Raw genomic sequence first — 143,577 nt, forward strand, 5'->3', positions numbered from 1 at the left:
CTGTCAAACAAATAAATTAAATCTTTTAAAAAAAAATCTGAGAAAGTCTAAAAGCTTCACAAATCCTATTAAAAAAAAAAAAAAAAAAGAATGGGCCTTGTCTCATGGCCCAAAAATGATTGACATCTTCTTGGTCTGTCTTCTAAATGACAAGAAGGGAGAACATGGGAAAAAACACTCAGAGAACACCATCTTTCCATTTATTTATTTTTTTTTAAAGAATTTATTTATCTGAGAGAGCGAGAGAGTATGAGCTGCAGGGAAGGGTAGAGGGACAAGCAGATTCCCACTAAGTGAGAAGCCCGATGTGCGGCTCAATCCCAGGACCCTGAGATCATGACCCGAGCTGAAGTCAGATGCTTAACTGACTGAGCCACCCAGGTGTCCCCATAACCTTTCCTTTTAAAGATAGAACCCAGATATTTCACACCACTTACACTCACATCTCATTAGCTAGAACTTAGTCACGTAGCTAACACTAGCTGTAGGGGAAGCTGGGGGGGAAATGGACTTTAGCTGGATTTTTAGCTCCAAGCTAAAACTCGGGGTTTCTATTACTAGGGAAAATAAATGAGACTCAGTAGTGAGACAGTGAATAGTCTCATAGGTCGAGGTAGAAAACAAGAAAGACAGTACAGAAGGGAAAATATGGAAACGATTACCCTAGGAATATAAGAAAATAAGATTCTGCCAAGCCCGACTGAGGAGCTGCATGTATGGGAGCTACTGAGGGCTTATAAAAAATATCTCCAAGAAACTTCTTTGCTTGCTAATTGGTTTAGGAAAGTGTAAGTGCTGGTGAGATGTAGGGTAGTGTGTGTAGTTGGGTTGAGAGTGGTATATCATGTGGTCAGGATGGGTTCTTGCTATTCAAAGTGTGGTCCAGGGTCTAACAGCATCAGCACCACCTGGGGACTTACAAGAAATGCAGAATCTCAGGCCCCACTGCAGAATAACAATCTGCATTTTAACAAATTCTTCAGGTGACTTTAATATTAAAGTCTGAGCGGGAGTGGGCTATATTTTGCTATGGTACAGAACAATCCTAAAATCTGTTTTAGAAACAAACATTATTTCTTACTCATGGTGAACATCCATCTAGGAGGAAGGGGATGGTGTGTAGGAGACTCAGCTCCATCATCTTCACCAGGCCCCAGACTGATGGGACCTTCTAAACATCACCAGTCGGTGCGTGGCTCTCACGCTTCTCTCACATTTCATCAGTTAAAGCAAATCCATCGGCTCAGGTCATGATCCCACTGTCCTGGAATCGAGTCCCACATCAGGCTCCTTGCTTGGCAGGGAGCCTGCTTCTTCCCTTGCCTCTGCCTGCCCGTGCTCGCCCGCTCTCGCTCTCTCTCTCTCTGACAAAAAACAAAACAAAACAAAAAACAACTTTAAGGGACGCCTGGGTGGCTCAGTGGGTTAAGCCTCTGCCTTCAGCTCAGGTCATGGTCTCGGGGTCCTGGGATCGAGTCCCGCATCGGGCTCTCTCTGCTCGGCAAGGAGCCTGCTTCCTCCTCTCTCCCTCTCTGCCTGCCTCTCTGCCTACTTGTGATCTCTCTCTGTCAAATAAATAAATAAAATCTTAAAAAAAAAAAAAAAAGCAGATCAAGGGCCATGCCTATCTTTAAGTAGGTGGGAAGTACAATTCTACCATGTACCTGGAAGAGTGGGAATCAAAATACTGAAGCCAGGGGATCCCGGAGGTAATGAGGACATTCAAAGGTTATTACAATATACATGTGAAGGGATCAGATACTGGGAAAGTATATCAATAGGAAGGAAAAGGAAAGCACAAACAAAAGAAACATTTCAGAATATTTCTGAAGGGTAGCTCCAGAAGACTCCCAGCTTTAGTGTCTGGCTGGGTAGAAAAGAAAAATTTTGGAGGAATTGGTTGGGGTGGGAAGTTCAAAGGTGAAGTTTGGAATGAACATGCTGAGTCATGCCAGAAATTAAGGTAGATGTTCACCCAGTCTCATCCCATGTCACTTCCCCTTTCTCTTGCCATGTTCCAGCCACACGGGCTTTCTGTTCCTTCATACACCAACCTTGTTCTCACCTTAGGGTTGTTGTATCTACTGTTTCTTCTGGAATGCTCTTCTCTGGGTTCATCATGGCTCCTGCCTGTCATTTACTGTCATTTTCTCAGAAAGGCTTTCCCTGGCCCAATAAATGTAGCCACCTAGTCACACTTTATCACATCTTCCTATTTCAGTTATCAGAATAGTATCTAGAGCTAGTTGGTATTTTTGTCTATCCCCCTCCCCTCATTAAAAAGTAAGCTCCATGAGAGCTCCATAGACTGTGTCCTGTGTCACCCACTTCAAGTACAGTGCCAGGCACAGAGCTGGTCCTCAATAAATATTTACTGAATGTTCACATGGAAACTTCAGTTAAGAAGTATGTAATGAGGGGCGCCTGGGTGGCTCAGTGGGTTAAGCCACTGCCTTCGGCTCAGGTCATGATCTCGGGGTCCTGGGACTGAGCCCCGCATCGGGCTCTCTGCTCAGCAGGGAGCCTGCTTCCCCCTCTCTCTGCCTGCCTCTCTGCCTGCTTATGATCTGTCAAATAAATTTTTTAAAAAATCTAAAAAAAAAAGTATGTCATGAACCCCCCAAAACAAAAAACCCAGTTATGAAATGGGCATAAGACATGAATAGATTTCCAAAAAAGACATCCAGATGGCTAACAAGAGATGCTCAACATCACTCATCATCAGCGAAATCTAATCAAAACCAAAATGAGATACCATCTCACACCTGTCAGGATGGCTAAAATTAACAAGAAACAACAGATGTTGGTGAGGATGCAGAGAAAGGGGAACCCTCTTGCACTCCTGGTAGGAATGCAAACTGGTGCAGCCACTCTGGAGAACAGTATGGAGGTTCCTCAAAAAGTTAAAAATAGAACTACCTTACAATTCAGCAATTACACTACTAATTATTTACCCGAAGGACACAAAAATACAGATTCGCTGGGACACATGCCCCTGGATGTTTATAGCAGCATGTTAACAGCCAAACTATGAAGACAGCTCAAATGTCCATTGACTGATGAATGGATAAAAAAGACATAGTTTATATATACAATGGAGTATTACTCGTCGTGGAAAAGAATGAAATCTTGCCAATTGCAATGACATGGTTGGAGCCAGAGTGTATTATGCTAAGTGAAATAAGTCAGAGAAAGACAAATGCCGTATGATCTCACGCATGTGTGGAATTTTAAGAAAGAAAACAGATAAACATGTGGGAAAGGTGAAAAGAAAAAAAGGAGGGAAACTATAAGCTATAAAACACTCTTAATAGAGAAACTGATGGTTGATGGAGGGATGTGGGTGGGTGTGGGCTAGATGGGCGATGAGCACTGGGTGTTTTAAGTGATCAATCACTGAATTTTACTCCAGAAACCAATATTGCACTGTATGTCCACTGAAGTTTAAGTTGAAAAGAAGCAGCAGCAGCAACAGTAGCAGCAGCAGCAATAGTAGTAGTAGTAGTGTAGTAGTAGTAGTAGTAGTAATATGTGAGGAGGGAAATACAATAGCAGTAGTAGTAGTAGTAGTAGTAGTAGTGTAGTAGTGTAATAGTAGTAGTAGTAGTAGAAGTAGTATGTGAAGAGGGAAATACAGGCCCAATGGGGGAAACAGATTTGGAATGGTAAGGTTCTCTAAGGTATTGAAGATGACAAAAAGCATTAAAACGTTAGCAATGCTTTCCCTCGGTGTTTAGAGAAATGTAGGAGACTGAGAAGTCTAAAATGCAGAATAGAGTGGTTCCTAGGGAGGAAAATATTTCAGTGAGGGATGAGTCAGTGGGGGGAGGAGGGAATAAGAAAAATACCATTACATTTGGAAAGCTCACCTGTGGTCACTGGATAAATGAGTGAAAATGTTGGGGTTGGGCACCTGAGTGGCTCAGTCTGTTAAGTTTCTGCCTTCTGCCCAGGTCGTGATGTCAGGTCCTGGGATGGAGCCCCCCAAGGGGCTCCCTGCTCAGTGGGGAGTGTGCTTCTCCCTCTGCCCCTGCTCGTGTTCTCTCCCTTGCTCACGCTCTCTCTCAAGTAAATAAATAAAATTTTTTTAAAATTTAAATGTGGAGGGAACCTGGGTGGCTCAGTGGGTTAAAGCCTCTGCTTTTGGCTCAGGTCATGATCCCAGGGTCCTGGGATCGAGTCCCTCGTCGGGCTCTCTGCTCAACAGGGAGCCTGCTTCCTCCTCTCTCTCTTCCTGCCTCTCTGCCTACTTGTGATCTCTGTCTGTCAAATAAATAAATAAAATCTTAAAAAAAAAATTTAAATGTGGGGATTAAGGAGAGAAAGGATACAGCAGGTATAGCTCATTACTGCAGTAGTTTGGCAGTAGAGGGAATTAGTACTCTAGCAGGATTGAGTGGTTTATCTTTTGGGGAGACCTATTCATTTCTCAAGGGAAGCGAGCTAGAGAAGAGAGAAGATGTAGAGAAGGGTTTTTAACCTAAAGTTTATGGCCCCCTAGGTGTGTGCATGGCGGGTGGGAAGTGGAGGGAAGAGGATCTGTAGTTTCGTTACTTTCGCAAAGGTCCAGGCCCAAAGGTTATTAACCACTGCTGAGAAGGAAGAGAATAGATGAATAAAACAGTTAAAACCAAACAAAACCCCCCAGAGGCTCAGAGAAGGACTAAGCTTTAAAGAAAAAAGAAAGCCTCTTCCTTAAAAGCTATCATGAGATGGAAAAGTTCACGACTGCATCGTCATCTCGGTAAAATAGGTAGTAAGAACAGAGCTGGAAACGGGGGAGGCTTGTGCAAACACACTCCAGAGAAGGGATACTGAAGCAAAGGTGACGGAGCGGAGAGAGCTGCATTCCTCAACCGAGCCAGGACACCTCGTGTAGCTTCCGCGCAACGTCACCGCCCAGGAGGTGGTGCTCCCAGATGGGAATCGCCGGCATTAACCAGTGAGTGCCGCTCTCAGACTCAGGCCGCCCCGCCTGGGAAGAACAGCGGTCTTATCACAAAAGGCAATCACCCCAGGCAGTGGTGGTCATCAGTGCGTAAGTTCAGGGAAAAGCTGTTCTGTCCGAGTTTCTCCACAGTCGCCGTACTTTCTGTGCTGTTTGGCAGCTGCCTCCAGACCGGCCTCTCCACCTGTCATCTCTGAATCATCCCGCCCCATTTCGACATCTCTTTCCTGCCTCCAGCTCTCGGCCTGGCGCAGGACCCAGCGACAGCGGGCCCCGGAGAACTCATTCATTCAGCACCCGCGGGATGTACCGGGCGACTTCGCGTGCAAGTCCAGGGCGGAATGCCCGGGCTTGAGGAGCACCGAGCCCTCAGGAGTCGGCTCGCGCGCGCCATGGGGCGGGGGACAGCACGCCAGATCCAACCGGAGTCTAAGGGGCCTCCGCCCGCATGTCGCAACAGCTTCCCGGACAGGCCCGCGGGCCGCGCCAGGGAATACCCGGCCCAAGCTGGCTCCACTTCACGCCAGCCCGAGATCCCGCGGGAACAGAGCTCTGGGGCCAGCGCCGCCCGCCCGCGACCCGCGTGTCCCGGGATTTGGGGCCCGCGCTCGAACGCAGTTCTAACGGCTGACTGCGACGGTTTGACCTTGAAGGCCTGGCACCACCCCACCCCCTCCCGAGACGATCCGGCATGCAGCGCCCGCAGCTCCCCGGCCGCCAGTCTGGGGCCCAAATCCGGTCCCTCTACCCGCTGGGCTCTTCGCTCTCTTCCCGTAGCCAATCGGATCCCGACGTGGTGATGGCCAATGGCCGCAGTCAAAGTATCAAGAGTGGTTGAGCCTATCAAAGTTCAGCCTTAAGTTTCCCTCCGCCCCCTAGAAAAGTCGGTGGGCGGGCTGTTCTTGCATGTTGGCCAATCAATAGCCAATAAACAAGAAGCTTCCCAAGATCAAAGGGGAAGGGGTGGGATCTAAACCGCAGCAACGCCGCAGGGCGGAGGAATGACAGGCAACTTCTCTAATACCACAGACATCTTTTTCCGACGTAAGCAAAGGGGCGGGGCTGCCTTGGCGGCCTCACCAATGGCTGGCTGGGGGGCGTGTTCGTGGGCCGAGCGGGAGCCGGAGGCCCCGGGCTCTCTGGGCCGCGCCTGAGGCGGACACGACGGGGCTGGGGGACGGTGGCGGCAGCGGCAGCGGCGGCGAGGGTGGGCGCCGCAGCTGGCCCGGGTGGATGGAGTTGGAGGGGCGGGGTGCTGGCGGTGTGGCGGGGGGGCCGGCGGCTGGGCCGGGGCGGAGCCCCGGGGAGTCGGCGCTGCTGGACGGGTGGCTGCAGCGGGGCGTGGGCCGGGGGGCCGGCGGCGGGGAGGCCGGGGCCTGCAGGCCCCCGGTACGGCAGGATCCGGACACCGGCCCGGACTACGAGGCGCTGCCGGCAGGAGCCACTGTCACCACGCACATGGTGGCGGGCGCCGTGGCAGGGATCCTGGAGCACTGCGTGATGTATCCCATCGACTGCGTCAAGGTGAGACGTGGACCGGCTCCGAATCCGACCTGAGGCAGACCCAACCCCTGGGTCCTGTCCAGAGCCAGGATCCCGGCCGAGAGCCGGAGCCGACATGGGTTTCTTCCTGGCCCCTGCCATCACCGCACGATTCGACCGATACTCCGTGCAAGCAAGGTCCCGGCTGGGGATTGAACCCAGCCAGGAACCAGGACCCATTTCTAACCGTCAGTGAGATCTGAATCGGGACTGTGGAAGGAAAATCTGTCAGCCAAGGCCCCGGATCCTAGCTGGGACTAAACAGGAATAGGGTGGGATGGGATGGAACAGGTAAGTGCTACTAACTTGATTAAGGTGAAGCCAACTGGGGTGAATCAGATCCTGAATACAATCTTAAAGGCTTGAGATGTTCTGTGGCAGGTGTTTTTACAAGCTTCTTGCTGTTTCTTCCCTTAAAAGTGAGGGGGCAGGAACCGAAATCTGAAATCTCTCAGCTAGATAGAGCATTTACTTATTAAATCTTAACCCACGAGTGACTGGAAATCATTTGTGCAGTGAGAATTTATAGTTCTAGACTGGAAGTAATTTGGGAAAGGCCACGTTCAGGAAGAGGTTTCGGTTTCTCTGCATCAGGCATGATACCCCACCTATTTCCTGAACATGAAAACTAAACTGGGATTAGGATTTTGTATGTGCAGCCCTCAAACAAGAGATGGACCTGACAGTGTATTTCTTTAGCCAGCTGAAGTTGACAAAAGGGAAAAGTTGCCTAGAAGGGAAGCATGATGATATTGAAAATGAATGGGGATCAACATGACGGCATGATTCCTGTGAAAGTAAAAACTAACTGCAGCCACAACCAAGCAGACTGATAAGCACATAAAGAAATCAGGTGCTTCAGAAGAAAGCTAGGGGAAGAGAGGAGCTGATTTTTCTTTACAGTTCTTATTCTTGTGCATTAGCAAAGGTACCCATCTCTGAAAGTGAGAACTAGATTGAATGAAAAGTAAATTCAAGGGGACTGTTGAAATAAATGTATCGACAGACTGATGCCTCCTTTAAAAATGTTGGGGTTATAGTTAAACAGTATCCTCACAGCTCTTTGAAGTGTGTTTTTTTCCTCAAATTAGGAAAATGTTACATATTCAAAAGGAGAGAGTATTGAGTTGGGAAATGCAAAGTCTATCTTTTCTGCTTCTCCCTGGTTCTGGTACTCTCACATGTTTTCATTGGTAGTGTGGATGAAGAAATAGGGAAAGTGCTCATTAAGCTTTGTGAATGACTCTGAGTTGATAGTTTTCTAGCAAGTTCAAGCAACTCCTACCAAGGGCCATACCTATTGAAACTGGTAGATTGCACTTGGTTAAAATGGGTATTAGAGTTTTAAATACCCTTGTCAGTTGAGAGGAATAGAAATAAATAGTAAAATCCATGCGAGAGAAGAGGATGGTTAATGCTCTAACAGTATTAAAATATAAAGTGGATAAGTACCAGTGAAGATTCTGACATTTACATAGTAAAGTCTAGGTTGAATGACTGTGAGTTGTTAATGCTATATATCCAAAAATTAAAATGACCTAACTGCAAAGTAAAGTAACTTCACTATACTTAGACTGTGAGTAGAGAGCAGGGTTTAGGGTGCTATGTTTCAGGATGGGTATCAAATGAAAACTAGATCAAGGAAAGCAGTGAAAATTATTTAATGACTTGAAAAATACAATGTAATAATGTGACTGAGAAATATTACTATAACTTATCAACTTAAGTGTTGTCCCATTACCTTGGGAGGCTATCTCCTTATTCACTATCTTTGCGTAATGTTGCTATAAATATTTTATAGATTCCTCTGTTAGGAATGCCTGCAGAATATTTGGGTGAATATGAAAGAGGGCAAATCTTTGCCGTGTGACAAAATGGAGTTTTGGGTTTTTGTTTTTCTTTTTTTGTTTTTAGTAACAGACCATTCGGAATAAAAAATGACAGATAAGGCAGAAGATCAAAATGGGTAATACTGATTGAAAACAAAGAGAAGGTAGGACCAGAAAGCAAGGAGACTGATTTATTCTTGAGGCTGATAAAGCCACTGAGGGAACTCTCCTGAAAGAGGAGTTCCAGAAATATTTTGCATAATCACAGCATTGCTAGAATAAGTTACTTCTAGCCTTCCAAGGTAACTGTTTTGAAGAACAGTTCTTATTCATTTACACAAACTTTTAAGTGTTTGTTTTTAAAAAATTAGTCATATGACATTACAGTCATGCCTCAAAGCCCTGTATTAAATAATTATTTGATTCAGAGACCAAAAAATGCTCAAGAGTCTTCAAAGATACAAAAGCATATTTTACAAGAATCATTTGCATTTGCCATTAATACTGAGATTTAAATGACTAGAGGGAACAACTAGGTGAGACTGGTAGGATTTAATGTCAGTAGGATGTTAGGACACTGTTGTGCAGACATGAAAGTAAAATTCAAATCTCTTCCTTCAGAAAGGACTTCCCAGTTCACTTGTCCCAGGGCTTCCCAGTTCCTCTTTTACCATAAATGGTGGTGGAGAAGAAGAGCAGCCCAACCGTCCGTAAGACTAGAGGCAGGTAACTGTGTTGGAGCCTAAACAGCAGCCACAGTGTTTGCAAATGAAAGTTGGCATTGCCTCTTGGCATGCAAGCCTGTGCACCCCAGCCACTTATCAGGGTCAAGTTGATTTAAAATATCCTTGGGAGGAACCTACCATAACCCGCTAGGCCACAGTTACTCAGCCAACTATTTACATAGTCGTAATAGGGAGGTTTGGGAGTCCAAATATATTCCAGTTTTCCTTTTCTGAGCCTCAGAGGCAAACACCAGACTTTATCAATAGGGATAGGCTCTGCAACCAAAGTAGTCAGAATCATCTCAAAATTATCTGGCTAAGTACCCACCTGCCTCCAAGGTGCTACTTTTTGGCTCTGTAATGGGGACACAAATAATCTACTTACATAATAAGTTAAAGAGAGAAAGAGCAAGGGAAATCTTTTCCAAACTCCAGATGCAAATGGTTATCTATACACGTGCACCAGTGAAAGGTTAGGAAGTAGAAACATTGGCTTATTTGACTTTCTTGTATCTAATAATAATACTTATTATTCAGTAAAGGGCAATGGTTCTTGTTTGCCAAGCACTAATTGATGTGCCTTACATAAAATTACTCATTTAATCCTTGAAGCAATTTCACAAAGTATACACCATTTTCATTATTTTACAGATGAAGAAAAGGAAGCAAGTTAAGTGGCACCGTCATGATTTGAACCCAGTCTGACTCTCAGGCCTTCCATACAACCTTCCCAGAAGTAGATCTCCAGATCCAAGCAAGGCACAGAGTTTCATAATAGTGCTCATCCCTAAACATGACCTCCAGATTAATAGCTGGACATAAAAATCGTTATAGCCACAGAGAAACTTTAAAGTAAAAACAGAAAAATACAAAATTAAACCTAATTTACTAGTGGCTAAGCACCAGTTAGTTGCCCATGGACATTTATGAAATGTATACAAGAGACAACAGTGCCATCATCTATAAATTCTATGGTATGAACAAATATGCCCAAGAATCGTGTTTGAATAAAAAAAAAAAAGCCTTATATTTCTAGTGCTTCATAAATTACCAGTGGCTTTTACATGTCCTCTTGGAATCTGCACAACAGCCCCGTGAGCCATTCTTAGTCTCATGTTTTAGATGACAACATTGAAACTCTGGTTAAGTGATCTATCCAAGACCGCACATCTAGCAAAGCAGGGGCTCATACTCAGGCTTTTTGGCTCAAATGTGGCTTGTCTTTTACCAAACCACTTATCTCCCTATTAGTTCATTTGGCTTTTCTTCAAAGCCAGCGTTTTTCTGAATAATTAAAGGCTATTCGTAAACTTGTAGAGATTTCATTTTTCTCCCAAAGAAAGATTTATTGGTTCACTCCTTTGGGGAGCCATATTGATTTTTATATTTGGCCTAGCTTATGCCTGGGTCTTTTCCGTAAGGGTGTAAGTAGAATTGTGTTAGATGTAAAGGTGTGTATAAAATGTTCGAAGTAACTTTCAGTCCAGGTTTCTCTTGAGGGTGAAAGGTTCTAAGTCTCTGAGGCCAGACCTTTCAAGGCTGGTAATGCCACTGACTTCAGCAGAGCAATGCAATTTCTGAACATTCTCCCTGTACAAGATCAGTCTCAAACAAACCTATGGAAACACAATTGTTAAGCCACCAGGCCCAGTTTATCAGCAGCTGTAGCCAGCAAAGACCTGTAGTCACGAATAACTCCTCTCTAATGGATTCTGTACCTCGGCGTGATGTGAAAGATTTGTCGTAAGCATATCCTTTATTGGAAATTTATGGTGTGGTTTTTTTTTTTTGAGAAGTAGAATGAGTCAAGTTGTAATAAATGATACTGTATTTATGATTGAACTTACAGTATTAACCTTTTAAGCTTCCAGTTCTTTGTCGGTAGCAAGCAGGAGAAAATAACTTTAGAGGAATGTGGATTGCTTGCAGCTAACTAGGACCTGTTAATCTGGTTAATTGTTTTCCCCTATGCTCCTGAGAAGAGGCAGTGCTCTTGGATTCCAGATGGCCAAAAGGAAGGTTCAAATTGAATCAGTAACTGGAATGAAGTAGGAATTTAAACTGCATTTGGGCATTAGTTGCCCCTACTGACTCACTAATAGCCCACTTCTTACTTTGTGAACTGATGCAGACAGCTAAGATTCATTTGTTCTTTCAGTCATCTGTTCTTTCATTCATTCAACAAACAAGTCTTGAGTGCTTACTCTGTTCCAGGCCCTGGACGTTGATTTTATATTTTTAATCTCCATGCTACCTTAATCTTGAAGTGGATCAACAGACAAGAGATTTTCATTAGGAGACACACCCTTCCCCTGAGGGTCTGTGATTTGGGGAATGTTTTGAAAAGATACATTTCCTATATTTCAATCCAACTTTGTCCAGCATTATACAAAGTGTCTACCATGTATTTTTGTCTCAGTCATTGAATCCTCTGGAAATTCCATGGATTATGTTTCACGAAGGCTGATATTATTTGATACCAATTTCGGGATTCATTCCGTTTAGATTAGAGATCTGGAAATCCCTTCAGTTTTAGAGACTAAGTTGGTTTCCACCTTTCATAGTTTCGGGTTAAATGCTCTTTCCCATGAAATTAGAGCAGTATCGATTACAGATGCTGCCTTTGCCAAGAGTTTAACCTACAGGCCCAGGTGCCAATGCCAAGTAATCTGAGAAACTCAGATAATCATCAAGTATCTAACAAAGGATGAGTTATCCTCTCATTATTAGTGTAGTATGTGGTGAGGAAGCAGGCCCAGGATCAATCTTCAGAAATAATGCATGAACTATGTTGTAGACAGAAAATAGTTGACTTCAAAATACATTTGGAGGGCGCCTGGGTGGCTCAGTGGGTTAAGCCACTGCCTTCGGCTCAGGTCATGATCTCAGGGTCCTGGGATCCAGTCCCACATCGGGCTCTCTGCTCAGCAGGGAGCCTGCTTCCCTCTCTCTCTCTCTCTCTCTCTGCCTGCCTCTCTGCCTACCTGTGATCTCTCTCTGTCAAATAAATAAATAAAATCTTTTTTAAAAAAGTCCTTTAAAAAAAATACATTTGGAAAGAACTCGGCCCGAGATTATTAAGGCACAAAAGCAACTTCTGAAACACAGGCTTGGTATTTGTTGCTGAGGCTCTGAATCATTTCAGAGTCCAAGGCCACGTCCTAAGCAGTGATGTCCTCAGAGACAACAGCGGTGTTCCCCTCATAGATGACTAGCAAAAGAAAGGTCCAAGTCTTGGAAAGATTGGATGCAGATCTGAAAGGAAGTAGACCTGGAAGCCAGGCGGCAGTCCTGCCCCTTGGCACGATTGCACATAGAAGTGCCCACAGCCTCAGTGTCAGAAGTCGGGAAGCTGAATGAGGAGTTGGCATCGCTGACCCTGCGCTTCTTTCTGTAATTTCAGACCCGGATGCAGAGCCTACAGCCGGACCCAGCCGCCCGCTACCGCAATGTGTTGGAGGCGCTCTGGAGGATTATAAGAACGGAGGGGCTGTGGAGGCCTATGCGGGGGCTGAATGTCACAGCGACAGGCGCGGGGCCTGCCCATGCCCTCTATTTTGCCTGCTACGAAAAGTTAAAAAAGACATTGAGTGATGTAATCCACCCTGGGGGCAATAGCCATATTGCCAACGGTATTGAGCCTTCCTGTGCTGGTTCCCCCACTTTCTCAACTCTCTGGGCTTTGCTGCTGTCCGTGCTTTCCCGTCTCAGCATGGTTTGGAGCTGAAGCTCTGGGCTGGGGTAGGCCAGATTATAGGGAAGGGACTTCCAAACCTGATGTTCTCTGACAAGGGGCTCCTGCAACCCCACCCCTCCTTGAGGGCCTCCTCAACAAAGTGTTAACAGTATCTTCCCTAACCTACCAGCTTGACTCTTTCATCTCCCTGCACCAACTTCTAATGCCCCGGTAACATGGAGACACACCGAACTACCCCCCATTGTGTATTTCCTGATGGTCAGGTGATGTCCTGCTCTTCGGGGCAGGATCAGAGGTGACCCAGCCCAGCCACCCAAGGAAGACATTAACGGAGCCCCAGCTCTTTGCCTCACCTTTTCAGGACCCTAACTGACCAGAGGCAGTTTGAGTCGCTGAGGACATGACCAGGCCTCAACATGTGAATTGGGCTGGAGCCAAGGGACTTCTGCACTGAGAAACCAGAGGGTTGGAGGTTATGTGGAAGGAACGGAAGGGACAGCAGCCGGGTGCTTGAGGACTGAGCACCAAATTGAGAGTGAACAGGAGTGGTGAGGGATACGGCAGTTCAGGACCCGAAGGAAAGGTCTAGTCGTACAGATACTAGAATCTGTGGACATGGACTGGGCAGCACAGGGGTGGCAGGCTGGGAGATGAGATGCTGTGGTGCAAATTTGACCACCCCGCCGCCCCTCATGTTTTCCCTCCACTGGCGGCAGCTGATGCTGGCATCCCTTGGCCGCAGTGGATCTGGTTCCTATCTGGGGCATAAACTGTGTTTATTCTCAGAACTGGCTGTAAAATCTGGACTGTTTTCCTAGGCTCTTCTGGGCCTTCCTATTATACATATGGAATGGAGATTGGTGACCTTAACTAAGCTGGTGGGAACAAGTATCTTCATTTCTCAGAACGGGGGTTTAGGAGTAGTGGGGTCCCATCTTTTGAACTGGCTCCTACGTTCCCTGTCCCTACTCTGGCTTAGCTGTCCCCCCACCGCCCACCAGGCCTCAGTGAATCACCTGACCTCTCCTGGCCTTATATGTGGCAGTTGTTTTCTCCTTTGCAGGTGCGGCCGGGTGTGTAGCAACATTACTGCATGATGCAGCCATGAATCCAGCAGAAGGTAATGATTCTGCCTCCATTCCCTCTGTGGGCAGCTGCATCTGCATCTCAGGGCTTTTCCTTTATTTCTGGTTTGCAGAAGAAAGCCAGGGAGACCTGGTTGGTTTGGGCTGCTGTGCTACTGCGTCTTACCATTAGAGGGCGCTCCCCTCCACGTTGTGGGTACTGAGGAGGCGGCCCTTAGGAAGCAAACTCCTTGAGATTTCATCCGTCTTTGGGTCTTTTCTCAAAAAAGATATGGCTCTACTTGGCCTACTCCCGGGCCTTCCTGGAAGTCTCCTCTGTAGGGGATTTGATCTCATCTGAAAATTTAACAGATTATTTCACTTTTCTTCAAAGAGGTGAAGATGGATGATTTTAACATTTAAAAATCCAGCCTTTCTTGTTGAAATGAAGACAGATGAGATAGGAATGAAAGGGTACATTGTAGAGCTCAGTTCATGCGTGGCTGCTTGGATCTCAGCTTTCCAGGTGGAGGGTGAGATGCTCAAATATGAAGGGGTAGCGTGGTTGCCATGTTCTTTAAGTTCTAGTTCTTTACTTGTCTGGGCAAGGCCATGGTGTGACAAGGGCCAAACCTAAGCTAAAGATGGAGAGCTCACATCATGTTATCCACCTGAGAGAGCAGATGTTCGGAAACTAAAGCCACAGTCCTTCTTGGTTAAGAATTTTGTTTTCTTTTTTGGTAGCCCTTCGCCTGTAGGAGGATTAACCATCCTCGTGTCATAAGAGTTGGGTGCTCTGCATACCTGAGGATGCAGATTAGGGCTATATCTGTTCGTTATTATGTTCACTGCCACTGAGTCGTTTCTTGTCTTGAGTTTTATGAAAGGGTAAGATAAGAGGTAAATAAATAAAGTAAATAAATAAATAAATAAGTAAATAAGGTGCTTATTTCAAGGAAACCCTCTGGAGTTCTAAATCATACATACATTCTGTTTATTGGTTTTTTTTTTTTAATATTTTGTATAATTTGAGAGCACGAGAGAGGGTGAACGGGGGAAGGGACAGAGGCAGAGGGAGAAGCAGACTCCCTGTTAAGCAGCAAGCCCAGTGCAGGGATCCCAACCCTGGGATCCTGACCTGAACTAAAGGCAGATGCCCAACCAACTGAGCCACCCAGGCACCCCTCACTGGTTGGTTTTAAAGAAAACCTAATAGAAGTGGACCTGTTATGTTTTGGCTCTTTACCAGTCTTCTCCTATCCCCTCTCAAAAAAGGGAAACCTGAATGTATTAGATAATAACGTATTAACGTATTATTGACAGCTCACTCATGTTTTTTTCCCTCCCTCTGCTCCGATGGCCGACCCGCCGACTTGGGACTCTGAATCTGGATACCCTCGCTCACCTGTTGACGGCTGGCATCGTTTCCTTCCTTCTTGGCACCCTCAGTGGTCAAGCAGAGGATGCAGATGTACAATTCACCATACCACCGGGTGACAGACTGTGTGCGGGCAGTGTGGCAAAATGAAGGGGCCGGCGCCTTCTATCGTAGCTACACCACGCAGCTAACCATGAATGTTCCCTTCCAAGCCATTCACTTCATGACCTATGAATTCCTGCAGGAGCACTTTAACCCCCAAAGACGGTACAGCCCTAGCTCCCACGTCCTCTCTGGAGCCTGTGCGGGAGCCGTCGCTGCCGCCGCCACAACCCCACTGGACGTTTGCAAAACACTGCTCAACACCCAGGAGTCCCTGGCCTTGAACTCAAACATCACAGGACATATCACAGGCATGGCGAGTGCCTTCAGGACGGTGTATCAAGTAGGCGGGGTGACCGCCTACTTCCGAGGGGTGCAGGCCAGAGTAATTTACCAGATCCCCTCCACAGCCATCGCGTGGTCTGTGTATGAGTTCTTCAAATACCTAATCACCAAACGGCAACAAGAGTGGAGGGCCAGCAAGTGAAGTGAAGCAGCAGAAGATGCAGCCACGTTCTCTGTCTCCTGGCCTGTTCCAGCCTTGCGTGGAGTTCGAAGGAAGGGAGAGGGTTCTCCCCGGGCTGTTGGTGTTTTGGCTAACACCAGTTCCTACCGACCTCTGTTGCCGCCACCTTTCCTTCCGGGCCCTAAGCAATGCAGCAAAGCACACCACAGCACCTCTGATAACCTCTCTCCCTCCTGGGCCTGACGACCTGCTCTAGACTGTTACAGAGGGATAAGCAGCTCATTCCCGTGGTTCCTAATAAAAAGCCTTTAAATTAAATGGTTTCATTGGGTTTGTTTCGCCGAAGGGGAAGTGAAGTGCTGTCAACTGCTCTTGACTTTAAGCGTAAATCAAGGGGCCCAAAGGAAAGATTTATCACGTATGTCTGTCCATAGTTTGCGTTTCTGCTGATTTACACAGTGACTTAGGACTTCGGAGCCCCACTCCCTTTGTTTTAGTAATAGGCTTCAAGGAATCTCTCTGAGGGCAGGAACAATGGCTTTTGACAGATCCTGGCTAAACAGGCACTCTTGATTGCCACTTTTCCCTGGGACAGTGGCTGGGCACAGAAGAGGTAGCTTTCTCTGCTGTCTCAGCTCTGCCTGCCAAAGTCCAACTCCCCATGTGGTACTTTGTTTTCTGATGTCGTTGCAGGACAAGAGTTACTCAGTGAAGCTGCAAGACCTAAAAAAGATTATGTGGCAAATAATAATACGTTCCATTTGGCCTAAAGCCTTTTACAGAGTACTGTATGTGACTTCATCTGGTTCTCACAAAATTTGTGAAGTAGGCAGTCCGAGCATCACCTCTGTTTTACAGGTAAGAAAAGCTCAGAGAGGCCATCCCTTGCTCAAGTTCTCACAGCAAGTACAGAACTGAAACCCCAGCCCAGATCTTTTGCTCCCGGAAGTGGACCTAATCGTGCCTTCCTGCAGACAGGAAATGAGCGGAGGGCACATACTGCAACCCGTCTCCCAAAGACTCTCTCCCCTGAAGGCCACTCAGGCTCTGTCTGGAGACTTTCAGGGGTGGGGCTTTCACTGTGCTTCATGGGTTGGTCTGTTTCTTTGTTTGGATATCCCCAGTTAATAGCAAGTTCTTCAGTACACAGAATGGAAATCTACCTCCAAGAACACCCATCTGCCATCCTTGTTATGTCATCGGTCATTCATTCATTTCATTCATTCACTCAGTAACTGTTGAGTGTCCCTGTGTCAGACACTGATGTTGGGGTTATGGTGATAAATAAAACCATCCCAGCCCTCAACGAACTTATTGTCTGGAGAGGAAGGCAAATGTAAACAGGCACCTACAACATAAAATGACAAGAAACGTGTAAGATCACCCAGCCTTGGCCTTGGGTGACTAAGGGTGGCTTCTGGAGGAAGTGATATCTGAGGTGACCTCTGGAAGGCAAATTAGCTAACCAGGTGAAGAGAGGAGGGGAAATGTTCGAGGCAAAGACCTAGAAAAGAGAGGTAAGAGAGGATAACAAGTGTTGAGGGTTCAGTGTGCAAAGGACTTGGTAGGGCTGACAACCTGGGCAAGGCATGCACCTGGAGAGCAAAGCAGGGACTGAGTCTTAAAGGCAATGCTAAGGAGTTGAGAGTTTATCCTGAAGGCAATACAGAGGCATTATAGGGTTTTAAACAGAGGTGTGGTGTGATCAGATTTACAATTTAAACAGATCACTTAGACTCTCTGAGAAAGGATTAGGGGAGCAAGACTGGACAGGCTTGCAGACCTGATGGGAGGCTACACAGTGGTCTGCACCAGGACTGGGGCAAGGGAGACAGCAGGTGCCAGACTGGCGTGATGTTAGGGTTGTAGAAGCAATAGAAATCTGTTACAGAATAAATCTTACCCTTCTTCCACCTGACAGCCCATCAAGTATCTGTGGAGAATCGTGTCGGAATACGCTTGAAGAAAAACCATCAAGGAAACAGCAGGGTCTCCTGTTCTAAGCCTTAGTTAAGTAAGCGATGCTGCCCTTCTGCTGTAGTGATGGAAAAGAGAGACATGAACATGGCTGGTGGCAACTGGAGTTTGAATCGCCTACGGAGCGAAACAGGCACGATGAAATCGTTGCAGAGGCCATTTCACAGGGTCTTCTGGTAAAAATGTAAGAGAGTCGCTGCCTCCCAGCACACATGGAATGTGAGAACAAAGGCATGCCTCTCCAGACCTCGTCCCTTCAGCTGGCCAGATAGAGCTGCTATCGGCATGGTATGCAGACCACAGTAGGCACTGTGTCAATATGACCATTTTCTAAGAATAGAATACGGGGTAACTTTTTGAAAGAACAACAGTCACTGAAGATTCTCTCAGCTCTAATGTCATTCGCAAACAATGAGAAAAGAATGCAAAAGTCACCTTCCAATCTCCCAACTGTGCCCTAGCTGTTGGAGGACCGTTGGTTTGGAATTTGGACAGGGCCTTAGTCTCTGCAGGTCTCTTCATCCAGTCACTAGAGCGGATAGAGACAGCGTAGTGTGAGAGGGTTGAACGATCTGGGTTCCTGAATGCCTGGGTCAGGAGCCAAGCTTTGCTTCCACTCCCTTGAGAGCTGTGGGCCTTTGGGGCATTCTCAGGTCCAGGGCCTCTCTGGAAAGCCAGGTAGGTCATGTGGCACCTTGAGGATCCAGGAGCAAGCTCAGTTCCTGCACAATGCCATGCCATGCAAGAAATCGTGCCAAAGCCTGCCTCCATGCTGAAGCAAGAAAAGAAGTCACAGGGGACGCCTGGGTGGCTCAGTTGGTTGGGCAGCTGCCTTCGGCTCGGGTCATGATCCCGGCGTCCTGGGATTGAGTCCCACATCGGGCTCCTTGCTTGGCAGGGAGCCTGCTTCTCCCTCTGCCTCCATCTGCCAGTGCTCACTCTCTCTCTCTCTCTCTGACAAATAAATAAATAAAATCTTTAAAAAAAAAAGAAAAGAAAAGAAGTCACAGGTTAGCCAGAAAAAACTTTTCTTAATTGTGGAGACAAGACTAACATGAATGAAACAGTCTTATAATAACACAAGACAGAATCCAGCCATGTAGTGGATTATACAGAACCAACAAGAAGATTTAGAGACAGAAAAGGTAAGTGTAGGTCAGAGTTATTGGGAAAGACATGGCTTTGATGAATAGAATTAAAAAATAATTTTGTAAAAGCCAATAAAAGTCAAATCATGCTAATTTTATACAATTTCTAAAAATAGATAAAGAGAAAATACCTCTAATCCCATTACTCAGGGAATATGACAACATTTTGATGTACTCATTGTCCAGTATTCTTTCTATGTTGGGTTTTTGTTTTGTTTTTTGTTTGTTTTTTTTGGTTAACACTCAAAATTCAGGTCACACTGTAACCAGCTGCTTTCTCGTGATAGTATATGGTGCCCATCTTTCCACATTATTAAAACTTCCAACACTTCAATATAAATAGCCACCCAACATTCCATTGTACAATAGCTTATTCTGTCAGTCACTCATTGCGCCCTTGTAATAATGTATTGTCAAGAGCACTGCTGTGGGTAGGTACAATCTGAATGATAGAAAGGGAGCAGGCTGGCTTACAGAGAGGGTTCTGAGGAGGGGAGTCTGTTTGGTGCCACTGAAGAGATCCTGGCTGGAGATGTGGGGTTGGAGGGGAGGGCGGGAGGCCCGGGAGAATGTCAGAGGTGGGAGGGTTCTTGGAAGTCATCTTGCTCACCATCCCTCCTGGAGCTCCACTTCCCTCTGCAGCACCCCTGAGAGGGGGTTCCCCACTCCCCATTCCTGTGTCTGGGAGCTCATTGCCGCTCAAGGCCATCCATGACATCGCTGCCAAGTTCACTGCTGTTAGAAAGCTCATTCTGCATGGTCTCCTGCTTCCATTCTAGGATCACATGGCTGGCCTGCTTCAGTTGCCAAATTCCTCACCATGGCCAACAGGGCTTTCCATCACTGGGCTCCCGCTGATCTCTCTAACCCCAGTGTACCACACAAACACAACGCAATCAGAACAAATACGTATTTTCTTGAGAATCTAAAATATTCCTCCTGTTGTCTCCACTCATTGATTTAGGAGGTCTGTTGAACAATAGTCTGTCTAGACCATCAGAAACGTCACATGATTGGTGTTTAGACCGGACGTGCAGTATTTTGTGACTTCCTGCCCCGTGAGGCTGGTAAGTAGAGAAGTCCCGTGGGTGCTGTGCACAATATTCCACCCGTCATCAGAGCCCCCCACACACCGCCTCACCCCCCGCCCCCTCAGCCCACATCCACGCACCAAAAACAAAGGAGAATAATTCTTTCTATCGAGGCACCCAGGTCTCCCCGTAGTCTCCACCTATGATCACCTTCCGCCTGCTGGAGCAGCAGGAATCAGACTAATTCGTCTTCTCTCTGACGGCCTTTCACAACTCTGCAGACAGCTGTCATGCACCCAGGGAGGGTCGGACTGGGGAAGCCTGAAAGCCAGGCAGAGGTGTCCAGACTTGACTTGGCAGCTAATGAGGAACGCTGGTGGTTCTTAAGCGGGGAGGGAGATGACTGAAGTCATGACTGAGGACAAGTCCACCAGCATGCCAGGCCTAGGGCAACCTGGACGGGGAGCCAGCTAGACACGGGAGCTCCCGCCAAGGAGCTGTCATCATCTAGAAAAGAGGAACCTAGGAAAGGTAGTTACAAGAAGATGAAGGGGACTTGGTGGTTCAGACACTGGTATGGGAATTGTACTCCTCTGGCTGTGTTTTGTCTCCCCACACTGGGGAACCTGTAGAATCATGCCTCTTTGGTACCATCCCCTGCACTGTGCTTGAAAACCACCTGCTGACAGGGGGATGCAGGTACTGTTGTGGTCAGACACTGAGGTTTGCCTGGGAAAATGGTGCTGGCGTTAGAAATGACCATTTCACTTCACAAACCTGTACTGAGCAGGGAGGGGTCCCAGGGTAGAGGCTGGGCCTATGGGATGGGCAGTTTTTTGGTGACAAGGTGGCAAGGCCATCATCTCCAGTATTTCAGTCAAATATTGATCTAGACATTGCTGTGAAGGTATTTGTGGATATCATCAGTTTTTTGTTTTTTTTTAAGTAAGTAAGATTATCCTAGATAATCTGGGCGGGCCTCATTCAATCAGTTGAAAGGTCTTAAGAGCAGAACTGAAGTTTGCCTGAAGAAGAAATTCCAGCTGTGAACGCAGCTTCAGCCTGTGCCCAAGAGAACATGTGCGAAGAAATACGTACGTATACGGGTACGGAGATGTGCTAATGTGTGTATCTGTAACACTGATACAAAATGATTATCTGGCCCACAGTTCATATGTAAATTTCACCAACTGACAGGCCTGAGGTGATATCTCATTGCAGTTTTTATTTCCCTGATGATGAGTAATGTTGAGCATCTTTTCATGTGTCTGTTGACCTATATGTCTTCTTTGGAGGAAATCTGTGTCTTCTGCCCATTTTTTAAAAATATTTTATTTATTTATTTGACAGAGAAAGATCACAAGTAGGCAGAGAGGGAGGCAGAGAGAGAGAAAGAGAGAGAGAAGCAGACTCCCTGCTGAGCAAAGAGCCCGATGCGGGGCTCAATCCCAGGACCTGAGATCATGACCTGAGCCAAAGGCAGCGGCTCAACCCACTGAGCCACCCAGGCGCCCCATCTTCTGCCCATTTTTAAGTTGGATTATTTATTTTTGGGGTGTTGAGTTGTGTTAGTTCTTTATATATTCTGGATGCTATGAGTTCCTAGATTCTTATTTTATTTAAAGAATGTTCTGTGGGAATGTTACCACTGTTATTTAATGTTCAGGTTGCCCCAGATTTGACTAGTGGGATCCTCTTCTGATTCCTCTGTCCTTTTGACATATATTGCTATCTTTTTCAACACCTCCTTGATTTCTGGAACAACATGATATTCTAGGTTCATCTTGTATTTTCTCTCTCGGAGCCCTGAAACTAGCCATTTCTCCAAGGAGTCCTGGTTCCTTTTAGTGGTGAAAGGTATATAGAAACCAAGAGCTAGCTGCCAGGTGTGCTCAGTGCTACTGGGTGTCTACTTCTAAGCCTTTTAGCAGACAGAACTAAGAAATATGACTTGACATTGATATCTTATTACTATATCTGTACACACGCACAACCATGAACTCATGTAGATACCTCCCATTCTAATTCATTACCATAAGATTGATTTTAGTGTTCCTTCTCTTTATCTTTGTAACTCTCTTCTCCAACAGCAAGAATGGGCTCCCATTAACCTCAATATATTTACTCATTTGCTCACTTCTACAGCACACAAAAAACTTTTAGGATTGCTAACCTACACCACTATAGGAAAAACTCCTTCAACTAGAATTCAATATTGGTTGGTTTTTGTTCATTTGTTTACTCTCCCTTCAGTGTGGTAGTATTATTTATTTGAAATAGAGTTAGGTTCATTCACTTCTATTTATGTTCCTTTTTTAGGTGGTTTTGAGGGTTTTTTCCTTCTCATCCTTGTTCATTTTTTTTTTTCTTAAGAGCAGAAGTATTCCTTACCTAGGGCCTGTGGGTTTATAGATGGGTTTGATGGGGTCTGTAAACCCCCTGCAGTTTAATGCAAACTATTAGATAGTGCGTACCTTTTCTGGGGAGAGAATCTACAGCTTCAAAATATTCTTGAAGTGAACTTTAACCTTAAAAGTTTAGGGAGCAAGAGAAGAGAGCAGAAATCCAGGGGCTGGCCCTCTTTAGAAGTCTCTTACCAGTGGGGGAGAAAGTTTCACCAGCTTATAAGATTCTCCAAAGAAGACAAGTTTCTATTTATCTTGTATCTACGCCAAGTGCCAAGGACACACACAAATGCCAAGTGAACAGAAACCAAAGGAGGGAAGAGAAACTTGGGAGCAAATCTGCACATGGAGCTCAGGACTGCTCTTTCCCAAGGAAGTCTAGAACCAGAGTGCAGAGAGGTAGGTTGGGGAAGGGGGAACCCAGCATGAACATTTGTCTATAGGTATACACAGAAAACTAAACCAGGAGAAAAGTCTCAGTGTGCTGAAGAGACACTGACCCAGGGCTCTGACACACTTCTTGCATGGGTGGTTTCAAGGTCCACGGGTGGTTTCAAGGTGGTTCCAAGGTCCATGCTAAATTGGAGAACAAGAGCAATTACACCTGAGTAGGACAGCAGTGAGTCAGGCAGTGTTTACCATTTGTAGGCATGAGTTGAAAGCTTTCCCCGAGTGCAGTGGGAGGTAGGAACCCACCTTGGCATCTGACATAAGATGTTTCATGGAAGGGTGGCACTGTTCCTCAAGGAACTTCTGCTGCTAAAGAGGAGACTTCTCTCTCTCTCTCTCCCCCTCTCTCTCTCCCAAATGAATAAATTTTCTTAAAAAATAAAGGGGGAGGGGTATGTGGGTGGCTCAGATGATTAAGTGTCTGCCTTTGGCTCAGGTCATGATCTCAGGGTCCTGGGATCGAGCCCTGCATCAGGCTCTCTGCTCAGCAGAGAGTCTGCTTCTCCCTCTACCTCTGCCTTTCCCCCTATTTGTGCTCTGTCTCTCACTCTCTTTCTCAAATGAATAAATAAAATCTTTTAAAAAAATAAAAAGAGCGGCCTAGAATGGAGATAATGAGGTGCAAGCCTCATGGTCAAGGACAACCTCCTCAGATGTGTCAAGGACAGCCTACTAAGGGCCAGCCAGGAATCCAAAAGAAACCAAAAACCTAGTCTGTGCCACGTGGCTCAAAGCTTGTCTAGAAAGTCATGGGCAGGCCACAGCAAAATCATAGAACACAAACCGAGCCCATACACGCTGAGTGATCTGTGGGGTGGGTAAACCAGGGAAAGTCTCCTAAAGGAAAGAGCTGATACAGACTGTGAAAGGGCTGAGACTGAGGAAAGATGAGAGAAGAGACAAGGGTGTTCCACTTGAGAGTGACAGCTCAAGGGATAAGCAGAGGTATGGGGCAGAGATGGCTGATCCCCCAGCAGAGAAGGGGGTTTGCATCAAAGACCAATCTGGAGGGTGCTGAGGTCACATGCCCATAAAAGACACTGATGCGATGGTTATGATGTTTGAGGGAGAGACTGTGTGGGGCTGAACTAGGGAGTTGCAAATGCAAGGAGAACAGCAGGGGGGTTACTAAGATCACCAGGATGGGAAGTATCTGCCTGGGCTGGAACAGGTGGCAGTGTAATCACAGATAATAAGAATGAAATTAAGAACTCACATTTTATATGGCTCTGTGGACTAAGATCACACGTGCACATATAGAATTCTATGAGCAACACTAAGAATTATTTATAATGCTTTACTGAGCATCTATTATGTGCTAGTCATTGAGTTAACTGCTTGGCTGAGTCTCACAACCACTGCATGAGGGAAACCATGTACTTTCTACCACTCAATATCATGTGCTGTAAATTTGCTCAAATGTGAATCTCATAAGAACCCTGTGTGTTCGGTGCATCAGGAATTATTATCCCCACTTTATAGTAGAAAAAACAAATGCTAGGAAAGGTGAAGGTCCTTGCTCACAGCCACTCAGCCAAGGGCTGTCCGCCAACACTCTGGACTCTTATTTTGGGGACCCCTACACCTTACTTTCTCCCTCGGTTCACGTACAAGGTATTAACAGAGCCCTCCAGTGTCAAACGTCACTTTGGCCCAGATCTACGATCCACTTCATCTAAACACACCAAATTCCTGGCATTGGTTCACCAAAGGTCAGTAATGCGGCTCACTCAAGGGTCACTCAGCTGAGTCTGGCCTGCCTGGACAAAGAACCCAAGGAATGGAAGTAGAGGTGAGGGCAAGATGACCTAAAAGATGAGGTCACCTCCCCATCTTTTAGAAGACATAAACACTCCAGTCCCCTACTCCTGACTCAGAGAAGTGGGGGAAGACACCCATTCAATCTGCATTACATCAGGTTGCACAAGACAGAGGGAGGGCGAGCGCTCAAGGTCACCATTATTTCTTCATGCCAGGGTTGGGTCTTAGGAAAGCAAGCAAAATGCTGGCGGTTGCTTGGGACTGGAGCAAGCAAGGAGGGTATCCCCGGGGAGACACGTGCCTAGGGCTTGTTCTGCAGATGTTCCCACCGGCCCCTCGGAATCTACTCCCACTCTCAGTGCCTCCTCCATTAGCCGACTGTAGCCACACACGCACCCTACTCTTCCACTCGAGATGCTCTCCCCCTTTCCCTTCAAATCCTCTTTTCCAGGCCCACGAGCTGCTTGTTTCAGTTTTTCTACACTGCACAATGACCTGGGTTATTATGAACCAAGAGGGTTGTTGCCCGGCTCACCTTCGGAACAGGTGAGCGTCAGGTATGTTTCACATCTGGCCAAATCCTCAGATCTCTGCTCTATCTTCCGCCCGGCTCACCTGATTCTAAGACTGCAACACGGCACCGAGGTGGGGTGAGTACCAGGCCCACGTGGAGCTCCAGAGAAGGCTGAGGGGAGACCCCATGGGCAGGAGCTGGAAGACAGCCAGAGCCAGGTGGGAAGCAAATGGTTTTTAGCTTTTTAGCTCCAGGCAAAGATCAGGCACTGAATCTGACCTTATCAAGCTAGCGGCCGGACATGTTTTCCATCTGAGAATGAGACTAAAACGGGCCCTGGAGCAAGGAGTTCAATTTGGAGATTTAGTTCACTGCCCTGTCTCGGAGGTGTTCCAAGACAATGATTGTGTCCCTCCTGGGGGCCCTGCAGATCCCCTGGCAAGAGTTGCAGAAGAATATGAAAGTCTTCGTGCAGCATTTTCTTACGCTAAAGCTCCCATTCCATAAAATGCATTGAGCACTTACTATATGCCGGGCATCTGGAACGTGGGCACAGTCGATGAGCAATGTATAATTTTGCACTTACTATACTCCAGGCGCTATTCATTCTCATGGCAGCCCCGTGGGGTTGTCTATAAAAATGCCTCCACTTCACAGATGAGGAAACCAAGGCTCAGAAAGACAAGAAACATACCTGAACTCACACAGCAAGTACATAACAGAACCAGGATTCCAACCCACACTTTCCAAGGCTGTGTGGCTCACCACCACCCCACAGGATCCCTGAGAAATCAGGGCCACTCCTGCCCCCGGAAGCCATGTCCCCGCGGGGAGACAGACATATGAACAGATCACAAAATGTAAGATGCTCCTGGCTCTAATGGAAGCACGAAGAAAGTACTCTCTTTTTCTTTCAGCCTATTCCTGTGATGGTGCGGGTGGGTAGGACCCCAGGACCAGGGAAATGTCAGGTGTAATTCTTGTCTTTCTGCGACTGCTCACCTCTTTGTTCGTTGTCAGAGAGTCAAGAGGCCAGTGAGAAGTGGCCGCTTTGGAGGGTTCATCTGTTCCCATTTACAGGCTGGGACTGTCACACCCGTTGTCATGCTTAAACCCACTCTGTGGCCCTTGCCGTTCCCTCGGCATTGAATGCGCTTCCCCAGATGCCCCCCGGCTCGCTCGCTCGCGTCTCCTGGCCTCTGCTCCAGTCTCCCCTCCCAGGAGAGGCCCTCCTCTAACTCCTTGTCTGAAATAGCTTTCTGGGGAGCCTGGCTGGCGCAGTTCGTAGGGCACGTGCCTCTTGATGTTGGGGTTGTGAGTTTGAGCCCCATGCTGGGGGTAGAGGTGCCAAAGACTGAAAGATAATGAAATGAAATGGAATGGTATAAAATAAAATAGCTTCCTCTACCCATGTATGCCTTCCACTTAGCTTTCTGTCTCTCAGTGAACTCAGCAGTCTGAAGTTTGATTTTACACTTACCTGCTTGTTGTCTGTCTCCCCAGATGAAGACCGGACCTACTTCTGTCTTGGTTACTGCTCTAGCCCCAGCACCTAAAACGGGATCTGGAACACAAGAGATAATAAATAATTGGTTGAGCAAGTAAATCAATTTGAACCTTACAACAGTCCTTCAAGAAAAATCATCCTTGACAGCATGAACCTCATTGCCATTTTAAAAAATAAGGGACCAAGCATATAAAAGTTATCTGGCCAGTCGAGTCACACAGGGCCTGCCCTTGGGTCTGGATGTGTGCCCGGACCCCTCCCCTTCCCACACCGCCCTCCCGCCCCCACACGGCCCTCTTCTCCTCCCTTGACTCAGTCCATTGTTCTGTGGTCCAGGGTCTCTTCGTTTACAGAAAGGAAAGAAACCCAACACCACCCAGGAGCGCCATTTACCAACCCCGGGCAGGTGGAGTGGCATTCTCCGAGAAGCACGGCACAGTCTCAGTGTCACCTCCTCCCTTTTCTCTGCCACCAAGCATCCAGGGCAGAGTGGTGGGCCAGGTTCAGGTCACCCTCCAGACAGCAAGAGTGGCTCAGCCTCCCCAGTGTTGCAAGGGACACTCGCCTCTCTCCCTCCTGGCCTTCCTCCAGGAGCCCCCCAGCGGGGCACCCACACTCTGTCTCAACAGGCCCCATGGGGAGTGAAAGAATCCATCCCACCAATGTGTGGACGTCCACCTGCCAGGCTTCTCCCAGTACCATGAAGGTGGAAATGCAGGGAAAGACCCACTTTGGGGTTCCTTGTATGAGGCAGAGACCACCTGAGGGAGGGGAAGTGAGGGCACGACCACAGGCTCGTGCATGAACTGGTAGCAGGGGTCCAGAGCTCACTCTAACAAATGAGCAAACACAGGGTCTCAGGGAGTGAAGAAATGGGAAAATCAGCTGGCGGATCTGGGTTTGTGTCACAGCCCACCTCTGATAAGCTATGCGGTGTGACACAAGGGAAGTTACTTCCTTTGCAAATGGGGATAATAAAATAACAGCTGCTCAGAGTACTTTTATGCAGTAAGTACAAAACCCACTAAGAAATCTGTGAAGGCATCTTGGAAACTCTCAAGTATCTATAAACACAGAGATGTGTTAGATGTATATTTTTTCTGATTAAAAATGACTCATTATATTGGGGCGCCTGGGTGGCTCAGTCGGTTGAGCATCTGCCTTCTGCTTAGATCATGATCCCAGGGTCCTGGGATCGAGCCCCTCATCGGACTCCCTGCTCTGCGGGAAGCCTGCTTCTCCCTCTCCCACTCCCTCTGCTTGTGTTCCCTCTCTTGCTGTGTCTCTCTCTGTCAAATAAATAAATAAAATCTTAAAAAAAAACTCATTATAGAAAACATAACCAATACAATCAACACATAAAAAGTATAAAGAAAATAAAAATCACCTGTAATTCCACTACTCATAATCATTGTTATCATTTCATGTATCTCTTTTCATCTCTTTTTGAAAACCCATGTATGTAAATACGTATGATAGACATCCGCTTCCCCTCACCACAAGACTGGACTGCACAGGCTGCACGCCCAGGAATTTTCATCATTAATTTCATTAGAGCAGTAATCGCAGTCCACACTGGAACTTTATCATTGTTCTGGCTAAGAAGTGTTAGAAACTTATTGCTAATAATCCCTCAGTCCTTTCGTTTAATAAATACACAGTTAGTTCTCTGCAACATGGTACACTAGGGAAACCATTATTACACTAGGAATCAGGAGATCTGAAATCTTCCTCTGAGGGTGCCAATGAAGAACAGTGTATGCTCTGGCAAGAAGTCTCTGTGCCTCAGTTTCCCCGTCAGTGAAAGGAAGGTGAAAATCTATGCCCTGAAGGTGAGATGAGAGCATGCAGGGGAAGGTACACAAAGCACCCCTCTGTGGGCAGTCCTGTTCCTGCCCTCCCCCTCCCCAACACGCGTGAGTACATCCAGGGAGCCCATGCACTTGAATTCATCCCCGTCCCGTTTAACAAGTGCTGACAACCCAGGCAGCAAAGGCGACCTTGAGTCCGCTTGTCTCTGAGAGGCTAAAGTGCCATTCCCTTTGCCTCGAGCACTTAACCAACGAGTCATTCCCATCTGAAGCAGAGCTAGAGCGTGCCCTGAAGCGGCTGGCGCAGGAGCTGAGGAATACTGTCCCAGACCCTTGAGGAGTCAGAGTCTCATCCTCTCTGAGACTACTGGGTCCTGTTTTCTCAAAGTGAGCTCTCCAAACGGCTTGCTTCCTAGGGTCCCAGGCCAGAGCCAAAGTCTTTGAGGACAGGGCTCAGGAAACTGCATCTTTAATAGTTGTCTTACCCCCATCCTGGCAAAGACTTAAAACCATCCCCCATCTAAAAAAAAAAAAAAAAAAAAATCCATCCCCCCCACCCCCACCACCACCACAACTGAGATGCGCTCATAAAGTCTAAGAACTGACCTGTCTACACCTCATTTGGGAAAACTGACGATCAAGGTTACAAAGCCATGAGTGGCCAAGTCGGAGCCAAAGGACCAGAACTCACATTTCTTTCTCAATCTTTCTCTGCTTCTTTCTCCTTCTTTCTGTCTTCCTTCCCTCCTTGCCCTCCTCCTTTCCTTATTTTCTCTTTTGATTCCAAGAAAATAGACTTGTCTCATCACATACAGTTTGCCACTGGGATTCCCATTTCCTGGGCAGTGCTGCTCCACACGGTTATAGAATTCAGATTTCTTGTTTATATTTAAATAATGTTCTAGGGTTTGTTTTTTTTTTTCTTTTAAAGTCATAATTCTTTTTAGTCCGTAACCAGGAAAGACGGCCTGATGCATTGTAACGAATCACCATAATTCTTCCTCTGCCAGTGGGAGCTAGAACATGGGAAGAAGGAAAACAAGTGGTGTGGGAATAAGCGAAAGTTTCATTAGTTCATGCGTGAGCGCACTCATTTATTCACCAAATGTCACTAAACACCTAGTAGGTGATTGGTCTGGGAATTCAACAGCCTTCCTTCTAAGTCAGCTCATGACACAGCACTGCTGACCAAAAAATGAAACTGGATGTCTCAGTGAACAAGCCCTGGGCCAAAAGGGGCCAGGGGCAGCTGTTGGGGGGTGGGGTGGGGGCGTGACAGAGAGAAGATGGTCCCAAGCCCACCTTTGTTCTCTCAAGTGACCATCTCTCTCTTTTCTCTCTCTCTCTTTTTTTTTTTTGTTAATTTTGGTACTAAGTTTTTAAATTTATATTATTTCATTTATTTATTGTGTTCGGTTAGCCAGCATATATAGTACACCGTAAGTTTTTGTTGTATTGTTTAATGATTCTTTTTTTTTTTTTAAGATTTTATTTATTTGACAGAGAGAGAGAGAGTCAACCAGAGAGGGAACACAAGCAGGGGGAGTGGGAGAGGGAGAAGCAGGCTTTCTGCTGAGCGGGGAGCCCAATGAGGGGTCGATTCCAGGACCCTGGGATCATGACCTGAGCGGAAGGCAGACCCGTAACGACTGAGCCACCCAGGCCCCCTTGTTTAGCGATATTAGTTGCATATAGCACCCAGTGCTCCATCTCTCTCGGTTTCCCTCTTTTGGGAGGGGCAGAATGTATGCTGCAAGAGTCACATACGGTGTTTTTACTCCCAGATTGGCCACATCCTTGGCTCGAGAACAGAATTCAGGGTGGGGAAGGAAGGGGACTTCCGCCGTCCCAGAGCATCAGCGCCTGGCATGCTGGGAACGCCAGGGAGGCAATCTGTGGCATCCCTGGACAGACCCGCAGGCTTAGCTGACCACGCAGAGCCAATAAACATCATCTCCCTGGATTTTCATAAGGTTTTGAATGGGTTCCCACACTTAAGAAGTCCTTGAGAAACTTAGAAAAGATGGCTGAGTATAAAAGTTTCATAAGCAGGATGTTGAGGAGATTAAGGGGGCTATTTAGCACCTCCAAAATAATTTTTGGCATTAATTTGCTCTGCCTTACGTGGTCTCCTAGTCATCCTTGTCTTCTTCCTTCTCTCTCTCTCTCTAATCTCAGTGGCCCTTTACAACTGTACGACATCTTCCGCAGACCCATGCCGCTTTGCACAGGGTTGTACCCTGGGACTTGCACAAAGCTGGGGTCAAGGGAGGTATAGCAGAATGATCTCAGCACACAAAGGCCACTTTATGTTCCAGCCTTAAACACCGAAGACATAAAACCATTTTTAAATATGTGCTGGCTGAGTATATGGAGGATAAAACATCCTTTTGAAGATAAACTTGCTCTTGTACAATCAGGTCATTATGTACTGTAAAAAAGCATGGTCCAGGCAAAGGGGAAAGCACTGTAAAGGCAGATAAAGGAGGCAAAATTGCCTGGGGGTGGGGTGGTCAAAACATCAGGGTGGCAGCAGCCCAGAGGCATGAGGTGACTGAGGCTGAGGAAACCACTCAGAGCTCTGTCTCCCTCCTCGGACAGTCACCCCATAAACTGACAGCTACGCACCTGCAAGATACAGAAAGCGGAACCGAGAACAGAACAGCACTCTGACTTCGAAGCCACCATTACTGTGGGTCTCCAAAGTGCAAAGCACTGTGCTAAGGAGATCTCGCTCACTTTCTTTCTCTGTACTTTCTTTCCCCTCATTTCCTCAGTAATTACGCGTGGAAGACATCATTCCCTCCTTCACAGATGAAGTAGCCAGGGTCATCCAGCTAAGGTGGGATTCAAACTCAGACCCTCCCCCCGGCACGTGCACACACACGTGACAGCCTGTACCTTTTTTTAAAAACACATCATAGAGAAAATGAATGTAAGTGTCTATGCCTGCGATGACATGAGAATTTCTCAAGGCTTCCCCATATTTATCAATATATTTTGTTTTTGAAAACTCACTCACTCTTTACAAAAAAAAATAAAAGTCCTACGTAGTTATTCTTATCAAGCCAAACAATTCAGAGAAGAATGAATAATATGACTTGTCCTTGACATCCCCTATGATTAAAAGTAATAGATGTAACAAAAGCGTATTGGGGGGGAGAAAACATTTTTAAAGAGAGAAGAAACAAAATCTATAGTCCTCTCACTTTAATGAAATAACCAAGAGAAATTCAGAATATGACTTTTCTACATTTGGGGTGTTTGTTGTGTGATATACATTCAGTGTATTTTGTATCCTGTTTTCCTCGAGTTATGTTACAAGCATTTCCATGTCATCTGTCTGGACTTCTTACTTCTTGGAGTTCATGGCTGAGTGACATGTAACTGAGAACCACAGTTTGCTTAAACCATCCTTCCACCGCCGAGCATTTAGATTGTTTCTAATTATTTGCTATTATCAAGTGTGCTGTGATTAAGATCTCCATGCATTCTTTTTTTCTGTCTCCAGTTTGGATTATTTCCCTAGCATTCCCAGAAAGTAGCATTACTGGGTCAAAGGGTGTGAACATTCTTAAGGCTCTTGATCCATAGTGCCAAATTGTTTTCCGAAAGGATTGAACCAATTTTCACTATTTGGACGCTTGCTTGTTTTCTCCATGTGAGAAGTTCTGGGGAAAGGCTTTGTTTAAGGCTTCTTCATCTGTTTAACTGAAATCACTACACTTTAATGTAGCTGTTTCATACGGCCCCTGTCAAAGTCTGTTGACAATGTTTGGCCATCTGATTACTGGGTGGAAGATTTATACTGGTCTCCCTGTCTCCAGGCTCTTCCTGCCTTCAATCTGTTTTGCACACTTCAGCCAGATTCATGCTTTTGGAAACATCTCTTGCCTCATGTCGCTGCCCCCTCTCAGTAACGTGTAGTGACTCTCTGTTTCCTCTGGGATCAAGTCCAAACTCCTCCACTGGGCCCTGAGGACCCTCCATAATAGGGTCCCATCTCCCCCCCCCCACAACTTTCCCAACTCAATCTCATCTCCTACCACCCTCAGCAGAAACCTACTGCCACTTCCTGTCTAGACCCCCAATTACGCTCCATCTGCCCTTCCCTTTTGCTTATGTTTTCTCCCACCTGGAATGCTTCCCCTTCCTTTCTACCTAGTCCAAACCCTCCTCTGCTTTTAGGGTACTTCAGTTCCACCCAGTCAGGTGAGAATTCTTCAAGAGGCGCCATAGAAAGTGGGGAAAGACCCAGAGCCAGGAATTTAGAAAGAGAGGGAAACAGAGGAGGGAAAGAAGTGGGGGACCAGGAGGATATGGGGGCCCCCCACATTAAAGGCACGAATAGATTGGCAACAGAGATCAGAACAAAGGCAAAATTCACTGTGCTATTTTAAAATTGACTGCTGTTCTGGTCTAAAAAAGGGATCTGTGAGTGAGCAGGATTGTGGGCCAGTGCTAATAAAATAATGATGACAATAATAATTATAGTATATTAGTTAGGATTAGCTTCACTTAGGGAAATGAAGACCTAAAAAAAATAATGGTGGTTTAGATATGAGGAAAAATTAATTTATGCTTTATGAAAAGAAATCCTCAGGAAGTCCAAAGCTAGAAAGGCAGCTCCCTGCTCATCAAGGACCCAAACTCTTTATCTCTCTGCAATGCCAGGCACCCTCAGAGTGTGGTCCTCCTCCTCATGCCCCAATATAGCAGTTGGGGCACCAGCCATCACATTCAGAGTCCAGACCAGTAATAGGCAGAAGAAGGATGATGAAGACTGTCTTCTCTCTTCAGGGAGACTTTCTGGGAAGTCGCATGCAATGCTTCTGCTCAGAACTCATTCGCCTAGTCCCATGGCTGCACCTAGCTGCAAGGAAGTCTATGTGCTCAGATGCAAATCAAGGTTACGTTACTAAGAGAAAGAGAATAGGTTTGGGGGCACACAGGTCACAGTCTGTGCTACCATTTATTGAAGCACTGTGGTAATCAATTTATATCTATTCTCTCTTTTCATTTGTATACCAATTCTACTAGCAAGTACATGGTGGAAAGGAGCATAAGACCTGGACTGTGTCTGAGTCCAGTACCTGGGTGGGCTCCTTTTTTTTTTTCTTTTTCATGGAGACTTATTTTTCGTGATATTTTAAAAAATCACAAAATAATTGGTAAATCTCTTTTTTTCCCCCCTGCTTGGCCAAACACACACACACACACACACATACACGTACACACACACGTACACACACAGTTCACCTTTTAGAGATTGAGTCTTCCAATCTCACCATACAGAACTCACTGGAGTCCGTCCTTTAGTATATGCTTAGTTATATTTTTTTGGCATTGTAGGTCTTATTTGTGAAAAATATATAAGACTTCCTCTATAGGTCGTCAAACACAAGCAGTCCTCAATAAATATCATTGAAGTAACGTTCTAAAGGGAAAAAATAGCAATATATTCTCGGGAACACTGACAGTAAACGGTTTTACAAATGAGAGGTTTACTAACAGTTATGAATGCAGAAGAGCGTAAGAGAGATGAAATTCTTTCTCCTTCAGTTTGTATTGTTTTGTACTGTTACTCCAGCTTTCCTGTAAAACAAATGGATGGAAAAATTGCCGGATAGAGAGGCTAGGCAGGTTTGCTAATGCTGATTTTGTGATTAATTGGTCTCCAAGACCTGGGAAGCATGAACTCTTGTGGCACTGGAAGGGTAGCAGGGCAGTGGTTGGGGAGGAGGGGTGAGGGTGGGGCAGGGAGGTGGGGGGCCGGTGGAGGGCTTATTTGATGACAAAAGGAAAGCTGTTTGGAAAAAAGGTTTCAGACTGATAGGGATTACAGACAGAAGGAAGGGAGAGTCTAGGGCAGAGACTAGCTTAAAAAAGTACAGTGGGCATGGAAGTGGGGTGGGTGGTGCAGCCAATTAGCGTGTGAGTTTTGGCAGAGAAGGCAGTTTTGGCTTCATACCACTGGCTACCCTGCGTTTCTCCCAAGGCCGAATTATTCCCAACAAGGGCAGCTAAAGAATGATCCGGCCCAGTAACTGCCAACATCTTACTGTGCCCTGCCTCCTGTGGCTTTGTGAGCCTGAGCTGTCTGCATGTTGCAGTAAAGGAGGTTTTGCATTCTGGAATGACTAAGACTGGGTGTTGTCAGGGAGAGGAGCCAGAGAAAACCATAGGGAAAGGCTAGTTCCTAGAATTTAAGCAGCTGGAGGTCAAGGACCAGGTCAATTTTGTTCTGTGCTGTATCCCCATGCCAACTTCAGTGGCTGGTCCACAGTTCCCACTACCCTTACCCAGTGAAATTTGTTGAATGAATGAATGAATGAATGACTATGGCCCCAATGTCACAGGCTAAGAAGGATCCATAAACATCTTCCTGCTGGCCCTTTAAGATGACTAGTTGGAAATGTCAGGAAACATTCTGGGGGAATTCACCACCTGGGCAACAGCCAGTCAAAGCCAGGGACTGAGTACAACGGGCGGTGGGTGTCTGGTATTGGGTGTGGGGCCTCACAAGACAGTGACTGGGAAGTCATTGAGATTGGATGACTTTGTACTTTCTGTCTCTTTTTGCCCCCTTCCTACCATGTAGTGACCCCCTACTAAGCCTCAGGCATCGTCCTAAATATTGTACGTGCATTATCTCACATAATCTGATATTCTAGGGAGGTCGACATTCACATCCCCATTTTCAGGTGAGAAAAACTGGAACTTGGGGGCACCTGGGTGGCTCAGTGGGTTAAAGCCTCTGCCTTTGGCTCAGGTCATGATCTCAGGGTCCTGGGATGGAGCCCCGCATGGGGCTCTCTGCTCAGCGGGGAGCCTGCTTCCCCCCCTCTCTCTCTGCCTGCCTCTCTACCTACCTTTGATCTCTGTCAAATAAATAAATAAAATCTTAAAAAAAAAAATCAAAAACTGGAACTTGAAGAGGTTAAGTAACCTGTTAAGGTATGACAGCTCTTACGGTGGAAAGCAACAGGCCAACCCCATTGGCCCTGACCCTGTGGCCCTCATCTTAACCAGTTCACTTCCTGCCTCTGCTCCACGCTGTTCCTCATGCTCTTGCTCACTTACTCAGTCTGGCTGCAAAACAGATTTTGTCCATCTATCTGAAAGACATTTTAATTTCAGATGTTTTCAGATATCAAGAAGATATATTGCAAGAACAATATGAAGAATCCCCATAGACCCTCCACCCCCATGCCCCAAATGTTGGCCTTTTACTGCCCAGAGTAAATATTAACTACGTTTTCTGACATTTTTATATTCCCTTGGACTTATAGTTTCATTCATTTTTTTTTAGGCTTACAGACACTGTCCAAGGGTGGTGATAAGAAGCAACGTGGCAGCTGGCTGGTGGGCAGCAGGCTCCGCTGACCACGTGTGAACCCCAAGCCCCGGGAGCAGATGTGCCGACTCCCAGCATTCCCCCAGAGGACAAGAGGGTCATCCAGTGACTCGCCTAATGGGGAGGCTTCTGAGGAATGTCCTAGACGCCAGGCTTGAGAGATTCCCCAGCTACAAAAGATGTCTAAACAAGGGAAACATTAGTGATGACAGCCCCACAGAATAATTCTACCTCTTACTCCCTTGCATTGTCAATTCAGGGCAGAAAGATTAATGTGAACCTACTCCTCTTCAGGACTGAATTAGGTACCCGGGCAAATGAGAAGACTTAATGATGCCAGCCTCCAACAACAGACAAGCAGCATGGTTGACTAGAAAAGATAAGGGAGCCTTGGTAGGAATTTCCCTACTAGTAGTCAATCAGGGACCCTCAGCTGGGGAAAACCTCACAATCATTTTGGAAACAAAATTAGAAGCTGGAGGTGGGGGGAGGGAGACAGGAGAAAATGGAACAAGTTCTTGCATGAAAACAAGACAATCCAGCTCTGTTTCCTGCCTAATGCTGGTGGTTTTTGGAAGCTGGGGGGGGGGTGGGGGTGGCGGGGGGCAGTTCAGGGGAAAGGAGGCCCTGTTAGTTGTGGCCAGAGAAGCCAGGGGGCCAGAGTACTGCAGTTCCAAGGACAGAACCGACTAGCAACGCAAGTAGAGCTGCAGTTCAGCCCCCAAGCAAATCTACAGACTTTAAAAAGAGGGGATTTAGCTAATGCTTCTGGAACAATATTTGCATGCAGAGTAGAGGGGAGAGCAAGAGGGAGGAAGAGGCTCCACCACCCCCCCACCGCCCTTCCCCCAAGGATCATTCATTGTCCCTGTAAGCCTTCCTGGTCCTTTTTTCTTGCATGTTCTCTGTGCTGTCCTGTTTCATCCTGCACTTTCACCGGCCCCCCCAAAACCCAGGAGGCACCTGCTGAGACTCTCGATTCGACAGATCTGGATCGAAGTCCCAGCCCTGCTACTAGCCCGCTGAGCGACCAGCCAACCTCTCCAAGCCTCAGTTCCTCAAGTGTAAATCTGATGTGACAGTTGAAGGGGATGATGCACGCCAGGTGCCACCAAGGCTCCCTGCAAGCAATCTTCTTTCTCATTTCTCAAGCCACCTTTCCCTCCCACCTGCTGGCTCTCGACCTCTGATAATACTGGTGGTCAGTGTGCTGCTCTCTCGTTCCTCCTTTTTTCCATGTTATAATGGAAACAGAACAAGGAGCCTGCATCTGGATTTTAACTCCAGGTTCTGTCACTTAACAGCTGTGTGATCCTGGACAAGTCATTTAACCTCTCTGAGCTCCTGCTTCCCTGCTTCCAAAATGGAAACTGTCCCTGCCTCAAAGGACATAATGTAGAGAAGTGCTTTCTAAGTGTTAAAGCACTCGATGAGTGTCAGCTGCTGTTTTGCTGCCCTTCCCACAGTCCCCCACACCAAGCCCAACTTGGGAGGAGGGAGCACTGGACAGAGATTTAGGAAGCTCTGAGCTCACGTCCCAGCCCTATCATCTATGTGGGACCCTTCAGCAAATCATGATCCTCCTCCCAGGGCCTCATTTTCCTCACATGTAAACTAAACTGTTTGAACGGAAGATCCTTTATGGTCTCTTCCACATTTGTTGTTGTTGAAGGGGTCAGAAGTTTATTTTCTGATAAGAATACAGTTGGGGTTCGAGGACGTCACTGCTTCTGTGCTCAGGTCTGCTCTCACCGAATTCCTCTATTCATATGACCGGGATCAGGCACTTCTGGGTCATGGGTGGCCTGAGGGTGTCTCCAATACTCGGTTTTGGGTAATTAGTCTTTTTGACCCTTAGCAGGGGAAATGTCTCCAGTTGGGGGGAAATGAAGTTGTCAAACATGGTCCTTAAGGAGAGGGAGATTTATAGGGGATCACATACAAAAGCACAGGAATTAAACAAACAAACAGGGAAAGAGCACTTAAAAGCTCAGACCAAACAATGTATACTGCACGCTATGCTCGGGCAGGGCAACCAGGGGTCCACCGTCTCCCCCAGCCCCACCCAGGCCTGACAGCCTGGACAATTGTTCATCTTCCAAGAAGCCCTTCCCAGAAACCATAGGGTTGCAGGAAGGTAAAGCCGATGACTTCACCAAGCGAAAGAAACAGCAGTGGTCAGTACAGTCCTTTGGTGACCATTTGGTTTCTAAAACTTGCCTTTATGTAGCCCAAGATTTGGGCCCTGCTACCCCTCCCACCCTTCCTCGTGGCCCCCTGCCCCAACTATCCCAGTCGCTTGCTCCTCCTTTGTCCCTCCAACTCTGCTCCCTCCTTGGTCCTCTTTAAGGCAGGGTCTCCATAAAATAGAGGACATCCAGTTAAATTCGAATTTCAGGTTAACCACACATACTTTTTTTAGCATAAGTATGTCCCATGCAGGGGCCCCTGGGTGGCTCAGTAGATTAAGCGTGTGCCTTCTGCTCAGGTCATGATCCCAGGTTCCTGGCATCCCTGCTCAGCGGGGAGCCTGCTTCTTTCTTTCCCTTTGCAGCTCCCCCTGCTTGTGTTCTCTCACTCTCTTCTCTCTCTCTCAAATAAACAAATACACTCTATTAAAAAAAAAAACAAAACTGTGTCCCATGCAGTATTTCAGATAACTAAAAATTATTCATGGTTTAGCAGAAATTTAAGTGAACGTTTTATATTTTTATTTGCTATATCTGGCAATCTTCTTTCAAGGCAATTTACTTGCTGATGTCTCTGTCCAGAACATACCACCCCTACACCTTCCCTTGGCCAGCCCCTTGTTACTCAGGCTCCACTCAGGGGTCCTTAGAGAGATGCCCCCTGACACTCTCTCCCAACTGAAAGTAGCAGCCCTGCCCCTAGAGTGCCTCTCTAGCAAATTCTCCTGTATTACTTTTGTCCTCTGAACTGCATTTGCCTATTGGTTTTCTTGCGCAATGACTATTTGTTTCCTCCAGCTGGAATGGCAGACACTGCTGTTTTTTCCCTCATCGCTCTCCATCACCTGAAATGTACAACACACGTGCCAGGCATTTGATAAACATCGGTTGAAAGAATGAATGAATGTATGACTTGAAGAAGACACTAAAGATTTTGTTCAATTCTGTTAAAATCCAGATCCTGATTCAGTGGGGTGGGCAATGGCCTGAGAGTATGCATTCTTAACAAGCTCCCAGTGACGCTGATTCTGCTGGTCCATGGGCAATGCTTTAAGAGGCAACAGAATTCTCTGTGATGACAGAAATAGTCCATCTCTGCACTGTCCAACATGGTAAGCCAGTAGCCACACGTGGCCCTGAGTACTTGAAATGTGGCTAGTGTAAGGAACTGAATTTTAAGTTGTAGTGAATTCAAACTAATTTTAATTTAAATAACCACCTGTGGCGAATGGCTTCTGTATTGGATGGCGTGTGTTGAGGGAAGTGGTTCTTAATCTTGACTACACATGAGGATCACCGGAAGCACATTTCAAAGTATAGATGCCCAGGACCCACTCCAGACCAGTTCAATCAGAGTCTCTGGGTTTGAGTCTTACAGCACTGGTTTTGGTGGTTATTTTTTTTTTAAGTCACCCCTCTCCCCCATCACATAATTCCAAAGTGCATCCAGTGTTGAGAACCCTGCCTTGGAGTGTTCAGATCAGTCACTCTTTCCTTTGCTCATTTAATCCTCGCCGCAGCCTGGACAGCAGATAAGACAAGTGTGACTAAATGTCACCAATCCCGTTCTACTGGGAGTAACTGAGGTTCAGGCAGATGAAGGGATTTGCCTGGGGCTGCACAGCTGGTAACTGATGGAGGTAGGACTGGCAAAGCCCTCAGGTTTTCACAGCCAACCACGCCTCAAACTCTTCTGTGGACAAGAGGCAAACGGTTATCCAGCAGTTACCTTTGTGAAAAGAGGCAAATGTCCGTCCTTCAATTAGTCAGGCAAGCCCGTCCTTTCTGCATAGCTGCCCCCAGCTTCGATCACCTTTGATACTCCCTTTTCCAGGGCCTTGTCTGGTCATCATGCCTCAGGGAGGAAAGCCGCTTAGAATCCTCACCCTGTTTTCATCGTCGATCAGTAAGAGAATGGGTCTCTCACGACCAGAGATGAAGGAAATCTAACTTTGAGTGGGAGAGGGCACCTCGCCATGGAACTCACCACTCCCAGGGTGGGACCTCAAGTGAAATGACCTGCTCCTTCCTGCCACATTGGCCCACAGATGCAGACTGAGTGGTTTCAGAGAACGAAGTCAATAGTAACAACGACACGGATGACCCAGAAGCATCTCTTGAAGAGTTTACAGACCTTGCCGGGGTTTCTTGTGGCTGGGCTGGAATACACCGGCGGGGGCCACCTGGGGAGGGTGGTTTTCGAGGATCCATAGGAAAATGTTTAACTGTTTCATATTTATGTATTTATTTTAATATATTCAGAAAAATGCAGCTCATTAAATCTGTAATTTCACAGATATTTCTGACCTAGTTCCTAACAAAAGTATTTTATTTAAGAGAAAAGGGAGCACATTTAAAGGAAAATGTTAAGGAAATAATAAGACAAGCAGGACTTGGATGTGGCCAATGCAATGACAATGGCCTGGGTACACCACAAGGGTGCAGCGGGAACAGGAAGACAGTATCTTTTGCGTGGAAGGCCAGAGGTGGAAGGGAAGGATTTCGTGAAACATTCTTGTCAGCAGCATGTCTTTCAGGAATAAAGAAATACTGTTGCTGACAAGAAATCCATTGTCCTGGAATAATGGCCAGGAATGAAAACGGCACAGCCTCAAACCCTCATGGGCCTGTAGAGAAGTCCAGCTGAGAGAAAGGACTAGCAGCTTCTGTGGCCTTCTCAAGCCCCAACAAGCCTGCAGCAGACCATAGTCAGCCCAACTTCTCTGTCCTCCTACACACTTGCCGAGAGAGCTGTGCTCCATCGAGCCCAGTGTCCAAGGTCAGGTCCCAGTGCGGGCCAGAGAGCCTGGTCGCAGCTGTCCAGGGACAGGATCTCCTCAGTCTCATCAGCCCCTGCCTGGAGCCTGGGAGAACTAAGCTCACAGTGGTTACGCCTAAAAGCGCACACCGGTATCTACGGGGCCAAACTCAGGTGAAATCAATTCGCACCTTTGTCAACCGGACTCAGTTCCCTGGGGTATGGAGGATGCGTGTTCGGTTTAATAGGCTGACAGTCCCATTCTGACAATGAAAGGGGACTGGATCCAGTTTTTAAGAATTAGAGTTGCCATCTTTAAAATGTCCCAAAAGGGGGGGGGGCGGGTATGAATGAGTGGAGCACAGAGGATTTTTAGGGCAGTGAAAATAATCTGCATGATCCTCTAATGGTGGATGCATGCCATTTATACGTTTGTCCCTAGTGTAAACTTTGGACCCTGGGTGAGTATGTTGTGTCCATCTGGATCCATCAATACTAACAAGTGCTACTCTGGTAGGGGATGTTGATAAAGGGGGAGAGGCTCTGCACGTGTGAGGGCAGGGGAGCATGGGGGAAATCTCTGCACTTTCCTCTTAATTTTGCTGTGAACCTAAAACTGCTCTAAAAAAATTAAGTCTTAAGGGCGCCTCCATGGCTCAGTCGGTTAAGCATCCGACTCTTGGTTTCAGCGCAGGTCATGATCTCACAGTTGTGGGATCGAGCCCCATGGCAGGCTCTGTGCTCAGTGCAGAATCGGCTTCAGATTCTCCCTCCCTCTCTCTTTCAAATAAATAAATAAAAATCTTCTTAAAAATAAAAATTAAAAAAAATAAAGCCTTAAGAAAAAAGTCCCAAGAAAATTTGTGAACATGAGAATCCAATCAAAGGAACCTGGAGGCTGGGGTGGGGAGGGCAACTTCAGGAAGACCCAACTTGATGGTGGGTTTAACTGAGGCAGCTGGAAGTATTTAGAATTTCTGGGGCTTCCAGCCTGTAAAGCTGAGGCCCGGGCCCAGGAGTCTCTGTGGGGGTGCCCCCTCCCCAGGCACCAGCCATCTGACACAAGGAGCTGCTCTACGGGCTGCCACAGGATATACCTGGGACTCCGCGAAGCTGCTAATCCTAGCATCAACACTGCGCTTCTCCTTGAAGGATTTCCTTTCCTGTGAGAAAACTGGTATTGACTAATATTAGCTCATAATTGCCAATTGTAAACACCAATGCTTGTTGGATCAGTGCCCTCCTAGGCATTTTCACACATATGTTTAAAAAAAATAGGAATCTGTTTTATGTACTATTTTTTCTTTTTCACTTACTATATGATAGAAATCTTGCCATGTCAGAATATATAGCTCTGTATCATTTTTTAAAACACTTCATAGAACCCAGCATGGTTTTTAAAAACTGGAGAAGGAAGATTGAATATTTTTTCTTTTTACTCATGTACGTTTGATAATTTTTCAACAAAGAAGATATATTACTTACGTAAAAAAGAGATCACACTCTTTTTTACAAACAGTACTGAAAAGACAATGTAACAACAATACTTTAAAAGTGAACAGAGCTAGTTTCATTTTTGTTAATTATTTTCCAGTTCTTGTTCCCATACAAGAACTAGACCAAGTATTTTTACCTGGTTATAGCCATGCTGAAATACTCCCTTTGCATGGTATCTGAAACATTCGTCCATGTTTCTACAGCGCTTTCTCAAAGGCTTGGCTCACGGAATGGGGAGCACGGAGGCGGTGGAAGGTGCTGGGCTATTCCACAGGGCAGTGCCTAGAGCAGAGCTCCAGGGACATAGCCCTTAGAGTCTGGTGAAACCTCAGGACCCCTCCTCAGAGCCATACTTTCCAACATATAAAATAAGATATATAGGAACACCAAAGAAGTCAATTACACTGAAATACAATTATCAAAATAACAATGTGTAATATAGTAATAAGACATACTTCTTTGCACATTAAAGAACAAGACTAACGGTGAGTCTAATTTCTATCATAATTCCAAAGTAATGATGGACACAAATATTTCATGAGATCTGCACACAATAACATGATTTGAAAACATCCGTGATTTCTATTAGCGACAGGTCTCAGCTTCACCAATACAGCTGGTCTCTGGTGTACATTTTGTAATGGAAGGAAATACTAGATTTCATTTTATGTTAAGGAAAATAAAGATGTCACTTTTTCCCCCCAACCAAGTTCACAGAATTCCTGAATTTTACAAGGGACAGTGGCTTCTAGCTCAACAAACATCTGTTTCACAGAATTTCTATGCTTATGAGCCTGGGAAAGGTGAAGGGAAGAAATTATTTCCAAATCTCTTTCCCTTTTCATTTTTTTTCTATCCCTTCTCCCCAAACCACCAGCCTCTCTGGCTTCCGTGACTATGTGATCATTCAGAATTAATCTGGGGGTTTCTCCCCTCTCTAGCCATCAGCCCAGCCCCAACCCCTTCCACCCCCGGTCATCCTCTGCTCATACACAGAAAGAAGCTTGTCTTCCAACTCAGCGTGCTTCATATTTGCACTAGATTTAACATGCACATCCCTCCCTCTTCCTTCCTGACAGTTAAGAAGTCGTCCAACAAGTCCAGTCAGTTCTGAACGAAGGAAGCTGGGTAATCCGCCTACTTATTGGAGACCGCCTAATCCAAAGAGATGTTTTTCATCACCAAAGGTATTTTCCAGGGCTCTGCAAATCCAGAGGATCAGTCTCCTTCCTTCACACAAGCATCGGCCCTGGACTCATTTCTGAAATCACCAGCACCAACCAGGCTCTGGTTCTTGGCCCAGGTTACAGAAATGCTCTGTGATGGTACTCTCCTTTCCTTCCACCAATAATTATAATATAAGGCAACTGAGTGTCACCTTAGGTGGAGGTGATGTTCATACACAGAGTGCTATCCTCCCGGAGGCAGAATATGGACCCAGAATTCTGGGTTTTTTTTTAAGATTTTACTTATTTATTTGACAGACAGAGAGAGATCACAAGTAGGCAGGGAGGCAGGCAGATGGAGAGGGAGAAGCAGGCTCCCCACTCAGCAGGGAGCTGGATGCGGGGCTCGATCCCAGGACTCTGGGATCATGACCTGAGCTGAAGGCAGACACCCAACCACTGAGCCACCCAGGTGCCCCCAGAATTCTGGATTTCTAACCCAAAGTTCAATCCATGATTCAGTTATTATTATTTCTGCTATAAAACAATAAACTTGGAGCGGCTGGGTGGCTCCATCGGTTAAGTGTCCAACTCCTGATTTCAGCTCAGGTCTTGATCTCACGGGCGATGAGATTGAGCAGCACGTTGTGGACCCTGGTCAGCAGGGATTCAACTGGAGATTCTCTCCCCTCCTCCGCCTCTCCCCCCACTCACGCCCCCCCTTAATAAACAAATTGATCTTTTAAAAAAAACAGTAAGCTTGTATTCTCTTTAGCTAAATATAAAAATCTCGTGTTTTCCTTTAATATTATTTGAAAACTTAAAATACTTAAAATATTGTGGCTTAAACAAACCAAGGCAATGGAAATTTTTAAAATAAATACTCTATTTTATTTTTTTAATATTTTATTTATTTATTTGACAGACAGAGATCACAAGCAGGCAGAGAGGCAGGCAGAGAGAGGAGGAAGCAGGCTCCCTGCTGAGCAGAGAACCCGATGCGGGACTCCATCCCAGGACCCTGGGATCATGACCTGAGCCGAAAGCAGAGGCTTTAACCCACTGAGCCACCCAGGTTCCCTCTATTTTATTTTTTAAAGTACCACTCCTATTTCTACTCATTCATACTCATACTACTTGCTTTCATTGCCACACCCATGCTGCTCCACAGATATATGGTTCCTCCCCATCAGCGCTACATTAAATGGACACATTTAGCCATATAGAAAAATTTAATCAAATATTTATTTCTCTAGGGGCGCCTGGGTGGCTCAGTGGGTTAAAGCCTCTGCCTTCGGCTCAGGTCATGATTCCAGGGTTCTGGGGTCGAGCTGCACCAGGCTCTCAGCCCAGCAGGGAGCCTGCTTCCTCCTCTCTGCATGCTTCTCTGCCTACTTGTGATCTCTGTCCGTCAAATAAATAAATAAAATCTTTAAAAAGAAAAATATTTATTTCTCTAAATGATTTTTAAAACTAAAAACATATTTAAGTGCCAAAAAATTTGGCTTCATTGGTTGTAAGCAACAGAAATGAACTCACTCTAACTTAAGCGAAAGGAAGGAAGGACATTTCTTAGAAAAATATGGAATAGCTCACAGCAGCCTAGAAAACCTGAAGAACCAGGCTTTGAAATGGGCAGGAACCAGGATAGCTCCTGGGATTTAAGCAGCAGGAATTACTGGGAAATCCTTTAGGGCAGAGATTAGCAAACTTTTACTGCAAAGGTCCAGATAGTGAATATTTTAGACTTTGTGGGACAGTCTCTTACGTAACTACTCAATTTTGTCATTGTAGCATGAAAGTCATAGACAACAAGTAAATAAATGATTTTGTCTGTATCCCAATAAAACTTTATCAATATTGCCATAGGGCTGGATTTTGTCCACAACCGCAGTCTGCTAACCCCTGCTTTAAGGTACATTTTCGGCATGGATCTGCTCTGTTTTCAATCTTCACATCACTTGGCTCAAGATTCAAATTTAAGAGAGAGGATATCTGACTGGCGGAACTTGGGCCACTCGCTCATTCTCTGGCGAGCGGAGCGTGCCCATTCACTGGCCAGACTTTGTCCAATTGGGAAAGGTGATTCCCCAAAGCAAAACAAAGAACAGTCACCAAAAGAAGGGCAAATGGATGCAGGCGAAGCTGAAACAACAGATTCCACGTTGTCGTCGTGTTTGTTTCTACCACTTTACTCTCCAGGGAAGGAGTCAAAGAAACCCAGAACATGGTGTTTTCTCAAACGACACTTAACTGAAGGAACTTGGTGTGCCAGGATCCCATTCTCCCAGTGTGGTGCTTAGAACTGAACCATAAAGACTGTCAACTGGGGGGACCTGCCTGGCTTAGTCAGTGGAGCATATGACTCTTGACCCTGGGGTCATGAGTTCAAGCCCCACACTGGGTGTAGAACATATTTAAAAAAAAAAAAAAAGAGAGAGAGAGAGAGAGAGACTGTCAACAGAATAATAAAAGACTCAAATTTAGTCCTTCATTTTATAAAGGAAGAAATGGAGGGTATGGGAAGATATGGGGTGGGTATCCCTGTATTGTGAGCCTTAATGGGGCACATTCACAGCCTTCTGTGAAAGTCACGTGTCCTTGGGGTTAGAATTAGTCAAGAAACAGATAGGATGAGAACTCTGTTTTAAGTTTTCTGACTTTTGGTCCAGACCTCTCTCCACTGCACTGTTAAATTTAGTCTAATTAAGCCCAAGGCTTGATTTCTTCAATGCAAACAATCCTCTTTCCTCTCCCCTCCAACCAGCCAGGCACCTCACACTTTTGTCCTAATGGATACAGAAACTGCCAGACGCCTCCTCTGAGTAGGCATGGCTTTGGTGGCAGGATCTGATAAACACATACCATGTTCCCTTCCCAGTGATATCTATCCTACTAGTCTATTACAGTGCTAAAGTTAGGATGGTCAGTGAGGAGGACAATTGTCCTTTTACATTCTAGCAAGTCAAACCTGGGGATCCTGTTCTGTTTCTTTATTCTAGAAGCAAAGTGTTCCCAGCCTCCAATGTCCTGGAGTCATTGTACCTTGTGTTTCTGTCTAGCCCTATGTTGACCCCAACCCCCACTTCTCTCCCAACACCTTCCCCTCTTGGCAGTGGGATGGGGGCTCTTTGATCATGGCTCAGGTGGAAGCCAGAGGAAATCCCAGATTAGGCTCTGATGGACAAAGAATGTCTACAAGCCCCCAGGACCAGGAAGGGTGGGGAGGGGGGAGGACACTCAACTGGAATGAGAGAAGAGCATGGATTTTATGTGTATGAAAAAAAAATTGCGTTTTGTGATGTATCTGTAAAAGTTGAGCTAATCAATGTAGGTACTGAGTAGTATGGTTTTGATGGAGGAAAAAAAACACACACCGTACTGAGCAATAGGGTTATGGGTGACAAAATGTCCTAGTTTTCTCAGGACTGAGGAATCTTCCAAGACTTGGGACTTACAGTGATAAAACCAGGGAAACCCCAGGCAAGCGGGTATGAGTTGATCACCCTATGGGCAAACAACAACAACAATTTACCATGCATCAGGCACTGGTTTAAGCACTTGACATTCATTTACTTCTCAACTACCTCAATGAGACAGGTACTACATTTATTTGTTTTACAAATTAGGAAATCAAGGCAAGTAATCATGGAAATCTAAGGCAGGTTTTACAAGTTTTACAAATGAGGAAATCAAGGCAAGTAATCAAAGAAATCTAAGGCAAGTAACTCACCAAAGGTCACACAGCGAAGTAAGTGTGGAACTGAGGTTGAAACCAGATCTGACTTCCAAATCCATGTTCTAAACCATCATAATAATGTTTTTTCCTTCAAATACTTACAAAAGTAAACATATATTAGCCTTTCAGGGATTATTGTGTTGAATTGGGAGGCTCTGGACGAGCCACATCTTTCTATGACCACTTCTCAAACTAGAAAAAGGTTTACAAAAAATTTTTTTTCTTAAGAGAGAGAGAGAGAGCATGCACACAAGGGAGGGGAGGAGCAGAGGGAGAGGAAGACACAGACTTCCTGCTGAGCAGGGAGCCCAGTGAGGCCATCCCAGGGCCCTGAGATCAGGACTAGAGCTGAAGGCAGACACTTAACTGACTCAGTCACCCAGACACCAAAGAAAAAAATTTCTTTGACACATGCTTAACAATTCTTGTAAATGAAATAAAATGTTCAGAAATAGACACAAACACATATAGGAATTTACGATAGATAAAGATAAAACTTCAAATCAGTGCTGGAAAAGGTGAATTATTCAACAACTATTACTGGGACAGTTAGGTAGCCATCTGCAAAACAAATAAAGCTGGATCCCTATTTTCTCACTTCATACCAAACTAAATTTCAAATGGAGTAGAGGTTTCTGTGGAATGAAATCAAAGAAACACCTGAAGAAAGTATGGGAGTGGAGGTCTTTCTGAGTATGATACAAAATTTAGAAGCCATTAAAAAAAATCTGACAAATTCAACTACATTTTAAAAATACTCTGCATGGCAAAACAAAGTTCAAAAGATAAAACCAACCAAGGGAAATATTTTCAATGCCTCACAAACCAAGAATAAATGTCCTCAATGCATAAAGCATTTGTACAAGTCATAAGAAAAAAACTAACGGGCAATTACAATAAAGAAATCATGAGGACAGACAGGTCACAGAATGGACTGACTCCCAGATATTTAGTTAGAGATACTCAGTTTCACTGATAATAAGAGAGATGAAAATCAAGGCTACAATGAAGCACTGGGTCCCACCCATGGGATTCGCCAAGACCCAAAAATCTGATGAAAATCTGTATTGCTGAGGATGTATTTTTGTACAGTCTTTTTAGAGGGTAATTGGCAAGATCTATGAAAATTTAAAACAAACCATAACCTTTGACTTGACAAGTCCACAGAATCACTCACACATGTAAAACGATCTGCAAAGAATTTTGTTGCAGCATTTTTGGTCATTGAAAGCAACTTATATACCTATCAAAAGGAACTAGTTAAATAACTGTTACATATACAGAACAGAATATTATGTGGCCACGGAAAAGAATTATGTGGTTATCAGGAATGATCTGCAAGATCTATTGTTAAGAAAATAAAAAATGCAGAGCAATGTTACTATTTGTATGCATGTGTCTTGAAGGAGAGTAGATAATATATTGTCTATGTATGTTTGTAAATGAAGGAAATCTCTGGAAAGATACAAGAAACAACTAAGAGAGATTTCCTTCTCTAGAGACTTAGTTTTATTTTTTAAATTTCTGTAAAGGTTTTATTTACTTATTTGAGAGAGAGAGAGAAAGAGAGAAAGCACGAGCTGAAGGTGGGGGGTGGCGGGAGAGGGGCAGACAGAGAGGGAAAGGGACAAGCAGATTCCCCACTGAGCTCGGAGCTGGAGGCAAGGTTCTATCCCAGGACCCTGACATCATGACTTGAGCCAAAGTCAGAAGATCAACCCACTAAGCCACCCAGGTGCCCCGAGGCTTACTTTTATATCTTGTAAAATTTTCAATGTTTTAATATCTTATCTACAAATACGTAAACACTTTGTAAATATAAGAGAGACCCAGGCCTGGCTTCACAGACGGACCACCTGTGCACTCGCAAAGGATCCTGCACTTGGTTTAATGCTCTGACGTTGCCATCTTGAAATTTTTAATAATTTTTGAGCAGGGAGTTCTTTGCCTTCATTGTAACTGGGCTGTGTGGATTATTTAGCCAATCCTGGAGAGACCCCTGGTTTACAAAGGCTGAGGCAACTCAAAGACACTTGTGTTTTCCTGTGGCCACTAATCCCCATCATTAAACAATAAATATCTAAATAAACCTTTGCAGCTGCAGTGCAACCACACAAAACCATCCGGATTTTCCTGATCACTAAGAGCAACACGTGTGTCAGCAGGAATACCTCCTCTTGGAGACGGGGTTCACACTACCCAAACTGGAAACGCAGTTACAGCTCTTCAAACACTACCTGACATGGCAGCTTTTTGTGAAAGAAGGATCTGCACAGTAAAAATCTCATGCGGTTTCTGCCTGCTGAGCAGACGAACCAAAATGATGGCTCTGTTGAAACACAGATGCGTGAAAGAGTTCGCTTTTAGGAATTTTGTTATGACGACCTCCCGAGGCAAACGAACACAACAGCACGAGCTCCTACCTGGCGAGGGTGGCAAGGTTTGCCCATCTCATGTCTAAACAGCCTCTTCAATTTGGGCCATTTCGGTGAAGGATGTTATCCACAAGTGGACAAATTCCAAGTATATTGTACTGTAGGATGGGAATAAGTGCTCGAAGCACTACAGTAAAGTGAAACAAGGGCAAAGCTCAGAGGATAAGGAGGGAGTGAAATGCAGCTGGGACAACAGTGAAGTGCATTTCCCGTGCATTTCATTTCTCAGCTGTAAAATGGGTAAGAGATTACCTACTTCCCCAAACTGTGCCACAGATTAAATGAGACAATGGATGTCAACATGCTTTGTGATTTGCTAATTACAAGGTAACATCAACTGTGTTATTCAGTAGGGATATCATTTTGAATGGGTATTTGTGTTTTTACTGCCAGTCTTGTTTTGAATGGGAAAGGGCAGCCACTTTTCATACTTCATAAAAAACCTGCTTTCCCCAAGTACAAATGTCATACAGAGCCTCACAGTATAAAATAAGCACAACAACCCAGAAGCAAACAGGATGACAAGTGAAAGTCCCCCCCCCCTTTTTTTAAAGATTTTATCCATTTATTTGACAGAGAGAAAGATCACAAGTAGGCAGAGAGGCAGGCAAAGACAGAGGGGGAAGCAGGCTCCCTGCTGAGCAGAGAGCCTGATGCGGGGCTCGATCCCAGGACCCTGAGATCATGACCTGAAGGCAGAGGCTTAACCCACTGAGCCACCCAGGTGCCCCGAAAGTTCCCCTTTATCTTCTGCCACAAATCCTATTCCTCTGTTAATAGAGTGTGAATTCTTTCAGGAGATTTTTTTTTTTAATGCATCTGAGTAATTTATTTATTTTTAAAGATTTTATCTATTTATTTGACAGACAGAGATCACAAGTAGACAGAGAAGCAGGCAGAGAGAGAGGAGGAAGCAGGCTCCCCGCTGAGCAGAGAGCCGGATCGGACCTAAGCTGAAGGCAGAGGCTTTAACCTGCCAAGCCACCCAGGCACTCCCACCTGAGTAATTTAAAATAAACCCACTAGAACTCTATCAGATGTATCACGACCCCCTCCCCCACCTGACAGAATGTCATTGTTTCTGGTGGGATAAGATCCTCACCACTAAACCCTTTGCAGAATCAGAGATGCCTCTAACTCCTAACCCTGCTTCATTAATTAAACTCATTAAGTTGCAATGGCTTCCTGGGTCCTTGAGAATATTCACAGTCACGTAAAAAGGAGACCCTCCCATTAAGTGTTAGAATCATGTAAAAAATCACTTTGCATGTATCAACTCCTCAGTTTTTTTAAAAAGACCCTATTAGGTAGGTAGGGTTTTTAGTCCCATTTTAAAGATGAAAAATCTGAAGCCCAGAAAGGTCCAGTGGCTTCTCACATACTGGTAAGTGGCAGTCTATACTTTAAAGCCCAGGTGGCTGATCTTCATACAGGGCTTTCCGGAAGTATGAACGCAGCCACAGGCACCGAATGCCAATGTTTCTCCATGGCCACCTGCATTGAAACCCCCAGCAACTTAAAAAAGACAGACTGCAGGATGCCTGCATGGCTCCGTTGGTTGAGTGTTGGACTCTTGATCTCAGTTCTGGTCTTAATCTCAGGGACATGAGTTCAAGCCCTACACTGGGCTCCATGTTGGGCAGGAAGTCCATGTTTTAAAAAAAAAAAAAAAAAAAAAGGCAGATTCCTAAGCTTCAATCCAGACCTACGGAATCAATACTGTGAAACCCTGCACTTTAAGACTTTATTAAAGACATTTTCTCATTGTGCTAAAATATACATAAACATTACCATTTTAACTGTTTCCACATGTATAGTTCAGTGGCATTAAGTAAGTTCACAATAATGTGAATTCAGACTATTGTGAATGTACTTAACTATCTCTACCATCCCTCTCTAAAATTTTTTCATCATCCCAAACTAAAACTCCGTACCCATTCTACAACTCCCACTGCTCCTCCAGCAGTCCCTCGTAACCCCCATGCTACTTTCTGTCTCTATGAATTTACCTATTCTTGATATTTCATATGATTGGAATCACACAATATTTGTCCTTTTGTGACTGGCTTATTTCACTCAGCATAATGTCTTCAAGGTTCATCCGTGTTGTAGTATGTGTCATAATTCCATTCCTTCTTTAAGGTGGAATAGCATTCCTCTGTGGGTATAGACCACATTTTGTGTATCCATTCATCCATCAGTGGACACTTGGGTTGCTTCTACCTTTTGGCTACCATCAGTAATGCTGCTATGAACACGGGTGCGCAACTATCACTTCAAAATCCCACTTTCAATTCTATGGGGTGTACACCCAGAAGCAGAGTTGCTGGACCAAGGGGTGATTCTATGTTTTGTTTTTTTTTTCTTTTTAAAGAATTGTCGTAACTGTTTTCCTCGGCGACTTTGCCATTTTCCATTCTCACCAGCAGGACACAAGGGTTCTCCACACTCTAACACTTGTCATTTTCTGCGTTTTTTTCCTCAATGTTATAATAGCTATCCTAAGGGGTGTGGAGTGGTGGAATCTGCACTTTCAACACGATCCCCCACGTGATTCTCTCTCACACCCAACTCTGAGAATTGCTAGTCTTTAGAAATCGTAGCATCAGAAAGAGAAGGGACAGTGAGCCTTCTAAGTCTGAGAAGCAAAGCAAGGATTTGGCTACAAGTGTCATCATCAGTAATAGATTGATTAGAAACGCTTGACCATCTCCCAATGAAAAAAGATTTTTTTTTTTTTTTTTTTTTGAGAAATAGTCTTAGACCACCGGCTAAGGAGTTGGTAGGTGGAAAAGAAACAGAGAGTTTACTGACCTTGATAGCTACCCTGAGCTGGGTCAAAGCAAAGAAAAAAGTCCTTCAAACCAAAAAGTCCTCCACAGCAGCCTTGGGCAGTGCTTAGAAATAACATATAACATTTAGCCACCCCATCCACTAACGGGGAAAAAATTCCTTTCTGGCAATGTCTGGCTGAGTTCATGAGGCCCTGCCACTGTGCAGAGGGAAACCGGTGCCATTTATGGGAGGACAAAAGAAGGCAAGGGAGGAGACCCATAAAGGGGCAGAAGGGTGAGCCTGTGACCTTGAGTTTCCCTCCACCTGAAAGCATCCTTAATACTTAGGTTCATACATAACTTTCGGATGGAAAAACGCGCTGGTTAACAAGGTGGACCCATACTCTCAAGTGGTGAAATTATGCCCCCTAGTGGCTGTTGTCTAGGACCTTTGAGTCATGAAAGATTTGCATGAGAAAGTGAGGAATGCAAGGCAGTGGAGGTAACAGTTTTTAATTAATTCATTATAGTTGGCTGGAATGGGGCCGGTGTAGAAAATATTCCCCTCAACCCCACCTCCAGTGGAAATCTGGATGATGCCGGCAGTACCTTCTGTGATGGAGAGTGACTAACTGACATCAGTTGTATTTCCAGTGCTTCCGTATCACGCTGCACTCCTCTGTACAACGGAAGGTAGGTCTTACTACTGTTGTTATTATTATCATTATTCTCATGGAAAGGGTAAAGGAACAGAAGCTCAGAGAGATTAAGGGACTTTTCCAAGGCCGTGGGCTCCACTTTTGAGCCACATCTCCTCTCAACATGTAACCACATAAAAACATAACAGAAAAGAAACAGTAAGATCGTTAGAAGAAAAACCCGTATCTCTTTGAGTTCTCTACCATGGCAAGGGGGAAGCAGAGATATACACTAGAAAGCAATTTTAGGTACTTTTTGTACCATACATAATAATAAAACTATGAAGGAAAAGAAAATTATTGAAGAAAAAAAGAAAATTATTCATAATCCCACCATACAGAGCTATTCACTCTTTGTACCTAAGACTTCTTACCATGCATACCTATAGCAGTAAAGAAACAGTCTTTTTTGTTGGTGGTCATTGAGGCATTGTATTTGTATGGATGGATTACATCCCTATAAAGGAATCCCAGGATTTTCTGTCCTGTGTGTTTGAGTGTTGCTTCCTCTTGTTCTTTGATGCCAGCTGAGGTCACCAGCACGGTGAAACCAAACTGATGGGATGAGAGCAAATTGTTCTGTCATTTTTGTAGATCATTGACTTGTATACCAAATCTGGGGTCAATCACTCCACACTTGTTTAACCTGAGTGCAGGTTCACAGCAAATCCCCCAGCTCTGTGATAATTAATGGTTTCACGTTGACCAGTGTAAGCATGCTTCAGCATCGGGGCGAAATGCCCTTGGAGCACAGCCCACATAAGAGCCTGCTGTTTGCCTCTCTTCTCAGCAGTGTTGATGCCTCTGAGAGCAGAGCATGGGCCCGGATGTTCACAGATGCCATTATGGTGGCATGGAAAGAGGTAGAAAGAGCATGGCAGCTTTCGATAACCAACTTATCCCATTCCCAGGTCACAACATTCTTTCTAAATGTTCCTGCCTTAAACTTTTTTTTGGTGGATTTATTCATAATAGTCACTGGAAAGAAGCCAAATATCCAGATGTCCATCAACCAGTCAAATGAATAAGTAATTTGTGATACACACACACACACACACACACAAAATATAATTTAAAATTTAGTGTTTACTATTCTCTCCTCCCCCCAGCCCTTGGTAACCATTATTCTATTTTCTTTCTCTGTGAATATGACTCTTCTCAGTACCTCACATAAGTTAAATCATACAGTGTTTGTGAAACTGGCTTATTTCACTCAGTATAACGTCTTCATGGTTCATCTATGTTGTAGCATGGATCAGTACTTCATTCCTTTTAAGGTGGAATAAAATTCCATCATATGTATGCCCCACATTTTGTGTATCCACTCACCCACTGATGGACAGTTTGGGTTGTGCCTTTAACTTTTCAAGTTTCTTTTCTTGCCACTTGGGTAACTACAAAGGCATTAAAACATCAAGGAGTGATATGTGCCTCATTTCTAAGCCTGGCGAATGGTGGTGGAAAGAGACATCAAGTGAATGCTTTGAGGAAGTTGCCTCAAGTTCTTAAATCTTTCCCGAAGGCTGAAAGATTCCTATCTTAGAAGGTGCCTGCTGGGCCCTGCTGGAAAGAGCAGTCGAGGCAAACTGGAGAGTGTTTAGTTGATCTATAGCAGGCTACAGTACATGTGGCTTGAGGTTCTGACCTTGAGAGCTCAGTGAAACACAGACGAGTTGAAACCGTCCTTAGAAGGAGGTTGTCGGGAAAAGGGCAGTTCCAGGAAGACGTGAGTATTAGGCAGGAAGCAGCAGGCAGTGAGTATATTAGGAGGAAGCCTTAAGGAACCTCTTTTCAAGTTAGATAGGGTGATTTAGGACAAACAAAAGCATATAACGGGTAAAAAAAATTTAGCGGCAGTTCCTGGAAGAGGCAGCTAAGGTTAAACCATCACTAGGTACTCCTTCCCCTCTGTGGCGTGAATCGATACATGAGTTTAAATGAATCCAGGCCCACAATGAATCCTCACCCCACTGGTAGTCTTCATTTTAAAGGCTGCTGACCTGCTCGTTATCTCATTTGGTTTGGTCCTAATAACAACCAACCGAGTGAGTCAGGCGGGGAAGGGATCACTCTCCCGCCTGTGCAGAGCAGGACACTGGGGCCCAGGGAGGTGAAGTGATTTGTGGCATTATGGAAAGACCTGCAACCCCCTTGGTGCCAAGGTACAGAGGATGAAGGGGCAGGCAGATCCCTAACCTTTAGTGTCATATGCAGCTCAGAGTAACCTCTTCTTCCACTGCGTGTCCCTAGAGGCTGTGTCAGAGAAGCTCAAGGGATGGTCTTCAGACTCTTCTGTGTCTAGGACACTTCCCCCTCGGCAGCCTCAGCAGTCAGGGCTGGCCTATGGCTGTCGTCTAAACTGGGGAATGATCCCTTCTTTTTTTCCTCTGTAAAAATGCTGGGTTCAACTCTGAGGGTACCCTTTAAATTTAAGGCTATAATTAATCTCCCCAAGTCTAACAATCCCTTCCAAACACAACTTACCATTTTTAAATCAAGAGGTATCTTACAATTTCCAAAGAATGTTCTCTGCCGCCACTTCCTCTACCCTAGCCCTCTGAAATATCAAATAGATGGCATCTTTGAATTAAAGAAATCAGTGAGCCCTTCGGGGCATGGGAAAGAGGAAAAAGAATTGCTGGTCGGATTCTGGCTGGGCTTTCCAGATGGCTTGGACCCCACCACCCTGTCGTTGGTGAGATAGATTCCGGACTGCTCTCCTCGGTTTCAAGCCCAGGCTGAAACTTCTATGTGTGAAAAGAACTTGACATGAAATGCCTCGGGACACACACTTAAAGCTGTGCAGCAGCAATCCCACCCCTAGGAACGGACCCAGAGGACGGAAAACACGTGTGCACATAAGTTTGTTCCCAAATGTCCCCAGAGCTGTTATTCAAAACAACCCAAACGTCCAGCAACTGATGAATGGGTGAACAAAAGGCGGTATATCCATGCAAGGAATATCACTGGGCCATGAAAAGGAAGGAAATCCTGACACCTGCTACAACACGGATGAGCCTTGATAACCATATGCAAGGTGAAGGAAATCGGTCACATAAGACCACATCCTTCAAGCTTCCAGAATGGGAAGATCCACAGACAGAAAGTAGGTTAGTGGTTGCAGGGTTGGGCAGAGGGGAATGGGAGTCCCTGCAAATGGGTGTGGGGTTTCTTTTTGGGATGATGAAAATGTTCTGGAATTAGATAGTAGTGATGGTTGCCTAACTCTGTGAATATATTAAAAATCGCTGAACTGTACATTTTAAAATAGTGAGTTTTATGGTATATAAATTGTACTTCAACAAGAATTTTTTAAAAACAAAACAGTCGTGGAAAGAACTGTGTAATAGAGCTCAATTAAAAAGAAGAGTAAACGGGGAGAGAGGTTTTGCACCTTCCCTTTTTGACTCTGGAAAGCTAGTCAGAGTACAGAAGAATTTCCTGTGAAGCCAGAGTCTCTCGGGTTCCAAAGCTTCCAGTGGGGAGACCTGCAGAATCTGGAAAGACCCCACATTACGTCTCAAGGCATCTGACATCCCTAGGTCCTCCCGCAGAGAGCACACTTCGTGACACATGAATCCACCCTAACATAGCGGAAGGGCTGTCGAGACCCAAGGATTGGGCTTCCGAGTGACTCCAGTGGGCAGTCAGGACCAGCGGATGGGGTGATGAGGAAGCAGTCTGGTCAATAAGAAGAAAGACTCCTGAGGGATTGGAGCCATCTGAATATGGCATGAATGCCCAGTCTGGGCTGCATTCAGTAGACTGACCCTGCTTGAGGAGAAAAGTTGTTCAAAGTCAAACTTTCAAATACTATTGGAAAGTCTCATGCAGTGGTTACGTGCCGGGTCTCTGGGTTCAGCTGGTCCTAAGTTCAAATCCTGATCCATTACTAATTAGCTATGTGATCTTGGGCAATACATTAAGATCTCTGGACTAGAGTTTACTGTTTTGTTTTGTTTTGTTAAGGAATAATCATAGGACTTATCTCGCGACTTTGCTCTGAGGTTTAAATGAAATCCTCAGCCCTGATACATATTTACAGTAGCTGTTGTAAACTGACCTAAACAAATTTAATTATGCACAGATTACGAGGTTGTTATGGTAGACATTCTGGAATACTGAGAGCCAGCTGCTCCCTCTACAACTTCACAAAAGTTTCAGATCCAATCTCACCACATCCTGGACATTAGACACACTTTTATTAGCGAGGAGACACAAAATCTGTCCTGAAAGCTAATCATAGCTCTGTCTTTTCAGGAGCTCTAACCAGACCTGGCATGGCTTGTTCTAGCGAATTCCATGACCTAGAAGCAGAATTAAGTTAGCCCTAAGGCTTCAAGCAAGTCAAATTCTTTGCCATCACAGCTGGACACAGGACCATGTCAGAATGCAGCCTCAGGTACTGTCCAGAAAGGTGAAATGAACAGAACTCAAAAAATTCTTTTTTCCTACCATCCAAGGGTGGAGAGTGACTATAAACTATCTTAGCCAATGTGCAGATCTTCCATACCACTGATTTTATTTTATTTTTTAAGTATTTTATTTATTTATTTGAAAGAGAGGGAAAGCGAGCGAGAGAGCACAAGCAGGGGGAGCTGCAGAGGGAGAGGGAGAGGCAGGCTCCCTGCTCAGCAGGGAGCCCACGTGGGGCTCGATCCCAGGACCCTGAGATCATGACCTGAGCTGAAGGCAGGTGCTTAACCGACTGAGCCACCAAGGCATCCCAATATACCACTGATTTTAATGATGAAACCTTACTACTAACTGGGATTTTATTTATTTTTATTTTTTATTTTTTTTCTAACTGGGATTGTTAACAAGCCACATTTTTCTCCCAGTGAATACCTAATACACCAATCGAGCTAATTACAATGCTCTGGTACTTATGGGAGATATTAATGGCTGATGCCCTCACAGCAGCAGTGAATATTTGATTAAATACTAACTAATCACTCCTGTATATTCTCCATTAAGGCACTGACCTTCCCTAGGGCACGGCTTAAATGAGCAGATAAATACTAATCACATTGTAGACCACGGACATCTGAGAGCCTGCATTTCTCCAATGCCCCAGTATTTCTAAAATAGAGACTTGTTTTAGTAGGTGCTAACCGCCCAGGTGGTGGAATGCCTCCTATAAGCCAGCCATTCCTTTAAATCCTTCAGCTTATTTAGATTCTCACCACAACCCTTTGAGGTGTGGGATGTGACTCCCACTTCATCAAAGAGGAAACCGAGCTTCCAAGTCAGGGAGCTATAGAATATTTGGCAGAAATAAAGTGAAGAAAAAAGAAATAGGATTCTTGCTCCCCTTAAATATGGTCCCTATCTTAGCTGAGGAGCATGAAGGCAGACTAAGTCAGTCCGCTCAGCCTGGCAGAGAGCCTTCCCTTAGTAAAAAGAACCTCTCGTCCTGTCACATAATCTAGCACATCTCCTCTACCTCCATTTGAATGTTAATTTCATACTTTCGATGGACTGCACCGAGATGCACTCTCTTCCCGCTGCCTGGCTGAGGACCTCCAGGGTCTGTTCTTGCTGCTCTGTCCACACCCAATCCCAGACCACCTCCATCTAGAATTACAGCCAGCCCAGGGCTAGGGTTACTGCACTTAGCACTGAAAGGCTGCCTCCTTCCAGCCTTTTAGAGCCAGCCAGCTAATCACTCATCACTTGCCAGTTGGCTGGTGTATTTTGGGCTTGCTTTGTTTCTACCAGGGTTGAAAACAAGCAAAGGGTGAGTGGCCATCAGGAATGGAACAGGCTGAGCAGAGCTAGAGGATATGAGTGACATGGGAATTTGGAGAACCAGCATCCCCAGGGTGTTAGGGTTTGTGGGCAGGTGTGAGTGTCTCCACAACTGACATTGTGCATGTGACTAAGAGCCTGCACACATCGTCCCCATCTAGGGGTGGGGGGGGCGTCCCCCCATACTGAGAGCCTAGTATGTGCAAGGCATTTTTAAATGGGAATATCAACAGTTTCTGTCTTTAAGGGGAGCCCTTTAGTAGGGAGGTAAGTGTCCTAATTTACACCCCAACACTCTCAGTCAACCTATTCTCTCTCCTCTCCTCTTTCAGTTTTCATGAAAGATACTCCCATTCACCTTCTCTCCTAGCCTTAGAACCACGAGTCACCCTGGAGTCTCCCCCCCACACACCTCTTATATCTGTACATCACTTCGTACAAATGCAATCTCCTTTTCAGTCCCATTTCCATGATCCTAGTTCATCATTTCTCACTTGGACTAATGCAGTCGTCCCCTCACTAGTTTCCCCAACTCCAGGGTGGTCTCCTAACCCTTCCCCTCCCCACTGTAGCCAGAGCGATCTCTGTAATTTAGTGCGTCTGACCATGTTGTTTCCCTGTGAGAAATCCTTTGGCAGCTTCCCATGCCTACAAAATAAAGTCTAACTCCGCATGCGCTCTGTCACTCTCTTAGCTGTTGATGGGCACTTTCTCTGGGGCTCTATGCTAGGACAAGTATACAGGTGTGAATAAAACAGAAATGGTCTCTGTCCTCGGGAAGCTGGCAAGCTGGTGGAGGAGACAAACAGAAGAAACAAAACCATGAAATAACATCATCCTATTACAAAGAGCTGCCAAGCACAGGAACTGAGGGCCAGAAGAGAGAATCACAGCGGGCGCCATCTTGATACCAGGCATGCAGGGCAGTCGTCTCTGAGAGCTGAAGGCTGAGTAGAAGGCAGTCAGGTGAAGAGTGGGCAGAGGATAAAAGAATGTACTGTGTTTTAGAAACTCGAGGAAGGTCGTGTGGCTGTGCCGTGATGAGGAAGGGGTAGAGGCACAGAGAGTCTGGGGAGGTCATGAGGCTCAGACCATGCCTTACAGGCCATGGGGAAGAGTCTGGATTTCACTCTAGCACACTGGGAAGCCACGGAAGTCTTTTAAGCATTATGTAACTTGGTCTGACTTACATTTTCAGAAGATCGCTCTGGTGGCTGCCTGAAAAACGGTGAAAGGGACAAAAGAATAGAAGTAGAATTATGTGCTGATTTGTGTCCCTCCCCCCCCTGCCAAATTCATATATGGAAGTGCTGATCCCCGATACCTCCGATTGTGATTTTAGTGGGTTATTAAGTTAAAGTGAGTTCATTAGGGTGAGCCCTAATCCACTATGACTGGTTTCCTTATAAGAAGAGGAGATTAGGTCACAGATACACAGGCAAGGAGGGAAGACCGTGTGAAGACCCAGGGAGAAAGGCCTCAGAAGAAACCACCCCTGCCAACATCCCGATCGCAAACTTCCAGCCTCCAGAATTGTGCAAAAATATATTTGTATTATGTAGGCCACCAACCTGTGGTACTCTGTTAGCTCCTGAGCAGACTCTGCTACAGGTGGGATGTCCACGTAAGAGGCCACTGAAGAAGCCAGGCTGGGAAAAAGAGGGTGGTCGTGGCTCGTTCCAGAGGAGAGGACTAGGAGATGTAGCAAGGATGGACTACAGAGGGAGCTTAAAGTACAATCTAGCTATAGAACTCAGTGACCCTCTGGATGTGGGGGGAGGGAGAGAGAGGGACCAAGTGTGATCGAATCAGGCTGCCCTGAGCAGGGGATGGGTGGTGCCCTTGACACCAAGGATTGGGGAGACATGGGGATGGGAAGGAAGCTAGGCTCCTTGTCAGACCTCCATGGAACAGGGAGTTCCATGTTCTCGGTGACAATGAAGATGACTTTGGCTGCTCCCATCCTCCAAAATATATTAAGTAATTCAATGCAGGGTTTTTAAAGAACTAAAAGACTTTAGTTTTTAGGACATTTTTAGATTTACAGAAAAATTGAACAGATAGTACACAGCTCCCCTTTACTTGTCTTCTCTGGAGCTTCCCTTACTGGAAGCTTTAAAGCCAAAGGAAGTCCTAGAGTTGAAACAAAACCTGTGCATATCTACCTATTTCTCCCACAGCACAGAGAGAGGATTTCAATGTGGGAAAAATTCATAGTGACACGAGGGAGCATCACTTGTCCCCAGTAATCTTTTAACCCCCTCTCCCACCAGCTTCCCACTTTTCTTTTTATGGAAACAGCTTTACTTCACTTACGCTGGCTAACCCCTATTCATGCCTCAAAACTTGGCTTACCTCCTCCCAGAAGTCTGTCTTAACCCCTCCATGTTGGGCCAACAGCATACTGTGCAATCCACAGGTTATCACTTCCCATCTCAGAGGGAGGGAAGTGTTCTTTACAAATGAACACCCCCCCACCTCCACCCTCATGACACTATAACCAACTGGAGAGAAGGCACCTGGAGTACGTATCTATTCCTAGTGGTCAGCATTGCGGTTGGCTATGGTAAACACTCCATAAAATTTTTTTGTTGTTGGCTAGTTAAAACAAAATAAAAAGTTTTTTTTGGTTACACAGAAAGCCATCGGTGCCATTCAAAAAAAAAAAGAAGTGAACAAAGTACTCTGGGAATTCAGGACTTAATATTAACTCAAAGCCAGTTGGCAAGACTGCCTGCTAATTGCATGTCACAGCCTCGCGGGGAAGAGGGATCACATGGCTTGTTGTAGAGGTCCTTGGAGGAAGCAGAAGGGCAGAGAGAAAGAGGAGCTGCTGTCTAACATGTCAGCGAGGGAGGCGCTGGGTGTGTGCTGAGTGCTGAAAGGAGAGCAGATCATCTTCTGTGTCCATGGTCCCTATCCCCGGCCCCTCCATTAGAGTGAACTATTGTGTGTGAAAGCGAATTTGACATGTAATCTATGGACTTTGGGGTTGAATCTGATTTTGTCCACCTGGTAAATGAGTGTAGGTTAAATGATCTAGCTTCTCCCTGGAGGTCATAATTCCATTTAAGGGGCAACTGGGTCTTATTAAGCTGTTCGAATTCTGGTCCCTCCTACAGCATCCCCACATTACATACCCTGGTTATTACCTTTGTTGTGTTCAACCAATAGGTTCTACTCGAGGTTTTGCCATGAATTGACTGTGTGACTTTGGAGAAATCAGGTAATTTCTCTGGCCCTCCCTTTTCGGTCTGGGGGGCACTGACATGATCTATCTGTCTTCTTCAGAAAACTCAGGGTGTGTCGGGGTGGGGGGGAGAGCCTGGAAACAAAGCAAGGAATGTGGAGTAGAAGATCTCCTTCCCTGCTGCTGGTATCCTGAGGACTTCCCCCTGACGCTAATCATAGGAGCTCCTCCTTGCTGGCTTCCCTCCCTCCTCCCTCCCTAGTATTATAGAAACTATGTGGGTCTGTGGCAGGGGGTTGGGAGGGGGGCTTTTCTTTATCAGAGATCACTGATGCACAGAAAAAGTAATATTGTTTGTATACAAATAAAATCTAAATTTAACGTAGTTGCTATTTCTGTGAGAGAATTATGACTGGTCAGAGTTGTCTCATTTTTAAACACAAATAATATAACATATAAGGTTATGGAGTACTCTTTAATTCCATGAGTCTGTTAGTGGATAAAAGGAGATGTGAGGGAAGGAAGAGGAAGGGAGAGAGGGAAGACTGAGCAACCCACAGAGGCTGAGAGAGAAAGAGGCAGAGGACAGAGGAGGAAGGCAGATGGGAGAGGAGGGGAGAGGAGGGGAGAGGAGGGGAGAGGAAGCCAGAAGTTGAGGGAGAAGAAAACAATGGAAAACAGCATGATAAGCCTGCCGCTCACCAGGGCTGTTTTGCCACAGGGTTATTTGTCCTTGCTTGCCCACAAGGGTAAGTCTGTAACTCACCCCCATCCACAACCCAGGTCTTTGCCTGGAGCTTCTAGTGGCTTAAATCCACTGTGGGAAGTGCAGTCAGTTAACGGAGGAGCTCTCTAGGCTGTAGGGGCAGTGACGAGAGCAGCATGTGTACCAGCGCTTGAAGACGTCAGTGAACCCAGTCAGAAGGCTGGCCTTTCCCTCCCCCGCTTAGAGGCCACACCACCTATTTATTGCTGAATTTTTCCTGAAACAAAGATTGTTTGGGTGACCTGTAAAGGCATTTGGCATGTCCATTCAGTGGCATGTTATTCAGGGACTAGAGGGATTTGGAGATGTCTGTGGTACCAAAGTCCCCATGTTTGGTTGTGTGGGTTATTCACTGAACAAGGGTGCCCAGGCCAAGAGACACCCATATCTACCCTCCAAGCCAAGCACCAGGCAAAGCCATGTCCACTCAGAGGAAGCAATGGCTTTTTCTAATTTGCCCAAAGGCTCCAGTGGTCCTGTGTGACCCAGAATCCATTCAGAGCAAGTCTGTTATTTATCTGAAGAAATGCTGAGAGATTGTGAGCAGCTCTGGAGGCCGGAGCTACACATGGGCTCCACTGTCCCCAAGATGGCAGTGGGAGAAGAGGATAGACCACCTCAAGCCTCAACCCCATTTTCCATTTGCTCTCTGGCTTGATCCTCGTCACATCCCTGTGAGGCAGATGAGGCAGGTGTTCCCCTTTTCCAGATGGGCACTGTTGCTCACAAAGACTGAGACTTACTCAAGAGCACACAGGGTAAGTACATTTGGGGACTCAGCACACCAGGCCCAGGGGTGTCAATGAACAAAGAACTGCGGACACTAAGAATAGACATCAATTATACAGACTCTGAGTCAGCTGCTCTTGCTGACTCTCTGAAGAGGAATTTGGGGCTGATGCCAAGTCCCTCTCTTAATCTAATTTTGGCCATTGTCAAACATGAGTGGGTCTTTCTTAAAGGACTCGCAGGAGTGGAGGACTCAGAGAATCCAGCTCTTTCCTCCGTCCAGCAAAGCCTGGGAGACTTAGACTCTGAAGTCTGACTCCACATGGCTTTGGGTCCCCAGCACCAGAGGGTGCTGAAGAGGTCCTGAGTGCCTGAAAGGGTCGTGCATCTCCTTGTGACCACTAGAGGGCACAGGCAAGGACCTGCCTCCTGGGGTCCAGAGAGGCTAAACACAGGGGATCAGTGATAGAGCCAGGGCATGGAGATGGTTCATATATGAGAAATTTACCAAGAGCAGCCATGGTAGAGGAAGCGAGTATCCAAGTGAAGCAGCCAACAGTTGGTCAATGTGTCCCAAAGAGTTTTCTGGACAAGGTAAGTAGATCAGTTCAATTCCCTGCTCCGATACTAGCTGAGTAATCTTAAACAAGTTGTTCTAAACCTCTCCGAGCCTCAGTTTACTCATCTGTAAAGTGGACCTACCATGACTTGGAGTTGCAGAGGTGCCAAGAGCCTTCTAGGCTGTCTAGTACACTGCCAGGCACTTTAGGCAGCTGAACTATTGTATATTATTATAAAAATCCCACTACGTTTCTAGACTCATGGAAATTCTGAGCCCTAGAGAGAGCCCCTGAAGAGATTCTGAACTGTAACTTCCTGGTAGAGGTTGTGTTCCTCCCAAACAGTCACATGTTATTAAAGTGTGTGTGCTCACAACCTTGGAGGTATTTTTGTTTACATTCCCAAGAGACACTGTTGTACAGCATTAAACACAAATTGGGGGCATGCAGAGTGCAGAGCTAGGAGAGGGGATGTGGGAAAGGAAACTTGCCAGGGAGGAAGAAGGGCTGGGGGTAGGTGTGGGGACAGAACATTGAAAAAGAGGGAGTTAGTGAAATCCAGTATTAGGGAAACACTGCATTGGACAGAATGTCAGAAGGCCACTAAGAGGAGGGGTGACCTGGGGTCAGACACCTTCCTCTCTGGGATCTTTTCCTCACCCTTGAAATGGGGAGGTTGGGCTGATATCCTTCTAACTCTGACATTCTCTCATTTCACATGGGGAAACAGGACAAGTGGAAATGTAGGACAAGGCTGGCATCAGCTCCTAATCATATGTCCAGTTCATTGTTTTGTCGTATGTGTATCAAACATTCAGCATGTTCTGGGCATTGCACTAAGGTGCTGAAAAAAAAAAAAAACTGAACAGACAAGACAAGTGTTCCTTGTCTTAGAAGCCAATCGTCTAGTGGACAATGTTCACACGTTCATGATGAGAGGGCATGTAGGAGTTGTTAAACAGGATGAGGAAGAGACCGCACTCTGGGTTTGACTTTTATTTCTTGAATCCCTCAAGTTTCTGCCGACTGTTGTTTGAACCTGTGCCCAATATCAATCAGGTAATAAATTTTGCCAATGTCTATCACATAAGTATTTTTAAGAATCATATAGTTAACTTATATTACCCTTAATACTCTTCTGAGCATTTTCTCCTCGATTTCATTTATGTTTATTTCATTTATATTTATCTCTGTAGGCAATATGGGAAAAAAAGCATAAAATATGACCCTTATCCTTAGGAATCTTATGGTATAATTGAGGATGGAGATAATGACACAATAAATAAAACCACTTGGATCAAAAACGGAGTTATGCAACAGAGGCTATTAAGTCTATGTCAAGATAATGGGACATGTGATCACTGTGAGCCGTGGTAGCTGGAAAAGCTTTCATAGTTGGGGGACAATGGACTTGGAGTTAAGAAGGGTGAGAGCTCAGAGGGTCCCCAGGAATGGGCATGGCAGATAAGTGGGTCAGGGGGAGGTACAGTGGGAAGACTGTGTAGATCATTTACAAATAATGAGAAATTCCGTTGATTAGACATGGTAATGAGAGTTCGCCAGTGGTCTTGAAAGTCCATTTGATCCTATCCACAATGAGGAGCCATAGCACTGTTGAGAAGACATAGGTACCTTTAATGAAGAAGCATTTGAAGAAAAAGAATCTGGTGCTGGTGTGAGGATGAGTTTTATCCGCGATCTGCCCAAGCCAAGTTGACAAATTAGGAGGTCATTATAGTAAAGTATTTAGGCTTTGGAATCAGATTTTGATTTTGATTTGTACCCTGAAATCTGTCACTTAAAAACTGGGCAAGTCCTTGAGCAAGGTGTTTGTATTCTCAACTTTTGATTTCTTAACCCATAAGACATAGATGATGGCACTTACTTTTCAGGATGGTTATTGTATTAAATGGGTGAGCATATGCAGAGCCTAGTGTCTGAAAGGTATTAGGTTCCCCCACTCTTTCTGCTCTGAGTGAAGAGAGACATTCAGGGAACTCATTCGTTGACTGATTCCAACCAAAGGGAAGAGAACAAGGAAAGATGATGCCACTGGCAGAAGTTGAGATGTGAGTAGTTTGGGGGAGTGGTGATGATCTTGAGACGACAAAGGTACAGGTACAAGTTGAATTATCCCCAAGGCATTTGAAAATAGAACATCAGAGGGAGACCTAGATAAAGGTGTAGATTAAGGGCTCCTTAGTATAAAAATGGTAGTTGACACTGTGTGGGCAGACAAGCTTTAGGACAGCAACAGTCCAGAAGAGCCTTGGAGGGTTCCATTAAGTGGGGCTGGAGAAAGAAGATGACTACTCGTTGAGAAAGAAAGTGATCAGGATAGTACAGAGTGTCAAAACCACAATAAGACTTTCCAGGAAAAAAGTCACTGCGCCAAACACAGAAGAGAGGTAACAAAGCACAAGCCTGAGTAGAAGTCGTTTGATCTCAAAGAATGAGTCTCAGATAATTAAGGGAGGATGGCAGGACTTTAACTCCTCAGGAGTGCTGGAAAAGAGAACCAAGTATCAGGGAAACAGCTGAACCAGCTGACCACAAAAATCACTCCTAAGTGAGCATCAGTACTCACCACATGGGAGGTAAGAATCATGCAGACTGAGGGAAAGGGAAGTAGCTGGTGAAGACACACATTCAAAAATCTGACCCAAAATGGGGAGGAAAGATATTTGAGGAAGGGGCACCAGTGTTAAGAGAAGGTAATATGACAAGATTGCTACATGTTTCATGGTGAAAGAAAGGAAGGCAGAGAATACTGAATTGTACGGTGAGGGGATCTCAGAATTCAAAATAAGTAGCACCATTTCTAGAAGTGAAAAAGAAAATAGATCAAGGCTTTAAGGAGTAGTGTTACTTTAGAGAGAATGGATGCTTATTCCTCTGAAGACTAAGGAATTAAAACATAAATTGAGGAGAGTGGGACCCGTGCAAGAGAGCCTCCCAGTGGACCTCAGCTTTCTCAGAATATGGGAAGATGAAGGCGGAAGTAGTCAAAGGCTGATGAGGAGGAGACCACCTGTAGGGAATAAATCAGAATGCCCCGGGCACAGAGGAAATGGGTGAGCTAGAGAAAATCCACTGAACAATGGCCCAGAAGCAGAGAATAGTTAAAGAAACTGAGGCTGTTTTCGCAGGGAGAATCATGGGAGTCAATGACTGGCTTCAGATACTTGAAGAACTGCTGTGCAGAAGCAGTAGACATCTGTGGCACGAGGAGGAGCAGCTGAAAGGGACACCTGGCTCAGTTCCTTAAGTGTCTATTCTTAATCTCAACTCAGCTCCTGATCTCAAGGTCACGAATTCAAGCCCTGTGTTGGGTCTATGTTGGGCTCCAGGCTGGGTGTGAAGACTACTTAAAAAAAAAAAAAAAAAAAAGAATGAATGAATGAAAGGAGGAGCCTCTGATGGAAGCTACAGGAGGAAGATTTCACCTGAATATAAGGCAGAACTTTCTCACACTTAGGGAGTGGAGGGGTGAGTGGTTCTCACCCGTGGTTGATCCAGGAGACTTGGGACTGTTACTTGCCTGGGATGTAGTACCACAGGATTCAGCATCAGAAAGAAGTTGGACTCTGGCAGTTTCTGAGGCTCTTCCCACCAGCACAGCTGAAATTTATGCTGGATCTATAGGTATATAACAGATTTAAACAATCTTATGGCTGAAAGGGACCTTTGAACCTCATCTAATCTAATAACCCATTTGATTCTTGAACGCCCTCTCTGAGAGGCCCACTGAATGATCAGGGATTATAAAACCCACCCAAGCTAATGAATCCACCAGTAGCCACTGGGGACACTGGGTTTCTACTTATTTCTCAACTGGATAGAGAACTTATCTGTGGACCTCCCAAAGAACTTGAGATGTCGAGATGGTCCAGGTGAAACTTTCACGAGAACCCTTCTCAATAAAAGAGGAAATATGTGTGAAATGTTGATGAATCTTGTATATGATTTTGAGTTGTTCTTGTTTATTACTTGAAAACCCAATCTTACAAACAAAATGTGTTCATTTTTTAAAAGATACTTACAGAAAGAGCATGAGCAGGGAGAAAGAGAAGCAGGGTCCCCACTGAGCAGGGAGCCTGATGTGGGGCTCGATCCCATGATCCAGGACCATGACCTGAGTCTGAAAGCAGACACTTAACCGACTGAGCCACCCAGGTGCCCCAAATGCTGTGTTATTATTCATATTTCAAAAGGATCCTTCACTTATAAAATAACTCATATTGGGATACTTTTAGGCAACAAATTCCAGGGATGAACTTGAAATGTACTCAATTTTTCTCCCCACAAGCAAAAGGCTATTTGCACACAGCTTTCCAAGAACTCACGTATCACACCAAGTGAATTTCACTGTTATTACAACATAACAAACAATTCCTCTGTTTAACCAGCCACACACAAGTGGTTAATGATCACTTTGGTTCTGTCCAAAGGGAGTCTTCACAGAGGACATCAAATTTGATCCAGGATTTCAAGATCTGTACCAGCCAGGGCTCTGTTTACCCAGGGAAGGGAAATTTAAGAAAAACGTCAGAACTGTTTTCGGTGGCACTGGTGGAAAGTCCTCTTGGAGTTACTGCTGTTAACTAGCTGTGTGGCCTAGAGGAGAGTGGTTCAGTGTCTCACAGCCTCAGTGTCTGCGTGTGTAAAGAAGGAATACCTAATTCACATGATAATTCGGAGGTTTAGAAAGAATTTCTACAAAGACACACACACACACACACACACTCTGCTGCCTGGGTGGGGGGGGGGCGGTTTACTTTGCTTCTCAGCAAACCAGTGAGGTAGCAGACCCAGAGATGGTATTAATGCCATTTTATAGAAAGCAGAATAAAAATAAAGAAAGAAAGAAAGCAGAATCAAGCGGCACACTAAAACTAAGTCAGCACAAAATCTGGCTTTTTGTGCCATGGCCGTAGCCTGCCAGGCAATCTCATCATCCCCTCTGATGGGATATTCCAATAAGTAACAGTAAAGGGAGAGGTGTGTTGATTTGAAGGACACATAATGTAACAAGAGCTGTGGGAAATGGATCACCTCCCAACACACAGCCCCTTCCTAATGCTCTAATGCCCTGCTAACCTAGGTCCAGTTTCCAGGGGAGAAGGGTGACTGGGTGGGAGGCATGGCACAGGGTTGGGGTGGTATAAAAAGTAAACTTAAGACCCTATAACAATGCTCCGTCCCCAAGAACCCCTCCAACCATTATCATCACCTTTACTATGGTTAAGTGGCAATTTTCATTATCTTGCTTAAAAGCGAACAAAAGCCTCATTTTAACTACAGGCTCAGCAGAATGGCTAAAATGAAAAAGAAATGAAATGAAAATACTGAGTTGAGGAACACGTGGTGCTACAGCCAGTGGGGGTGAAAATACATGTGCCAAATTGAGACAACCGCTCAGTACACTCTGGAAGCTGGTGTTCATTCCCCCGACACAGTGATTGCACTCCTAGGCGTAAACTGAATAGAAACATTGACTACAGTCCTCAAAAGACATGTTAGAACTGTGCGGCCCCAGGCGTGACTTTCTATTTAAATTAATTACAATTTAAGAAAATTAAAAATCCAATTCCTCAGCCAAGCACATTTCAAGCTCAAGTGCTCCCTACCTTATTGGCCAGCACAGACTGAGAACATTTCCACCACTGCAGAAAGTTCTGCTGGATGCAGCCCCAGAATGTCTTTGGTCGCCCCATTCACAACAGTCCAACACTAGAAACCGCCCAAAGGCCCATCAGCAGCACAGCGGGTAAATCATCTGCGGCACATTCATACGAACGGATACTCTTAAGTAATGAGAGTGAGCTATCTCCAAGTGCACGCTGCAAGGTCGATAAATGTCACAAACGAAGGGAGCCAGGCGTAGAAGAGTACATACTAAACAGGCTTCCGCGTATCTAACTTTCCAAACCAGGCAAAACTAATTTGTGCTGGTAGAAACCACGACAGTGGTTATCCTTGGCGGTGGGGACAGTGACCACAAGGGAGACTTCGGGGGGCTAGTAATGTTCTGTTTCTGCACCGGGATTTGGTCTCATGGCAGTATTTGAGGATTCAGCCAGGGCTGGTCCCTTCTGCTTGCGTTTCATACTTCGTTACATTTTCTAAACGCCGCGTCAGAAAACTTTGCCGTTATTAATGTTACCTACAGCCTAGGCTGAGAAAGAGCGCGACCTTTCAAATAAGCAAATGTGGCCTTGGGATCCACTGATCCTCCTCCCGCAGAGGCCTCCCCCGCACTCCCCACCGAGCCCTTCCCGGCCCACCGCCCCCTCCCCGGCGCGTCCTACCTGGGCGCCCGGGTCGCGTCGTCGGGACGGCCGGCTCCGCAGGTTCGGGCGGCCACCGCGAGGGGCGGCCAGGCTCTCCCCGGGCTTGGGGGTGCGTGCCCGCGCCTGGCTTGTCTGGGAGGCGGCGTCCGGCCCCGCGGCACCTGCACCGTACTCCGCGGGCTGGCAGTCCGCCGGCCTCCCGGGGCTCGGGCCCTCGGTTCGGGAGAAGGCACCCCGGGAGTCCGCTCCGCGGCCCAGAGCCGTAAACGCCGGAGGGGGAGGCTGCGAGCGAGGCGCGGAACCAACCCGCCCCCCGCACGCACCGTTCTCCGGGGAAGCGCTCGCGCTTCCGCGGCACCCTCTCGGGGACGCGCGGCCCGGGGTCCCGCCGGCGGGGCCCGGGAACAGCGGGGCGCCGGACCCCGGGCAAACTCTCCCGAGAGGGGCTGGGTTTCCCCTCCCAACCCTTTCTTCCTGCACTGATAAGCCCGAGGAGGGTCGCCGCTCCGCCCGGAACCGCCTTGCACCTTCTCCTTAAGTCGAATTCCCTTGAAGCCTCCAAAGTCCAAGCCTCCGCGAAGCTCTCCGAGCTCTGCAGGCCCCGGCCGGCTCCGCCTGCCTGTGGTGACGCGTGCCCGCCGTGTTGGGGTGGTGAATCCCCCGGGCCCGCCGCGCTCCCCCTGCGGACCTGGGAGCGCTGCAAAGGCAGAACAGAGTCCTGGGCTTCTTTGCATACAAGGCAGCTAACGGCGTGGCCTACGCCAGGGGTGCAAGGCCCGAGACATACCAGACACTGTGCTAAGTTGCTTTTACAAGGATCACCTCATTTAATTTGAGTCCTGTAAGTGTTTACATATATAAACACTCACTTATTATTAAATTGCACACTTACTATTTGTGTGTTTTTCTTAGGTAAAAGAAAAAAAACCTATGAGAGAAGTGTTATACCCATTTTACAGAGGAGGAAACTGAGGTTCAGAGTGCTCCTAGCTTACTCAAAGTCTCTACTACTGGTTGTGGTGGCATTAAGGTTAGAATGGAGGAAGCCTGACTCCAGAGCCAACCTCTTAACTCCTCTCAAGCTTAGGCTAATGCAGGAAAAAATTGCTGGCCTTAACCTCTCTCACCAGTAACACCGACACCCCCCCCCTCCTTGTACCCCCCACCCATGAGCCCAGCAAGGGTCCCTGGGTAGGGAGAAGTAAGGGGAGTTTGAGCGAGAAGTGACTTCTGAAATCATACGGTTTATCCGTCTCTGCCTTAGAGCTCAGAAGCTAGAAACTAAAGGGGTGACTTACTTCACCTGCTCAAAGTCTCACGGATCATTAGAAGGCATTTTACTCTTCCTCCCGGCTCACAAAACTATTCAGTGAAGCAGCAATTTGGGCTTGCGGGTGGGGTGTGTCTTTTCCCCTGCAGAGGGAGCTCAAAGAGAGGTAGCTGTGTTGGTCAAGCGTTTTCACCCTTCGATGGCCGACAACTTAGCAGTAAGGAAATCCTTTAGCCCGAGAGATGGGAGCTATTTATACCCGGAGACTGCTGGCTCTGGGGAAGTGTAGTGAGCAGGGAGGGAGTTGGTTCAGTCTTGTTTTTTTTTTTTTTTTTTTTTCAGTCTTGTTTTAAGTATCTCAAGACACGCGAACTGTGTGGAAGCCAATCCCTAGAACTAGTCTGTTTCCTCTACCACAGTCGCACACCTCTTTTCGAAAGAGGAGAGGATGCAGAGTGGAGGAAGATTAATGCGGGCTGGGAGGAAGCCGGGCAAGTAAGGTGGGGATCTGGTGCTGGGAGCATCTAGAGGCCAAGGCCCGCCTGACAGACTAGGCTGGGGGGAAAGGAGTTGCTTACTTAGGAAACCCCCAGCAGAGCAAGGACATCTGCTCCCAGAGTCTTGGGTTCCTAGAGCGTAGGTGATGGAATCCAGTGTTGGAAGTGAGCACTCCTGGAGAGCCAGGGCAGGCTCTTGGTCACCTACCATACCCCTCAGCTAGGGAAAGTTGGAGAAGTGGAACTGGGTCCCCATTGCAGGTCCCAGATTTATCATACACATCTCAGCTCTTCGCCCCTCCCGCTTGAGTTCTCACTCTTTTCCCTATCTCTGTGTCCCTCCCAACCCCTAAACTTTGTGCCCAGGGTATCAGGTCATCTCCAAGTTCTCAGCCTCCTTTCCTATGTTTTGAGCTATAGGGAGAGGGGTAACAATCTCTTGCAGAAAGCTGTGTCCACAGCAGCATTGCAGGGTACCAAAGGCAGGACTTTTCTCTGGAATCTGCATGGGCTGTGTGTCTTCTGCAGCTGATTTCAGGTGCCTTGGCCCCGCCCAGGTGGGCTAAGAGTCCAGCTCAGCACATGCCTTGCAGCCAGCACCCAGTGCCGAAGCTTCACATCACCAGGGCCTCTGCATGAGCTGGGGAGGGTCCTTAAGGACTCTGGTCCCATGATCTCCTACTTACTGTGTTATCTGTCCCAGGGGACAAAAGATGTCAACCTGGTCGCCCATGACCTCATTAGGACCTCATGAGGAGGGAGAGAAACAAATAAATCTTTGCATGACACGATGTTGTGGTATTGGAAAGTACCTAAGACTCTGGTGGCATATATGTGGGAGGGATTACCTCCACTTGGGTGGTTCAGGAAAGAAGCCTGGCCTTGAAGGGGGAGCAAGAGTTCACCAGAAAGATGGGGGTGGAAGGGCATTCCATATCGTGGGGAGGGCAAGTATGGAGGAATGGGGTTGCAACAGCAAAGGCCTGTTTGGACTGGCTTCCCTTTCGTCATTTAGGTGTCAACTTAAGTGCCTTTCTCTGATTACCTACTCCAAAAGAACCCTCCCTTCGGCCCTTAGTTCTATTTCCCTTTTAGAATTTATCTGCTTATTTTTACATTTACTTCTTTGTTGTCTAACTCCCTGTCCCCGGGCGCACTCATTAAAATAAACTCCACGAGCCTGTGGACGTTGGTCCCTTTTTTTTCCCCCACTATCCCCAGCATCCAGAACAGTACAAGTGAACATGTATTAGCAGGTGCTCTGGAAATTATGGCTGGCTGGCTGGCTGGCTGGCTCAGTGGTCCGAGGCTGCAGGCCATGAGAAACGTGTTAGGAAGCGAGAATTCCCTCCCTAGCCCTCAGCCTAAGCAACTCACGGGAATATAATAGCTTCAGAAGAGGGCTCGCTAGGAAGGGGACTTGGGGCGACAGGGCGGTGATAAGGGTGGTGGGAGGAGTTGTCCCAGCTCCTGGGAGGCTTAGGAGAGGAGGAAACTGGCGGCAAGGAGCCCAGAGACCGGCAACCTGGTGCACGATAACTCACACTCAACTCCAGGGTTTTTCTGCCTGGGAAGAGGCGAGGAGAGGGAGGGTCTTCGCCCCGTAGGCACCGCCTCTCCAGCCTCCCGCTAGGCCCTTTTGGACCCGTCCAAGCCTCATCCTGGGCGGTCAGCGGGTTGGGGAGGATTCCCTTGCCTGCCTCCCTCCTTTCCTCCCTTCCTTTTTTCCTCCTCCTCCTCCGGGTCTCTGCAGATCCCCAGCCCCGCGGCCCCGCCGCAGCCTAGCAGCCCCCGCCCCCTCCTAGAAAGGGCGAAATTGCTAAACTTGTAGCAATAATGACCCTGCATTCAGGCCGCCGACTCCCGCTGAACGTCTCCGCGCCGCGGCTGGCCGGCCTAATCAGCGCGCCCCTCCCGGCTGCCCGCCCAGCCCCCGTCCCCCCTTGCCGCTCCCTCCCCCAGCGCACAAAAAGTGGGGAACAAAACCCCCGCGCATTTCTCCGTCCCTCTGTTGAGCAGACTGCTACACAAAGCCCCCGCTCTGAGAAGCAATGGGGAGCTCGGGGGGGACGTCAATCCCGACGCGCTGGGGTTTTTGTTCGCGCAGGGGACTTCGCCTTCCTACCACACCTTTTGTTCGGGACTCCAATAAAAAGCCATTCTTTCCGCACCTTCCCGGCCCGGAGCCGCCTTTCAGCGAGGCCCGGCCCCACAATGGCGCGGCGCTCTGAGGCCTCCCCATTCACCCGCCTTGGCACGCTCACAATCGGCCGTGTGGCAGCACAGGCCTCGCACAGGCATTCTCCGCAAGTGACAAGGAGCCGCATAAAGCCGCGGCCGCCGGGGGAGAAGGGAGGGCGGCCGAGGGGGAGAATTCGGCCGCGGCGGGGCGCAGCGCCCCTGGGCGCGCTGGAGGCCCCGGCGGCGGCCGCTGAAGGAGCCGCCTTCGCGCCGCCTCCGGCTGGCCCAGGGGGCGAGGTTTCCTTTTCCCTGGCGACCTCCGAGGTGGGGCAGAGTCTCTCAGTTTTGGTCTAACGCAGGCCCAAAGACACTAGCCGAAGCATCTGGTAAAACTTGGGGGGATTACAAAGCCGGGGACCTCAAAAGGCCCCGAGGCTCCGACCTGTTCTCCCATAAGAGTAAAGAGAAGTTAATGAACAAAACCAAGAGGACGCAAGACTTGCAGCCCCCGGGGCTGGCCCAGGAGAGGCCAGGCCTGCGAACGCCCGGGGAAGATTGCTTTCCCTTACACCTTCTCCTTCCCTACCCGCTCTGTCCAAAGGATCCCTCTCCACTTCTGGGGGGCGGGGGGCGGACAAAGTCTGTAGCCAATGGTTTGGAAATATTGCACCTTGTTTATTGACTCCTGTAGTGTATGGCAGCGGGTGTGTACACGGCGTGTGGATAGTTATAGGTATATTATATGTGCTGAATACAGAATATGAAACAGAAAGGAAACCTGGTAACACCTCCTGCGGGCCACCAGCTCCCAGATTTGTTCAGCCCCCTCCCGCAGCACCCCCCCCCAAATGTTTGATCTTGCTTCGCCGGTTTTTCTCGCAGAGTTCTACACCCTGACGATCCGGAGATCCAGGCCGAGGTATCTGCTGCGGGGGGCAGGCGGTAGGGAAAAGGGAAATCGGCTGTGGTGTGGCGCTCCGGGCCGCAAAAGAGGCAGAGGGGTCCGTGGGGCTTGGGGATTCTCCAGCCCCGACACTCATTTTTCTCTCCTTCATGCTTTTATTTTTTTCTTTTCTTTTTTCTTTTTGTCCTTGGGCTTTCTGTCGACATTTCGAGGAGGCCGCTGGAAGGCCGAGGAGGAAAGACGGCCTTCTTGCTCTGGAAGAAGCAAGCGGCAGCCAGAGTCCCAGCCTCTCTCACTCTCTTCGGGGCCAGAGTCGGGGCCATTGTCCTCCCCGGCACCCAGCCGGAGTTTCGGCCTCAGAGACAGTCTCCGCGACCGGTCCCGGGCCTCCTCCTCGTCCCGCAGCCCCCCTCCCCAGGCTTCGCCGGAGCTGGGTTCCGGGGCCCTGGGGAGCGAGACATGTGTATGGGGGGGGGGTTGTTTTGTTTTTTTTAACGAGAGGACCTGGCCCTGGGTTCCAGCCTTTCTCGCGCTTCAGTCCCGCGGTGCCAGGCTGCAGTGGGGCGCCCGCCGCGTGAGCCGCCGCGTCCCTACCAGGCCCGGATGCCCTGCAAGGTGCCCTGCGCGCACGCAGCACCGGCCGCGGCACCCTGGTGCAAGGGCTGCGTGCCGCCACCGCCGGCGAAGCCGCCCAGGTTGCTCACGTTCACAAAGGGGCCGCCTCCGGCCGCGCTGCAGGCGGGCTGCATGGCCGCGGCTGCCGCGGTAGCCCCGCCGCCCCCGCTGCCGCCGCCGCCGCCGCCCGCCGGGTACGCACAGCCGTAGCTGCCGCTGTAGGCCGCGGCGGCGGCGGCGGCGGCGGCAGCGGCGGCGGCGGCGGCGGCGGAGTTCCCATAGCCGTAGGCGGGGAAGCTGTTGTAGGAGTAGGCGCCCGCACCCACGCTGTAGGGCGCGCCGTAGGCTTGCGCGCCCGGCGTGACGCACGGCTTGCCGTCCCGCACCAGCACCGGCACCGCCACGCGGCGCGGCGGCGGCGGGGGCGCGTGCGCGCCCAGCTCCAGGGACTTGTCCTGCCGCTGCCTCTTGCACTTGTACCTGCGATTCTGGAACCAGATCTTCACCTGCGTGGACGTGAGCTTCAGGCTGCTGGCGAGGTGCTCGCGCTCGGGCGCCGACAGGTACCGCTGCTGCTTGAACCTGCGTTCCAGCTCGAAGACCTGGGCTTGCGAGAAGAGGACCCGGGGCTTCCGGCGGCTGCGTGGCTTGGGCCTGTCGCTCTCCTCCACCGCCTTACAGTCTCCGGCCGCCTCCAGAGGCTTCTTCAGCTGGCAGCTTTCTGCGGAAGAAGCACAACAGCGTCCCTTAGCAGTTCCCCGCCTTACCGCGGCTCCTGTCCCAGAGCGCTGTGGCCCTTTTGGTGGCAGCGCGGAGCATGCGGTAGTAAATGCCTGGGCTTTCTGGAAAGTTTGTAGTTTCTGGCGCCATGGGACCCTGCGACAGCCCCAGTACCCTCAGACCGCCCTTAGTGGGCAGAAGCACGTTCCACGGGGAGGGATAGTTAGTGCGGGTTTGCTTAGAATTTGAGCATCTGTGAGAAAGAGAATAGTAAATGTTGGGCTCGGCGTGCAAATGACGATTCTCGGGATGAAAGTTTGCAACTACATAATAACTAGAGTGTTTGCAGACTCATCCGCTTTCCACTCTGTTACGGATAGCGGAAGGTGTGAAGCATATTGGTAGTTGGGGGCTCGTATGCGTGAGTTGCGTGAATAAATCTTTCTGTTTCGGAAATGCTTGAGTGTGACCCTCCTGCATTGCTTAGGAACTTTTTTTTTTTTTTTTTTTTTGCTTTTAAAAGACAACAGACCTCCTGCTAAATGCGTGACGATGTCTGTATTATCTTAAAGAGAAAAAGAAATTTGATTGATTTAGACCGTTTCGTGTCGATTTTAGGCCCAGGCGAAGTGTCAGGAGTCTAGGCCTTGGCTGCTGCCACATCAAGCCTCCTCTTGGGGAAGAGATTCTTTGACTCTCCCCTCAGAAACAAACACTTCCTTAGGGGTTTTATTCAGCTGTCCGATCTCCCTACCCAATTCACCTCCCATCCGAGCGGCTGGAATCTAGGACTAGGTTCCGCGCGTTTTTCACACAAAGCATAACATTATGAATTTTTTTTTTTAAAGGCCAGTGCCTCGGGGGTGTGAACGCTATGCACGCGCCTAATGGACTGTGTTCCCACGCACTCTTCGACCATCCCCTCCCTCTCTGCCGGTGCTGTGGGTGCCAGGGACACTGAACTCCAAGCGGAGAAGTGAGAAAACCACCCAGCTTGTCTCTAGCAAGGTTCCTGCGCCCTGCCAACACAACCTGCCTAGATCATCTTTTTGAAGAAGAGGGGACGGCTGTCTGGCCTCAAAGACCTCGTCTCACCCTAGGGTCAAAGAGGAAGAGATTTGAGCTCTTGTCTAAGTCTTGGGAAGAACAAAAATGCTGTGAGTTGTCAGAATCCAGCAGCTGAGCCCGTGTTGCTTATCAGCGTCAGGGCAGCAAGAACTACTTTCCCTTCCTTTGGGGGCTTGCATCGTCTCTCCTCTCCGGGAGGAGTAGTTGTCGGGGTCACCTCGTCCTTCTCCCTCCGCCCCGGCTCCCTCGCAGGCACCTGTGCTTTGCGGAGCTGTCGTGGACCAGGGTGAGGCATGACCCCAGCCAAAGGTTAAGGGGGCGGGAAGCAGTGCTGGCAAGGTTTGTGGGCTGTTTGCGGGCGCTCCGCCATTGCTCCAGATGTGCGGGTGCGTTCTCTTTCCCCCTCTACTCACTTTGGCTCCGGTCCCTCACGACCTCGGGCTCCTCTTCATGTTCCTTAGGCCCGCTACACGAGTCTCGCAGGACTGTGTGGACATAGCTCTGCGGACAGAGCCCCGAACCCCCGTGGCCGTCGGCTGTGGCTAGTGAGTTCAAATAGGACAGTTTCTCGCCCTCTTCTTCCTCGTCCTCCTCTCCTCCGTCAGAAAATTGCGTCCCCTCGGTGGCGGCCAGCATGCACGGCGCCGAGTGAAAGTGGTGCTCCAAGTCCGCCTGTAAGTGCGCGCCGTGGAAGTGCTGTTGCTGCTGTTGCTCCAGATTCAAAATGTCTTTGACTGAGAAAGGGGTGGAGGTGACCGGGCTTGGTAACATCATCAGGGCCACTTAATTGTCCAGTCCAAATACTCAATAAATCCCGGCGGGGGCGGGGAAGCAGCGCTGCGGCTCCAGCTCTCCTTCTGGACTCTGCCGCTGCTGCCGAGTCGGGCTTTTGACAGACGCGGTCCGGCTCCAGTCTAAATCGCCTCCATTGGCCGGGACCTGGGGGTCTGGGTTTTGTTACAGCCACTGCAGGGACTGGGGCCGGGGCTGCGAAGCCTGTGCCCGGGGGTCGTGCGTCACGTCGGGGGCGGGCCTCTCGCCTCGGCCTCCCTCCCTATTGGTTCCGGCTCATGTGGACCACGCCCCCCGCATCCACTGATGGGGTGCTGCGGCGCTACCAGAAATAAAGGACTAGTATAGAGTCGCGAAGTCCAAGTCTTTGTGGGCGAGGCTGCACTGCCACGGGTCCCCGAACTACCGATTCCCTCCCCGCCTGGCCGTATCTTCCTGGCCAGGGTCAGTTCTGGGAGGCTTCTTGTCCACGAGACAACTGCCAGGAAGGATGGCCCAGGAGCGTGGTTTTTCCAGCTGCTGCAGGGCAAGAAAACGTCCTGGCCTGTAAATACCGGCTTCTGGATTCCCAAGAAGACGGAATGTTTGTATACCAATGGATGGGCAACGTGTCTGTTCCCGACTTGTTGACTTTGCTCAAGCTCTTTCCTCCACTTGGAATGCCTTCCCTGCCCTTGTCTCCATGAGTGGAAAGCTGTTCTCCAAGGCTCTGCTCAAATACCACCTCCAAAAGGAAGCGCTCCCTGATCGTCTAGCCGGAAGTCATCTCTCCCGCATCTGACCTTGCAGCGCATGTTAGTAAAGGACATTCGTGTCACTTATCACTTCCCACCTAGTACTAGATATTGCTGGCCTGGTCGCCTGGGATAAACTATGCCTCCCCGGTGGGGGGCAGGGTCCCGGTTTCCTTTGTCCTAGTAGCTCTTGCAGCTGCCCACTAAGCAGGTATGTGAGAGACAGGAGGACGGAGTTGTTACTGACCTTGGTTGGTTGACAGGTCTTGGTTCCAATCCTGACCTAGTCGGTGTGTGGCCTTGGGTGTTTCTAAGCCGCAGTTTCTTTGTCTACAAAAAGGAGCTCAATACTTCTTCAGGGGTTGTTGACAGGGATAAAGGACAAAACATGCCGGGAGCTTAGCGCTGGGCCCCACACTTGTTAGGTGCTCAGTACACCGCAAGTCCCACCATTCTGCATCAGTGTTTGTTGACTGCATCGGTGATGGAGTGGCTGGAGTGCTGCACACATCGGGTGGCCTCGTATGGCCTTGAGAGCAGTATCTGCCACAAGGGAGGCGAGCCAGCTGTGGAGGCCTTCTCTGCATATTGAAACCCGGGTCCTGGATCTAGGCCTTTACCCTCTGGGGTGTATTTCTAATTTCTCCAGCCCATACGTGGCGCCCTCATGCGGCCCCCAGGTGTTTTCTGGGCGAAGCTGTGGGGTCCCCTGACGTTCTGGGAACGCGGCATTGCTGGGGATCATCTTCCCCACAGTAGGCATTCGCCAGCCACCACGCTTCGCCTACTGAGGAGCAGCGGTCACTACCGTGGGGCCCACACAAAGACCCAGGCGCAACACTGGCCTTGAAAAATACAGAGACCGGTTCCAGGCTAATCGAGCCGCCCGACATCCGCCCCTGACAGCCCCAAGCATTTTTTGGCGGCTGGGATGGTGGAGCTGGGGGACGCCGGCCTCAGCTGGCAGGGGAGGGTGGAAGGTGCAGGGACTGGTGGACAATGCCTCCGGCGCGGCACCCACGCGACGGAGCGGGGGCAAGTGGAAAGCTGCCCTGCGGGCCCCACGACGTTGGGAGTTGTGGGTGCCCAAGGCCAAGGAGAAAAAGGCGGGAGGAGAGAGAGAGGCGGGGCTGTTCAAGAGGGAGCGGAAATGGTGCGGGGAGTCAGCCTCTGAGGCTGCCCGGGGAGCTGGGATGCGGCGCGGGCCACGTGCACCCGGGAGTACTTAGGACGGCGGCGACCGGCGGGCGGTGGGGGAGACCCTCTGTGGGCAGGGCCTTGCGCTGGTACACCCATTCTTCAGCCGCAGGGGCGCCGGGTGCCTGTCTTCTCGGCATTGAGACTATTGACGTCCCAGGCGGGGCCGGCGTCTCTAAACCAGGCCAGGGGCTGCAGAGAGAAGGCGGCGCCTGGTTTTGCAGCGGATCGCAACCCCTCGGCGCAAAAGATCCAGAGTGAGGTGGGGGTGAGTGCACGGCCCTGTGGGGCGGGGGTCCTAGTGGGTGTGCGTCGCTTCGGTTGGCGAGCCTAAAAGAAGGAAGCTGTGCTCCCGCCCCACTCCCATCCCCCCGAGCTAGACCATCTCGGAGAATGTTTCTGGTTCTCCATTTCTTCCACCTCTTTGGGTGGTGTTCTTTTTGTTTGTTCGTTGTTTTGAGTGATTTTAAGAGAAAAAAAATGGTAAAGGATAAAAGCTACGGAAACTCCCTCCCCCCAGTTTCCAACAGAAGTTTGCGTTTCTCTCTGCTACATTCTCTTGGTTCTCTGCAGCACTTCGTTCTTAGGCCTTCTCTAGGTCCATCCCTAAAATGGCCGGGGGCGCTCGGAGTACACACCCGCTGCTGCTGCCAGGAGCGCACAGGTTGCCTCCAGACTGAGTACGAAGAAGACTATCTGCTCCCTAGTCGCGGGCCCTCACGGTCTGCTCTCCCCCAAACCCACTGCCACCACTACCCTGCCGGGTACCCTTGGCTGGGCTTGAGAGGTTCTCTCCTGCAGCTTCTGACCGGGTTGCTCCTTGGCAGCCCCCGTCCGACAGGGAGTAGCTCAGGCCCGACCCGGCTGGAGGCCCGTGAGGGTCCAGAGCACGGGCAGCACAAGGGCCTAGCGTGCCCTGGCCCCCCCTTCTCTTCACACCCCTGACCCTGCGCAGGGCCGATCTAGTGGGCAGGAGACTTCTGCCCGCTACCTAGAGCTGACCTTGGCCTTGTGACCCAAGCTGGGGCTTTGGTGGCTTCCAGCCACCCTCCTCCTGGTTGTTCAGGCTCCCTACGGTCCGTCTTGGTTCCGCTGCCCCGGAGTTTCTTACCAAGGATGCCCACCAGGTCAATCGCACCGAGGCAGCCTGCCTTTGCCACGCGCGCAGCCTGGACGGCCGTGAGCGTGTGCGCGGCCAGCTGCGCTCCGGTGTCCGGTAGGACAATGTCCGGGCGCTAGTGACTCTGCAGCAGCCGGGTTCTCGGGAGCCGCTAATCAGAGTGTGGAATCTGGTCTCGACGCGTATCCAGTTACGATCGTGTTCTGGGGCATTTGCATTCTCTTGTCTGAAAAGAGGATCTTTGAAATCCTGGAATTGTACTCCACTAATAATAGGTTTTCGTTCCAGTCAGTTTAGCTAATTACTGTCAGATAAAGTAGATATCGCTGCAACCAAGGAAGCGTTTGATGTTATTTTAATCAAGTGTATCAGCCTCCGTAGGTAAGATTTTGTCGCAGTACACATTTATGCAAATCCCCCTCCTCCCATAAAGATCATAGTAAAATGATGGCAAATTCTATGAGGGGGAGATGTTGCCTAGAGGCATAAGCGATATAAAAATTTTTATCTTTTTTGGAGAAAAGCCCCGTGCTAACCATTGCAATACATTATCAAATTAAAATGTGATTATTCTTTGAAAACTATGATTTGTTCCCATAAGTTACTATTCTCTACACAAAAATTGCTTAATTAATACACGTAGAAATACAGGCAGATACAGATCATTTTCGTTATACTTGCCACTGCTTATGTTATTACCCTCCAACTATTCAAATAACCATTTAATTGTGTAACCACGCTCACACAAAAAAAGTCGAAAGTTATCATGGCTTCTAATCTAAATGTAGCACCACAGTCAGAAGTAATTGTCTATTAAAGTAGAGAAATAATCCTGCAATGAACACAGCTAGCCAAAACTATAGAACATTGCAGGTAAATTTTTTTCATTGGATGTTTCATTTTTTAGTGCTCTTCTAGAAATGCCATTCAATGGCATCTTACAAAAAAAAAAAGACATTTCTTCTTTGGTAGTAAAACTAAATAGGTTCTTGTTATTTTCTTGTTGGTGGTGGTGGTGTATAAGTCCGTGTTTTGGTTTGCTTTTTAGTTGAAGGATATTGGAAAGCTCTCCAAATTTTTTGAGCTATCTAGAGGCAATAGTATTTTATGAGAAGGGTAAATACTTTTTCTACTTTTCAAGAAATGGCAAGTAAGTAGGTCAGTCCCAGAAAGCATTACAATAATCTAATTCCTTGAGAAGAATTTTTTCCAATTTTTATAATTTTGTAAGAGAGATTTTAAAATGGAGTTTTGAGCATTTTTGCTTTTTTTTTTTTTTGGCATGTGTTTATATAAATGTTAGATTTCTCCCAGATTGTATTTGGAATGGAGTTTTCTAAATAACCCACCACTTCCCTTCCTTGGGAGAAAATCAGTCCAAGTTCAATAATGCAAGTAGTTCTTTGTAAATTGCAGGCCCTTACTGAGGAAGCGAGTTTCGATTTCTCAAGGAGAGGACCTTCTGTATCTATCTTGTGCGTATCTGCCCCACTCCAAAAAAATTTCAAGATAATGTAAATACAATGTAAATACAGACTTTGTCAACCAAACCAGTCCTCTTCTGCTGATAAAACACACAAGAAAGCCTAAATTTGTCAAATGAAAATTCACTGTTTTTTAAAAACAAGAATACGTATATGAAGGATGCCTATGCAGACACTTATTTGTACTATCTGTGTGTGCTATTTGGGAGTGCGCGGGACAGTTTTAACTTGGGGATTAAACTGGAATTCTAGATGCATTCCTTAACTTTTATTATTATTATTTTTTTTTAGCGTGAGTCTAACTTCCTGTAGCGAAGTTTCAATGTCTATAGACCTTTTAAAATATAATCTGACTTCAGAAGAGCGGCTGCAGTCTTTGGCAGATTAATTTTTTTAAACCAGAGCTCCTGCTTGCTCTGTGCAGATCTCTGAGCAGTAAGGGTGGATGGGCGGGGGAATGTGGTTATCAAGTTCCAAGAAGCAGAGATTCTTCGTAACTCTTTCCAGTGCAATCTTCCCAGTCCTGTCTGCTCTCAACCGCAAAGCCACAGACTCTAGCTTCCTAGGACATAGAAATCTTTACACGGATCTCACTGGAGGTCACTTAGAGTAAATAACTTAAAATCATTTGAGAAGGAAAAAGATTTTTCTCATTTGGAAAGAAACATTTGCCACATTCTTGTGGCTTAAGAGAAGTCTTATCCCGTCTTCATTGTGTCCAACCTGGAGGTCCCGGGCTTTCGGTCTTTGGTCCGCACTGGGGAGAGCAATTCCCAAGATCCATGGGGAAGCTTTGCCCCATCAGTGGGCATCCAGGTCTGCTGGCCTAGTTGCCCACTTGCCCTTGGTTTCTTGAAGCTGGGGGGGGGTTACCCAACAATTCCCACTGCTCTGGGGGCAGTTCCAGCTTGTCTGACTCTGCAGGAATGTCGCAGGGTGGGGTTGGGGGGGCAGGTGCTGGCCTTGCTCAGAACCAGAACCAGCCAAGGACCCGACCCGGAAAGGACCAAGGCCCCCTGGCAGCCGCAGTGCATCAGGGCACACAGCCACAGGGACAGATGGCACTAGCAGTACTCGCCTGAGGAGCTGGGCCCAGGTCCACAACTCTGGGCTTCTGAATTTCACAGTTTTGCCCTGTGCAGACTCTGGTGTGTCAGGTCGGAGGTCAAGAGTTCAGCAGCAGCATCAAGCCTGTGGGGACCTGTAAGGTTGTCAGGCCTCACTCCACTTGGGTGCCCTATTGCCAAGCCCCAGCACTTTGTCCATGCAGGTTGGGGCCCGGAGTGCTGGGGTTTGTCCTGGGTGCACTTCTCTCCGGCTGTGGGCTAAGAGCCCAGGACCTTAAAGAGGAGCACCCCTGGGAGACGCAGGCTTGGTCTCGCCTCTGTCTTTGGAAGTGCCTGTAGGTTCTGGAACTCCTCTCAACCTCTCTGCACTCCTGCCAAGTGAAGAGAAATGCCTTCTTACCTCTTGAGGCTCCTGGCACCCCAAGATCCGGAAACCCCGCAGCACCTCGGAGCCTGGGACCCCAGAGCTTCCGTAGCAGTCTGCCTCTCACCCCTTGCAGCCAACTCTTTTCCCTTTGGGCTCCTTCCTCTTGCACTGGCCCAACTCTAATTCCTCTACCCCTTCCCTTCCTCACTCCGCCTTTCTCCCTAGTCTCTTCCTCCTCCCATCCTGGGCCTCCTTTCTCACTCTGTGTCCACTCCTCCCTTCCTTTTCCACTCTTATTTTTTCACTATCTCTTCCTTTCCCCCTATCTTGTCTCATCACGCCCCCACCCTCCCTCCACTCTGAAGCCTTCATGCATTTTTGTCCCTGGCCCTAGCAGGTGTTTGATATGTGTACCTGAGGGCTGCACAGGATGGGGGTCAGACTAGTTGAGCATGGCCTCTTTCCTGAGCCCCAGACCCCTCTCCCCTCTCCTACTCTGCCTCTCACGCTCCACCTCAGAGCTGCACCTGAAGATGCCCAAGCACTTTTACGTTTGTGACGAGAACACTCCTTGCACCCTGCTCTGGCCCCCCAACCCTGAGCAACCTCTGCAGAGGGTCTGTGGGGCTCCAGGTGGCTGGGCTGGGCCACCCTCCCCATGGAAATCCCCGCTCCAGGCAGATCCTGCCAGGCCTCCGTTTCCTACTATTGTGGCGGTCTGGAGAGGATCACAGCAGAGCTGAAGGCAACAGTAAGGCCTGGGCCCCAGACATCCTTTGAGAGCACAGATCGGGGCTCCCAGATCAGGGCTGGCCCCCTCCAACCGCCCCCCACCACCACACAGGAGCGCTATCCAACTGAACTGTTCTTTCCTCCTGTTTCTTTCTTGCCAGCCCCACTTTAGATTAGGCACCTTGAGATCACCCCAGCTGGGATGTGTTTCAGGGACTGCCTTAAAATGCAGGAGCCAAATCTGGGAGAGGAGCCTGGGATCCTGGCTCAACCCGGCCTGCTGGCAAGGACTAAACACTCCCGAAGCGGGTTCTCAGGCCACCTATAATCTCTTACCCTCTTCCTAGCTGCTGGGTATGGGGCCAGTGGGGCCACTGACAGGGTCTGGGGCCTTCTCCCCTGAGTCAGGCTCCCCAGCTGCGTAGGAGACAGCTGGCCACCTCTACCCTCTTCCGTTCCATCTGCAAGCATATTTCTGAGGTCGATGAAAGTTGCATCACTCTGATAAATACGGGTTTCCAACAGATGGACACAGTCCTGACATGTATGTTTCGATGGAATTCTGTTTCTCCTTAGATGAAAAGGAAAGTGCTTTCTTGTGTGAACACATCAGTGTGCGCACGTGTGGATGGGCATGGGAAAGGAGGCTTTCAGGACTGTGCCCATCAATGTAGAGTCCACATTAGGGCTCTGCTCTTTCAGAATGTGGGCAAAACAGGGGGGCTGGACTGACACTCATTCTGAATCTCTCCCTCTAGCTACTTTTTTTTCCCGCCACAATAATGTGATTGCCGGTAGTGACATGAAGTTTGGAGAGAAATGCTTATATGGTCCAAGAATAAAACTAGCTTCCATGACTATGAAACACACTATTTCCATACAGACAATTTATGGAATCATTACAATTAGTCTTGTACTAAGCAGCCCCACAGGGACCACCGCAGCAGAGAAGAGGGCACAGGTTCTATTGCTAGAGTTGTAATGACTGTGTGTGTTTGTGAAAGTAATAAAACCACACTGAAGTTATTCTGTAATTTGGACTTTTAAAAAGTTTACATGCTCCTCCCCCATTGTAATAGGAGGCATGCAAACCTCACAAGCATGTGTGGGTAAGAGATGGTGTCTAGGACACCAGTCTTCTGCAGGGAGAGCTGGGTTTGGGGTGCGGTGTAGGGGGGAGACGTGGCTTTCTCTAAATCATGATCGCACCTCCTGTGTCTGTCTTGAGCCAAAGCAGTGACCCTGGAGTTTGGAGCCCTGTCCTGTCATTTCATTGTCTTGTAACCTTGAACCAGTCCCTCAACCTTGCTAAGCAGCTGTTTTCTCACCTACAAAAAGAGGTAATAATGGTTTGGACTTTATAGGCCTGCAGTAGGATTAAAGAAATGATGGAAGGAAAGCACTTAGAGAGCTCTGAGCACATGTAAATGCGAAGGGTGACACACGGGGTGGTTGTTAACTCAAGGAGGGAGGCTCTGAACCTCTCCACTGAGCGGAGATCAGGGAGTTGGATTCCCAGGCACTCCTTTTTCTTACTTGGGGTGGGAGGGAAGCATTATTAAACTATCAGTCAAATTGTGTGTGTGTGTGTGTGTGTGTGTGTGTGTGTGTGTGTTTGTCCCCAAACAAGGAAACCAGTTCTCTTAATCATTGGAGTTTTAGGATATACTCTTGGAAGCAACCGGCACCTCTTAGCCTCCCCGCTCCCCCTCCTCCCCCTCTAGAGCTGCAGCGAAGAAATCCCACACCCAAACTGAGCTTCCCGCTCCCACAAATGCATCATTTTTAGCAGCGGTAAACAAATCCCCAAAGACTCATGTCATTGTTATCATGTTTAGATAAAGATCTGGCCAATTGGTGTCCACACAGGAATGTAAATAAATCAAATGCCCTGGTCCTACCCCAGTGGGGGGTGGGCGTCCCTCTCCCACCGGCCTCAACCCAATGCCCTGCACTCCTGCTTCTCTCCTTTTCTCTTTTGGGATGGGAGAACATCTGGCCTTGGAAATCACTTGGTTTCTAATCTTTTCACTCTGTCCCAGATCTGCTGTGTGACTTCAAGCAAGACCCTTATCCTTTCTGAGCCTGTTTCCTCCTCTGTACAGAAGACTTAATGACTGCTACCTCTCGAGATTGGGAGAGGGCAGCAGTAACTGTAGAAGAATACTGCTGCGTACAGTAACAGCAATAACCCACTCATAAGCAGCGGTCCTATAGACAACATCGGCTACCGTTCAGGGCTTTCCTACAAGCACACAGTAAGGCTCAGTGATTAAGAGCCTCCCCACTCACATATAAACTGTCAGACTGCGGGCAAGCTGCCTTGGCGGGGCTGGGAGAGTCGTGGGTATGAAGAGGGGAGACTGGCACCAGGCCTGTTGTAAACTCTTCTAAGTGTCCATCCTGGTTATTGTTTCTGCTTCTTGCAACAGGTCTTGTCTATGGCCCCGTTAATGTCACTGTTTTATATATGGAGTGTAGGAAACTGAGGCTCTTAAGAGGTAAGGCGACTAACTTGCCTAAGGTTAAGTTCCTTGCCTTTCATACCCGAGCTCCCTCTCTTTGTTCCTCTCCCTTCCCTGGGCAGCCCCAGCATCACCAGGCTGTGCACCAGGCAGGGACTGCTTGCCCAGGCACTGTTCTCTTTGCTTTTGTGAATTCCTGCTGTGAGTAGTGGACCGCCCACCCCCAGCACAAATCTTCCTGAGGCCCAAGCAGTCATCCCCAGCCCCCAGGCCCTGGGATTGAATGGAAGCTGCCTTGAAGATAAGCAAGTCTTGGCAGTGGGGCTGAGCTTCATGAAGCCCCCTCTCCTCTTCTCCCTATCAGCACCCCTTCAGAGCTGCTTCCTTTCTCCGCACCTCTATCCTTTTTTGCTTTCTTTTCAAAAAGAGGAGGGGCTTCGTGAGCCTCTGCTCTGCCTTCTGAGGCACCCAGCATGCGGTTAATATTAATCATGAACAAAGTATTCCACGTGTGTGATCTCTTTCCTATTGTTACAAGATCCCCAGGGGGCAGATATTACTATTTCTCCCCCTCATTTTAGAACCATGGAAATTGAGGTTCACAAAGATGAAATGACTCGCCCAAGGTCACAGAGCTGGTAAGAGGTGGATGCCAGCCTGCCAGGCCTATGAGCTAGATGCCATTCTGAGACTCCAAGGCTTGGGTGGGCTGGAGAGAAGGCCCTACTCCAGCCCAGCTCTGGGAACCTGGACTTCGAGGTCTCCTGGCTCCAAGCAGAACTTCTGGTTGAGCTGACTCCCTAGCCTGGAGGCTCTGGTCTGGGAGCAGTTCTTCCTCCACAGGCGCAGGTGTCCTGGTCCTCTGGGAGTTTGGAGCCATCAACTTCTGGGCTCCCAGAACAGGCTACCTGGCTTTCCAGGCGTCTCTCTTCCTTCTCTGTCCTGACATTTCAGACCACTCTGCCCACGCCCTCTGCAGAAGTAGCAACTTCCCACTGGAAAATCACCACGTCCCGGCGGGGCCAGGGGCACGCTGGAGCCAGGCACGTCGGAATCTGAGCAAACGCGTGCCTGTCGGGTGTGCACGGGGAGCTTCCGGGAGAAGAGTGGTGGGTTCAAATCCTGTCTCCACTCTGTCTCTGGGTGAATTGAACGCCAAGCTCTGCTTTCCCGACTTGGAGAACTGGGAATATTAGAAGTACCTACCTTGTAGGTCGCTCTGAGGATTAGAGGAGATGATCTCTGTGAAGCACTTAGCGGGGTGCCCAGCTCAATAAATGTTAGTTTATTATTATTGACCCCGGGGCTAGTGAAGGCTGATTCTTTCCGTTTCTGGGTGTGAGCTCTGCGTTCCCGAGCGCACCGAGGCCGCGGACGGGGCCGGGTGGCGCCTGGGGGCCCTGGCTGGACACTTAGGCGCGCGAATTATTGGAGAAGAGCCGGTTAACCCCGGTCGCGCTGTTTGGGGCCGGGCTCTGGCGGTTACGTTACCTCGAGCCCCAGCGACACTGCGCTCTGGGTGTGTGCGTCTGTCCCAAGCCGCGTGCGTGTGGAGGCCTGTGCGTGTCAGGAGCCGGATGGCCACTGACGCGCCTGCGGGGACCTCACCTGCGCTGGATTTAGATTTCAGCGGGGACAAGGACCTCCGGTTTACCTGACAGATGCGTGGTGTCCGCGCTGTGTACACAAACCCGAGCGAGACCGGAGTCCGGGGTGCTCGGCCTCCTGCTCATCGAACAATTTTGGCTATTAATGGTTATTTTATTTATATCGTTTGAATTGTCCCCCCGGCTCTGTTTACACCAATGTCTGGCCGTCCGGGCCGCAGTGTTTGGACAGCGGATTACACTAATGGATGGCGAGCCTGGAGGGGGGTGGGGGAGAAGGCGCGGCTGGAAACGGGGCTCAGGCCGGGGGCCGTGCGGGGTGGGCGGCGAGGGGAGAGGGAGCAGGCCCCTCCTGGGCTCGACCTCTGACCTTAGGAGGGAAGGAAACGTGTCTGCTCGCGATAGGAAGCTTGGGCCTCCGGTGGGGTGGAGGCTGGAGGTGCCTGCTCCCGGGGTGTGTGTGTGGGGGGAGAGCAGGGGGGAAGCGGGGCGGGGGAGGGTGCTCTCTTCTCTCAAGGCTGATTCAAAACTCGAGGTCGTCCCGCTTGGGTGCGCACACGTCAACAAGTAAACAAGACTTGGAGCTACCAGGACGGCGGCCGCTTTGATTCCCCCAGTCGGTGGCGGCCAGCTTAGCGCTTCGGCCTCCAAATGCGGATTATGGCTGAGCCCCGGGCGCCTGGCGGCCGGCAGGGTTAGAGCCGCCTTCAAAGCGGGCCGCCCAGCAAGCGCGCAGCTCCCCAAACTGGAGAGGCTCCACCGCACCCGGCCCCAGGGGCGCACCCGCACGCCCAATGAGCACTCGGGGGCAAAACGCGGCCTGCGCCCCCACCCCGCGCCGCGCAAGGGCCGCAGTCCGAGAGTCGGCAAGTGGCACGCTCGCTGGCGCTCAGGACCGGGGAAGGTTTTGAAGCTCTGGTAGCCCTCAGCTTGAACAGAGTAGGCCTGGGATTCCCGGCTTCAGAGCCTTTACTACAGGGCCAGGGTGGATGCGTAAAAATATCTAACATTTAATCAGCATTTACTATGTGCCAGACACCATGCCAAGCATTTGTATCCTCCCGACAATCCTAGGAACTATTATCCCATTTTACAGAGGAGGAAACAGGAGGTTCAGGTAATTTGGGTAAGGGCTCACAGCCAGCGTGGAACTAGAACCCTAACGTGCGTTACACGTCAGGACTGGTGAGCTAGTCCTTTGCCTTTTGGGGTTGGGGCACCTGTTTGAGACCTGATGTAAGCTGTGGATCTCCTTCTCAGAAGAATGCGCATGGCCATATGCAGTTCTCTGTCAACAATTCCAGGGGCTTCTCTGAACCCCCAAGCCCACCCATGGACATTTAATCATTTTGGCTTTACAGGTTATGCAAATCGCTTTTGATATAATTTCTTAATTCTGGACATAGACTAGGAAGGTAGTACTTCTTATATCCGTTGTATAATGCAAGATTCCGGAGTGCGGAGAAGTAAAGTCATTTGCTCAAGATCACACAGCTGGTAAATGCGCAGCTGACCTCTCAGGTCTTCGGGTGCACCACTTCTCCAGTCTCCCCAGACCCCGAAGTTCTCCTTTTCCTTCCTTCTTGGCTCTCACGTTCTCTCCCCCGCTGGGAAGACGTGCGGCCAGCTCTCGGAGGATCTGGGTTTTCTTGGGGGCCTGTGCAAGGTAGTCCGCTGGCGGGGGGCGCAGCGCCAGGACCCAACGTTGCCCTGTGCTCTGTGGGCCGCGCTGCCAGGGCGCTCGCTCCGGTAAACGGTTTATCTAAAGAGAACTTCTGTTTCTCGTTCGCTGTCGGGAGTTGCCCTGCAGCCAGCAATGAAAAATGCGCCTTTTCCCGAGACTCTGGCGCTGGTGATTTATGTGGGAACCTTCCTCACCCTTGAGGCCCGGGCTGCTCAGGCAGGCCTAGCGGGTGCAGGGGCAGAGCCCGCCTGGAAAAGAAGCCGGTGCCTCGCCCCTTCCAGCGCCCGCTTTTACGGCGCCCCCCTTCCCCTCTACCTCCAGGACATTTTACAGCCGCTCCCCCAGGGAGCTGAGCGCTTTATCGCGGTAAAGTAAACACCATTATCCCAGGTCCATTAACACGGAGATTTTGGCGTTGTAAATAGCCGGCGAGAGGGAGAAGAGCAGCCCCCGCAAACTCCCTTGTAAAACCGCGAACGTTCTCCAAGATTTATGGCCACTGATTGGCCCCCCAACCTTCTAAGAAATCCCAGTCTTGACCAAGGCCAGGAGGCAGGGCATTCCCCCAACCTAGAAATCCCACCCTGGGTGTTAGGACTTCAAGGGTAGGGAGTCCCCAGGACGCGCCCAGTCGTTAATTTTCTTTAAGCCACAACCCCAGGAATGCTGATTCCTTTCTGGCGGTGGAGGCACAGATAAACTCTGCAGGTCCCCGGCAGCGCTTAGACAGCAGCCAGCATAGGCAGTGCCGGGGGCCAGAATGCTTGTGTTTCAGGTTCCTTTCTCATTTGTAAACTGAATAGTGCTTTCAGCAGCTACTTAGAAGTCTATAAAACACAGGACGGTTACACTGGTGGGCACTGCCCAAACAGCCTGTGACCTAGGGCACTCATTTTGCCAGCTTGCATGGTCTTGTTTTTGCTTCTCTTTCCAGAAGGAAATACCCTCCTTATTTACTCTTGGGCCAGCCAGTGTATGAAATCAAGTCAGGTTGATGGTGCTGGCACACAGCACAGGAGACGGTCCTTCTCTGCTTGAGTTTCTCTTTCTGATGAGTATCTCATGACCTGTTCTGGGAAGTTTCTGTTCACCTACAGTGGTTTTCTTACCCCCTCAAGTCAATATTTATACTGACAAAACAGAGGATTTTGAACTAGGAAAAGTGGCTCTGATGGATTGAAAAAGCGAAGAGATAAACAAATTCTCCAGGCCAAGGGAAGCTTCAGTAGAACCCAGACTCCCGTAGACTCCCGTAAGCTTTGCCAAGGTCACTTTCAGGATGTAGTCCCTATGGGGAGGCAGCTCCTTCTTTAGCCCTGAGAATTCAGTAATTCTTGTGAGATCATCCACCTGGCTAATGAGTTGGCTTTTGGGAAGGGGCAGTAGAGAAAAAGCAGGGAGCAGAAGGGTGACAGAAATTGGTTTTGGTCCCTTAGTGTAACTGGCTCTATCTAAAGCAGGGTCTTTTAACCATTTTTTTTTTCCTATGCCAAGGACCCCTTTGACAACTTTGACAAAAGTTGGTCTGGTGGAGCCTGTAGACACCCCCTTTCCCGAATAATATTTTAAATGCTTAAAATAAAATACATACGATGATATTAAGGTACAGTTATCAAAATATTTTTTAAGAGATCTTTCTTTTTAAAGATTGTATTTATTTGACAGAGAGAGAGATCACATGTAGGCAGAGAGGCAGGCAGTGGAAGAGGGGGAAGCAGGCTCCCTGCTGAGCAGAGAGCCTGATGGATGGATGCGGGGCTCGATCCCAGGACCCTGAGACCATGACCTGAGCCGAAGGCAGAGGCTTTAACCCACTGAGCCACCCAGGCACTCCTGTCAAAATCTTTTTTAAAAAAGATATATTTACTTATTTTAGAGAGAGTGAGAGAGAAAGAGAGAACGTGGGGGGAATGCCAAAGGGAGAGAGAGAGTCTCAAGCACACTCTGCACTGAGCACGGAGCCCAGAGCTCCATCTCACGTTCCCAAGATCACGGCCAGAGCCAGAATCAAGAGTCAGATGCTCAAGAGACTATGCCACCCAGGGGCCCCAGTTATCAAAATGTTTTTTTAAAAAATAGTGCTATAGTAATATATGTGCTGCTTTATTAATTGATTAAATAACAGAAGCCAGTGGCAAGTCTAACAACAACCATAATTCAAAGTAGTGATGAATATAAATGGAATTCAAGGTGTCTGCAGCCGCAGGAACATGCTGTGACAATATGAAGGATTTCTATTCGTTCCAAAGTCACAGGTACTACTACTACTACTGAGTGTGTTATCTACATTCAAAACTAAAGGAAATGCTAAATTACAGCTGGAACTAATAAAAAATAAAGATGTATTTTTCCACTTCCAAGTTCATGGATCCCCTGAGTTCTATCTTCAGGTCTCTTGGGAATCCATAAACTGCCAGGTTAAGAACCACTAGTCTAGGGTCAAAATCTAGACCACATCATCTCAAGAAGTGGTTTTTGGCTCACCTACAACAGAATCTCCTGGGGGGGGGGTGTTAGAAGATTCTGGGTCCCCTTCTGAGATTTAGGTAGACCCAGAAAAGTGCATTTTAAACGTAATAATCAAAGGATTATTTTCATGCAAAGTATGTCAGGACTTCACTGATTAACATCGCACTTTGGTTGGCTGCTTGGATGATGAAAGGAAGGAAGATCCCTTCGGAGAGCTGAGAGGTGGGGTGGCACAGTGGGGATTCTGGGCAGAAGCTCTACCATGGAGACAACTTTGAAGTGGTACACACCAACGTGGTGGGCACAGCTAGCCGGGGCCTGGGAGACCACCAGAGAAAGAGGCTGGAATAGGACCTTTTGGTAAAGGGTTCCAAGATGCTGGGAGAAGCTCTGGGAAAATGTTGGATATTAACTGTTCCCCATCCCCACCTTGATCCTATATTTTACACATTAGAATAGAAACTTGCCAATGGCCACATTTCTAGTGGTGGAGGTAGATCTGTATAGTCCACTATATGAAATTTCACACTTGCTGGTGGTTAGTTCACGGTCAGTGGCAAGCCGCATCCCTGTGGTCCCGTATAATCTTCTCCATCAGCTCTCTGCACTGGCTTCCTTTGTGCTTTCAGTGCTCCTGCGTTCTGAGCTCTTTTAAAGAGTCTTACCCTGTTGGTATTTTTAGAGCTTTCATTCCTTCACGCACTCAGTGGGTGCTACGGACCAGGCCTGGTCCTAGATACTATAAAAGATACATAAATGAGTAAAAAGATTGATCACCACCCTTAAGAGATTTTCGTAGACACCTGCTCTTATCCCCACCAATCTTAAGTAACCGTGATAAGCATCAAATCTCTCTTGACCCAGGTCTGATTTGATGTTTGTGCAATCCCCAGAGGCCAAAGAGGACTTACTGGAAGGGAAGAAGAGCTTGCAGCATCATGATTAGTCAGGGACCTGTCTTTTCTATTGTAAAAGGTGACTAGTTAGACCATGAGGTTTGATGAGCATCATTATAATGTCAAAATGTTGAACAAAGTGGGGCTTGTTCCAAATGTAAGAAATGTGCAAGATATGCCCCACATGACACTCGAGGATAGTTACGACACTGTTGGCTCCAGATCAAACAAGTGATTATGACAGAGAGCACAAGAGTAAACACAACTCTAACAAACCCGTTTTCACCTGGCGTAAGCTTCAACTTTAACAGTACCGTTTGCCTCCCTCTGTCTTCTCACACATGTCTTCTTCAGGGTCTCACATCACACCCGCACAGATAGCAGGTGGGTCTGTGTGCAGAATTTAGAGATTAATACAAAGAGGGAAAAGTGGGGAAGGAACAGGATCTAGAGTCAGACGATTTGGGTTTTGTTCTGTTTCTGTCACTTAGGAACTTTCTGATTTGGGCAAGTCAGTTGAATTTGTGTTTTCCCTGGTAAAATGAGTACAGTAATGCCTATTTCATAAACTTTTCCCCCATATTTTTAAAAATTATTTTTATTTTATTTTACACAGAGAAAGAGATCACAAGTAGGCAGTGAGAAAGGGGGAAGCAGGCTCCCCACTGAGCAGAGAGCCCAATGCAGGGCTCAATCCCAGGACCCTGAGATCATGACCTGAACTGAAGGCAGAGGCTTAACCCACTGAGCCACCCAGGCGCCCCATCTCATAAACATGTTGGAAGCAGTAAGATAATGTATGGTAAAGGTGCTTTGTAAAACGTAAGCCATCCTACAATGTGAATAGTTTATTACATGCTTTTGGAGCCAGATGGACCTGGATTCAAGTCTGGCGTATACCACTTACTTGCCATTTGTAGAAGTTCTTTAACTTTGCAGGCTTGGTTTTCTCATCTATCAATGAGAATAATGATACCAGTTTCTCTGGATCATTGTTCTAAGATTTAAATAAGATCATTGTGTGTGAAAGAGTCTCCATCAGGGCTGCCTGACTGGCTCAGTTGGTGGAGCATGTGATTCTTGCTTGATTTCAGGGTTGTGAGTTCAAGCCCTGAGTTGGGTGTAGAGATTACTTAAAAATAAAATCTTAAAAAAAAAAAAAGAGTGTCCATGATATTGTAAAGCAGTCAACAGCCATTCCTAGGATGTCAATGTTAAGATAGCCGTGACTGTGTCCTATTTATCTTTGTGTCCTTAGACCGTAGCACAGAGTGCTGCAAATAGTGGAAGCAATCAGTACAGTGTCCGTTATACTTCACACAGAGTCCTCAATGACCGAGTGGAGCTACTTCTGGGTTAGTTCCAAATTCATTTCCACCCCAATGGACCCATTGCATGCACCCTTCTCCTTGGAGGAAGGCAGGGTCATAATGATACTCAGAGAGTCAATAGTAGCAGATGGCTCCAGCACATGGCTTGGGAAAAAGATACAAGTTTCTTTTTTATTTTATTTAATTTTTTCAGTGTTCCAAGATTCATCGTTTATGCACCACACCCAGTGCTCCATGCAATACAGGCCCTAAGATATAAGTTTCTAAATTAAGTTCATCGATCAAGTAATAAAGCAAGAAATGTTCATTGAGTTACTACTGTGTACCAAACACTGTTCTAGGTGTTGGGGATTCAGCAAGAAATAAGACAGACAAGATTTCTGTCATCAGTCCCATTAGCCAGTGCGGAGAGTAACACCTGGTGTTGCTGTTTCTTTACTGATTTTCTTTTTGAGATCAGTGGGCAGGGAAATTACTGCAGTGACTGTCCCTGGGAAGGTCGTCGTTGAGGAATTCAGGGATATACAAAGGACTGGAGAATCAAGCATATATACACACATTAGTCAATAAGGACACAATTAGGGGCGCCTGGGTGGCTCAGTGGGTTAAGCCTCTGCCTTCGGCTCAGGTCATGATCTCAGGGTCCTGGGATCGAGCCGCGCATCGGGCTCCCTGCTCAGCGGGGAGCTTGCTTCTCCCTCTGTCTCTGCCTACTTGTGATGTCTGTCTGTCAAATAAATAAAATCTTAAAAAAAAAATAAGGACACAATTAACAGAGGGAGAACAAGGAGAGAGAAAAAGGGAGAAAGGACAGGGGAAAAAATAGAATTGGTTTTCTACTGCTTCTGTAACAAATTACCACAAACGTAATGATTTGAAACAGCATAACTATTATTTTACATTTCTATGGATTAGAAATTTTACATGGATCTCACTGGGTTAAAAGCAGTGTTAGCCTTTCTAGAGGGTCTAGGGGAGAATCTATTTCCTTGCCTTTTCCATATTCTAGAGGCCGCCTCCATTTCTTGGCTTATAGCCCCTTTCCTCTAACTTCGAAACCCCAATAACAGGTTATGACCTTCTCAGCTGCCACCTCATTGGTTCTCTCTCTGACCCTTCTTCTGTAGTCAAATCTCACTCTGACCACTGTTGGCAAGGTTTCTCTCCTATTAAGGATTCATGTGATTAGGTTGGGTTCATCTGGATAATCCAGGATTATCTCCCTGTATCAAGGTGTATATCCTTAATCACAGTGCAAATTTGCTATGTAACGTAACATATTCACAGGTTCCAGGGATTCGGGTATGAGCATTTTTAGAACCCATTAGTCTGCCTACCAGAGGGAGAGAGAGAGAAGCAGAGGGGAGAAGAGAGAGGAGGGGGAGTGGGGAGAAAGAGGGGGACAACAAAAGTCTACCTGGTGTCTTTCCCAGAAAAATGGACTTCCAGTAACTAAACAATTAAGAATTAAGAATGCATCAAAAAGACAAGAAATAACAAGTGTTGGTGAGGATGTGGAGAAAAAAGAACTCTTGTGCACTGTTTGTGGGAATGTAAATTGGTACAGCCACTGTAGAAAATAGTATGGAGGTTCCTCAAAAAATTAAAAATAGAAATATCATATGATTCAGTAATTCCACTACTGGGTATTTACTCCAAGAAAACAAAAAAACACTGATTTGAACAGATATATGCATCCCTATGTTTCTTGCAGCAATATTTACAATAGTCAAGATATGGAAGCAACCCAAGTACCCATTGGAAGACAAATAAACTTAAAAAGATGCGACACACACACACACACACACATATTTACATAGGAATATTATGCAGCCATATAAAAGGATGAAACTGTGCCATCCGCGACACCGTGGATGGACCTAGAGTGTATTACACTGAGTGAAATAAGTCATACCAAGAAAAACAAATGCTGTGTGGTTTCACTCATATGTGGAATGTAAAAAACAAAACAAACAAAAACCAGAATCAGACCTATAAGTACAGAGAACAAACTGCGGGTTGTCAGAGGGGAGGAGAGTAGGGGATGGGCAAAATGAGTGAGGAGGAGTGGGAGATACAGGTGTCCAGGTATGGAATGAGTAAGTCATGGAAATAAAAGACATGGCAAAGGGAATACAGTCAATGGTATTGAAATAGTGTTGTATGGTAACACTTGTTGTGAGTACAGCATAACATGTAGAGAAGTTGAATCAGTATGTTTTACACCTGAAACTAACGTAACATTGCATGACAACTCTACTCAAATAAAGCAAAATTTTTAAAGAATTAAGACTGCAGCTGAAGTTCAACACTTCTTAGTAAATTACATTTTTACCTACATATTCACCAGCTAGAGAAGTAACATATACTCTGCCATCTCTTCTCTCCCAGGAGTTCTGTGCTCCATGCTGGCTCTCCTTGAGCATATTGGAAATCAACTCCCTGTTAATTACACTTTGTCTGTGTCCTGTTCCCAGGTTTCCATCCGATGCAAGATGAGCCCCAGGCAAAGCTGCAGGAGAGCTGATGTTTGTCTTTGGTACCACTCTGGTCTTTACCACTAAACAGACACTGCTGCTTAAAAGCACATACATAGCTTGGGCGCCTGCGTGGTGCAGGCGGTTGAGCGTCGGACTCTTAGTTTCGGCTCAGGTCATGATCTCAGGGTCATGAGACCATGCCCCTTACAGGGCTCCTTCATGCCCAGTGCAGAGTCTTCCTCGGTTTCTTTCTCCCTCTCCCTCTGCCCCCCCCAAATAAATAAAAAAAAAATCTTTTTTTTTTTTTTTAAAGCACATATGCAATTGTCTGAGGATACACACCCCTTTAAAGGTATATATACAGAAAAGGGCTGGAGAAGAGTCTTTCAAAACAGTAATATTTGTTAGGTGGTAAAATAACAGATTTCCTTCTTATAGCTCTCTTAGACATTTCCTGCCATTCTTTTGTATCTATCGATATAAATGTATATTCACAAGTGTTAGCCATTTGATGAAGATCTCATTTTGCAATAAGGAATTGAGAGTTGGAGATCAGGATTTAGATCTTATAACTTTTATTTCTGAGAAGCCAGTTTTGCCTAGAAGTGAGGAGTATGAGACGCAGGTAGGTCTGGGTTCAGTCCTAATTCCTCCATGTACAACCTAGTCAACCCTGCACAAGTGGCTCTCTTTCTTCAGGTGTAGAATGAGGACACGAAATAGCTGTGATCTCATGGCGCTTCTGTGAGAATTAAGTCACAGATGTTTACGAACAGCTTTGGCTGGTGTTTGTCGCACACTAGGCCTTCAATAAACACAAATTGTTATCTTTAGAGCTTGAACATTCCTTAATCCAACCCTCAAAGCAACTACCAAATCTAATTTAGAGACAGCAGGGGTGGTCATGTTCCCAATTTCTGAATGTGGCAATTATGCGTAAACATAATGTGTTTCCATCCGAGAACCTTCAATTTGGTTGAAAGCCCGTAAGTGACTTAATTATATAGACAAACACTATTGGTAATGCAGGATATTAAAGCAAAGAATAATAAAATAGTCTTTCAATTATTCACTTATTATTTATGGAGTACTTAGTATTTTCTAGGCCCCCTGGAGAGGGGTCTCTGTCCCAAGAATTTATAGTGTACAAGGGGAGAAAGGAAATGAACACAAATAGTTATAAAAAGAGGCAGAAGAAGGTTAAAGAAGGAGGTTTCCCTGGATGGTGGTGAGGCTTCCTGGAGGTGGAGAGATCTGAGCAGGGCCTTGAAGAAGGGTGTGTTTTGACGAGGTGATTGGGTGGAGAAAAGACAGTCTGGATTATCCTGCAAGTGTTTTCAGGGTACGAGCTTTCAGGGAACAAGCTTCCATTAGTACAGAGATTCAGAGCGTGTCATTCCCAAGAGCTATGGTTTTTGAAACAAGGAAGAGTCTCAATACAGTATTACAATGATCCCTAAAATGATAATATGCAAAGCATTTAAAAACATAAGATGCTTATGTTATACAGCCTCTCAAGAAAAGCATGTATTGAAAATATGCACTATATGATCTCAATGATGTAAAATGCACAGAAAATAGATGATAGGACATACTAACTTTAACACTCATTACTCATTGAATCTAGGTGTTGGGATTATGGACTTTTCCCCCTCTGTGTAGTTATTTGTGTGTGTGTGTGTGCACTTGTGTGTGTGTGTGTGTGTGTGTGTGTACTAAGTACCCAGAAAGGAGGGTGTAAAACACATATGTTTATTAATAACCACAATAATATAAACACTTACGAGCTCACCACCTAGGTAAAAAAAACCAAAACCATTATTGGTACTTAAAAATCTCCTATGTGCTCTTCCCCAATTTGTATGCCTTCCTTTTCCCCTCGATAGTATTAACTATTTCCTTAGATTTTTTTTTCAACCTATGTGTGCATCCCTAAACATAATATTGCTTCCTCTGGGGAAGAAACTGAGTGTCAAGCAAATCTAGCTGTGTGAGAAAAGGACAGTGTTGCAACTGTTATGAAGGCTCTCAGGAGGGAAGGTGGTCAGTCTCTGGGTCATGATCCTTCCGGAGCTTTCTTAAGAGTTTAGCTGAACCACCTAGGAGAAGTCAATGGACAAGACCATAAACATATCCTGAAGTCTATGGGCTCTGGAGCCAGGGAATCTTAGGGCTGTAGTATGGGAGATAGACAGGATGTCCAGTAGATAAACATGCTCTATCTGTTTTGCTTCTAAGCACCTACAGTTTCTCTCTAATGCTCTGGATTCTAGAAGACTTCCAAGGGGGTGAAATGAATGTTTTCAGTTGGCCCTAGAAGTAGCATGGAAGGGAGAATTGGAATTTGATCCACACTTGACCATTTCAGAATCTGGACCAGGCTTACCTGGGTACTCTGTCCTTAGGTTAAAAAGATGATAAAATGGCAGAAGAAATCCTGGTGATGACAGTGCTAAAAGTGTCTGGTCCTTGGATCTTATTGGTCTGGCCAGAACTGGCTGTCCTCTTCAGTGGGAGAAATCTGTTCTCCTGGGATCTCTATCACTGTCTTAGAGATTCCATTCGCCTCTCTCCTAGGTTGGCTTACTGGTTTCCTGTATCCCATGTTCTCCTCGTGGTTTGTAAGAATGCTATTTCCAAGAGTTTTTGGAAGAAGAAGGGTACTAGGAAGGAAGTTAACAATATCTTGATATCTTTAAGTGAATTTTACATTCATATTTGATCGATTGTTTATCTGAATCTAGAATTCTTTTTGGAAGATAAGTTTTCTTCAGCATTTGGAAAACAATACTTCATTGTCTATTAGCTTCCTTGTTAGTGTTGAGAAGTTCTACTCCTCCCTAATCACCTGTATTTTCTCTCTGGAACCTTGAACAAACTTTTCTTTTCACCCCATCTTGTGAAATTCCACAATAACGTGCCTAAAGTGGGTCTGTCTTCATTCATTGTGCTAGGCAGCTGGAGGATCCCTCAAGGATATCAATTAGTTTTGGAGATTTTCTTGGATTATTTTACCAATTATTATCTTCTCTGGACTTCCCTTCCCCCCTTCTATTATTTGGATATTGGATCTGTCGGATTGATCCTCTATTTAATTTTTCTTTTCATTCCTTTCTCAAATCTCTTTGATTTTTTGCTCAACTTTCTGAGAGTTTTTCTTGACGGCATTCTCCAGCTTAATAGCTTGGCTTTTCAGTGTTGCGTTTATGTTTTTAATTCTCAAGAGCTCCTTTTAAGTTTGTTTTCTGAATATTCTTTGTTGAAACACACATCAGTCTTGTTTTATGATTGTAATCTCTTCTCTCATTTCTCCAAAGGCAATATTGATAATTTTGTTGTGTTTTCTTCTGTCTGCATAACTGCTGTTTCTACCAAGTTATATATTTTTTTATGCTTTGGGGTTTTTTTGTTTGTTTGGCTCATTTGTTTGTCTTTGCATTTCTTAACAATGGTTTTCCTCTGATGTCTGGTCATACTTGAATGGTGGTGATTAAGAATGGGCATCTAAAATGCTGATTAGAGCTTCTGAGAGCAGGAGTGGAGTTTTGGATGCTGAGCCTCACTGTAGACCCCCTATGACAGAATCTTGAGGTATTTCTTCTTGGGCTGGTCAGATTCGCAGGGAAGAATCTTCCAGTCTGCTGCCTGATGCTTCTCATTCTGAAATTTTTGGATTCTGTGGGACAAATTAGATTGGTTTTCAGCTTTTCCCACTGCTAGCTTGGGATTCAGTTTTCTTGATTCTGTCATCTGTCCTTATCCGACTCCAATGGGAGGTGAAAAAATTAAAGGACAAACAAACAAAAGGAGGACAATGGTGTGAGGTTAAATTCTGGATCCTCACATCTAATTTTTTTGAAAAAGATTTTATTATTTATTTGACAGAGAAAGAGAGAGAGAAAGCATGCACAGGCAGGAGGAGTGGGAGTGGGAGAAGAAGAAGCAGTCTCTTCACTAAGCAGGGAGCCCAATGCGGGCTTGATTCCAGGACCTTGGGATCATGACCTGAGCCAAAGGCAGAAGCTTTACCAACCACGCTACTAAGGCGCCCCATCTCACATTCAATTTTTACTTCAGAGAGGAGTCAGACATGTATGAGAGGATGAAAAAAAAAAACCAAACAAATAATATTGTCTATGTCCTAGATGTTCGCTAACTCTTTAATTACCTGGGGGTAATGAAGAGAATCTTGGATTCCCACAATAGCAGAACTATTCAAAATGGGAAGTCGCTTTGGAACTAATTCAAGCCTGACAAGCCAGTCACCCTGTATTTGCTCCAGAAAGCATTCTCTGAGCTGCGTTTGCCTGATGGCTAGCTAAGATCATTGAGCACATCTCTTCCAGGGGCAGAGAGGGTTCCCAGAAGTCTGGATCTTGAGGGATTTCAGAGGTGATCAGTGCACTAAAGCAAGGTGTACGAAAGTTCCCTCATTAGGTTTTCCCCCTTGTGATAAAGCTCTGAACATTTGGGAAGGGCTTGGTCCTGGAGGAGCTGATGACAGCGTGATTACAAGAAAAAATGCGGGAGGAATACCTCATCTCCCATCGCCCCACGAGGGGCAATTCAAAGCTAGAAAACCCCAATTTCCAAACCCATCATTAAAACCCAAGCCATGCTGTAAGTTAGTACAGAGTAGTGTTATTCCCAGTAGCCTCAGTTGGTAGAATCATAGTAAAAAATAGGAATCAGAGGCTTCTAAAATTATCTTTGATGTCATTCTGGTTGTTCTTTCTTTAATTTCCCCTGGTAATACGTTCACTTGGCGCCACGTCCTTTCTTTTTTGTTTCATTGTATTTTTGAATTAACTGTATTTACTTGTGTGACTGCCTATTAAATTCATGTTTTTTAAATTTCAAGATGTATGCGTCCCTTTTTTTCCAGTGTGCCTGGATCCTATTGTCCTTGTCTAGAGGCAACCAGTGTTCCAAGTTTTTCAAATGTATCTTTCAGAAATATACCTTCTTTTTTCCTTCCTTTTTTGCCTCTTGCACAGGTGATAGTGTTCCGTACGCAGCTTTCTGCACCTCTTTTGCCACCAAATTACACTTTCTGTTGCTACTGCTTCACATACTTCTACACAGTGTTCTGTGGTATGGGTAAACCACAGTGCGTCCGGCCAACCCGTTACTGAGGAGTATTTCATCTCTACTTTTTCTTTTCAAGGTTGTATTTCCTAGTCTTTCCTTCACTCTTCTTTCAAATTTCTATTTTTTAATTTTAAAAAATAGGTCATAAACATTTAGAATTTTAATTGCCAAATTATGTGCTAAAAAGGTAATGGCAATTTCATTCTCACCAAATATATAAAATATATAATAGATATATATATATAAAATATATATAAAATATATAAATATAAATAAATTTATAAATATATAAATATATAAAAGAGCCTGTTTTGCTTTATTCACAACAGCCAAAGTATGGAGACAACCCCACTATCTGTTGGCAGTTATGAATGGATAGAGACAATGTGGTTTACATATACAATTGAATGTGTGTGTGTGTGTTTTAAAGATTTTATTTATTTATTTGACAGACAGAGATCACAAGTATGCAGAGAGGCAGGCAGAGAGAGAGGAGGAAGCAGGCTCCCTGCTGAGCAGAGAGCCCAATGCGGGGCTCGATCCCAGGACCCTGAGATCATGACCTGAGCCGAAAGCAGAGGCTTAACCCACTGAGCCATGCAGGCGCCCCTACAATTAAATGTTACTTTACTTCTTAAAAAAGAAGAAAAGACTGCCATTTGCCGCAATATGGGTAAATAAACCTGGAGGACCTTATGTTAAGTGAAATAAGCCAGTCATAGAAGGACAAATACTACATAATTTTACGCACACGAGGAACTTAAAACAGTCAAACCGACAGAAGCAGAGAATAGAATGGTGGGTACTGGGAGCTAGGGGACGGGAACTGGGGAGTTGTTGTTCAGCTGGTATAAAGTTTATTTTAAATGATGAATAATTTCTAGAGATCTGCTGTACAACATAGCACCTAGAGTTAATAATATTGTGTTGCGCACCTAAAAATGTGTTAAGAGAGCAGATCTCATATTAAGTATCTTAAGTAGATCTCATATTAAGTACACACACACACACACATACACACACACGGACACAAGCAAACTTTTAGAAGTAATGGATACATGTATTTCCTTGATTGTGCTAATGGTTTCATGGGCATATGCATATGTCCGAACTCATCAAGTTGTTTACAGTAAATATGTGCAATTTTTGTATATCAGTCATACTCCAATAAAGCTGTTAAAAAAAGAGAAAGTGCCCTTTTTTCACAGCTTTCACAGTACCTTTCACAGTACAAGTTAGTCGCAATCTCTGAAATGTTCATCCATCTAATAGGCTGGCTTTCTTTCTTTTTCTTTCTTTCTTTCCTTCTTAATCTCTTCACCCAGCATGGGACTTGAACTCAAAACCAAGAGTCACATGCTCTACCAACTGAGTCAGCCAGGTATCCCTATTTGTTTTGTTTTTTTTTTTAAATTATTTATTTATTTATTTTAGAGAGAGAAAGAAGAGAGCGGATGGGAGGGGCAGAGGGAGAGGGAGAGAGAGGAACTCAAGCAGACTCTGTGCTGATCATGGAGCCCGACTTGAACTCCATCCTAGGACCCTGAGATCACAATCTGTGTGGAAACCAAGAATCAGACGCTTAACGGACTGTGCCCCCCAGGCACCCTCCTATTTGTTTATTTTTTTTTTAAGATTTTGTTTATTTATTTGACAGACAGAGATCACAAGTAGGCAGAGAGGCAGGCAGAGAGAGAGGGGGAGAGAGAGGGAGAAATGTTAGGCAAAAAGTAAATGATTGCTAAATAAAATTGACAAAATACAGAATAACAAAATAAGAATTTAAAAGAAAATAACCATAATCCCACCCAGCTACAACCAGTTTATAATCTTGGGGGAATTTACTGCTAGTGCTATAATTTATATTCCTTTTCTTCTTTTTTAAAATTTTTTAAATTAAAAAAAATTTTTTTTAAAGAATTGAGGTTTTTTTTTTTAAGATTTTATTTATTCATTTGACAGACAGAGATCACAAGTAGGCAGAGGCAGGCAGAGAGAGAGGGGGAAGCAGGGTCCCCGCTGAGCAGAGAGTCCGAGGTGGGGCTCGATCCCAGGACTCCGGGATCATGACCTGAGCCGAAGGCAGAGGCTTTAACCCACTGAGCCACCCAGGCACCCCTTTTCTTTTTTTTTAAATAAATATAGTAACATATTACACACATTGCTTCTTAACTCACTTTTTACAATTAATAACATATGATGAACATGTGCGATACTATCTATCTATATGATAGAATTATAGGGCTTCCCTAAGGCAAAATGTAGATCCAAGCAATCTCTTTGTCCTGAGGTACCCAGCACCTTTGTCCTTTTTCTAGGGGACCAAACAAAACCATTCACACAAAGTTGCTGGGAACGTGAAAAGAAAACACAACAAATATTGAAGAGCATGTAAATTAAAAAAATTTTTTTTTCTTTTTCAAGCTCTGTTACAAAGCTGTTGTCATCAAGACAGTATGGTGCTGGCACAAAAACCGACACGCAGATCAGTGGGAACAGAAAGAGAACCCAGGAATGGACCCACAACTCTATGATCAATGAATCTTTGACAAAACGGGAAAGAATGTCCAATGGAATAAAGACGGTCTCTTCAACAAAAACAAAACTGGACAACACGCAGAAGAATGAAACTGGACCACTTCTTTACAACATCCTCAAAAATAGACTCAAAATGGATGAAAAACCTAAATGTGAGATAGGAATCCATCAAAATGCTAGAGGAGAACACGGTCAGAAACCTCTTTGACCTAGGACACAGCAACTTCTTACTAGACATGTCACTGTAGGCAAGAGAAACAAAAGTAAAAATGAACTACTGGGACTTCATCAAGATAAAAAAAAAAAAACAACTTCTGCACAGTGAAGGAAATAGTCAGCAAAACTAAAAGGCAGCCTATGGAATGGGAGAAGATATTTGCAAATGACATACCTGATGAAGGGTCAGTATCCAAAATCTCTAAAGAACTTATCAGGGGTGCCTGGGTGGCTCAGTGGGTTAAGCCTCTGCCTTCAGCTCAGGTCATGATCTCAGGGTCCTGGGATCAAGCCCCTTGTCGGGCTCTCTGCTTAGCTGGGAGCCTGCTTCCCACCCCCACTGCCCGCCTGCCTCTGCCTACTTGTGATCCTTCTATCTCTGTTAAATAAATAAATAAAATCTTAAAAAAAAAAAAAAGAACTTATCAAACTCAACACACAAAAAACAAATAACCCAGCTAAGAAATGGGAAGAAGACATGAATAGACTTTTCCAAAGAAGACATCCAGATGGCTAAGATACACATTAACAGATGCTCAACATCACTCATCATCAGGGAAATACAAATCAAAACCATGATGAGGTACCACCTCACACCTGTCAGAATGGCTAAAATTAACAACACAAGAAACAACAGGTGTTGGCAAGGATGCAGAGAAAGGGGAACCCTCTTGCACTGTTGGTGGGAATGCAAACTGGTGCAGCCACTCTGGAGAACAGTTTGGGGGTCCCTCAAAAAGTCAAAAACAGAACTCCCCTACTATCCAGCAATTCCATTACTAAGTATTTACCCAAAGGATACAAAAATACAGATTCAAACAGGTACATGCACCCTGAAGTTTATAGCCACGTTTATCAACAATAACCAAACTATGGAGAGAACTGATGTGAGGCTTGATTCTGGGACTTCAGGATCATGATCTGAGCCAAAGGCAGCCACTTAACTGACTGAGCCACGTAGGTGCCCCTAAAATTTTAATTCAATTTTTTTTTCTTAAGGCAGCATTAGCTCTAAGGTAGCTAAGGAAGACCTTAGTATCTCCACTTCACAGACCACAAAACCAAGGTTCCATGTAGTTAAGAACTTGTTATAAGCTTACACACTAATGAAGAGGAATTCTAACTCATATTCTTACTTCAAAACCAAATGACCTTCCTCCCAGGAGTTTTGTATCTTAAAAAAGGACCATAGGAGGGAGTGATGCTTTATGAACAGTAATGAATTGGTGGTGTGGGCTTCTGGGCTTTAGAAGAAGATATTTTGGGAAAGAACCACCTTTCCAAGGACCAGCCTCTGCCTGCTCCATCTGGAATGGGAGGCAAATGCATGAGGGTCTTTCCTGGGGGAGGAAGCCTTTTGGGGAGATTTTGCAAAGGGAGAACTAAATGGATTTGGGAATTTGCTGGATGTTGGGGAAGAGGAAGAGGAATCAGAGAAAATGCCAAGGTTTGAGGTTGGATGAAAGGAAGAATTTGTGCTTGGAGCTGGTTTTGGAGAAAGGATGACAGTAACCATGGACTTTGACATACTGCCTCTGGAAAACATCTAGATAAAGTTGGTCATTTGGAGATTCAGGGTTGCAGCTCAGAAAAGGAAACTAAGCTGTAGAGTTAGGAGTCACTGAAGCAGAGGCAACGGTAGGTAGAGGCCATGGCAGGAGATGGATGGAGATAGCGGAGAGAGGGAAGTGGAGTGGGCCAAGGATGAGGCCGTATATAGGGTCATTGGGAGAAAGAAGGAGAAAAACAAGAACAAATGAAGACAGAGAAGAAGCATCAGTGAAGAGAATGGTGTAATGTCACCGAAGTCTGACGAAGAGTCCCATGGAGGAAGGCAGGGCTTATCAACAGACAAAGGTTACGGGACAGTCAAGGAGGATGAGAACTGAGAAAGGGCTATTGGATGCATTGAGAGCTGACAGTATGTTACTGAACTGAGTGGCTTAGGGAAAGGAAATGCCAGCTTGAAGGGTTGTGAATGGGATGAAGTAGGGATAAAATAAACATATATCATTCCACCCCCTTATGCTCCTCTGGGAGCAGAAGGGGTCATTGGCTCAAACCAGGACAAAGTAATGGGACACTCCTTTCTGTCTCCCTGCACCGCCAAGTCCCAGCTTCTGATCTCTAGCAAGTACATATTACATTCCAATCTGCTGGTGGTGTTCATTTAAACTACCTCCTTTCTAAACAAAAACCCCAGCAAGGACTTATAAAACAAGGCTTTTTGCCACCCACCACCCTATGTCCTATGTAGCTTTTGTGCTTCAAAATATTCATATTACCATAGTCCTGGTAATAATGAGAGAGAGATCAGGGGGTAGGGAAAGAGAGAATGTGTGTGTGTGTTTAAATAAGGTGTAGAGTACATACTTGAAAGTGCACAACCTTAAGTGTGTGGCTTCATGAGCTGTGATGCAGTATGTGCCTAAGTAGCCACTATCTACATGCTGATATAGAACATTTTCAGCAGCCTAGAAGGTGCCCTCAATGCCCTTGGCTGTGATTTCGGAGAACTGGCCCAACTCCAGAGGTGAACCCACGGTGGGGAGAAGTCCTCACTTCCATGTTCAGCTGCTCCTAAAAAGCAGGATAGCATAATGTTGGAAGCATGGACACTGGGCTACTACCCAGTTTGAATCTCAGCTCCATGACTTACCAGCTCTGTGACCTTTGGCAACTTACTTAACATTCCTGAGCTGTAATTTCCTCATCTGTAAACTGAGATAATAAGGGTACCTACTAGACGGGGTGGTGATGGACACTGAATGAGGCACTGAGAATAGTGTCTGGCACATAGTAAACACTCAGTAAAGGTAAGCTCTTCTGAAGCCATTGGTGGGAACTCCGGGTGCACCGCAAGAGCCAGTGGAGCATATATTTGGGGGGTTGGTCACGTTGACCCTTCAAATCCACCCATTAGCCATACCTATCTCACTTACAAGGAGCCAGGGCTTTTCACTAGGTCTCCCAGTGTCTCCATAAGGTCTCTGTTCTATCCTGTCCCTGGGTACTGCACACTCAGCCGAAGGAGTAGAGATGCCAAGCCCAGCTCTGGTGGTGACCTTATCAAGAATTTTCCATCAGACCCACTGGGTCATCGGAAAGGCTTGTTCACTGTGCCGGCGAGTCAGCTTCCAGGGAATTGATCAGCAGGCTGGGACAGGGGTGTGTGTGACCCTCGGCTGCTCCCAGGGCTTTCCCCTTCCTTGTCCCCACCCTGGGTTCACCTCTGGAATTAGACCAGTTCTCCACAATCGCGGCCAGGGTGACAGCAAAGTGTGATGGATGAACGAGGAGTTGTGGAGTGGCAGGGTGCTTGGTCAGGAACCCGAGGCTGTGTTTATGAGAAGGAAGAGGCTGTTTCCTGGAGCAAGCATAATGCAGCTCTAAAAAAGGCAGGGGAAATACATCATGCGAGGGAGCGTAACCCTGGGAGGGCCGCTGGGAATCCGAGTACCAGAGAAGCCCTGGCAGGTCAAGGTGCCTCTGACAAGGCCTTTTTTATAGGCCATTTGCGTGAGGGTTTGCTGCTGTTCCCTGCAGAGCTGACAGCCACTCAAGGTCTTGGTGGGGAGGTGGGGAGCTAATCTCAGCTGTCATTTTCCAGACCTTCTCCATGGGCCCTGCTGATGCATTTAAAGAAGAAATAACAAACTCCATTGTTTTAGTGGGGGGTTTTTTTGTGTGTGGTTTTTTTTTTTTTTTTTTTTTTACTGCAAAAATGACCATTTTGGCTGTTGGCTCTCACACTGCTACATATAGATTAGGAGTATTGGCTCCTTTCTCTCCTTCCAAATTCAGGGCAAAAGAAAGTTTAACTGGGGGCGCCTGGATGGCTCAGTCAGTTAAGCGTCTGCCTTCGGCTCTGGTCATGATCCCAGAGTCCTGGGATCGAGCCCCACATCGGGCTCCCTGCTTGGCAGGGAGTCTGCTTCTCGCTCTCCCTCCTGCTTGTGCTCTCTCTCAATCAAAAAAATAAATAAATAAATAAACAAAAAAAAAAAAAGAAAGAAAGAAAGTTTAACTGGATACCTGCAATGGTCAAGAGAGGTATGAGAATGAGTTTCCCTCTAAGAGTGCTAATATTTCCGTTTATCTCTATGGATTTGTATCCCTCTGACTTCCCTGAAGATCCTGGAAAATGAGCACTCCGTATCAGTCTCCTATAGCTACCATAACCAACAACACATTTAGTGGCTTGAAACAACAAAATGTATTCTCTGATATTTCTGGAAACCAGAAGTCTGAACTGAGTCTTATAGGGCTCAGACCAAGATTCTGGTAGGGCTGGTGCCTTCTGGAAGCTCCAGGGGATAATGCAGTCCTCGTCCCTTCCCTCTGTGGAGCTTGCAGGCAATCCTTGGCGTGCAGCCCCGTCCTCAAGCTGGGAGGACAGCATCTTCTCTCCCTGCACCTACTTGCCTGGGCTTCTGTGGTCTAATCTCCTTCTGCCTCCTTTTTTTCCCCTCAATTTTTTTTTAATTGTGGCAAAATACACACAGTGTAATTTGCCATCTTGATCATGTTTGAGTGTAGTAGATTTCAGTGGTATTAAATACATTTCTAACGTTGCGCCCCCAACATCACTAACCATCTCCCTCTCTTTTCATCTTGTAAAACTGAAACTCTATTAACTCCCCATTTCACCCTTCTCCCAGCCCCGGACACCCACCATTCTACTTTCTGTCTGTATGCATTTGACTACTCTAGGGATCTTAGATAAGTGGAATCATACAGTATTTATCATTCTGTGGCTGGCTCATTTCACTTAGCATATTGTCCTCAAGGTTCATCCGTGTTATAGGATGTGTCAAAATTTCCTTCCTTTCAAGGCTGAATATATTCTGTTGTGTATGTGTATACCACGTTTTGCTTATCCATTCTTCTGTCAATGGACACTTGGGTTGCTTCCACGTTTTAGTTATTGTGAATGATGCCGTGAACATGGGTGTGCAGATATCTCTTTGAGAATCTGCCTTCAATTCTTTTGAGCATATACCCAGAAGTGGAATTACTGGGTCACATGGTAATTCTATTTTTATTTTTTGAGGAACAATCGTGCTGTTTCCCGCAGCTGCTATACCATTTTACATCCTCACCAATGGTGTACAAGAGATTTAATTTTTCCACATCCTTACCACATGTGTTTCTTTCCATTGTTTTGATGGCGGTCATGCTAATGAGTGTGTGTGTGGTGGTATCTTTAGGAGTTTTGATTTGGTTTCCCTAATGATCAATGCTATTGAGCAAGATGCTAATGGGTCATTTAAATATCTTCTTTGGAAAAATGTCTATTCAAGTCATTTCCTCATTTTTGGATTGGGTTCTTAACAGGACGCTCAGGATTACACTGAGGACCCACCCGGATAATCCAGAATAATCTCCCCATTTCAAGGTCCTGCAGGGGTGCCTGGGTGGCTCAGTTGGTTAAGGGTCTGCCTTCAGCTCAGGTCATGATCCCAGGGTCCCGGGATCAAACCCCACGCTGAGCTCCCTGCTCACCAGGGAGTCGGCTTCTCCCTCTCCCTCTGCCTTTCCTGCACCCCTGCTCATGCTCATTCTCTCTCTGTCTCTCAAACAAATACATTTTTTAAAAAATCCCATGAAGTCTTGTTTGTCATATAAGGTAACATTCACAGGTTTCAGAGATTAGGACCAGGATATTTTTGATGGCCATAATTCAGCCTATCATAACTTGTAATAACCATAAGAATTTATTGAGCATTTACTGTGTGCTAAGTACTGTGTTAGCTCTCCTAATGCAGGTACCCATCTAATTCTCCAAATCTGTAAAGGAGGTGCTGCTCCGGTTTGCAGACAATAAAAGCTAAAGCTCACTGAGTTCTTAGCATTGTGCCAAGCTTTCTTGGACTTTGGATGTATTAATTCCTTAAACTCTCACAGCAATATATGTGGTAGATACCGCTATGATCTCCATCTTAGAGACGGGGAAACTGAGGTGTAGATAGGATAAGTAATTTGCCCCAGATCTTCTAGTAAGAAGCAAACCTGGAATGTCAAACTAAGCCAATAGCTGCTAAACCTTGTGGCAAATCAGCTTTGTTCTTCATGCTTCCTAGCACAGTTTCCCTGGCTCTTCTCTGTCTTTATTCCACTGACAAGGTGAGCGTGCTGCTGTGATCTGAGGGTCAGCTGGAAGGTCAGCTGGCCAAAGATCAGTTTTTTCCATTGACTGCATTCAGTATTGCCCTTATACCCCTTTGAAACTGAACATTCTTAGAGGAGGAACAGCGGGAGTCATTGGTACCTCTATGTGACTACAAAAACCGGGTAGTTTTTATAGTAGAAAGAGAAGAGTGAACTTAAAATGCTACAGAAGAGAGTGCAGGGATGCCAGGGTCAAAAATCATGGTGTGGATGAAGAAAGGGGGAATAAAATGATCCAGCTTCGGCCCTGGGAGGAAGGAGGGAGAGTGAGAAGCATGACAGAGGAGAACTGGAGTGTTTTGAGCCCACTGCAACCAGGTTTGTTTCAAGGTGACCCGACCTGGCTGGAAGTGTGGAAATGAATAAACAAGCCCTGGAGCAGGCACTTTCCTGGGAGGCAAGATGGAGAGAACCAGGGACGAAATCACATCCCATTGTTCGGCCCAATAAACCCCCAGTCTGTCACTACAACTTAGTACTTCCAGAAGTGTTCCTTCCACTCCTACTAGGTACAGGGCTTTTCAAAGAGCCGCCACGGAAAGGCTCCTGCCGTCATAAGTGTAGTCATGAGGTGACCCCTGCTTTGCAAAGTGGCAACCCAGAAGCCTGATTCTGGAAGCAAGATTTTTGACAGCACAACATCTAAAAAGTGAATTTGAATTTTTTTTTTTTTTTTAAAGTTTGAGTGTGCCCTGTCCGGGTCACCACACTTACTTCTCTCATTCTGCATTGGCATAGTCCCAACCCCCTTCAGCCAGTACTCATGCAGCCCCTGAGGGCATTCAAGTTTGCAGCCTTTGGGATAAGGCCTTTTGCCTTGTTGCAGAAGCCGCCAAACTGTGAAATACTAGCACTTGTTCAATGAAAATCTGTGAAGCCAAAGAAAACCATGCTTACAACCATCTTAACTCTGGAAGGTCTCACACCTGAACTTTCAGCTTCATTTTCCACTAAGTGTACCCCATTAGAAGATCCATATGCCATGAGATTTATTGCTACAAATTATAGGGTCAGATCTTTCCCCATTTTGTCCCCTACCTTTGGCTCTCCTCGGAGGCTGGAGGCCATTTCTCACTTGGAGTATATGGGGAGTGTTGGTCTCCACGGCTTTTAATGGGTGGGCAAGATTAAACTTTAGTCTCCACATGTACATGGGTTTTGTGGTAAAGACACAGTTTGGACCAAGACTGGGGCCCAGTTGCTATTGGCAGGGGTTAGGGAACCAACACTGTATCAGATGATTCTGTTCAAAGTAGCAGGGTATCAGAGCTAGAAGAGACCATAGATGATTCATTCATCCAACAAGTATTTATCAAGTGCTAGTATTTTGTTAGGTGTTGGGGTCACTGGAATAAAAGACAAAGTTCCTGCCTTCACAAAACTTCCATTTAATAATGTAGCTACTCCGAAGTCAAATCTGTAGTCTGACGCCTTTATTACACAGTTGTCTATTTCCTTGTGGAAAACAGGATTAGAGTGGGCACACAAATTGCCTAAAGTCATGTGGTTCCTTTTTTTTTTTATTGTACTGATTTCATTGCTTTTACTAAGCCATTTTATGTTCTTCATATGCAAAGAAATAATGCAATGAAATAATGCAAAGAAATAATATAAAGAAAAATATGTCCTCATTATTATTCACAATAAAATAGGTCTGCCTCATTCTGCAGTCCTGGGCATATTATATAATAGGGAGACCTTCACGGCGCGAGTGGACCAAAGCACCATTTTGATTCTGACCCACTGAATAGATATCTCACACGTATTTGGTGACTGGACTAACTCTGCAGGAGCTGAGATGTACTGAGCCATTTCTGTGGTATCCCCAGATCTCACTAAATTAAGAAAAGACTCTATACAAGAGAGATAACAATCAATTTGTCCATAAACTATATCTATCTAAAGCTCTTTCTTTAGTGTGAGATGGGGAAAGGGGCCCTTTCTTGAGTACATGTTTACAAGTATTTTTGTGGTCTAAAGATTGCTGAACTGATATTGGGCCTGTTATAATGAAAATAAGGTGTACATCAAAATCACTGCCAGAATAAGAAACTTCCATGACTTGTCTCAATCCTTCAAACGACAGAGCAAGCTCCCTTTCTAGGCTAATAGTGAGTCCTGTGTTGGCATTGCTGCTGGCTATGAAACTCACCACCAAAGGTAAATGACTGAATTGAACCACCTGGTGGGTGTTATCGGAACAGCTGATCCTTTCATTTTTTGAAAGTCCGAGTTTGCTTCCTTGGTCTGTTGCAAAGGCAAAAGTAGATAAGCGACCAGGTCTCCCAGCATGCTCTGGGGCATTATCACTGGCCACTCCAATGGCAGTCACTCCATCTCTATCTGACACAACCACAGCACGGTGCCCTTCATTGCTTGGTAATTTTGTATGCAGAAATCACTTCAGGTCATTTACCATGATGAACGTTCTCCCGCAGGATCGATCTTCACTCCTGGCTTTCTGGGCTGCCGTGTTCTCATAGCTGTAAACTCAGGGAATAGCTTCGAAGACAGTCTTCAGTCATGTGGCTTCTTAGCGACAAAACTAGGACTGGAAATAAGGTTTGACACTGATTTCCAGGCGTTCTCTACCTTACCCCCTTCTTTCCTCCATAGCCATCTAAACGGGTTTTATCCGCCTCCATCTTCCACAAAGCTGCATCCCAAACCATCCTTCCCCTGAAGTTGGTTTTATTGAGGGCCCCTGAGCTTAATTATCCATCAATTCTCCTATCTTAAAAGATCATTAATTTGCCCCATATTTATAGAACAACTGCCCTCCTCAATTACCAGAGAATGTTTCTTTTCCCTTTAAGTTATATTCAAAGACTTTACCACCTACAGCAATCATTGTATTTCTATGAATGGGTGAAACCCTTGTTTCAATGGGTCATTTTCACAGAGGAGTAAATACTGTATGATTCCATTTATATGAAATTTTAGAAAATACTTGAAAAGAGAAGCATATCAATAGTTACCTAGTGTCAGGAATGGGGATTTACTGCAATGGGTCACAACAGAGCTTTCTGGGGGGGTGGCGATGTTCCAGCCTTTTATTTTTTTTTTTTTTTTTTTTTTTTTTTTTTTAAAGATTTTTATTTATTTATTTGTCAGAGAGAGAAAGAGCGAGAGAGCACAGGGAGACAGAGTGGCAGGCAGAGTCAGAGGGAGAAGCAGGCTCCCTGCCGAGCAAGGAGCCCGATGCGGGACTCGATCCCAGGACGCTGGGATCATGACCTGAGCCGAAGGCAGCTGCTTAACCAACTGAGCCACCCAGGCGTCCCCAGCCTTTTATTTTTTAAAAATTTATTTATTTGAGAGAGAGAGAGCGTGTGCACATGTGAGGGGAGGGGCAGAAGGAGAGAATCTCAAACAGACTCCGCACTGAGCACAGAGCCCCTGAGATCATGTGGGCACCCCAGTGTTCTATCTTTTTAGTGTGGTGGTGGTCCCATGAGGGTATACATTTGTCAAGCTCGTCAAACTGTGTACTTAAGATAGATTTCATTGTTTGTAGACTATATATCCATAATGTCAATTTTTTGAAAAGGGATCCTTTGAAACAGACTTGCCTCTCGGCAAAGAGGCAGATAGGATCCGCTAGAGTAGACAGCTGGGACTTAAAATGCTAGTGTGGGTTGATTCTTCCCCAAAAGGAAGTGAGACTGGAGAGTTGAGTGTGCTTTTAGCTCCTGTGGTCTCACTTGCCAGGTGCCTGTTGTAAGGTGAGCTCTGCACCGCAGTGATTGTGCTCCTGGTGTTTAAAGACACTTTAACTGGCTCAGCCGACCCATGGGTATGTCTTTTTTTTTTTTTTTTAAGATTTTATTTATTTGACATAGAAAGACACAGCAAGAGAGGGGGAGTGGGACAGGAAGAAGCAGGCCTCCTGCGGAGCATGGAGCCCAAGACCGGGGCTCGATTCCAGGACCCTGGGATCATGACCAGAGCCGAAGGTAGATGCTTAACGACGGAGCCACCCAGGCACCACCACCTGCCTCCCCCCACCATGGGTATGTCTTTAGAGAAGCATGGAAGTGTGGGCATAGCTATTCTACTTTATGGCCGATCTAAGGACTTTTCAAGCATAGTTTTTATTATATGTGATTCTCACTGTATGAGCTAAGTTAAAACTGTATCTGCTTTTTTCTTGAGTTGGGGGGGTGGGGCAGAACCACCATCTTCCAGTAATTTGCCAAAATGACCAACACAAAGGGAGAGAGGAGAGGTACTCTTTATATGTTCTTAAGGCCTTTTAGGAAGCATGGAGTTGTTCGTTGGGCCACACACGTGGGAATCTACAAGGAAGGTGATATCGTCACTGTCAAGGGAATGGGCACCGGTCCCACAAGTGTTACCGTGGCAGAACCCAAAAAGCTTACAGTGTTACCCAGCTTGCTGCTGGCATTGTCATAACGAACAAGGGCATGATTCTTGCCCAAAAAATTAATGTATGCATTCAGCATAATAAGCACTCCAAAGGCTGAGGTAGCTTCCTGAAGTATGTGAAGGAAAATGATGAGAAAAAGAAGGAAGCCAAGGGGGCAGGTACCTGGGTTAAGTGAAGCACCAGCCCGCTCCACCCAGAGAAGCACATTTTTATGAGAACCAACAGAAGGGACCTGAGCTGCTGGGATCCATTCCCAATGAATTCATGGCATAATGGCGTTAAAACAAAACAAAGAAGTTTTAACAATCTCATGGAAGAATCAATTCCATTTTTTGTTCTCAGCATGTTTGGGGGTAGAGGACAGAAACTGAATTCTGTTTCCATCACAGCCTAATCTCCCTGCCCCCTGGGGTATTTGACAGAATATTTTCCCGAGGTCTTGAATCTATGTTTCAACCTGAAAATAAAGATGATCCTTCAGTGTCTCTGAATATGGCTGTCTGTGTGCGTGTGTGTGTTCTTATAACTGGTAGCCTTGTCTTTCTTATTTATTTATTTATTTGTCAGAGAGAGAGAGAGAGAGAACACGCACAAACAGGCAGAGTGGCAGGCAGAGGCAGAGAGAGAAGCAGGCTCCCCTGCTGAGCAAGGAGCCCGATGCAGGATTTGATCCCAGGACCCTGGGGTCATGACCTGAGCCGAAGGTAGCAGCCCAACCGACTGAGCCACCCAGGCATCCCAAAGTCTTGTCTTTTATATCAACTTGGAATCACCTCCAAACTCCTGGAAGTGAAAGGTTATGTTCATTTTTACAATAATATGGGTATTTATAAGGGTCTCTGTGGTTACTTGATAAATACTTGTGAACCATTTAATTCCCTCTGCTTTTCTAACTTCACATTGTAACTGCAGTTTAATTTTATTTAAATTTTATTTAAAAGGATTAGTTAAACACCCTTGGTGCACAAATCTCCCCCGTGGAAGCACCACAGAGCTGGTGAAACCATCCCAGGGAGTCTGTGCAATAATTAGGTCACTAAAGTTACTCAGTCTTCTCTAGTCTTAACTCAGGTTCTGGGTTATGGACATACTCTTTGCAGGAGTGATACAAATAGGGCTTAAGCCTAATACATTAGATTTGCTGGGCACTTGGTACATTTCATGGTACTTTCACACGCATTAATCTCCTAACCAGCCTGGGGGCATATATTGGACAGGCAGTATCCCCATTTTCTTGCTCAGAGAGAACATGAGATTTGCCTAAAGTCATACGGTAAATCAACAGCAGAATTGGAACAAGGACCAACACCCATGGACAATGAACAAGACAAGGGCAGAGAAGAAAATCTGTAGAGTTCTCATGAAAGCATGAGGAAGGCAGCCACACTTTATTGAGTACTTATTATGTGCCAAGCATTACAAGATGCGTTTTATGTATATTACCACATACGAGGTCACAGGAAAGTGGGGTCTTAAATTGTGTGGGGAAACGAAGTTTTATTATACCAGGATGAGTGATATGCTAATTATACTCAAATACTAAAGGAAATCCATTCACCATCCCTTTCATAAAAATATCCCAGAAGGTAGGGGTGATCCAACTGCAGTCATTCCTCAACTGTGACCTCTAGTTCCTTCTTAGCCTCCACTTTCTTATTTCTCTTCGTTTATTCTCAATCATAAACTTGTTTTCAGTCTTAATTTTGCCTTCTTCTCCCCATGATCAGGGAGAATCAGCCTCAATGAATAGTAGTTGATGCGAAGGAATTTCATATTTCCTGAGTAGCCCCACCTAGTCTCCAACTTGCCAGCACGATTTCTGACATGCCACCTTTCTCACGCCAGTCTGTACAAAACTGTTCTCAAATATTTCTATTGAGTAAGCTTGTGTATTGTGTTCTCCATTAATTTGTAAGCTCCCTCAGAACAGGAATTATGGCTATTCTTTGCTCTCTAGACTACGAAGATAGCATAGTTATTTTTGCCTTGTGGGAAGTTAATATATGTTTGCTCCTGGTGATGACACGATTATACTTACGTTGGGTACGTAGTGTTTCTTCACTGATCATTTTCATTTGCTTTTTGTATTGGACCCAGAAGTTCATCACCCTTTCTTATTTTCATTACACATTATTACTATACCATTAGATTTTTACTAAATGTCTTCATTTATTCAGTCAAAAAGCACTTATTTGCTAGGTAACAGGAAAGAAACAAAAAAAAAAGACAATCTCAGACTTCAAGTCCTGAGGCATCAACTAATAAACGATATGGATGAATTTACTCTTTCATTTGGCATCTCTGCATTTCTCTAGCATTCAACCAGGCTCCGCTAGCTATTGCCTTTTCATAAGGAAACAGCTGAGGATAAAAGGGGCCCCCAAAGTAGTAAGTAGTAAGATGTCAAAGACACTTTAGGAGAACTGTACCAAATGAGAGAGAGAGGGACTGATCTTTTCATGATTCATGATCTTTACTCTATAAGGAGATTTATTTATGACCCTAAGATAACCCACCTACAAATAGTTGCAAGATGCCCATGGTCGGGGAACACGACAGACTGGAATTTTGGGATTCCGGCCAGATTGTGTCTTGGTGAAGGACACTGTAGGGACATGTGCTGCCCTTTTTTCTCAGTGTGCTGATTTAATACTGGAGTAAGTCCGTGTATGAAAGAAAAGAGAAGTACAGGTTTCCCTTTCCTGGAACTTTCTAATTAGTAAGATAGGTTGTTGTATCTTTCAGAAGACGTCCAACTGGATAAACATCATTTCATTTCTGAGAACATAAAAAACTTCACAGTACCTCTTCCCTACATATAGCATCCATCAGTATAACTGATTATATTATTACTATTATAGTGTTTACTATCCAACATAGTTCACCATGGTGACTTTGCAGTATAGACCAGAGCAATTAATACTTCAGAATATTGGATATATTCTGTGGGACGTGCAGGTAAGACGTTCGTGAGCATCCCTCACCTTATTTCTTTACCCTTTCTTATCTCTTTGTTTTTCTTGATCATTCGTAATCAGAGGTTCCCTTATCTCCCTTAACTTATTTTCCATATGGTTCCTCAATCAAAACCCCTCTCACAGGTTAAGTCAAGTTTCCTTGTTTTCATCCCTCCCCCACAGGATACAAATCCCTCCCTCAGTTCCCCTAGGGAGGAATGCCTTTTCTGCTTCCCAATCCTTTCCTTCCTCCAAGGTCCACTTTAGCCCAATGTCCTCCATCAAAGTCCTCCCTGACAGCTCCTGCCCAGTTCCCTCTTCCTTCTCTGACCTCCTAGTACACAATGGCATGGGATAATAATAGCCTTCTCTGGCGGTTGACAAAGCACTGCACTCACTTGTGAATGTCACAAGCCCCTGAGGTTGGTAAGGAGAACTTTCTTGACCCCTCAAGAGAGAATGAAAAACCATCCCAGGACCATATTGCAAGTGGCTAAACGGGAATGTCAGCTCAGGTCCTGGAAGTCCAAAACTTTTCCACTAGAATCTTTTGTCTTTCTCTCACATTTCCATACCTCAACGGTACCTGGTTCAGAACTGAGAAAAATGAGGCCCTCTAATAACTATATGTAGGTGGTTCCATTGGTTTTGTCAAATCTTTGTCTTTCTTCCTATAGCCCACCTGCTCCCAACCCAAAGCGATTGCTTCCATTTTTTCATGAGCCACGAGTCTACAAATCACCAGGGGTAGAAGTTCTCTTCCCACCCCTTCGTCTCTGATGGAAGCTGTATCTGGGGAGTGGGGCTGGGGTCTCTTCTTCAGAGATGCCATCCGTGAGGGGCGTGGTCTCCCTGAAGAGCTACAGTTAGGATAGCTCTAAAGCATGGCAGAATAAGGACATGATTTCACTTGTTTGTATGAGATTTTTTTTTTTTTTTTGGAACCAAAGAAAAGAGGTCTTTAAAAAACACTAGCAGAGAAAATCTCTCTCCTGTGGCTGAGTGACATTTCATGCCTGTTGATATCGTTTTGTCAGTCTTTGAAAAATGAAGAGCTAAAGTAGTTGCTTTCCTCACTAGACAAAAGGAAGAGCTGGGTGTTTCCCTGGTGGGAGAGCCAAATGTGATGAGTGAGACATCAGGATTGAGACTGAGTCACTGACACTGGGAGGGTGGAGGTGGGGGTCAGAGTTTCCCCTGAGCTTCAAAAGCCAGCAACTGTGCTGAGGGACACAGTTACACACACCTGTTGGCTGCAGCCAGCGCGAGCATTGTCAGCACCTGGGATGTGGCTCAGGGAAAACCTTCAGCTGTCTTTAGTTCTTTCAGAATGGACCTTTTTCAGATCATGTGTTTCAGTTTTTAACAACTTGAAAAAAATAGCACTTTAAGGGGTGCCTGGGTGGCACAGTCGGTTAAGCGTCTGACTCTTGGTTTCAGCTCAGGTCGTGATCTCAGGGTGGTGAGACTGAGCCCCACCTGGGGCTCCATGCTCAGCATGGAGTCTGCTTGAGATGCTCTCTCCCTCTTCCTCTGCTCCTCCCACTCGTGCTCTCTCTCTCTAAAATAAATATATATATATATATATTTTTAAAAAGTAGTACTATAGGACTCAGAATTAGTTGCAAAATGGTACAAAGAATTCCTGTGTACCCTTCACCCAGCTTCCTCCAATGGTAATACCTTACTTAACCATAGTTGTTTCTGATGTAGCATTTAAGAACAAATATTTATTATGATTGATGATCTCGGTTGGTGGTTCTCATGTGGGCTTCTTTCAGTTGCTATCAGCTGGCCACTGAGGTTAGAGCCATCACGAAGATTTCTTCCCTCATGTGAAGCTGGGCTGGTAAGGCATTTTTTCTACTCATGGCTACTCCAAGAGGGTAGCTCCTTCTTTTTAGCAACAGGGCAGTCTCAGGGTAATCAGATTTTTGTATGGTATCTGGCTGGCTCCAGATCAATTGTTCCAAGAGGTTTAGGTGGAAGTTGCAAGGTTTCTTAAGACTTAGTCTTAGAAGTCCCAGAATATCACTTCTGTATCATTCTGTTGGTCAAGAAAGTCACCTAGGCCAGCCAGATTCAAGGAAAGAAGAATTAGACTTCACATCACAACAGAAATAGCAAAAAATTGGCAGCTATCTTTAATTGACAGAGTAGTTGTGGTGGTCCCCAAGTGGACGAGCATGGTAAGGAGGAGCTCATTAAAATGGTATTTATGTCACTGAAAGGATAAGTCCTTATGTCTGAGAATTTTCATCCCATCATAGTATCATAGCACCAGTAGATAGTATATGCTCAATAAATGTTGTCTGATGGAGCAATTGAATCACCTTTTAAATCCATATATAGGAAGTAGAAGTGAAATGGAAGTAGTGAATATCTTTGTGGACTTCTGGGTAAGCCTGGTATAGCTTCCATTCTCCAAAGAAGCTGGAATCTATCAGACATTTTTTGTTCTATTTGTGTCTGTTACAGAGTGATCTGCCTGGACTAGTTAAGGCACTGTGCTAGGTGCTATGTGGGATGCCAAGACAACTTAGGCATGGCTTTTCCTCTCAGGAACATTGATAACAAGTCCTCCCTACCGTTCTGTTGGGGTCCTATTTTCCAGCCTAAGTGTTAAGCACGACTAGAAACCTGGAGAGGCTCTGGCTGGCAAGGAGAGATGGCTAGCGGTAGAATCGCCACAATTGTGATGGTTGAACAAGTTACAGTGGTTATTCCATGAGAATAAGAATGGGGATTGGCACTTTGGATCCTGACCTTTTTCCTAAAACATTTACCCTCTTCTATACCTAGATCTCAAATTATCTGGAGGACAACTCTTTGAGCATGCGCTGTCTGGGTGGAAAGAAATCTTCACCAAGGGGTGGGGAACACCCACCTCACAGTGGGGAAGTCTTTTAGGTAGGAGCACAATGGGTTTTAACGGAAGCTGCTGAAGTGCGCTGAGAGCTAAGAATGAACCCGTGCATGGCTTGAATTGAGGGAAAGGCGCAAACTGAGTAGCTCTACTGGTTTGTGTTTTAAACACACTTCCTGTGATCGTCTTCCTCAGATTAAAGATGATTATAGTTCCAGGGAAGGAAATTCAGTGAAGCGGAAATTAGTTGGGAACCTAAAATGGGTGTGTCTGACAATAGCGGAAGAGGCCAATGAAAGGGCTCCACCTGGTGGTAGCAGAAAAGTGAAACCGGGGGTGGGTGGGGGGAGGTGACTGGGCTGTAGTCTTGGGGTCTTGAAGAAGAGAGGAGAAGGGTCCTTCACCCGGCATGTTCACAAAGAGTGGCAGAGTTGTGGAGTTCGGGGTTGATAGAATGGGCTGGAAGAGAGCTGTGCATGTCTGACTGAACAATGAGGAGGGTTATTGAGTGCAAGGGGGAAGGCTGCCCTAAGCACGGGGTGGAGGGAGGGAGAAGCCCTAGACAAATGCCAAGAGTTGGGCTGTGGGAAGCCCCTCAGCTTGGTATCGCCAGTTCTCTGAATGTGCCGTGCTTTTTACACCTCCATGCCTTTGCGGGTGCTGCTCTTTTGCCGCCTGGAGTATTCTCCCTTCTTTTTGGGCTTGAATGATAGGAGGTTTTAAGATTCGGTGGAAGCTTCAGGACCCTAGGGGGACCTCTTCTGATCATTCACAGTTTGGATTAAGGACCCCTTTACTGTGTCCCAGGGGATTTAGGGTTTCCATTGGATATGAGCATCACGAACTTGGGATTGTCTGTCTTGCTTATTGTACCATTCCTGTTGCCTAAAACTTACAAATTCTCAATCAACATTTTTTAATTTAATTAAATATCTCTGTGGTAGCAGTTATCATGTGTGTGGAAAATGAATATACACGTGTCTGACTCTCCTGCCAGAATATGAGCCTCCTGAGAACAGGGACGTGGCTCACTCACCATAGTTTCTGGAGCACATTCACACCGAGTATGGGAAGTAGAAGATGGCTTATCAATGTTTGTTGAATGGATATTAGAGGGGGAGGGAGCAAGGTGGGAGTACACATGAGGCTGGTCTGTGATTCTAAGCTCTGGTTCACAGTAAGATCACTAGGAGAGCTTTAAAGATACTGATACCTACACACCACACCAGACTAAGGAAAACAGTCTCTTGGGGTGGGGCCCAGGCATTGGCATTTTCTTGAAGCTTCATAGGTGAATCTAATGTTGGAAACCTCTGGGCTAGGCTCTAACAGAGCATAAGAATCTAGGGCAGCCATGAGAACATTCCAGAACAGGGCCCTTTCTGCTGGAGAGGAAAGTTTTCATTTCTTTGCAAAACTGTGTAAGTACTAGAGCAGAAGATTCCATTTTAACAATCAGTGGATGAAGAACAATCTCTGTGCGAAGAACTGAGACAGCCAAATGTGCTTGGCAGTTAGGAAGTTAGGACCTTTCCAAGAATGGGCTTCACCAAATTCCCAGGACCAGCACAATCAGTACCAACAGGAAGCTTCTAAGCAGTGCAGAATCTCAAGCTCCAGCCCTCCCAAACTTACTGAATGAGAATCTGCAGTTCCCCAGGTCATTCAGGTACTCATTGAAGTTTGGGAAACATTGTTCTAAGCACTTGCTGGCAACAGTGTGGTACACCAGCACCATCTGGGCTAAGGGGTTGTGGTGGGGGTCGTGGTTCTCACGCTTTAGTTTGCATCAGAATTACCTGTCTGGTTTCTAATTTCAGATTGTTGGAGCAATTCACAGTCCAAAGGGAATCTGGTGAACCTATAAACCACCTCCTTCAGTAGGATTGAAGTAGGAGAGGAGGAGAACTTGCATTTCTAACAAGTTCCCCATTGATGTTGATGCTGCTGGCTCAGCGACCACTCTTTTTGGCAATTTACAAATAAGGCTGTTAGAACCATTCACGTATAATTCTTTGTACAGATACATTTTTAAATTTCTTTTGGGTAAATACTTTGGAGTGAAACTGCTAGACCATGTGAATTATATGTGCAATTTTTTAAAATTTTTTTAAAGATTTTTATTTATTTGCCAGAGAGAGAGAGAGAGAGAGAACACACAAGCAAGCAGAGAGGCAGGCAGAGGCAGCGAGAGAAGCAGGCTCCCTGCAGAGCAAGGAGCCCAATGCGGGACTTGATCCCAGGACCCTGGGATCATGACCTGAGCTGAAGGCAGACGCTTAACCATCTGAGCCACCCAGGCGTCCCTATATGTGCAATTTTTAAGAAACTGCCAAACTATTTTCCATAGTGGTTGGGCCTTTTCACATTCCCACCAATGGTGGATGAGAGTTCTAGTTCCTTCATATCCTCACCAAACCTTGGCATGGTCTGTATTTTAATTTTAGTCATTCTAATAGGTATAGTGATATTTTGTTGTGATTTTAATTTGCATTTCCTTAATGACTAATGAAATTCAGCATCTTTTCATATACTTATTTGTCATCTATATGTACCCTTTGGTGAAATATTTGTTCAAATCTTTTGCCGTAATCTTATTGGGTGGGTTAATTGCTAATTAATGAGGTTTTTTTCTTACTACATTTGAGAGTTTTTATTGTGGATATGTATTTTTTTAAAAAGATATTTATTTATTTATTTGACAGAGAGAAAGAGAGATCACAAGTAGGCAGAGGCAGGCAGAGAAAGAGGGGGAAGCAGGCTCCCTACTGAGCAGAGAGCCCAATGTGGGGCTTGATCCCAGGACCCTGAGGTCATGACCTGAGCCAAAATCAAGAGTCAAATGCTTAACTAACTGAGCCACTCAGGCACCTTATCAATTTATTTATTTATTTATTTATTTATTTACTTACTTATTTATTTCATTTATTTGAGAGAGAGACAGAGCGTGTGCATGAGTGGACAGCGTAGCAGAGGAGAGGGAGTGGGAGAGGGAAAGAATCTCAAGTAGACTCTGTGCTGAGTGCCTAGCTGACCCAGGGCTCTATCTCATGACCCTGAGATCACAACCTGAGCTGAAACCAAGAGTCAGAAACTTAACTGATGAAGCCACCCAGACTCCCTTATCAATTTATTTTTTAATCGAATGTGCTTTAGGGGTTGTGTCTAAGAAATCTTTACCTAACCCAGGGTCACAAAGATTCTCTCCTGTTTTCCTCTAGAAATGTTACGGTTTTAGGTCTTACATTTAAATCTAGAGTTCATTTTTTAAAAAAGATTTTTCTTATTTATTTGAGTGAGAGAGAGCCTGAGCAGGGCAAGGAGCAGAGGGAGAGGGAGAAGCAGACTTCCTGCTGAGCAGGGACCCTGATGCAGGGCTCAATCCCAGGACTCTGCAATCATGATCTGAGCCCAAGGCAGACCCTTAACCAACTGAACCACCCAGGCGCCCCTATAACTCATTTTTTATATATGGATATCTAATTTTTTCATGATCATATGTTGAAAAGACAATCTACTGAATTGCCTTCCACCTTTGTTGAAAATCAGTTGTCTATAAACGTGTGGGTCTATTTCTGGACTCTCTGTTCTATTTCATTGATCTAATTGTTTTACTCTCATACATTGTCTAATTACCATAGCTTTATACTCAAATGACGTTGGTCCTCCTACTTTTGTTCTTTTTCAAAGTTGTTTTGGCAATGCTATGTCCTTTGCATTTCCATCTGAATTTTGGAAGCAACTTTTCAGATTGAGTTTTCGTTTTCTTTCAGTTAAAAATATTTTCTAATATCCATTTTGATTTCTTCTTTGATTCATGGGTTATTTAGAAGTTGTCATTGAATTTCCAAATACTTGGGGATTTTCCAGAGATCTTTTGCGTTTTATTTATATCATAATTCATTGTGGTCAGAGAATATACTTTGTATAACTTGAGTTCTTTTAAATTTATTTAGACTGGTTTGGGGCTAAGTGTATGATTTATTCTGGTGAATGCTCTATTTACACATGACAGGAATGTGGATTCTGCTGCTCTTGGGTGGAATGTTCTACAAATGTCAATTAGGTCAAGCTGATTGATAATGTTGGTTAACTCTTCTCTATCCTGATTTTCTTTCTACTTTTAATAGAGTTGATCAAATCAATCGTGAGAAAAGGGTACTTAAATATCAAACTAAAATTGTGAATTTGTCTATTTCTTCTTACATTTCTATCAGTTTTTGCTTCGTATGTTTTGAAGTTCTGTTATTACATATATCAATGTTTAGGAGATTTTTATATCCTTTTGATGACTTGACTCTTTTATCCCTGGTAATGTTCTTTACTCTGAAATCTATCCTATCTTAAATTAACATAACAGCTCCAGGTTTCTTTTGCTAAGTGTAGTGTGATGTATCTTTTCCTACCTTTTTACTTTTAACCCATTTGTAGCTTTAGATTTGAAAGGCACTTCTTATAGAGCATACAGTTGGGTCTTGCTTTTTAAAAATGTAAACCAATCTAATAATCTCTGACTCTTAATTGAGATATTTAGACCATGTACATTAATGTTGCTATTTATATGATTAGGTTTAAGTCTACCATCTTCCTAAGTGTTTTCTTTTTTTTTTTTTTAATTTTTTTTAAGATTTTATTTATTTATTTGACAGACAGAGATCACAAGTAGGCAGAGAGGCAGGCAGAGAGAGAGGAGAAAGCAGGCTCTCCACGGAGCAGAGAGCCCGATGCGGGGCTCGATCCCTAGGACCCTGGGATCATGACCCGAGCCGAAGGCAGAGGCTTTAACCCCCTGAGCCACCCAGGCGCCCCTTCCTAAGTGTTTTCTACTTGTCCCTTCTACTCTTTGTACCCCTTTCCTCTTTTTCCACCTTCTTTGGGATGAAGCAAATTTTTAAATGACTCCATTTTGTCTTTGTTGATTCATTACCTATAACTCTGTTTTATTTTAACATTTGTTTTAGGGTTTATAATATACATCTCTAATATATCACAGCATACCTTTAAATGATATTATACCACTTCATGATTAGTATAAAATCCTTACAATAGTATACTTTCATTTCTCACCCCCTAATCTTTGTACTATTGTTGCCACATATTTTACTTTTATGTATTGTTATTATTTTTGTTTAGATATTCAATTAGGTTTCAAAAAGAATTAAATAATAGAGAAAATTCATGTATTTAGCCATATAGTTATCATTTTCAGCTTTCCTTATTACGTTATATAGATCTGTATTTCCATCTGTTATCATTTTTCTTCTGCCTGAAGGACTTCCTTTAGTAATTTTCTTGTATGTATCTGTGATGATGAATTCTTTTAGCCTTTATTTTAGAAGGATATTTTCACCAGATACAAAATTCTTGGTTGAGGGACCCCTGGGTGGCTCAGTTGGTTAAGCAGCTGCCTTTGGCTCAGGTCATGATCCCAAGGTCCTGGGATCTAATCCCACATTGGGCTCCTTGCTCAGCAGGGAGCCTGCTTCTCCCTCTGCCTGCTGTTCCCCCAGCTTGTGTTCTCTCTCTGATAAATAAATAAATAAAATCTTTTTAAAAAAATTCTTGGTTGACAATATTTTTAACTACTTTAATGATGTTGCTCCATTGTCTCCTTATATACATTATTTCCAGAAAGAAATCTGCCATCAACCTATTTTTATTCCCCTGAAGAGCAGTGTTCTTTTTTTCTTTTTCTGGCTTCTTTTAATATATTGCATTTCATCATTCCTTTTGAGCAATTTGTTTATGATGTGCCTTGGTATAGTTTCTATGTGCCTTGTGCTAAGAATTCACTGAATTTCTTAATGTTCAGAAAAAAATTTTGCCATTTTTAAAATAACGTATTTTCCTTCCTCCTCTCCCTCCTTTCCTTAGAGAATTCTAATGACATGTATTTTAGACTGCTTGAAATTGTTCCACGGATCGCTGGTAGGTTGTTTTTTTTTAATTACCATATTTTGGGGCACCTGGGTGGCTCAGTGGGTTAAAGCCTCTGCCTTCGGCTCAGGTCATGATCTCAGGGTCCTGAGATTGAGCCCTGCATTGGGCTCTCTGCTCAGCAGGGAGCCTGCTTCCTCCTCTCTCTCTGCCTGCCTCTCTGCCTGTTTGTGATCTCTCTCTCTCTGTCAAATAAATAAATAAAATCTTAAAAATAAAATAAAATAATATTACCATATTTTCTTTTTTTTAACTTTTTATTTAAATTTTGTTTAGTTAGCATATAGTATATTATTAGTTGTAGGGGTTATAAATCACTAAATTCATCAGTTGTGTGTAACACACAGTGCTCATTATATCAAGGGCCCTCCTTAATGCCCATCACCCAGTTACCCCATCCCCACCCACCACCCCTCCAGCAACCCTCAGTTTGTTTCCCATGATTAAGAGTCTTTTATAGTTTGCCTCGCTCTCTGTTTTTGTCTCATTTTATTTTTCTTCCCTTCCCCTATGTTCATCTGTTGTGTTTCTTAAATTCTACTTATGAGTGAAATCATGGTATTTGTCTTTCTCTGACTTATTTCATTTAGCATAATACCTTCTAGTTCCATCCACACCATTGCAAATGGCAACATTCATTCTTTTTGATGGCTGAGTAGTATTCCATTGTATATATACACCACATCTTCTTTATCCATTCAATTGTTAATGACATCTGGGCTCTTTCCATACTTTGACTATTGTGGACATTGCTGCTATAAACATTGGGGTGCACATGCACCTTTGAATCACTGTTTTTGTATCCTTTGGATAAATACCTAGTAGTGTAGTTGCTGGGTGATAGGATAGTTCTATTTTTAACTTTTTGAGGAAACTCCATGGTGTTTTCCAGAGTAAAAATTACTATATTTTCTTTCTATTTTATTTTGGATAGTTTTATTGCCCTATCTTCAAGGTCCCTTACTTTTTTCCCCATGTCTAACATTACATTAATCTCATCAAGTATATTTTTTCACCTCAGACATTGCCGTTTTCATATCTACCAATGTGATTTGGATCTTTTTCTTTTCAGAGTGTATGTTCCTCCTACGACTCAACAGCAACAACAACAAAATAATAACCCAATCAAAAAGTGGTCAAAGGACCTAAATAAACATTTCTCCAGAAACGATATACGAATAGCCAATAAGCATATGAAAAATGTCCAACATCACTAATCATTTTGAATCAAAACCACAGCAAATTATCACCTTACACTCATTGGGGTAGGTATTATAAAAAAGCAACAACAGAAAATAAATGTTGGTAAAGATCTGTTGAAATTGGAACCCTTGTGTGCTATTGGTGGGAACATAAAATGGTGCAGCCACTATGGAAAGTGGTAAGGCAGTTCCTCAAAAAATTAAAAATAGAATTAGCATATGATACAACAATTGCACTTCCAAGTATATATTCAAAAGGATTGAAAGAAGGATTTCAAAGAGATGTTTGCACACCCATGTTCATGGTAGCACTATTCATAATAGCCAAGAGGTAGAAGAAAACCAAGTGTCTATCAATGGATGAATGGATAAACAAAATGTAGTATATACATAAGTGGAATATTATTCAACTTTAAAAAGGAAGGAAATTCTGACACATGCTACAACATGGATGAAACTTACAGACATTATGTTAAGTAAAATAAATCATGAAAAGACAAATACTGTCTGATTCCACTTATATGAGGTATCTTGAGTAGTCAGATTTAAAGAAACATAAAGTAGAATGGTGGTTTCCGGGAACAGGAGGGAGGGAGAAATGGGGGAATTGTTTAATCAGTACAGAGTTTTAGTTTTGCAGGATGAAAAAGTTCTGGATATTGGTTCTAAAACAATGTGAATATATTTAACACTATTCAACTGTATATTCAGAAATAGTTAACGTGGTAAATTTTATGGTATGCATTTTTTACCACAATAAAAAAATTCACAGCAAAACACAAAGTAGATTATAAAGCAAAAACATAATAAACACGGGCGCCTGGGTGGCTCAGTGGTTAAAGCCTCTGCCTTCGGCTTAGGTCATGATCTCAGGTCCTGGAATCGAGCCCTACATCGGGCTCTCTGCTCAGCAGGGAGCCTGCTTCCCCCTCTCTCTCTGCCTGCCTCTCTGCCTTTTCTTGTGATCTCTGTCTGTCAAATAAAGAAATAAAATCTTTAAAAAAAACACCATAATAAACAAGGAATCTATTAACATAATGCCAAAATATTTTTGGAAAAAGTAAAATATTGTTCATCCCTGTAGTCTATTTTAAAAACAAGTTCTTTCTAACCATATAATTAGAAAGAAAACAAAAGGTATTTGTTTCCTTAAAGAAACATATCTTTCATGTCTTCACTTCATTTCTGAAACATAGTAACTGCTTTAATATCCTTCCCTGCTCAATCTAACATCTGTAACTGTCCTGTATCAGTTCCAACTGACCGTTTCATCTCCTCCCTGTGGATTGTACTTCCTGCTTTTTTGCATGGCTTGTAATTTTTTTAAATTGGATTCTAGGCATTTGAATTTTATTTTGTTGGGTGCTGGATATTTCTGTATTCCTATAAATATTCTGGAACTTTGTTTTAGGATTTGGTTAAACCACCTGGAAGTAGCTGGATCCTTTGAGTCTTGTTTTTAAGATCTGTTAGGACCGGAGCAGTGTTCAGTCTAGGACTAATTAGCCCTTACTACTGAGGCAATACTTCTGGATACTCTATGCCTCCCTCCCCCACTTCCCACCGCCCCCTTCCCCCATGAATCTTGAGGTTTTCAAGTCCAGCCAGTGAGGACAGACACTATTCCCAGCCCTATGGGAGTGCCAGTCAATTACCTCTAATCTTTTTGGATGGTTCCTTCTTTGGCCTCAGATAGTTTCCTTACATGTATGTGCTGATCAGTCCTCAGCTGAATACCCAAGTGGGAACCTCCTGAAAACCTCCAGAATTTTCTTCTCTGCACCATTCTCTCCTTTCTTATACTCTGCACTAGCAGCCTTGACCTCCTCAGGCTCTCAGCTTTGTCTTCTCAAGTCACCAACTTTGCCTGGCTCTGCCTGGGCTCCCCTTCTCTGCACAGTGACCTGTAAACTAAACTCTCTCAAGGCGGTAAGCGGCGGGTAACTGTAGGGCTGACTTCAGTTGTTTCCCATCTGGCAGGGATCACTATCCCTTGCTTAATACCTGGTGCCTTTCAAACTGTGTTTCAGATACTTCGTCAACTTTTTTGGTTGTTTCAGATGGGAGAAACGAGTCCTTCATGTTGGCCGGAATTGTAAGTCTGCATCTAAGTTTCAAAACGTGCTTTTATCCTAAAAGATCTTTATTCATTTAGAAGAATCAAAAAGAGTTGATTTATGTCTTTCTCAACCAGAACTCTAGTTTTCTTCACCTGAAAACTATTCCTGACCAGACAAATGGCCCTTTGCTACGGTAGCAACCCCACTGCTCACTCCAAGTTGTTGGAATAGAGCTGCCTCCGAATATAAACCAAGCTGCACTAAATCACTGTGTGTGTACTTCACCACGACCGGCAAAACACAACGTAGTTCTAGGTAGAGCCACTTGAACTAGAGCAGCGGCATTAAATCTTTGCCTCACTCAAGTCTGGCCGTTCTGTGGTTTGCTTTACAGCTGACACGTCAAAGACATTATGAAGAAGAAGATGAAACTCAAAGGTAAGATTTATAAACATACGCTCCCTGCTCTCAGATTAAGTGTCCCTAAAGACTTCAACCTAAAGTGGATCTCTGTAAGTCAGATTCCTTGCACGTGCACATGCTGAGGTCTTCTATTTGGATACCAGTGGGAATTGCTAAGTAACTATGTAAATCTGACGATAGGAAAGGACAAAGCACTTATTTGACAGTGTTGAATGGGGGGGAGGTGCAGAATGTGAAGCAGTAACAAATGAAAAAGGCCTGTAGACCCAGAGGAAGAACAAGGACATCTCAGGCATGTACGGACGTATGAACGCGTTAAGTGCACTATAGAAATAAGGCAGACTCTGGGGCCTGGGTTCGAGTCCTATCTGAGACACTGAGTTGTGTCAACTTGGAAAAGTCACTCATCCTTCCTGTCTTAGTTCCCGCTGTACTGCCTCGTAGGGTTGTTATAAGAATTAAATGAACTGGGGTGCCTGGGTGACTCAGTGGGTTAAAGCCTCTGCCTTCGGCTCAGGTCGTGATTCCAGGGTCCTGGGATCGAGCCCTGCATCAGGCTCTCTGTTCAGCAGGGAGCCTGCTTCCTCCTCTCTCTCTCTCTGCCTGCCTCTCTGCCTACTTGTAATCTCTGTCTGTCAAATAAATAAATAAAATCTTAAAAAAAAAAGAATTAAATGAACTCACATGTGCAAAGCACTTAGTGTCTGCACGGACTGAGCTCAATAGAACCTTAGCTGTCAGTTTCATCATCATTGTTGTTGTTTTGAGAACAACAGGTGGAAATGTACAGGAAATATACAGAAATATACAGTGTGCAGGAGCTGAAAGGATTGTAGACTATACAGCATTAAGAGCAAGGTCTCCTTGAGAAGGTAGAACAGGAGCTGGGGAAGCAAAGAACGAATAATGGAAATGGGCAGTAATTCTGGGGGTAGGAAAGGGAATGAGCTGACATCCCAAGGTAAAAATGTTTGATATATGAGGAAGTCAAGTTGGCATGTATGGTGTTGCTGGGCAGTAGAGAGTGGTAAGCCTGGAAGGGAAAAAAATTACTAGGTTTGGCAACTGTTTAGATGTGGCAAATGAGGAGGAAGGCAATGTCGTGTGTAACTCAGATATAAGCTGGACATCCACATGACCCAGTCTCAGAGCAAAGATAAACTGAAAAAAGTCTAGCAAACAAAACTATTCTAAAACTAATGAAGAATTTTGCTTGCCATTCTCCAAGAACATTAAAAAGCATGCAATTCATAAGCTTTAGGAACAATTCTTAAGCATCGCTTTCCTTTTCTCAGTAAGTCTTACATTTCATTAGCTCTGGAACATCTCGTTCTCTTGACCCCTCACTTTCCATTTCTCCTGTCCTGAAACTCTCGACAGTGTCAGCCCACAAGACCCTGTCTCTTGTTCTCCTCCTCCCTTCTTTCTGTCTCGTCTCTGTTTATCCACTCTCCCAATTTTGAATCATGAGGCCGGGGGGGCCGTCCTGAGAAAGGCAAAGCCATCAGAGACAATATTCTGGCAGATTCGACCACATGGGCAGAGGAAAACCCTATAGGGGGCTCTCTCATAGCTTTGTGAGCCTGGTGGGAAGGTAAGCCTCCAGAAGAAAATTGAGGTGGGGGGGCATCCTGTTTTCTGAGGTGCTGGAGGTGGAGAAGCCTGACTCCCGGCACAGCCCCCTCCTCCGAGCTTCCAGCAGCACCCTCTGGGCTGTTTATGAACTGGCGTCGAAGTCTGGGGCTGTGGTGGCGAGCCTGCCAGGGCTGATGAGGACATAGCATTTGTGGGAATTCTGTGACTCCAGAAGGCAAAAGGTCAGTTTCTTTTCATTGACAGTGTTCTTGCTGCCTGAGGGTTTATCTCCAGGAATCTTGACTGGTTTCCAGGGTCAGGCTTCACCTCCATTGTTATCTGGAAGCACAGGAACAGCCCTTTTGTCGGGCCAGACTGGGTTACACATTGGACCCCATTCCTCATGGCTCTGGAATCACGCCCTTCCCCCACCACTAAAGTTCTATACTCTTCCAAAACAGCTGGAAGAGGATTTTTAAAAACACTCAAACCTGTTCACGTTCCTCTCAGGCACACACATTTGTGCTCGATTTCTACTCCCCTCTGTATTTCCCTTTGCCTCTGGGCACCACAGAACTACCCGTGAACGCGACCCAACACTGGAATGCACTCTGGAGCTCAAAGACACACCTGAAATCCCCTGCAAACACTTGTCTCTCACCCCTCCTCACACACAGAAAGGATGTGCGTGCATAACCCCTGAACTCACACGGGGCTCCAGCAGCCCACAGCCACACTCAAAGTGGGTTCGAGTTACACGGGTGTTTGCTTACACCGCAGCTCGCACACTCCCACCCAGAAGTAAGTGTTCACAGCCGCATCAAGAACCCATCTCCGGGGGTGCCTGGGTGGCTCAGTGGGTTAAAGCCTCTGCCTTTGGCTCAGGTCATGATCCCAGGGTCCTGGGATCGGGCCCCACATCAGGCTCTGCTCAGCAGGGAGCCTGCTTTCCTTCCTATCTCTCTGCCTGCTTGTGATCTCTGTCTGTCAAATAAATAAATAAAATCTTAAAAAAAAAAAAGAACCCATCTCCGGGTTCCTGGAAACAAATGGCGGCAGAGAAGGGAAACAGGGCAGCTAAGAGAATGGCCCTGCTCTTCCCTCTTTTGTCCTGAAGCAAAACCATCAGGATCCTTTGGGCTAATGCGGGGTGCTGGGCTGCAGTGTAGACTCTTACCCCAGGCCCTGATCTGACTCCAAGACTAAAAGCAGCAGTCTCCTCCCCAGCCATGTCTGCTGGGTGCCTCCAGCTGTCCCGGGGGCGACTTTCCCTAAATGCAAACTATTAGCATTTCCTGTTAAAACATTTCTAATAAATAAATGAATACATCATCTTCCCAACCCAAAGCAGGTCTGAAAGCTACTAGGAGCTCCTCTGGGCTAAGGACGGACATGGACCACCCAGCACCAGCCCACTGGCTCAGGGCCAATGCTGCTTTTGTTTGAATTCCTGTATGAGTAACTGCTCTAGCTGACGCCAGCCAAACTCAGTGAAATATTATTTTTAATATTAAATAAATACATGATGGGATGTGTTGATCTTTTTTTTTCCCAGTAAATTGCAGCATCACAACATAGAAGCCGGCCCTTGTACCCAGATTTCCTCAGATAGCAGCAGGAAGGTTGACACTGTCTTAGACCTTCCTTATGGAGCACCTTTCCCCCAGGAGACAAGGAAGGCCCAGATGGCGTTGACAGGACCCTATCTGGAGTCAGCTGGGAGTTCAGATTGTGGAAAAACTTGTATAGGATCATCAACTATTTTCTTTCCTTTTTCTAACTTACTGTTTCCTTCCAATAAATAAAAAGCCCAAGCTCTTTATATAAAAATCGGAAAGCTCCGATCAATAAGAAGCATCTGAAATCCCATTATCCATTCAGAGATAATTACTGCTACATTTTGGTGGATACTCTTTCTAGCTTTTATATATTCATAGACATATATCCCACTCATGAATGTTGCTTTTACAAAAATGGGCTCCCACTGTACACTGTACATATATATACATATATTTTTAAAATATTTTATTTATTTATTTGACCAACAGAGATCACAAGTAGGGAGAGAGGCAGGCAGAGAGAGGTGGGGGAGGAAGCAGGCTCTCTGCTGAGCAGAGAGCCTGATGCGGGGCTCGACCCCAGGACACCAGGACCATGACCTGAGCCGAAGACAGAGGCTTTAACCCACTGAGCCACCCAGGCACCCCTTCATATATGTGTTTTACGTGGAATTCATTTGGGGCATCTATTTTATACTTCCCTAAAACTCTGCTTGTAAGGACTGCATATTGCCCACCACTCAAGTCTACCGTCATATGCTCAAGCAGACTCCCACTGTGGGATGTCAGGCTCCCTTCCAAGTTTTTACAATTACAAACAACTCTCCAGTAAACAAATCCTTGTAGCTAAATCTTTGCTTACATCCTTAATTATTTTCTTAGGATAAAGTCCCTAAAGTAGCATCTTGAGACTTTGGCTACGTATTGTCAAATTGCCCCCTGAAATGATTATACCAACGTACAGTGCCACCAGCAGGAAATCAAAACCTTCCCCTGCTTGTTACCATGTTGATATTATCCTTTAGAAACCATCTCTGACAATCTGTTAGACGAAAAAACAAAAATGAATCAACCTTAAACATTTAACATAAGAGGTAAGCTGTATGGAACTTTTCAGGTCTAGGTGGTGGACAGCGGTGGGTGACTGCAATGTTGGGCAGTGAGGGGGACAGACAGAAAAGGACACCCTGGCTGTGATGGCCTTGAGGAAGCCTCAGACAGGAGAGAAGACTCTTTGACATCAGGCAAGCCTGAGGCTCAAAGAGGCTCTACCATGGGAAGATTCCCAAAATGCATCCTGAACGAAATTCATTTATTTGGAGGGAAGAGAGTCTGGGGTCAGGAAGGCTTTGGGAATAGTGATACAAACGCAGTTAGACCAGTTTCCTCACGGGAGGATATCTCCTGTAAAATGCTAATGGGGCATGCTGAAGCTCCAAGGTGTGTGTGTTGCAGGGAGGGGGAGGCAATGGTTTCCAAGCTTTATATTTAAGCACAGATCCGGCCCCCACTCTCATCTTTTTTATTTTCCACAGTGCATGTCATGGATCTAGCACTCGGTGGAACATACTTTAGGAACCACAGTCTGATGCCATAAGTGGAAAATGGTTTCCACAGAAAGGGCAGAGAATGGGAGCTAGGACAGAAAAGAAGGAATGGGAGAAGAGAGAAAGAAAAGGACAGGAAAGCAGGAGAATGGAAGGAAAATTGGAAAAAAAAAAAAGAGGGAGGCAGAAGAGGAACACAAAGGGGAAAGGAAACGAGAATGAATGCAAAGTGAGAAGGGAAAATTTTAAGAAAATGGGGAAAAAAGTGGAGCTGGGAAGTATCAATAGAGAGGCCCCTTATTACTGCTTTTAGGAGCCTGTAATCTCCTCTATGCTCAACTCCCCTGAAGGGCACCCCAGCCCTGAGCATGTCACTCTCTATGGTGGGGTTTCTCTGACATTGTTACCCATCTTGCAGGCCCTTGCCTGCTTAAAATGCAAGAATTCATTAGCGAGGAAAACTCAGAATATAGAAATAAATGGTGGGCCCTAAAGAAACCTAGAAAAAATAAAACATAGAATAAGGAAATCCAAAAATATTTAATTACTACATCTTTTATTGATGTCGTGTAGCTTCTTATAGCACAAAAGGACACGACCAAAACTAAACAAACACACTCTACTCAGCCAGAAGTCTTGTTGCCTAAAGAAATTGATGGCTTTTAAATGCCATCTGGGCCTTTCAGCCAAGAGGGCCTGCTTTCAGGCAAACCGAAAGTACCAAAGTGGTAAAATAAATTCCTAAAAGCTTAAATGGAGTGCATGTACACAGAGCCAAACCCTTTAGAATTCCCTAACAAAAAGTTATTTAATTATTTAATGAAAACTATTTGCTATTAAAAAAAAAATCTCAAGTAACACATGCTAAGATAGAAGTAGGTATTTTGTTTTTTGTTTGTTTGTTTTTGTTTTAAAGATTCTATATATTTGTTTGAGAGAGAGAGAGAGAGCACGTCCTTGCATGCCTGGGACAGGTCCCAAGCAGGCGGAAGGGCAGAGGGAGAAGGAGAAGCAAACTCCCCACAGAGCCGGGAGTCCAATGGGGGGCTTGATCCCAGGATCCTAAGATCATGACCTGAGCCAAAGGCAGAAGCTTAACTAATTGAGCCACCCAGGCACCCCAGAAATAGATACTTTGAAATAAACTCATGGAGTCATCCAAATCTGAGTTCTCAGAAATATAGGGTAGGATTTGAAGCAGTTTCATTAAGACTGACATCAGATTTCTTTAGAACAGTGATTCCCAACCTCTTAATCACTAAGCTTTTTTTTTTTTTTTTTTTTAATTTAAGGATGATTTCCTGCAGTCACTTATCTTAGGTCTTCATTCTGTTCGTGTCTACAATTACTCATGGGTTCAGTCCTGGACTGTCAAGTTAACCAATGATATTCCAAAAATTTCTGTAATTTCAACAAATTTAAGACACAGTGACTAGTATGATACACCTAGGGTCAGTGAAGAGAGTAGATCCTATTCTACCCAAAAGAAAAGAAACTTTGACATTTAATTAACCTAGTAAACCCCATCAGAGACAAGGAGTTGGCCTTTCATACTATTAAAAAATAAGACATAAGTCATTATTTCTGATTTTATAAATGCCCCGGGGATCCCAGATCCCAAGGATAGAAACCCTCACATTTGAGATTTTTCTGGGAACCTTCCAACTTTCGATATTTGCTGCCTATTTAAGAGTTGTCTCATTGTAAGCCTGTAAACCAGGGGTGGCCAGGAAGAGCCCAATGCTGCTGTCCTCACTTTCTGTGCCTGTGGCAGTCATCTCTAATCAGTCTCTACAATCTTTCCCATTGAGTGACTTTTTTTTTTTTTAAACTTCTTAATGCAGCGTTTTCTGCAACCAATTAATCAGAGCTGGTGTTGAAGGTGAAGCCAACTTGTTTTTCCTGCTCTACCCTATATCTTAGGGAATTTGTTCATAAGGCAAATGCATGGGCTACAGACTCAGGATTTCGCTGAGTAGGGAAACCCGAGATTCCATAATAAAGGAGCAGAATGTAGAAATGTGGAGAACTAAGACAGGTCAAGTCACATGAGAATAAGATGACTTTTCTCTTATCCCCTTGGGCAACTTGGTTATAAGTAGCTCTTCCTCATTCTTTTTGCTCTCAGTACTCCTCTTCCCAACACAAGTACAAGAATTGGATAAACAGGTATCGGAATGAACAGGAAAGGTTGGTCCAAGAATGGATTAGTCTGGGCTGGGGAAACTTCCAAAAATGGAATAATACTAATACAACCCTACCAGGCCATGGGGTCAGAGTGCTGTGGTCTCCCAAGTCCTTTCTCTCCCATTAATTCCTTGGAGCTTGCCAGCCCTGTGAGAAAGGCAGAAAAGATGTCATGTTCCCTTTTACTCAGGAGGCAGGAGAAGCTTAGAGGTGAGGGATTTTGCCAGGTCATTTGGCTAGGGAGGGATAGAACTGGAAAGAGAATCCAGAATAGAAAACTCAGAGGCCAGCGCCCTTTCAATGCACTTATGCTACTCCCATTGGGGTATGATGTGCCAGTAGACAGGGCAGGGCCAGGAGATTGTTTCAAAGATTTGGCATAAAATGACACTTCTTGAGATTTTTAGGGAAACATTTTGATATAAAAAATGTAAAGACACATTATGAAGTAGAATGTAGAACTTGCATGACTTTTTATGATAAAAATACAAGGTTTTGAAGATATTGGCACTAATGTGGACATTTTGTGACCCTGTCTCAGACTCTGATGGTTCTTTCTTTGTTCTCTGCTCCTCTGGTGGGAAGGAGGGAGATGAACTGTCCTTCATCATACTGCTTCTCTCCTCTTCCTCCTTCCCTCCCCTCCTTTGTTTTTCTTCCCTCCTCCCCGTCCTTGTTCTTCTTGTCCTTTGTATTTACTTCAGTGATGTTGTCATTTTCAGAGACCCCCAAGGGCAGCTTGCTTGTGAGTCACCTCAGAGCTATGGGGCTGCTATGGTCAGTTTCTGATGAGGCTCTGTTCCTGGCTTACAGACAGCTGCCTTCCCAACATGTCCTCACATGGCAGAGAGAGAAAAAGGCTCTCTGCTGTGTCTCCCCCTTAAAAAAGACTTTATTTATTTATTATTATGTATTATTTATTTATTATTTATTATATATTATTATTTATTATTTATTTGAGAGAGAGAGCATGAGCGGGGAAGGGGCAGATGGAGATTGGAGAAGCAGACTCCAGGCTGAGCAGGCAGCCTGACTCAGGGCTCTAGCCTGGGACCCTGAGAGCAAGACCTGAACGGAAGGCAGATGCTTAACCCACTGAGCCACCCACATGCCTCTGCTGTGTCTTCTTATAGGCACACTACACCCATCATGGGGTTCTACCTCATGACCTCATCTTAACCAAAGACCTCGTCTTCAAATACCATCATGTTGGGCTTGGGGATTCAGTAAATGAATTTGGAAGGGACACAATTCAGTCCATAGTGATCAGTTAGGATGAGTTCGGTCGTAAGTAATAGAAGATCCAAACAGGGGCTTAAACCATAAAATGCATTTGTTGGCCCAGATAACTAGAGGGAAATTAGGGTAAGACTCAGGATTAGGCGATCTAGAGCCTGAACCGCGTCATCAAGGACTTTGATGTCCATAGTGTTGCCTTCATACTAAGACTGTGTATTCTCTCAGCATGGGATGTCTGAGACTTTGTGCTTCCCGGTTCACCTCCGTGAACATGTCTTATTAGCTGTAATTATGGCATGGACACGTCCCAAACCAATCACAGTATGGCCAGTGTGAAGGACTTTACTGATTCACTTAAACCAAAGTTCATTCCAAGAGCTGAAGGAAGACTCAGCCCTTCTAAATTTCACAACTGTTTCATAATCTGGGAAAGAAAGGAGAAAGATGGGAGGTGACTCTGGTGCTCACTATAATTTCCTCTTTAAAACTGTCCACTTTAAGCTGTTGGCTGTGGCTGGCACATGGCAAGTTCTTAGTAAATATGATCTGTTTAACTGACCATCTGCCTGCTGATTGCCAGCTAGAATGACCATTCTAGGAAGCAGTAATAATGATCCTACAGGACACATAAAGGGAAATGCTATGAATGTTATGGTCAACTTTCCTTTGGACTCTTATGTTGTGGCAACAAAAAGGAATTTAAGAAAGGGACAGAGGTCTCTGGTCTCCAAAACTGCATTTGGGATTTCACTGGGTCCACATTTTATCAGCATTCACTCTTTCCTCTAGGTCTGGGAAGAGCCATCTGCATTTTTCTTCCATATGGAAATTGGCATTTTATCACGCCCCTCTGGTAGGATCTGTGTTTTGAGTTTATTTAAATCACTTTGCAAATGATTTCAGAATATCTACATATCTATATCTAGATATCTATCTAGATAGATATCTAGATAGATAGATATCTAGATAGATAAATAGATATCTATCTATCTAGATAGATATCTAGATAGATAGATAGATAGATAGATAGATGTAGATAGATAGATATCTATCTAGATAGATAGATATCTGTAACTTAAGAGCTGGGAGTCCATTATACTAAGTGAAATAAGCCAGACACAAAAGGACACATATTGTATGACTCCAATATGAGGTAGCTGGAGTGGCCAAATTCCTAGGGATGGACAAGAGAATGTGGGTGCCAGGGGCAGATGGGGAGTTAGTGTTTGATGGGGACAGAGTTTCAGTGTGGGAAGAAGAAGAGGCTCAGTGATGGGTGGTGGTTAATGATGGGTTAAGTGACAATGGGAAGGTACTTACCACAGTTGAACTGTATGCTTAAAAATGGTTAAGATGGTAAGTTTTATGTTACACGTATTTTACCACAGTTTTTAAAAAAAGGGTCACATGTGGGTTTTCCTTTCTTTAACCTTATCTTCACCAACATTCTTTAAAAGCCTCTTTTCTGGGGTGCCTGGGTGGCTCAGTGGGTTAAAGCCTCTGCCTTTGGCTCAGGTCATGATCCTAGGGTCCTGGAATCGAGTCCCGCATCAGGCTCTCTGCTAGGCAGGGAGCCTGCTTCCTCCTCTCTCTCTGCCTGTCTCTCTGCCTACTTGTGATCTGTCTGTCAAATAAATAAATAAAATCTTTTTTTAAAAGTAGAAAAAAAAAGCTTCTTTTCTATTCTTACTATTAATATCTTACTTGAATGGCCAGCAAAATGGTTTTCCACCTCAGGCATCTGGACTTCTTTTTTTAATGGTTAAATTTAGACTTTCCATCGAGGTACTCTCGATTTCATTCTGGATTTACAATGTAGTTTCTTTTCTAAGATGTGCCTTTCCATGTTTCCCCTCTCCAACAACAAAGTTCTTTTGCAGCTTTTTTTTCTTTCCCAAATAGACTAACTCCAGTTAATTTTTGCTTAACCCCATTTTGGGTAAGATTCAGCAAAAGCCAAATTGTACCACTTATTGGGCTATAGCCTGAATGTTGTATTTTCCCCTAGGTGCTTGCTCAAGGGGCACCTCCCCTGCCAGGCCCTTTATGAACATAATTGCACCGGGTTGCCCAGCCTTCCTGAAAGGTGGGGGGATCGTCTCTGTTATACACAGGGGCCCCCAGAGAGCTTAGGTAACTGAATCAAATCTCACACGTGGTGTCTTTGGTTCCAAAGGTTTGGAATGTCTTTCTTTCTCTACTGCCTGCACCCTGTCTTTTCCTTCTGCTCCAAGGCATTAGCCGTCTCTATTTCCAACCCCTTGGAGCACTGACTGCCTTCTGTGGGGACTGGGAAGCCCGCCCGTGAGAGCTGGCAGTGGGATCCCCTGCAGTAAGAGAGAAGTCATCATAGTTTTCTGACTCACCTCCCCTGGCTCCCCTCTCTAGCTGCCCAGTTCCTGGCGCCCTTCCCTCCCCTTGCCCAGCTCTCCAGCAGCCATCACCACATCTAATCCGAAGGACACTTCCGTCCTCGCCTTGAGACAGCCTGGGTAGAGACAGATCCCCTTCCTCCCTCTTTTGAGGAAAAGCAAGGAGAACATTTGTCAAAAGTAAAGTAAAATACAAAAATTTACTGTGAATTTAAGATGAAGCCAAACCAAATTGCAATCAGGAAAGACAAAAATATCAGAGTAGATGTCCTGACTGTAGGGGGACCTTTTTCATGATGTAATGGAGTCCTTTCAGAGTGGTTCGGGGTTGATCCGGCTGTAGTTCTATGCCCCATATGCGCTCCCAGATCTCCTCAAGGGGAAGGTAGCCCAATTCTGACTCATTCATCCTTCCTGGGCCAACAGTGGGTCCGGGGGCCAAATGCACCATTGCTCCTAGAGCCAGAACCTTCACATCTCTCCAACATCCAAGTGACATGATATCTGGAACCTACTGTCCTCTTTGGGTGGGGGTAGGGGGTGATGGTAAAGGAAACTAAAATACTGAGCGCTGGTGTGAGAGGAGCACGCAGCGTGAGGGCATGCTCGCAGACAGGGTGTTGTAAGGAAGAGTCAAGAGCGTGTTCAGGTTCCAGCGGTGTCCACCACTGGCGGTGAGACGTCATGCTGGGCAAATCATTCCACCGTACCACATCCCATTTCCCTCTTATGTTGGGTATCAGGGAGGATTGAAGAGGTAAATGCACACAACACTCAATAACGTCCCAAATGGTCACTGTTATCCATGACCTTGTGCTCTAGGTGTCAATGCCCCGATTACACCAATGAAGCAGCCTTTAAACTCAGGTCTGCGGTGGTCAGGGGCCCCCTTCTTTCCATTTCCCCATCACGGTGGCCCTCATATGCGTATTTGTTCTCATCTTGTCTTGCACTGTGACGAAGCAGCACATTCATGGAGGCCATAATAGCCCTAAGTAAACAAGTGTTTGAACTGAATGCATGAATGCCCGCGTTAGTGAAAGGAGAGGAAATGATTTGAATTTGAGAGACAGGAAAAGAGCATTTATACCAGCATCTAATAGATTAATTCATTTAGACAGAAGTTGGTTAATATTTACTGAGTATTTATAGGATACCAGGCCCTGTGATTATAGGTTGTACCATTTTGGATGCCTGGAGGAAGTGGGGAAGGCAGGATGGGGGGGTTGGAGGAATGGGGGAGTTGAATTTAAAAATGAAAGTCTGAATTATAATATTGAATATTACATTCTTGTTTTCAGACAATTGTA

At 45.7% G+C, this 143,577-nt stretch overlaps 3 protein-coding genes and 1 pseudogene across 6 annotated transcripts; 1 reads left to right on the plus strand and 3 right to left on the minus strand.

Annotated features, from left to right (window-relative positions):
- The first annotated feature begins 6,166 nt into the window (after positions 1-6,166).
- Positions 6,167-16,066, plus strand: SLC25A28 (solute carrier family 25 member 28). 3 transcript variants are annotated; one of them, XM_080822493.1, is made up of 4 exons: positions 6,167-6,472; positions 12,448-12,676; positions 13,805-13,861; positions 15,255-16,066. In XM_080822493.1, exons 1-4 carry the CDS (start codon positions 6,182-6,184, stop codon positions 15,770-15,772), a joined length of 1,095 nt encoding a protein of 364 aa, XP_080678619.1. In that variant the 5' UTR covers positions 6,167-6,181; the 3' UTR covers positions 15,773-16,066. The 3 variants fall into 3 exon arrangements, with proteins under 3 accessions (XP_080678619.1, XP_080678617.1, XP_080678618.1); XM_080822491.1 differs by having other exon boundaries at positions 6,282-6,781; XM_080822492.1 differs by lacking the exon at positions 6,167-6,472 and adding an exon at positions 10,392-10,787.
- Positions 16,067-17,386: 1,320 nt separating this feature from the next.
- LOC308354993 (uncharacterized protein) lies at positions 17,387-74,351 on the minus strand (the record flags this gene model as incomplete). Its single annotated transcript, XM_080822917.1, has 5 exons — positions 17,387-18,704; positions 25,059-25,234; positions 26,518-26,601; positions 70,276-70,876; positions 74,196-74,351. The coding sequence occupies 4 exons, from the start codon at positions 74,349-74,351 to the stop codon at positions 25,119-25,121; spliced, it is 957 nt and encodes a 318-aa protein (XP_080679043.1). The 3' UTR covers positions 17,387-18,704; positions 25,059-25,118.
- Positions 74,352-75,298: 947 nt separating this feature from the next.
- On the minus strand, positions 75,299-78,286 carry NKX2-3 (NK2 homeobox 3; the record flags this gene model as incomplete). Its single annotated transcript, XM_080823556.1, has 2 exons — positions 75,299-76,445; positions 77,926-78,286. The coding sequence occupies 2 exons, from the start codon at positions 78,284-78,286 to the stop codon at positions 75,700-75,702; spliced, it is 1,107 nt and encodes a 368-aa protein (XP_080679682.1). The 3' UTR covers positions 75,299-75,699.
- A 2,652-nt stretch (positions 78,287-80,938) lies between these two features.
- Positions 80,939-114,372, minus strand: LOC308354994 (ragulator complex protein LAMTOR3-like; annotated as a pseudogene). Its single transcript has 3 exons — positions 113,980-114,372; positions 81,311-81,434; positions 80,939-81,099 (listed from the first exon to the last, which is right to left on the minus strand). The product of its transcript is annotated as a ragulator complex protein LAMTOR3-like (transcript).
- Between the last annotated feature and the right edge of the window lie 29,205 nt (positions 114,373-143,577).

The sequence above is a fragment of the Martes martes genome, assembly GCF_963455335.1.
Source record: "Martes martes genome assembly, chromosome: 14".
Classification (NCBI taxonomy): Eukaryota; Metazoa; Chordata; class Mammalia; order Carnivora; family Mustelidae; genus Martes; species Martes martes.

Bases quoted from the DNA above. Each gene is read 5' to 3' on its own strand.
- SLC25A28 (XM_080822493.1), top strand. From the start codon at position 6,182: ATGGAGTTGGAGGGGCGGGGTGCTGGCGGTGTGGCGGGGGGGCCGGCG. The intron at 6,473-12,447 runs GTGAGACGTGGA...CTGTAATTTCAG, and splicing joins ATCCCATCGACTGCGTCAAG to ACCCGGATGCAGAGCCTACA. The intron at 13,862-15,254 runs GTAATGATTCTG...TGGCACCCTCAG, and splicing joins AGCCATGAATCCAGCAGAAG to TGGTCAAGCAGAGGATGCAG.